This window comes from Grus americana, chromosome 14 (assembly GCF_028858705.1).
Source record: "Grus americana isolate bGruAme1 chromosome 14, bGruAme1.mat, whole genome shotgun sequence".
NCBI classification, from domain to species: Eukaryota; Metazoa; Chordata; class Aves; order Gruiformes; family Gruidae; genus Grus; species Grus americana.
The window spans coordinates 19,926,439-20,068,584 of NC_072865.1; the positions used below are offsets into that span (position 1 = coordinate 19,926,439).

Below are 142,146 nucleotides of genomic sequence, written 5' to 3' on the forward strand. Positions count from 1 at the left end.
AGGGACTTCACTGTCTAGTGACTGGGGTACTGGGACAGATGGGCCACAAACTTAACTCTCCCATGGCCTGAGGAATGACCTGACTCCTGAACTATTTGTGGTATCTCATTTCTTTTAGAACCATCTTGAAAGACTCTGTTTTCATTCTGATGCAGACTAGTGACTGCCCACAGGCATGTCCTACCATCATTTCTGGGAGCCTGGAGGTGCTTCTGCAGTGGAGGTTTTGCTTCCCTGCTCCCTCTGTCCTTCCCCTGCCTGGGGGTATGGACTGGGGTGCCTGCACCCCTGTTCTTCTGGCCATTTGGATGAAGCCAAACCAATGCTATACCCAGAGATTATTTTTAGTCAAGCTAACATGCTGTGTTCTGCTTTTCCTTGTGCTGGACATCTTCCTCTTTCCTCTGGATATCTCTGCCTGCAAAGCCTGGATGAGAAGGGACACAGGTGGGATGCTGCAGCCAGCCCCTCTCCTGCAGCCTGCCCTAAGCCTCCAGCCTGCTTCCATCATCTGGGCTCCCTACTCAGTGTCAATGTTGCAAGCAACTCTGGCTCTTGGCTCCCCTTCCCTCTTAATAGTCCTGGCCTGGTGCATGAGACTACCCAAGCCCCAGAAATCTCATTTTTGGGTCATGTCCCCAATTCCAGGCTCTATGCCTGGGACTGTCTCCCACAGCAGCAGACCAGGGCTAACTTCCCACCTTCAGCCGGCTACCAGCCGCAGGCACCCGCCCTCTCCCAAGTCTCAGTACAGCTTCTACTTGCTCCTGAATCTGTCGGTCCCTGCCAGCCGTGGGGTCTCCGTCTCACCCACTCTCTCTACGGTGCTGTAAACCACAGCGGTGAAGGCATCCCTCGGAGGAGGCAGCCCCGGGCAGTCGGGGAGAGACTCGTGCGTGTCCAATACAGAGGAGCCGTCAGGCAGTTAATTAGACCCAGCACTGTCCTCCTGCTGAAGTCTATTAGCAGAGTTTTAGCCAACTGCTCCCTGTTTGGGATAACTGATGTGAGCAGGGCGGGAGAGAGGCAGCAGGAAGCCCCAGAAAGGAGGATTTGTGCTCTGACTGGTGTGGGGGAGTGAAATCACACACTGTTCCTTGCCGGGGTTTCTCAGCGGCAGAGCGTCTTATTCATCTCCTTCCCTCCTGCTCGCAGAGCGATGTCCCAGGCAAAGCAGGAAGCAGCTGTGGCCTGGATTACCTGGTCCGATTCAGTGCCCTGATAAAGCCCAGCTCCTTTGCAGCCCTTGGGGAGGAGGAAGGAAACAGCACAATAGCCCAGGGCCAGAGGAAGGGTCCATGCAGGAAGACACCCCTCCCTCCTTCCTATCCCTCGCCTTGCATCTTGAGATGCCTTCTGAGCAGCCCCTTCCCTTGGACACTGGCCATGCTGGAGGAAAGGGATGTGTCTCAGCGCGGGGCCGTGAACCACATTGCTGCTCATTTCCCTGCGCCCCAGATGCCTGCAGGAATGGAGCCCTCGAAGCACGGGTGAGCAGCTCACCCTTGAGGCACCCCAAGCAGATGCCATTCCACAACCAGTCAATGGATGATGGGGAGCTGATGGCGCAGGAAAAACCTTTGCAGGGGATCAGGAACAGATGCAGGCAGCAAGTGCTGCTGGTGCCCTGAATGGAGCTGTATGCAGTGTGGGGGAGTGCAGAGCAGACCACGACAGCTCAGCCCACGAAGGATGACTGAGGAGGAAGCACAAGGCACCACGAGGTGCTCCAGCACTGCCGGATATGTCCCCACTCCTGCAGTCAGGCTACTGGTGTCCCCCAGAGACCCTGTTCACAGCCTGGCAGACCACACACAGATAGAAGCCGTGGAGAGCACTGCAGACCCCACCTGCCTGTTGTGGTCCCATCCCAGGAGGCCTCTTTCACATGCTCATCTCCATCTCATTCTCCCTCTTTGTTTCTCCTGCTCCTCCCTCGCATGCTCTCATTCATGCAGATCTGCAAGGCTCCCTCTCTGCTGCTCAACTGCCTCCAGGGGCCTCTCCCTCTGCTTTGCTGAGGTTATTACTTTTCATATTTTCTCTTAAACAATGGCAAACCCTCTCGAGAAAACGCAGCACTCCAGGTAGGAAGCCTGTTCACCTCCACACAGGTTTCCTCGTGCGGGCCCTAGGTGCTGCAGAGATGGAAATTCAGACCGTGTGCTTGCCTGTATAGCTCCCAATAAAGAGTATCAAACAGGAATGAAACACAAAAGCCACCTGGGGAAAAATAAAAGCTCCTGATGTATTGCTGGGAGGGCTGAGATGGGAACGTCGCCTGCCTGAACGTGACGAGGAAGGAACGGGTAAGAGGGAGGATTCACCTGTTCTATGTCTGCACAAGCATGCAGCGAGAAGCAATGAATCAGGAGACGCTCCCCCACACATCCGCCCCTGCCCTGGCCTGCCCCTGCCTCAGGACACAGATGCAGGCTGTGGTGGAGCAGTGCTGCTGCCTGTGGGAATCTCCAATTGCTTCCTGAAGCGTGCTCGGATAAATGGCACCGTGGGAATTTACAGCAGGAACCCGAGGACAAGCTCAGCCCGTCTCTCAAAGGCTTGGCTTTCCTGGGATCGTCGCTGGAGGACTCAGAGGACATGTCATTACCCACTGCAGAAAGCTAGCAGATATTTGCTGGGATTTGTCCATACGTTCAACGCCGTCAGATTCACTTTCCCCTGGGATGGTTCTAGCACAACTGTTGTTTCCTGTTCGGAGCAGAGCAGAGGATGGGCGGGGGGCACGTGCAGAGCATCCCAGACACCTACTCCTGCCTCTGCCCCGCAGCCTTTGCTGGGGGTGGCGGGGCAAGCTGACCTTCCAGACCCATCACGCCTTGCTGGGATTTATAATCTGAGATACTGAATGTTTACATTCATTTCTTCCTGCAGCATGTGTACAAAAACACCCTAAACCAGAGCCTGCGGGACAGACTCTTGCAGAGATGTATCTTACGCTACAGGCTATTCACCATCAGCCACAGTCACAGCAGAGGGCACGTTCATTGCAGGACATCTGCCCCTACTCTCAACCTCCTCCACCCCAAGCCCCTTCCCAACCCATCACCCTACCCCCCACCATCGCCTCCCCTCTCGTTGCTCCTGGACGGACCAGCTGTTTCTCCTTCTTTCTTCCAGAACATCCCCCACAGCAGTTGCTTGCTTTGACATCCGAGAGTTATTTAATGTATGTTTTGCTTCTTGTAAATGCAATTTGGTGGCTTGAAATGGGGAGGAAACCACGTGAGCGGCAGCTTCCCTACGGACCTCTGGCAAGCGTTCAACCCCTTCCCTGGTGCTCGAGGGACCTTGGCTGTGAGCAAGGCAGCCAGCCGCTCGCAGCATCTCTGCCTTGCAAGAGTTAATTCCTGGCGCAGAGCCTCTGCCTGGGCAGCACTGCTGCAGAGTGGGTCCCGTCTGGCTGCAGCCACCCCGCGCCTGGCACCTCATCACCCCGCGCTCAGGGTTTGGGAGGGGAAGCGGGGTGAGGACCAAGAGCATCGCTTTTCCCAAACCAACAGCACTGAACTTACAGGCAGATTAATTTAGCTTGAATGAAATGCTATTGCAACACAAATGCCCTGCAGCTATAGGGACCAGGCATTTCTCAAGCTTCTCGGTTTGGTTTTTTTTTATGGTTTTTTTTTTTTTTTTCCCAAAGAGAATGTTAGTCAAAGCAGAGCTGCCATCGACATGGGGGTGCCACCATGCTAAGGGGCACACGGGTCAGCCGGGGACCTGGGACTCCTTGGGCAGCACGGGGGATGAGGGAGGCAGAAAGCAGCGGAGGGTCACTCAGAGAGCCTGGGAGAGGGTCTGCAGCTGGTCCCTGGTGAGAGCAGTGCACGGAAATGAGAGGCAGGCAGGCAAGTGATGCTGCCAATAGCTATTACAGCATCTCGCAGTGCTAACACAGGGCGGAGGGGAAAGAAATCCCCAGCTGATCTGGCCTGATCCAGTCTGAGTAAGCAGGAGGAGAAGGGTGCAGGCTCTGCTCCAGGGTACATGCCACAGTTTCACCCTGCCACTGGGCATGGTCCAGCTCTGGGTTCTTTCTGGGTGGTTGTACAGCTGCATGCAATATTCACTCTCTTCTATAAAATAGCCCACAAAACAGTGCAACGCAGACATTGCACACAGTGCAAGCAAAGGATATGACAGCCAAGTAAATAGCATTGCAAAACAACTGCACAGGGCTTCCAAAGCGACGTCCAAGTGGGCTCACTCCAGGGCTGAGACAGCCGGCATCTTCACAGTCTGAAAATGGGGCTGACTCAGTGTGCTGAACTACAGTTTGCTGAGTTAACTGAGGATAGATAAGCAGCTATAAAGATTCACTGAAGGTCCAGGCATATAAGGAAGACCAATTTTCCAGTGCACAGCCAGCACACATCTGTCAGGAAGGAGACCCATGGACCAATGTGGAGAGTGCTCTCAAAATATCACTCTAGAAGGGGGCAAAACAGCTGCTCAGAAGCGAGGGATTATTAGGAAAGGAGTTGAGAACATCACTGCTGCTTCAGCAGACCAGGAGCCATAGGTGCTTTCCTGCCCTCCCCCAGCATCCCATGGAGGTGGGACCTGCAAAGAGTTCATCCCGGCAAAGGCACCGAAAGAATCTAAACTGACCATGGGGAGGGAGGACACTGGAGAGGACGAGCGTGAGAAAAGGACTGGGAGCAGCTATTCAGAGTGCCCAGCCCAGTGCGCTGGATGGGCAGCAGCCCGAGCATACCAATTTGTCCGGTGCATAATTAAAACCTGGAACTCATTGCCCTGGGAGGTGGCGGGGGCCAAAAACATAAACAGATCTGAAAAGAGATTAGACAAAGCCGCAGCACTGAACATGATGATCCGGGTATAACTTCCAACTCCAAAAGCTCCTGGAACATTGTTTGTGGGATGCTGGGGAGGGCTGGGAGGAGAAGGACCTCTCTAAACCTCTGGTTTTTCTTACACCCTTCCCCTCTGCATCCTCTAACATCCGTCTGCAGGCTGACTGCCAGGCTGCACGAACCTTTGGCCTGAGCCGGCGCGGCCACGTTATGCTCTTGTGATCCGTATGCACTTCTCTGTTCTCACGCCTGCTCTATGCCAGAGCAGCTCTCTCGTGGGAGCTTTCCCCTTCAGCCTGCTCAATGTGCTCAGCGCCAGGAGCTTGGAGCGGGGATTGCATCAGCCCCAGCATGACGAGCGCTGTGCTAAGCATGGCTGCTGCAGCAAAGGCAGTGCCACCAGCAACAGCAATGCGCAAGAGGCTGGGTCCCTGTTCGGTCACACACACACAGCTACAGCCATGAAGTTATCATCTCTCTTATTGAAAATGAGAATTCAAATGCAGATAAAAATGTTGGAAGAGTTGCAAACTGCTGGGGTTTGCCAGACCAACCCGCAGGGGAGAAGAGGGCTGTTTTCTGTGAGTAGAGTTACCCCCAAGTATAATTTTTGGGGTTCAACCTTCAGGGAAGATACCTGCATGCCTTCCCAAGAGCCAGATAGATACCATGTAGGAGCTGCCAACCTTTCCAAAGTGATGAAGACAGATTAGTTTTTGCTTGACATGTGTGAGATTGTATTTTTCTGACTCAAATTAGAGGTTAAACTCTCTGAAAGCTAGAAGGTGGTGTCCCTCTTGGAGACAGCCAACTGCTTCATGGCGTCGTCCCACAGGACAAGGCAGGTCCAAGATGAGCGTGGGGATGCTGCCTCTCACCGATGTGCCAGGTCCTGGGCCAGTTCTGGTCATGCTACATACATTTTAATACATACCATTTTAAATCTTTGCTCTAAAACTCTGACTTCTGGGTAATTATTGCTGCTTGTCTTTCCCACGCAATACGTGAGTTCTCCACCTCATTCCCATTCAACCCTTCAAAGCTGGCTCCACTTTTAATTTATAAAGCAGCAAACAAAAAGTTGTGTATTTTGCTTTGCATTTCTTTCATGATGGCTCTCATCACTGCCTTTGTTTTCCTGCCACCATGGTGGATCAAGGTGATTTATTTTTTTTTTTGCTGGAAGCAGGTGCTGTAACTCCAAGGTCCCTTCCCCATGCTCAGCATGCAAAGGTGAGACAGTTTTGTCGCCCATGCACGTTACTTTCCACTGAAGTCAAATGTCACCAGATAATTTTCTGGTCCAGGCACTCAGTCCCACAACAACATTTGGCAGCTCCTCACAGTCACATTTTGTTTGCCTGCCCAAATTAATTTTATGCTGTTGGTGAGTTCTGCAGTCTCACTGCTCCCGGCCTTCCCAGACTGTTTGTGCCTGTACTGAGCACCACAGCCCAGCTCCTCATTTGACTTCATGGGCCAACTCCCTCCCACCTGTGAAAATGACTGATTTTTTGTACCCTTTCTTTCCTATTTTTCAACTAGGAGAATTACCCATGACAGGAATTTCCTTTTTGACCCATAACAAGTTAATTTCCTGATGAGTCTGTGATGAGGGACATTGCCCAAAAGCATTTTGAAAACCCTTACAGATGATATTGACCAGATCACCCCTGTGCACATATTGATCCCTTCAGTGAACATTAATGGATTTCTGATGCATGATTTCCTTCCACAGAAACTGAAGCAACTTTCTCCTATTAGATCCTATTTATTCATTTACCCAATAGCTCTATTCTTTGTTACAATTTCTACCTATTTGCTTGACACAGAAGTCTGACCTACTGCTCTGTAAGATTCTACATCCCATTTAGTACTTTAAAAAAAAAACCACAACAAAACAACACAAAAAACCATAGTGTCACATTTTATATCTTCCTGTACTTCGCTACAGAGGCCACTTTAAGCTATAGGTTATGTATTACATAGATAGTAGATGGAAATGTCATCTTTTCTTTCCATACGATTTTTGGATGAATCTCCCTGGTTCTGGCAACTAGTTCCTATTCATGCCATCAATTTGTTCTAAATTCTGTCTTCTAATGGCACTTCCATTTGAATCAATTCCTTTGATTTTCTAATATCAACCTGGAGTCTTACCTGAGGCTAAGCCAGCCTTGGGGAACCAAGGAGTCCTGCTCTCTCCCCCTTTCCCCTTTGTCTTTAATTTCCCTCAGACTCTCTAGCTGAGTTCCTCCCCCTCCCTTTTTCCCTGGGACTGGGTTTCTCTCCTGCCAGCCCCGGTATCTTCTCCGGATTTATAGCCTGACTGTGTTCTCAATTAGCATGTTCCTTCCAGCTTTTATGGCTTCCAAGTCACAACATTTTCAAGACTATGGCAACATATTATAGACTGTACATGTAAAATAGGTATTAACTGCATCTATATCTTCCTAGACTCATAATTTCCATCTTCTGTTGAGCACTCCAAAGACTACACAAGACTTGGAGGCAGACGTGTCTTTAGACAGTTCTCTCTAAATTACCTTCCCTGGTGCGTCTTGGTGAACAAAAGACCTTCCTGCCAGTCACCCCCTACCCTCGCTCCTCTTGTGCGATTGTACTGAGTCGGAAATAAATGCAGACACCCTTCCAACTCCTTCCCTGCTGCTTCCCTCCTCCTCCTCCAGCTCCTCAAGACTCCCTAAGGACAACCTCCCTCTCCCAAGGACAACCCTCACTGCTCTCCTCCAGGATAAGGCAGGTGTGGTGGGAAGCTGACCAGCGAGCTTTCAGGGTGGCTCTTTAATAAGAGCAGGATGGGACGAGGAATCAGTTTGTGGATGGAAGCAGAGCAGCTGCCTGCCGAGCTGGTATGAAATGTCCCGGAGCAATGGATTGCTCTCAGTGAGGGGATCCATGCTGTGGGATCTGCAGGATGTATGTGTGGGTGTCCAGGAAACTCAAAATCTCCAGGCGGTGTACTGACTGCTGACTTGCAATGTCTCCAGGCATGCTCCCCAGGCTGGACACCCTCAGCACCCATAGCTGGGCTGCTGAGCTTCTGTGGAGAGAGGAAAGGAGGGTTTCAATTGGAAAGGCATCCCTGTGTCTCTTCTGGCTCCCCCCATGACAGACTTTGATGCAGAATAACATCAGCAGACACTGAAGGGACAATTTGGATTTCCCCTCAGCCTTTGTCTGGGGTCTTTTCTAAACAGCCTGCCTACTAAGGGCTGATTCGTGAATGCAGCTTTTCTCCTGCTACATCTCCTTCTCTCCCAGTGCCCAACTTTATTAGTTCATGAAATGAAGCTGAACATCCCTTAGGAAAAGACTGTAAACCCTGCCTGACTCACTAACTTCCTCTGCTGTAAACTGGGGTTGCATGACCTAGCGAGCATGTGGCTTGATGGACCATTTCAAGACTAAAGAGATAAATGCCTTGTAAGATAACGGAGAGTTGTTTGCTGTGATGGAGAAAGAGTTGCATGTGAGACTTCAGAGGCTGAAGCTTCTCTGAGATCCGGTTTGAGACCCCAGACTTGCAATACATACAGTATTTCAAGACCTTGCTTTGCTGTCTGAGTGGAGATGCAGTGCAGCAGTAGCTTGGTCGATCCCTCTGCAGTCTTTTCCTGAGGGTGCAATCCACATGAGGACAGATGGCTCAAGCAGTCCAGTGGTCAAGAGAAATCCATTCTCCCTACAAGCTCAACTTAAACCCAAACATGACAAAACTCAGAAATTGTGCGCTATTGAAAAGACATGGCCACATGCACGCCCGATTAATTCAGAGGTCATAAATAAAATTAGAAGGACATTCATCTACGTGATTCACAGAAGACCTTAAGAGTGAGCGGCAGGCAGCGAGGACATTACAGAAATGGCAGGGAAGGTTTCGAGAGGAGCACGACATGCGCTTTGGCAAGGTGGATGACAGGATCACTACGTTGAAGCTAGTGGCTTTTATTAAACCATTTGGACATCAGGAACGTAAGTGGATGTCTTTTGGTGTTACTTCTGCTCCCAAGGCATTTGAAAGAATAATAGCAGTGATCTTGGAGGGATTTCAAGAAGCTGAAATTAGAATGAATGCTGTTTTTAATTTGGACTAACGAGCTTAAAGAGCAAAATGAAAGACTCCGAGCAATTTTGCAGAGTCAAGACACTTAACACTAAGCTGAGGAACATCAGAATTTGATCTTAGCAAGAATTTTCTGTCTTATATACAGAAAGAGCAAACAAGACCCAGTGTCTGATTCAGATTAAATGGTTAATTATTACTGCTATTGTTGAACTCTGACAGTGTAGCAAATCAGTGATGTATGAGAGAAAAATAAAGCCAGCCTTGCTTTGCAAAGCCTGCAATGCAAGGGAGGATACAGAGAGCACCAGAGACTCACAGCATTGCAAGCATATTTATTAGTGTCATCTCACTTCTCCTGAGATTGACAGAAGATGGGAATCTTTAGCATGGACTTGACTGGAGTGAGACAATAGCCTGGGGGCCAAGCACAGGGTGAGTGTTAATAAAAAAAAAAAAAAAGCCTGCAAGAAATGCCCAGATTTATTGGGATGGTCACCTGCTCAGCAAAACTCACTCCAAATCTGTCTGTGGTAGATAAACCCTGAGGGATTTGCTGGACGGTGACATTGTCTCATTCGGAGCAGTCACACTGGTATTAAGTTAAAATTAAAATACTTATTGCCTTGGAACAACAGACTTCAAGGTTTATTTGGAGAGCATCTGGCCATATTATCTAAAAAAAAAAATGTGCAATTACAATTGCAGCAAGATCTCTGCAGTGAGGTGCAAAAAAGAAAATAAAATATTCCCAGCTGTGTCAGAAAGTCTACTTATGTGAAAGCCCTTGCACCAGCTCCCTATCTCTTGAGAACCAGGCCTTGCAGCTGCTGCTTGAACTCCCTTGCAGAATGGAAAAAAGCAGAGGTCTGTGAAGACTTAGGTTCCTCTCGTTCTGTGACTGCTTACTCTTGATTTTGCATTAGTTTTGTTCCTGCTCCATCTCTCACATGCACATGCAAATCACAAGTGTGTGCAGGTGAAAGCGGCCAGTGATGCATGTGCTCTGACCACCATAAACCCCCCTTACATGGTACAACTCTCAGTGGGACTTTTTTGGGGAATCGTCCCCTTGGACAACGATTTCATACTGTTCCAGCTGATGCTGTCCAGGGGAATATTTAATTGTTCTTTCCATTGAGACTGAGCTAAGTTTGGCGGGAATATCCAATACTTTCAACCAGGGATCACTGTTGCCTCTTACTACCTTTCAACGGAAGTTTCTAATTAAGTTTTTTGCAAAGAAAATCTTGTCCCTCTTTAATATGAACCTCAGAGTTTCAAGTGGAAATAAGCAGGTAATGGGCTTTCCAGGACTTTCCAGTTTAGCAGGACAGGGGTGCTAGTGTAAGATGCACTTCCAGATGTTGGGGGGAGGTCAGAGGACTCCCTCCTCACATCCCAAAGGCTGCGCTGGTCTAGGCTCCTTGGGACACCACGTGTTAACCAGTCCACGCCTGGACAGATTGGGAACCACTGCCCAGATCAACAGGTACCCTATGCTGAACTTCTCCCTCAGACCTTGTCTCTTGGTCCATCTGTAACCCCTAACAACTTGCCATGACGCACTGAACCCCAGTAAGTCCTTGTTTTAAACTGTGCACCCTGAAACTGCATCCCTTGCAGCACCAGGATGGAGAGAAGCAGAGCCCCTGGCATGGAGCAGATTTGTTCTGCTGCTGCTGGGAAGAGCCATAGTGTCCCTTGGCCAAAGCAAGAGACAGTTACCCAGCAGGGCTCAGCACTGCTCCCAGCTCTTGCCTGGGACAGCACACGCGAGGAGCAAGGCTTTCCCTTCCAGCCTGCCCTACTCTTTGTCCCTACACCTGGCCACTATCCCCCTCTGCCCCGAGGAATCCCCCAGCTGGCCTCTTTGGCAGGATGGAGAAGAGGCACATTCTGATTTCTTATGATATAACAACAATTAAAGTGTGGCTGAAAATCACTCATTCTCCTTCGAGCTCCATCTGCATCCCTGCTAGAGCTTTCTCCCTCTTCCTCCCCTCCTTCCTCAACCCATCAACTCTGCTTCTCTCTTCCAAACACTTACCAGTAACCAGAAAGTGCCTGGGCACAGAGGAGCAGAGGAAGGGATGTGCGTGGAGCCGCAGGCAGCAACCTGCACTTCCCACCTTAGGGGGTGGCAGCAGCAGAGATCGGGCTGCACACCGGAGCAGGAACAGTGCCTGCTTCAGCACAGGATGCCAGCACACCGACGCAGAAGCCTCCCCGTTTGCTCCGGCGTCCCTCTTCTCCTCGCTCCCTAGCCCTCCTCCAGCCAGGAGCATACACAGTGCGCCACGACCTCCCTCCCGCTCGCATCCCACCGGGAGAGGACATCAAGGTGAGGGTGGTAAGCCGGGCGGGATCTGCCGGGCTCTCAGGGCCAGCAGGGCGGGGAGGCTTGAAACAATCCAATTTAGCAGGCACTGCTCACAGGGACATGAATAATGGGAAGTTGATGCTAAACTGGAGTCATAATTTTCATACCAGTGCAAACAGATCCAAATTGTGATAAAAGGTTTTCATCTGCGGAGGCTTGGAGAGGCCCCTGTGCTCTGATTTACTGCGCCTCTTAATGTCGCATCTGACAGCACTTTGCAAACAAAATGTTCTGGCCATAAACTAGCAGGAGAGTGAGTTAGTGAGGCTGGGGGAGGGGATGAAAGGAGAGGGTGGGAGAGGGGCGAAAGGGATGTCGTTGTTGCACTGTTGCTCCGGTATCCCTGCAGTGTTCGGCGATTTACCCGCGAGGGCAGCAGAAGAGCCTGTCTCAAGAGACCGAAGCAGGAGGCAAAAGGAAGACGAGACCAAAGGCAGAGAGGCACCCAGATTTGTGAAGCTCAAAGGGAGGCACCCAGCAACTCCTGCCCATCTCCACAGAATCTGCAAGTCCAGATGTGAATCTGGACTATCCCCATCCCTGAGGGCAGACCAGGGGTACTAGTTCTGGTTCCTGCTTTCCTGAGTCAACAGAGACCCAGGAGCAGGGGACCCGGTTCTCTGCAGCAAGGTGCAAAAAAGAAAATAAATTGTTTCCAGCTGTGTCAGAAAGTCTACTTATGTGAAAGCCCTTGTACCAGCTCCCTGTTTCTTGAGAACCAGGAGACCTGGCTGCTTTGGCTGCAAGGATTCATAGCTTGGCAGGGACACACGTCAGCCAGGGCTGCTTCACCTGCCCGTCTCTGCCACCTCCTCTGTACCTACAGCTGCCCCATCCTCTGCCCCTGCCACCTTCCCTTTCTTCTGCCAGGGTGCCTGACACCAAGCTGAGACCAGACAGCATCACATCTCCAGGGAAAAAACCTCCAGACCAAGAGAGAGCAAGCAAGAGTGATCACAGAGTCTAGCAGGAGAGGTGGATGTCATGCCTCGTGCCTGGGAAGGGCTATCTTATGCCATGATCTCCCCTTTCAGCCCCAGACATGGACAGCTGAGAAGCCCGCTGCTGGGAGAAAGCTGGTCTCAGCAAGTGTGAGATGCTTCACGTCCCGGGCTGGAGTCTGGCAGGGGTGCTAATTGGGAATATGGGTAAAGAAGCAGGAGCTGCGGGCTGATGGATCACAGCCCCCAGGCATCTGAGCATGCAGGCTGCTACGTTTTGCACCAGTGGAAGCTTTCTCAGCCTGCTTGGCTCCTTTCCCAGATATAATGAGCTGCAGTAATTGAGCCCGGAGGTCAAAAATGTGCAGCTCACTGTTGCCAGAGTGTAGAGGGCACTGTCTTCTGCGCAGGAAAGGCTTGGCGAAGGTGATGTCTTGTCTCCATGGATATTGGGATGTTGAGCAGCATGGATGGTGCTGAAGTAACCAAGAAACCTTCTGGGAACTACAGCGCCAGGCAAGCGGGCCAGGTCCAGCGTCAATGTGCAGGGTGGTGCTCAGCCCTGGCCACAGCGCTGCCTGGACAAGCACCACATCGGAGCAGGGCCAGGAGGTCCTCAGTGTCCGGCCTGTGGCTCCAAGGTGCTCGCAGGAGCTGTGGCACCTGGCTGGCAGGCAGCCTGGGTAGCAGGGAGAGCAGGCAGCCCACCCGTATTGTTTCCACTTCCCCTTTTCTCCCTGCTAGCTCAAGGGTACGATGGGATCTCATCCAGCTTTTGTTGTGCACAATGGTGGGCTAGAGCTCTGCTGGTCAGGCTCGGCTTCCTGAGTCAGCAGAGAGGAGTAGGCGACGAGAGGTTTGTCCGACCTACCTGAGGACAAGAGAACTATATACTCAGCAAGACTGAGTAGGTCTCCATTGGAGCCAAGTCCATGCTGAAATTCAATCAGATGAATCCCTTGACCCTGGGTCATGGCTTTTTTTCCTCCCCAAACCTTGTGACCCAGTTCAGCACGATTTGTTATGCTTTTTCTTGATCTCTCAATCACCTTTCCCTTTCTCTCTGGCCTGGGCAGAACCTCCTGCCAGGTGAACATCAACACTTTTTAAAAACATCCAGATATTGTCAGTTCAGAGTTAGTCCAGAGCTGAGGTTTCTGAAGAGGTCCCATGGCCCAGACACGCAAAATACCAGAAAACCTGCGGTACTCTGCTACACATGCACTTAGCGAGTAACCTATCCAGCAACGCTCTGAGTAAGCACTGACACATTTGTCATCTGAGCTGCCTCCTGTCCCCTGGGAAAAGTAAATGACATTATTGTAACCCAGGCGGTTAATATCAGGCCCTCCTGCCTCCTGTCCCCAGCATGTGCATCGACCACTTCAGCACTGAAGGCAGATGAGCATGTTCTTAATGACATTCCCAGCAGCGCATCCTCGCTCCAGAGAGGACTAATCCCTGTAGCCATTCATAATGCGGCTGAAGCAAGCAGGCTGGGATTTGCTTCCCCATCTTTACGTGTCAGGCCCTGCTCGTGATGAGGAAGCATCAAGCTCAGCGGGGAAGGAAAACTGAATGAAAACACCCCAGGGTGAGCAGCCAGCCTCCGGTCCCTCTGCCCGGGGCATGCCCCTCTCTCCCTCATGGTACAGACTAGTCAGTGCCAGCAAAACACTTCTCTATGTCAGACCTTGTCCCCCTGCTCTGCAGCACAGCCATGCTCACAGAAGCTGTGTCCCTCCTTGACTGTGTCTGCCTGCTCTTTCTCAATTTCGAGGCAGGATCTCCCCTGCCCTGCCTGGGGATTTGTCCTGATCTCCACCAGCAGGCTGAGATGATCCCAAGCTCCTCATGACCCCAGGCTCCTCGTGATTCCAAGCTCCTCATTTCTTCTTATCTGGACCACTGGAGGTATCTGACCTGGCTGGAGATCTTGTACGGGCCTGGAAAGCCCTTTATAAAATGAAAAGTTCTTTTTTGGGAGATATCTACTGTTGTCCCACCAAGATTGCCTGTAAGTTGTGGTGTTTACTGTGGTCACCTAAAGGGACATTTGAGATTTAGCATTTGATATGCACATCCAGCACAGCACCCTGTGGACATAGGCTGATGGCTCTCGGTCCTTTTTCCTCTAGGGAACTTTTTGCTCAAAGATTGCTGATGCTGCAGCATTTTACTTGGTCTTCACTGTGTCACTCTCACCATGCATTGCCCTGAAGTGAGTCATGCAAATGTCCACCATGCTGGGAATGGTCCTGGGGAACATCCAGAACATGAAGGAGCGCCAGCCAATGGTTGGTATGGAAAAAGGACACCAAAGTCAGGGTCCTGGAGCAGACAGGCTCTGGCTCTGACCCAGCCTGGTAGTTCTGGTGTTTCTGTGCACTCCAGCATTTACAGGGCAATTCATCTGACAGTAGATCTCTGGAAAAATAAGGAAGCCATAAAGACAGGGCTCCAGCTTCCAAGAAGCTGGCACACAATGAATGCTCGTCAAACACTACTATGTAGTAAATGAATTTGGAGACCAATGAGTACAGTGTCCCAAAACAATGGTGTTTTTTCAGTGCCCAGGGTGTGGAGTTTTGAAGGCTGCACAGCCACATCCAAGACCTAGGCACAGCCACACTCAAAGTGACTTGGAAACCAAACCCAGGGTGAAACATGTAGGCTTACTCCGCAGTGAAGGAGGACGAGCGGCACTGCAAATGGGTGCTCCCCAACTTTGGCCAAGTGGAAGAGATCATGGTTTCAAGCCCTGTTGTGTTGCTGGGGATAATGCTTACCAGACATCATGTACTCTGGTGGTGCACCCAGACATGTTCTTTTATTCAATCCAGTGGTGAAAGAGTGGTAGACTTCTATGTTGAGGTTTTGGATGTTTCTTTTCACCAGCTTGTCTGTAGTAACGGGCCCTGGGTAGGAGACAGGAGTCCCCAGAGAGAGACATCTGGGTTTAGGTGGCCCTCCACACGGTACCTTCTGACTAATGCAGCACTGTGTGGCTGAGCTGACAGATAGACCACCCTGGAAAGCAAGGGTTTTATTTCAGGGACTGGAGCTTTCTAATACCCCTGAGGTAGGGTTTGCTCCAAAACTCAGGTATCCATAAGGCCAGAGATTTTATCATCTGCTGGGGCAAGGAAAGGCACATCCTATCTTCAAAGCCATCAACAAGTGCACTAGAGCTGATGGTACCCGTAGACACAGTCATACAGCTCAAACTGAGCTCACATCCTCCTCACCTAGGGACCAGGCTGCTTCGGCTGTTGTCAGAGCAACAGCAGCTGCTCTGCAGTTTCTCCTGGCAGTAAAGTTTTGCACTGAACCTCAACGCCAGTTACATGTACTCCCAGCCCAGATGCTTTCATGATATCTCCTCGTGTTGCTGCACAGAACAGCCAGCACACATGGCGGCATAAAGCATGTTTTGAATTGCCCCCAGTGAGAAACCTCGTGGCAGAGATCATCAGGCCAGGAAAAACAACCCCATTCACCAGTTAATTTCCCCTATAAACCATGCCACAATAACACAGGGAAGATCATAGTTAGTTGCCAGCTGTGTTCCCCACCTGCACGCTGTTTGAAACTGTGGGAAGTCAGAGGTGATGGGATCGGTTCCTTGGAGTCAGGTCTAAGTGTTGAGTTTCATTTCACTGCTGAGGGTATGGCAAGTGCTTGGTGTGGGGATTTGTTTGTGTACGGGTTGTTGCTAACAGCTAAAGTGGAAGGTCCCCATCACACTAGCACCCTACAGCATTGCTAGAGATGGATGTTAAATGTCCTTTCGTCCTGCCACCAGCTGCAAGGAGCTTTTGCTCCTTAGGTGCAACCCCAGGTGCTCAACATCCCTTAGGTGACAAGGGATGACACTGGATGAAGGGATCTGACCCAGTGTGAATAGTCTGGTGCAAATAGCCTTTCTGAATACCCTTATACTGTAAAACTTTTAACAGACATGGACATGGACACCTCACAAAAAAAAAAAAAATCCTGCAGCCCTAGATGGGAAGGGCAGCCAGTCTTGCAGTGTCTGTGCTCATGCTTACCAAACCCAAGCATGCATAGCAGAGGTCCAGGGTGATGAGCTCACCACTTCCCCCAGCCTGTTGTTGGTGTTCCCTGGGGATGGTGCACCAGGCAGCTTGGAGCAGCACGGAGAGCTGCCAACCTAATGGCTAAAAGCTTTGCTGTGAGAAAAAGGGCATATGTCTACAGGGAGCAAAACAAGCACTAGCTTGATTTTGGAGTAATTCATGCAGGTTAAACTGGAACAGTTGCCTTCTCTCCAGGTCCTTCTCTGTTCTTTCCTAGTGCCTCTGCCACTCCCTCCAGCCCCTGTGCCCCTGGGGCGCTGGTAAATCTGCCAGATCAAAACTGCAAGCCCACACTGGTGGGCAGCTTTAAGAAAGATGGCAAAGAGGCAGCCTCTATTTCTGCCAACGGGAGCGCTCAGCACTGGCCAGCACAGCGGCTCGATAGGACAAATCCCCCACATGTGGTTGCTCTGCATCCAAGGAAATTCCTAATCCACCTGCTCCTTGGAGCTGCTGGCTGGAGAGGGCTTAAGGCTTCCTGCACGGAGAGCCCTGGAGCCCTGCCATCCGCCTCCCATAGTCTGGTGCCATTGCAGCACCAAGTCCTTCCTGAGCAGCACAATAGCTCCCTACAATAGCTCTTCCTCTGCCCCTCTGAGGACAGGGCTGCAATCTTTCTAATGAGTTTGTTCAAAATGAATTTTCCAGGTTTTTACCACAATTGCTCCCCCCGCCCCCTCATTGCCTCCTTCCAGCTGCCTGACTCCAGCACTCCCCAGCTCATGCAGCACCGAGGCTGTTTCTCTCTTCAGTCACAGTTTAATTATATGAACTGCTTTTTTTTCTTTTTTTTTTTTTCTTTTCCTCCTTTCGGTTGCTATTTGGTGTGTGAATTCAATGTTCATAATGTACCCTGGGAACCCCCGCTCTGCGTGTGCTCCGCTGGGTCCCAGCACTGCTGATTAGAAAGAGATCCTTTATCCGTGCCGGAGAGGCTGGCATGTCAAAGCAGCCCAAACTTTACCATTCACTTCTCCCCCTTTCTGAAATGCCTGTGGGTCCCTGCCACACTCAGAGTCTCTTTGAAAATCACTACAATTCAAATAGCCAGACTGACGCTTTCATCGCTGGGGTCACGGCTCCTACCAAGAGTTATTAGTGTGCCTTTCTCTATTCTTTAAAGCTCTTTCATATAACGTTCTGTCTGTTTGTGTTTAGAAAGGATTTTGTATAGATTTGCCACTGGTGAGGCTTTTTCTGTGTAGAGCTTTCTCTGGGCTGGGGCTGATGGTGCCCTTTGCTGGAGGGATCACTGCCTGCCACGGGCATCCTCCCCAAGGGGCTGTGGGACCAGGACTTTCACCGGTGCTCGTCTGGTGACTGTGCTCTGCTCGGGGATCTGTAAACAGCACCAATTTTGCACAGTCCCAGATGTCCATGAGGATGTGTCAGGGCTCGTCCCAGAGATATCAGGCCAAATGGGCACTGATACCAGCAGCTACATGGGCTCTGCACCCTGACTTATGTGCCAGAGGCGTTTCCATCCCCATTTAAAGTATTGGGGTTTCTATCTTTGGGATTTGTAAGCGCATCTGCATTCTCCTGTCCACATCAGCCTGTCCCCCAAAGGGCTGGGTATCCCTGCACCACCTGCTTCTGACAGCCACATCCCGCTCAGAAACCAGCTCCTGCTCTTTGATCCCTCCTCGTTTCTGCAGTCAGAAGCAGATTCCTGTTCTCATCTCTCCACACCCTACCCAATGACCAGTCTTCCCCAGAAAGAGGGAGCTGGCAGCCCTCGGGATCCCACAGCACAGATGAGGCATCTGGTGGATCCGCGGAAGTGGCAGTCAGGTCCTGTCTCCAGTAGGACAGTCCAGCTTTGCTGCTCTTCTCCATGACCCTCTCGTTTCCTTTCCCAGTCTCGACTGCTACTGTTGCAGCCTGCACTTCCTCTTCTGGCTACTGTCTGGCCTCATGTCCAGCCTCCGAAGTTCTGCCATGTCCCCAGGCAGGGATCCCTTTCCTTGCGGATGCCTGACAGCGTGACCAAGTGGTTGGTTTATGGCCCAAAGCATGCAGGCTTATCTCCTGGCTAAGCCAAATGTGTGATCCTGTCCAAGGGTGGCCACCAGGGACCTCATCTAACCCGTTTACAGATCTAACCCTCTTCTGATCCCTGCTAAATCCACATCCTTAGGCATGCCTTGTGGCCATGAGTCCCTCCAGCTAAGCTTTTGCTGTACATATGAAACTGTTTCCTTTTATCAGTTTTAATTAGGTTGCCTTCTGGTTTAATGGTCTGACACTTTCTTTTTCACTTTGAGAAAAGGTGATCGGGGGAGAGGCTGTGCATTACATGATACCTGTAATGAACAGGTACCCTGCACCACGTCCCCACTCATCATCTTTTCCCCAAAGTGATCCCAGCCCTTTCCAGTTCCCTGCACGCCAAGTCCCTGAAGTGCAGCACTTCCATCACCCTGATGTTGGCTGCTTCCTTGCTTGATAAAAAGGGACATCTAGCCATTTCTTACAATTTACCTGGAAGAAAGCAAACCCGTAAGCTTCACCTGACCCTGTGATCAGCTGCAACTCTAGGACCATGCCCATGGCAGCTTTTGCCCAACCTCCAACATGAAGACAGGACCATAGCATCTACCATTCCATTTCTTTTGCATCCTGGCATGGTTGGTGGGTCCTTGATCAAAGAGGATGAGAGTGGAGGAGGACATCTATGGTGAACCATGGCCGTGGCACATGAATTCACAGTCATGCTCACCTCCTTTTTCAGATGCATGCTCTTTCTCTTGCTGGCATGTATATTTACACTCTCAGGTCATTCTCCTCGTGCTTCTACAGGCCTGACTGGCCTTAATTATTCATGTCATATGCAAGGTCACTGTTGCCCTTTTTTCCCATGTTATTAGCTAAGGCTTTGTGCCACAGATGCTATGTTATGCCACTAGTCAAAGTCTTTCAGATCTTCCCTAGCATATGAGAAAACATTTAGACTTGGGAAGGCAAGGCAGTGCCTCTAGAATAAGGGACACGTGGAATGGGAGTGGGTGAGAGCAGGACATCTATTAGCTAAAAGCCCGGCAGAAAAATCAATTCACTGCTGCTGAGTTCCCCTCTGCAGGTGCTGATACTGTGCTATGGTTCCTGGAAAAAGAGATTGCCCTGCCTGATGCAGTGTGCGTGTGCGTGTGGGTATGAGTGTGCCGAGGAAGGAGTGTGCTCAGATGCCTGGGCAGAGTTCATCTCACCTGACTTTAGGTATCTGTAGTGTATATCTCACCAACTGGGACACTCATTTCTGTTTCATTTGCACTCACTGCAGAGAAAAATAAACTTCCAGGCAAGATATGTCTGATCTACTCTGGCACACACCCCAAACCTGAGGTAAGAGGAGCCCAAGGTGATTAACTCAGATGAAGATGCCTACCTCTGGTCAGATTAGACTGACCCTGTGCCTCGTTTCATCTTTCCGGGAAGCATTTTGCAAGGAGGCCCAGTGACAAAAAAAGAGGCTGTATAAACACTGTGTCCAAGGAAGCTAGGAGCTCTTATGCCTAAATGGAGAGGAAGCAAATAGCTGAAGCATATGAAAAAAATCTAGGAGGGCTGGAAGGAGTTCAAGCTCTGTCTGGAGGCTTTCTAGGAGACACAGAGAAATGCCCTACAGCTACAAAGAGGTCAAAGCCAATTGCCTGGAAGTAGAAGCTCTGCCGTGGGCTCAGATGTTCAGGCATAGTTTCAAGTACAGCCTCAAACTGCCCAACCATGCCTGGCAAAGGGGGTTGAGGAGCTGACCCCCAGCATGTCTCACTGGAACCACAAGGCTTCATGAAAACAGAAAGAAGCCAGCATGCCCTGGCCTCCCTGGCACTTACTAAGAGATGAGGGGCCCAGAGAACTGCCTTGTGCAGAACCCTGAGGGCTGTCAAAGCACCAGCAACCATCCAGCACAGCCCACATGCAGAGCCTGGTGAAGGCACGACAACCCCAGCTCTTCCTGCCCTCTCTGCATCCCACAGGAGCACAAAGTCAGGCTGTCCCTGCTCGGGTGCAGGGCACCCCCTCCTCTTCCCACTGCTGCTACCTTCTCCCATGCAATAGTGGCTCAGGTCCATGTGGAAGTTTAAATTGGAGATGAATCAGGCAGGGACAGGCAGGGAGATGAACTTGGCAGGGAGATGAACCAAGCAGGGGAATGATTCTAGGCTGAGCAGTCAAGCCCTGATGGTGCTGCAGAAGTTCCCCTGGACCGACGTATCCAGAGATGGCAAATCCTTGCACACTGCCTGGGACCAGATTACAGTCTTCATTGGTTGGGACTCAGCGGAAGTCCAGGCAAGGAGGTTCAGCAGGACTTCCACCTGCATTAGCCAGGGAGCTGAGGAGCACGGCACATCGGCACAGCCGGGTCACAGCAAGGAGCCCAGGCTAGCATGCCGTGAACCACAGTCAGAAGTCAACGGAGAAGAGTGGGTCTACAGTGAAGCTGCAGGACGTGCTGCAGAGCTCGAGCCCAGCCATCCGAAGGAGAAGCTGACTTCCATGGGGCTGCACGCACGAACGTGTCTCACGTACAGCATGGAGCAGGGGCTGCTCATTTGATTAATGGCCCTTTTGGACAGTTAGAGAAATTGTTAGACTCGGCTAGTGAAACAAAAGAGATTGGCAATCATGTGAAAAATAAGGAAAAGGGTTCAGTGAAATCCTGGCACTGTGAAATGAATGTTATTAATTCAAAGAGAGCCAGGCCAGAGTGTCACGAATATCAAGGCCAGGCATTGCCCTGCTCAGGAAATGGGCAGGCGAGCAAAGACCAGTAATGTGGGCAGTGGCCCCACGGTCTTCCCACAGATCTGGGCAGCTGAACAACAGGGGTGGGAGCCTGGCCGCAGCGTGCATCGGTGTGCCTGGGAAGCGCCTGGGAGCCACAGCCAGCAGCTCATGGGTAACGGTGATGAGAGCGGACATGTGAGAAGTGCCAAGGGCCAGGATGCAGAGCGTGGGGATGCTCGGGCAGGGCGGCAGTGAGGCAGAGCATGCAGTAAAACAGCACCCTCAATGCTGCAGGGAAGGAGTGGTGAGATGGGGGAGAGCTAGCAACTGCCACTAATTTCATCATGGCTAATTCGACCTACGGACAATGGGAGCACTGGTTGGCAGGTGACTGTCCTTGCCGTGCGCAGACTGTCCCACCTCCAGGTGCTCCAGCACCGGTGACACCCACTGGGGACACGCATGGGCAGCAGGGTCAGGCTGGGAGCCAAGAGCTGCAGCGGCAGTATTAGCTGCTGCTGTGTTTGTAGGCTCAGAGCAGGTCCAGGTTCCTGTCTGGTCACAAAATGATTCAGTTTCACAAGAACTGAAAGAAAAGCCCAAAGCAAAAAAACCATCCAGGGACAAATAGAAGTTGTCAGCATTTTGAAAATGAAAAGGAAACCAGCGACAGCCATTTCCCAGGGTGCCTGATGGACTCCTTCTCTAGCAGAGGTTTGCAAGAGCAGCAGAACATCTGGAGGGTTGGACAGATACTCTGCCCCAAACAGGGATGGGATGTGTTGGGAGAGACACAGATCTGTGTGCTGGAGCATCTCTCACACATCACCTCAAAGTGCAGCTCAGCAGGACCTGAGCAACCATGGGAAGCTCCTAGTTTGAGTGGGGTGTTATGGTCCCTGCTGGACAGGAAAAGACTTCTGTGGGACTTGCCAAAATACCTCCTCGGATATTAAAACCCCTTGTGGCAGCTAATCAGTTTTAAGCCCTGCCTGTGATTTTATCCAAACTCTACAGACCCTGCTGCGCAGATCTAATTTCCATTCACGCGTGGCTGATTACAAGACAAGGGAGCTCCTCAGCCCATGCCCCATTTCTGGCAGCTCCTCTGCAAGAACCTGGGCAGGACCCAGCAGCACCCAGTGAGCCCCGGGCTGCACAGCATGGTGTCTGCAGTACACCTGGGAACAGCTTCATGCCACCAGTGAGGGCACTGCCTTTGGAGTCCTGCCCAAGGGAGGTGACTAGGTGGGTCTCTTGGACATGTTGGGTTTGCAGCCCGTGACGTAAAGCAGAGCACAGGTTAGAAGGGAAGAGAAACACTCTGGCCTCCAAATTATGGGGGAGTTGAGGTAGAATGGCACCTTTTGGTGTCCCTCTAAATGTATGTGTCTTTTTGAATGTCTTTTGGACTTGAGATTGTCAGCTTCCGCAGGAAGATGCGCAAATTGCTTGGCCTGGGGAGTTTCTGGTGGCTTTGGAGGCTCTGGAAAGCAGAGCAGGAGTGTGAGGTCAGTTTTCAGAAGCATGCCAACCTGGATTTAACACATCACAGCTCCGCACACCGTCCTTCACCGCTCGTGACCCAGAATGCTTATCACCCCAAATGGCTCGCTCCTGTCATCCCAGAGCTGGCTCCCCTGTGAGGGTGCTATGCCTCCAACACAAACATTTCTGCAGCTGCTGATAGATAATATTTTAAAAATCAAGTGTTTATATTGATGAGAGGAATACACCCAAGGCATTTCCAAGTAAGAAACTCCAAAGACATTTGTGCCACTTCTGAGACCTGGGACCAACCCAGCAAAACCAAGATATATGGGAGCTGTATGGAGCACAACAGGCGAAGGTGTCTGCAAGACTGAAGTTCTGGGCTGATGGGAAGGGGCAGAGAAAAGTGAGCCTGAAGCACCTTAAAATCTCAGATTTAAATCACAGGGAACTCTACAGATATAGGGTTTCTGTGCTGGCATCAGCTTAAGTGATTTGGAGGACTTTATGTTCAGATTTTGACAGATTGTCATGAAGACACTCTATCTAAAATAGCTCGTGGAAGTACATTTGTGCTAATTACAATCACAAGACCTGAAGCAAGGATTGTAGGCACTCCTCTCTGTTCTTGCCAGTGACCATATTTCGCAATTCTTTAAGTGGATCGTGGGTTTTAACAATATCTGCCAAGGGAGAATGAGCAAAAATCTCTGGAGCTTGCGAGAGCATGCTGGCAGCTCCCTGGGATGGAGGACCAGGTAGTGGCATGGAGCCAGAGGAGCCCTTCGCACTGTACCTGAGGCATGGCTCTTGCCTCCTGGTAGGGTTTGCTATTTCCAGCCATTGGGCTGCAAGGCTCCTTGGCTGCTTTTCATGAGCCAGGGGACTTAGATGTCACAGATAGGCTTTGACAGTCATCCCAGAGGAGTTTTCTTTCCAAAATCTGTCTTCAGGACCTGAACTGAGGAATCTGTCCTCTCTCCTGGGAGGTAGTTGCTGCCATAGGATCCTTCCTATAAATCAGGGTGCTGGGTCAGACAGGTCTATGATTCAAGGAGCTTGCTCTTGTTGAGAAGGAGGGTCCTTTCTTCCCCAGGCCCACAGATCCAGCCATTTTCCCCTGCTGTCCCTGAAACTTCAGTGAAACTGTGCCCTTTGGATAGACAGAAAATAGCTGCAATATCAAACTGTAAGGTTCTCTGTTTTGGTTGATCATAATTCATTAGCGAAAACCAGAGAGACAAAGGTACACAGAAAAGGTTATATGAGCAGGCAGCTGCCTGTTGCCACTTGACTGAGGTTAGTGTCACAGTTAAGCTACTAGTTTTATAATAACCTCACCGGGGATTTTCGACAGGAGAAGCACCTTGCTGGTGCACAAATACTGCCACATTATACCGGCAACACTCCTTGCATGGATGAAGCCATTTATACCCACCACAGGAAAACTGAACCAAGCAAGCAAACCCACCCAGACCTCAGAAAGCACAGCTCTGCCCATGAATTGCTTCTGCAGGAGGGGCTTTGTGTCACCCCACACCGTCCCCTCTCCTGGTGGGCCTCCTGCTTGCAGATGCCTGCAGATCTACCTGCATGAAGAGCAATGTCACAGCTCAGCTGACAAGCTTCAGCTTGGTCATCTAATACTCAGGAGCTCCACAGAAGAGCATCTTTAGTTTGACAAACCCTGCTCCTGGTGCTTGCTTGCATGCTGGGCAATTGCACCAGCTGCAAAGATCCTTGAGAGCCAGGGCTGTGCACAGGCATGCTTGGATGGGGGGGACAAGATCTGCTGTCACCGGCTGCTACTTCAGCTGCGTGAAAGCACTGGCTAGAGGTGCCAATGGGGAGCATGAAGGAATCAGTGGGAGAAGGCTGGAGACTGCAACATAGGACGACCAGTTTTTGAAAGTTGAGAAATGGGAAGTGACAAAAGCCAGGCTCCTTTTGCCGAGGGAAGAGATGTTCTTGGCACTAACGGTCCACTCAGCATTTCTCATGGCTGCTGCTGGAGGCCTTGCCCTGGAGCTGATGCCACTTGCAGTGCAGGCAGAATCAGAGAATCCCTTTTTCCTTCCAGAAAATTTGCTTCTGCAGCCGGTGAAGCATGGCATGTGTGCGCGGTAAGAGATCCATGCATTGCTCGCAGGAAAAGGTAGAACTAGACTGATGACTGTAACAGGTTACATGCTACTCCAACATGTTTTACTGACCAGATTGCAGAGGAGTTTTGTGTCTTTAGCCTGGAGTGCATGGTTCAGCCCCAGCACATGGCTGCAAACTCCAGAGACAACCAAGTCATCTAGATAAACTCCAGAGATGACCTGTCTGGGATCTGGACAGAGGCTGAATTTTTCACTCCTGTCCTACTTCTCCAGTCACCCATACTGGTACATACTGGTACATACCATGCCTCCACCTTCTGTGTTTAAACATGATAGGGGCAAGGTGGAGGAGAAATGGAGAAGGATCCACGTGGGGAGTGGGACACCAGCCCAGGGATGGAGATGTGCTCCTGGACCAGGGAGGAGCTGCTCCCCATGAGCAGCCTCTGCTTTGGAGCTCCCTGTGATCCCGGGCTTCAGGGGCCAGAGCCTGGTCCAGTTAAAAGGTATTTTCAGGCTTTTATTAGGAAAAGCTGGCAAATTCTTAGTGTCTGAAGAACACATATAAGTAACAGGTGTCCAAAATTCAGGCTCTGGGGAAGCTCTGGGAACTCCTCTAACTCTTTCATTCCCTAGTTCCAAGATGTGCAATGTTTTCAGCAGTTCAGGCTGCTTTGGGAACTAACTAAAAATTCCTAGGCTACACCTCATTTGTATAATTTGTATATAATCTGCATCTGAGTTTTGCTACGAGATAAATGCAGGCTGGCAAGAGGACACAGTTGTTTATACACTGGGGCTGGTAAGCACAGATCTTTGCAAACACAGAGAGACTTTCTGTGCAGGGCAAAGAGGCTGTCAGGGTGGAAATGCAGCTTTCTGAACCTCTGAAAACAAATGTTGGCTCTCCATTTTCCCCTTGGGTCTGCACATCGTGGAAAGAGGGTCAGGCAAAGGCGTCCCTGCTTTGGTCACATTCCCATAGGAAGCATCTGCTACTAAACATATGTTGCTGAAAAAAACCCCCATAAATACAAACACAGTCTTTTAGTTTGTTTCTGGTTCACAGGCACTCCTGTCAATTCAGGATAGGGTTCTCCAAAGCTGGTAGATGACCTGTCGGTCATACCCTGCATAGCAATCTCAGAGTCAAGCCTGCTGGGAGCTGGGTGCAGAGTCAGTGGAACCTCTCCATGGATCCATCAGCTGAAGGTCAGGAGCAAGCTCAGACAAGCCCTAGCAGGGCTGGCATCTATCCCAGCTGTGCCAGCTTCCCAGGAAAATAGAGCAAGAGAGAGCAGAGAGAAGGATGAGAGAGGCAGAGGAACAGGGACAGGCACGGTGCAGGTCTGGGGGAGGACAGGGTGCACCCTGAGGGTCTCCAGTCTGGAGTCCATCTGTCTGGGCAAAGGGTTTGTTGTGGCTGCTGCTGCAGACATTTGATGACCTTATTCAACACTGCAACCTATCAAGAGATGAGAACACATTTTCCATGCAAAGCTCTGGCAGGATCATACAGGGACGTGATTTTGCACCTATGTGCCTATGGCACAGTGCCTCGTGCTGTCAGGTAACTTGCGTTTGGGAAGAGACCCATGCCTGCCATCTCATTCCTGTCCCTGTGTAGGGACACTCAGTCTGGGCACATTGGTGGTGTGAGAGCCACCTCCACTCCTTCAGAGTCAAGGTCATGCCATGCCATGTGGGGCACCCCTGTTCTCTCCTCACCCACCACCATCGTCAAGTGCCTCGTACCAGCCCAAATAGTTCCTTGGGAGTGATTTCCATCCCCTCCTGGGTGACAGTCCAGGTGGCTCCAACCCCGCTTCTCCCCTGCAAAGTGACCACCACCCCTGTCCCTCACTGCTGCACCCACTTGTATTTCAGGGGACCCTTTCCCAGCAAAGAGTTGAGGAATTTAAAATAATTTTGCTTGTCCTGATCGAACAGAGATCTCAGCTTAGAGGAGAGCGATTTCTAGTTGTTGCTAATAGGAAAGAAAAATCCCCCTTTTCTTAAGCAAAGAAAATCAAGAGCTGGATTAGTAAGAAAAGTGCAAAGTTCAGACACGGTAATTCCAGGGGTGCTGGTCCCCACAAGTCTTTTCCCACCTCTCCAGAGGAAAGCTTTGAGCCCCACAGCAAGGCACAGCACAAGCCTCCTGGGGCAGTGATGGCATCTGAGCAGGGCAGAGGGATGGGGGCAGCAGGGCATGGTGTAGCTCCTGCTGTGTGGACCCCCGGGGTCTGGGATCCTCCCTCCTTGCCCTGGGAGCAGGGTGACCTTGCACAACCCAAGGAGCTCTGAGGCTCTTTTTCATAAATAGTGAAAAGGCTCTGAGCCAACCCCTCCTCACTCCTCTCAGGAGGCTTTTCCACAGCCACCCTGATCTTCCGATGGCTTCAGCAGTTTTTCCAATTTCTACTCAAAATATATTCATGAATAGTTTATCCCATTTGCTCTTGTGCCAACACTGGCCTATAGTTTAAATAACAAGCTGCTGTGCTGATGTTTACCCTTCCCTCTCTCTCTCTTTCTCCCCAAAATATTTATAGAGAGCTATCACGTGTCTTTCAGCCATCACTTTTCTGGGTTAAACATTATGGGGCAGTCCCATGGTTTATACATGAGTCTGCTGCAGGGCCAGTGGCTCTGGTGACCACATGCACTGAGCAGCCTGAGGTGCACAAGGAGGAAAGCATCCCACAACTGATGTACTTCAAAAGCCTCATGAAATGCCAACACAAAGTGACAGAACAACGTTACCCGCTTTTAATGAGAAGAAACCTGTGGGCACAGTGCATCCCTGCACCGCTTTCCAGCAGGTGGGAAGCTTGGAAGAGGGATCAGGCCAGGAGTCTTGGCAGGAAAGGAGAGTAATTCCATAGTGTCCCATCTCATGTGCTGCACAAGTTTCCGTGGTTCCTCCTCCCTTAGGTTCCTCATCTCAGTATACTGCTAACAGTCTCTCCTCTCCAAGCTCTGCATGTCTCCTGGCTGTGTTAGATGCATGGCTTTCCTCAGCAGGCATCCACCTGGGTGCTGTCCTTACAACTGTCCACACTTTCTCTCTCCTAGGTATCCATCCATTCTTTTTTAATTATTTATTTATTTTTATTTCTTCTCCTTGGGTATTGAAATGAAAGATAGAGATAATGCGGGTCCTCCAGCCTTACTCTGGTGTCATCTGATGACTGATCCTGTCCAACATGTCAGACTTCATCCCACGAAGCCTTCTGGTGCACTCTGAAATCTCTAGCACAGACACGTGTCTGCAGATACGTGACCTTTGCACACAACAGCACCAACAGGCACCATCACCTCCTGGGGACACGTGCTGTCCTGGACTCTGAACTCTGCAGCTTCCCAGTATGGAAACCCTGATACCTGCACAGCACGTGGTGGGGAACCACCCCTGGACAAGAGGCTCCATTCTGGGAAGGATTAGATGTTTGCTTGCAGAGTGTGTGTGGGCATCGTGGTTCCCTTGCCCATTCTGCATTTCCAATAGATTTCATCTTCTAGATCACATCGGTGCTCGTGCCCACACGAGTCTTTCACTGGGCTAAAGAGCTGGCTAACCAGAAAGAGTAAAAAACAGAACCTAGAGAAAAGATGACTTGAGACCGGGCCTGAGCAATAGGCCAAGCTTTAGAATAGATTTTAAAGGAAATTGTAATTAAAAGCATTAAAGTAAATAGAAAATGGGATTAAATACCACATGGATTTACAAAAGGCACACTTTGGTAGGTTGGCTTGATAGCTTTCTTTAAGAAGGTATCTGCTCTCCCAGACAAAAGAATTGAAGCAGATCTCATCTCCCTGAACCTCAGTCAAGCATTTGATGTAATGCACATGAGAAATTATTAATTAAACTGGTTAAGATGGGGATTAATGGAGAAATGATAAGGAACAGGGGTAAGATGGGAAATGGCTGGAGGGGAAGCAGCAATGGATAGTGTTAAAACAGCAAGCACTAAGCTGCAGGCAGGCTACTAATGGAGTTTCTCAAAGATCCATTTGGGGTCTGATTTTACTTAATATTTCCACTAATGATCTTTGCACAAAAGGTAGGAGTCTGCTGATAAAACCTGCTGATGATTCAAAGGAGGAAGCCAATGCATGGCAGCAGTGGAATATCAAACAGAAGCGATTGGGTGACCTTAAAGACTGCAGTAAGAGACCTGGAAGGAAATTCAATAGTACAAATGTGAGGTCAGGTACTTAGGAACTGATGCAGGAACTTCAGCTGTAGCTGGAAGTAAATGAAAAGCACAAGGAGCTTGCTGGAGGAGTCAGTCACTGAAGGGCCATAAACTGCCAATTTGGTTCAGCAGCGAAAAAGGCATGTGTGAGCCGAGCTGCAATATTTCCTGGAGAGAGGAACCCATCAGCACTGCAGACAGTACGTTAGTGAGGCCTCACCAGGAACAGTCTTGCCAGTCCCACTCGCTCTGAGACTCCCAGCGTGGCCCCTTCCACATCTTTGGGAGAGTTTGGTCTGCCTGCCCACCAGGATGGCTCAGAGGGCATCCTGCTCCCCAAAAATGCTCCAGGGAGAGTCACGGAGGAGAATCATTTGAGTTAATGGGTAACATTGGCACAAAGGAAAATAGGTTTTCACAAGCCACAGGTCTTCTGAGGTAGCTCCTGGAATAACCTGCTAGCAGCAGGGGGGATGAAAAGTCACAGCAAAGTGTATTGAACAGTTCATGTGATGGGCAACACACTGTGGTGTAAGCTCTGGAAGGGTGCTGGGACCCCATGGCTCTGCTGACCCCACGAAATCTCCAGCCCTGTGACCACGCAGAGCTGCTGCACGCTGTGCTCCAGATTTGCATGAATGAGCCAGCTGGTATAATGCTGTTGCCCTTGCACATCACTGCACTTTTCCCTGCCTGCTGCCCAGAGGTTTGGCACCAAACTGGGTGAAAAGGACATCTATCAAAATATGTCACCTGCCACACACTTGGCTTCTTCACCAAACCTGACAAGACGAGCCACTATGTGACGTGGTGGCCCAGTCTCAGTGTTGGCTGTGGCCAGATCTCCTCCATGGACATTCATTGAGAGCAGGCATGTCTTGGCTTCCCCTGATGGGTGATAAAACACCAGTGGACCCATGCAGGTATGAAGCCCGGCTGTCACCCAGCCCCGCTGAAACGCCCACTTCCCTGTGCCAAGCCACGGTGCTGCCCCTCTTCAAGTTGTCATTTATTTTGGCCTCCCCATGGGCCTCTGCAGCTGGCGAGAGCTACACATGCCGCTACTGACATGCTGCGTTCCCCCCATGATGTGACCTGACGAGGCTGATGTGGCACTTCTCCATCTGACCTGACAGCTCAGGAAATTCAGTCGGGCTGGCAGGACGCACACACCACTTGCCGAGCTCAGCAGGTCCCGACACCGGCGCCAGCTGTTTCTGCTTCCACTTCATCACTCCTCTTGGACCAGCTTTTCAGCACTGGCAGCAGCAGCAGTTCCTTGACTCGAGACCTCGCGGACGTCAGCTCTTGGAGAAAGACCGTGCGTCTGTGTCAGGCTGGTGACAGGGATTGCCAGGCTTCCTGCAGTGACATGGCACTTCTGCAGCGCAGCAAAGCAGCTGCCTGGGCGGGATGCGAGACTGGCTGCGGGATGCCTGGAGAGGAAGCTCTGCTGGGAGAGGGTCACAGGTGCTCACAGCTCTGGGGATGTATGGCTCTGCAAAGCCCAGCCCAGAGGGGTTGAGGAGCCCCATGGCCGGTTAGAAGAAAGGGGCAGAGGATAGCTGCTGACACTGCTGCCTCCAGCTGAACTCCTGGAGAAAAGCCACAAGGCAACTCTCACGTCCTCCCAAAAAGGTCTCTCAACCCTTCTCTGAAACATATTTACTCCAGGTTTTAGGACTGAAAATAGAGACCCACTCCTGTGCTTGTGAGCAGAGGGTGAAACCAAACTACCATCATCCTTGGTCAAAGAAAAGCACCGTGGACTGCCCAGGCTCTGCTCATGGGAGCAGCCAGGGCAGGCACCAGGCAGAGAGGAGTGTTTTCAAAACAGCCTGGGGATCCAGTTTGGTCCTGAGAGATGCACATCCGCTGGAAGAGGAGCCCAGATACCTGCTGAGACTCATTCAGTTTCTAAGTTGTCCCCATAGGCTTCTAGCTCCCAGCTCAGCAATGATGCCCGTCACCCTGTGGCACAGCGCTGTCTCAGGTGTGCACCCACCATGGGGTGCAGCATCTGCACACTGCCTGCCCCCCAAATTGCCTGCAAACAGACATCTCCCAGCAGCTTGCCCTGCAGCTTGCTGTAGCCACCACCTCTGCTTCCCGTGCTGTTTGCACCGGGAAGATTTTGGGATCAAGTGAGGGCTGAGGAGTGCTTCTGGCCCCTGGTGCCGAGGGCACGCAGCATCCTTGTTCATGTCTGCAGCTCCCCTGGCACCCACTGCCCTGCATCGTCCATGGGGTGACCCCATCTGCTGCTGCAGGTGTAGTGCTCTCTACTGGCACATCAGCGATTTCTCCATACTATTGCTGTTATGATAGTATCCAGAAACCTGATTTGAGATCCTTGAAGCCTGGCTGGGAAGTCAATCCCACACAATGGCAGCTTCGTTACTTGCTATATATGCCCAAGTATATGAGAAGAAACAGGGCAGTCATACAGTGGCTAAGCAATCTCTGCCACCTTGATCTGCCTGCAAGTGCTAGAGAAGCAGGTTTGCAGCTGGGGTGGAAAGGTATGCCCCGAGAGCATGCAAGAGCTGGGAGTGAGTCCTTTAAAGCCTTTTAGAGCCCATCCTACAGAGATGAATGTTTTTCCACAGTGTTAAATATTGATTCGTGGGTTAGGAGGCATTGAAATGATGTCTAGCTGCCTGTGCCGGGGTAGGGAAGGACTGCTTGGCGTGACGCAGGTACCTGCCAGCACCCAGGTGGACTGATGTGACACCTGCTTGTCATCACTGTGTGCTCACTCCTGCAGATGGGGACATTTGTTCCTTGGGGTCAAGTGAACCGTGAGTCAGGCCAGAGCAGCGTTTTCCTGTTTCTTTTGTCCTCTTGCCTTCCACTCTGAGTCTGCTGGCAGAAATATGAATCTTTGCCTGGTTAGATGGTTGCTTTTCTCCTCTCTATAATTAGATCTTCTCATTGTCTGTTCGGTGTTTGTGCGACCGTATCTGAGGTTGGCTTCTGCTGTCAGGCAACCACAGGGCATTCCAGTCCAAGTGCTGTTGATTTCTGCTTTTATCCATCTGAAAAAAAATGAATGAATGTACTGACATGCCAGTCCTGGCCTCAGTCCACGCCGCAGCCAGACGCCTGTCGCTCAGCCCTGCTCAGGAAGAGCGCTGGGAGGGGAGGAAGCCAAGCTGCCCTCACACCACCCAAGCCACCTCTGCTGCTGGTTCTGGAAATAAGAGATGCTGTGTGCTGCATGGGGCTGTGCATGAGTGAAGGTCTTTGCCCTCAGCATCTCTGTGCCTGTGCTCATCCCTCTCCCGTTTGCCTTTCCTGGGAATACTCTTGGAAGTATGGCAGGAGATTTGCAAGTGCGTTGATGGCCAGTAACGAAATTACAACAGCTCATGTGGGAGACAGGCTCCTCATCTGGTTCTGACCAGGAATCTGGCTGCTGCGGGGTGAATGGTGCAGTCACCAGGATGGGGCAGAGCAATGCAGGCAGCTACCGGCAGCAATCAGCAGGCAAGGAGGCACGGCGCTCCTGGCCTGCCGTCCGTGGGGGTGGCGGGCACGCAGTCTTGGCTCCCTTTTAGGCAGGGTCTGCGTTTTACAGCTGCTAGCAATTTAGATGAAAAATCTCATCACTGCAGACAAAACATGTTGGCTAAATACCGTGCAACTTTGAGGGAAAAAAACCCCAAAGATATTTTAAGCAACGCTTTGGTCAACAGATAGAAAACCTGGGGAGCCGGGAGGTGGAGAGGCACGGTAGCTGGGAAGATGGGGATTTTTAGTGCCAGGAGTGCTTGTGCAGGTGTCTGAGCCCACAGAGGATTAAAGAGAAGCCCTAGCAAGTGGTGAGGTGGCTCAAACCCAGGGAGCGGTCCTGGAGGGGTAGGCAGGGACCTAGCACCCTCTCAGCAGGGGCAATGGGCACTGCAAATGCGAGGGGCAGTAACATATGTTGAAATTTGCAGCATAGGGAAGGGCAGCTGCACCGCAGGGAGAGACCTAAAACAATCCTGAGCAAATAATGTGGTGGAGGAGCCCCAGCTGCTGCCAACCAGACTCCATTTTGCTCATTTCTAGCAACCTGGGAACACAATTTGTGCTTTGACAGTTCCAGTTCATGACAATATTTTTTTTTCCTAACTTGATTTTGCTTTGAAATGAACTGACACAGAAGTTCATCAGTCCTACAAGGCTGGAGTCGTCCGAGAGAGGCGGCACTAGGGCAAGACTCCTGCTTTGGGGCAGGCTGTGGGCATGTGAAGGAATTTAGCTGCAGCGCTGGTGAAAAATCCTGCAGATCTGAGCAGAATGTTCCTCGCTCAACAAATCAGCATTTCATGATGTGTCCTGAAAAGGGATGCTTTTTTGGCTGGATTATTTCAGATACACTTTAACAGCACAGCATGCAATGCCCATGCAGTGACACAGAGCTGCTGCACCCAGGGGATGCACCCAAGACACCGTGGGCAGAGCTGGCACCTCCCGACACAGCATCCTGCAGGACGTGGGTTGGTGGAACCCCACAGCTGCTTCTCCTCTCCTGATCCAGTCAGTGCTGCAGCCCCAAATGCCTCCAGCACCGAGCAGGGGTCCCATCACCTCGCCTGGAGCACCCAGTGCTAAATGTGTTCTTGCAAAAAGTTGAGGATTTTATCTTTTATGGTTGTTTTGCCCAAATAAAAAAACCCCAAAAAACAACAGAATAAAAAGTGTCTATTCCCATCTTATTTTATTATAATAGGATTAACTATTCTAGTGCTATCAAAATGTCTGTTTCAACATTTCCAGGCTGAGGAATTTCTCTCTTTGTTCAAAATGACATTTAGGAACAAATTTAATTTAAGTGTTCTTTCTACTTCTGTTTGAAAAAGTCCAAATTGCAATGACGTACTTTGTCTTTGTTGACACTCAACATTTGGACTGATCCAAAAGAAATGCTTCCAGAACTTCATTTCTAGAAAAAAAATCAGACTTTGTTGGGCCTGTTTCATTTGCAAATGAAGAGAAGGGGGGAAAAAAGTCACATCCTCAGCATTTCCTGTAAAAATAAAGCTCCTTTCCTTCCCCTCCATGGTCTCTGAGGCCACACGGGTCAGATGTGAGGTGCTGTCTCTGTGGGGTAACCAGCTGCTTCCCGGCTGTGGGTTTTTTTGGGTGCATTTGCAGCTGGGGGTGTTGGTGCAGAGCCCCGTGAGCAGTGAGGGTGGTGGGGATGCGGGTGCAGGCAACATCTGGGCAGAGCTGGGAGGCTGGGGTACTCCCAGGGCCCGGGCTGTCCAGGTCCCCAGCAGTAGGACCTCCCAGTCTGATCCAAGTTGCTTTCCAGCAGAAACCGCCCCCGGCAGGTGCCACCCATCCTTCTGCCAGACAGCTCTTTGGCAAGACCCAGTTCCTACAAGCCTGGTCACCAGTGGATCGTTTATTACCATGCGAGATTTTGGGGACTCCTGCTAGCCCCTGGAGCACTTCAGAGGGATTTGCAGCCACTGGGATCTTGTGCCATACGGGGGACTTCGAGCAGTGATGGATTAAGCCTAATATATTTACTGTTGCAGGTCAGTCTTGGCACTTTTCTCCCGCTCTTTAACTGATGTTTGCTTATCAGTTTACTCCATTTATCATGTGTTAGCTGGTGTGCACTAACAACTCCAGGTCTTGCCTGCAGAGTACAGTTGATTGGGAGAGATTTCTTCTCAAAGTCTAGGGCTGCCTTACCAGCTCAGGGAGGGATGCACCTTTGCTGGGCTGTAATTAATAAACCAGAAAGCTACGGACCTGCATCATGCCCCCCGCTCCCCTGCCTGCTGGCAAGAGACGTGAGGAGGAAAGGGTGCTATTTTTTGGGGTGGCATGGGGAAAGTCTGACATATTCCCTCAACAAGGGGGCAGCTTCCAGCAAGTCACCTAACAAGAAACACACAAAGAGCAGGCAGCAAAACTGCTGGAAGATCTGATGGGATGGGACGTGACTGTCTTGGAGACGGGGGGACAGTGACTGACTTCAACCTGCTGGAGACAGGGAAGAAAGGCAGAGCGAACTAATGCTGCCAAAGAGGTTAAGGGGAATAAGATGGTTTTTGCAAATATACCAGGGGAGTCTCAAATACTGGAGAGAAAGTAGGAGCCATTAATAAATTAGGAAGAAGATTAAATTAATGATGACTCTCAAATGGCTGAACTGCTGCACAGCCTTCTAAAATCCGCCTTTAACCAAAAAGAAAAAAGAAAAAAAAAAAAAAGCTAAAGAGCATCTACAGACAATAAGAAAACAAAGAAAACCTTGTCAAATTGTCAAATATAATTCTTGAGCAAAGGCAGGGTGAACCCGTACGGCTCAGCAGGGCTGGGGGCATACAGCAGGGAACAGGGTGGGACTGAGCTTATGAAATAAAGCAGGGACCGACAATAGAGTTGTTTAAGTTACAGAGAAGCAGGAAATTACCAGAGGATTTGGAAAAAGGAAGTACACCAGCCTTCATGAAAAGACAGTGATCCCAGCAGCGATAACTTTACGGCTCCATCTTCAACCCAACAATAGAGCCGATAGCCAGGGAGACTTCTGGAAAATAACAAAATTGCAGCAGCGTCCTATTGCACAGGAATGGGAGAAGAGTCCCCAAAGCCCTGACCCAAGGTGGCAGGATACGTTCCTGCTTTACAACCTGCAGTCTTGGTCCCTGCAGGATCAGGTAAGCCTTGACAGATCAGTCACACATCCTCATTGTCATGAGATTTTTCTCCACAAGTACGAGAAACATCACTGGGTTTAGCTTGGAGCAGAGATTTTGGCCCAAATTTTGCAGAGAGAAAACTCTGCAGCAGTGAGTACTTACAAAAGCAGAGCCCTCGGTTTGTCCAGAAGTTCTGCAGTGCCCGGCGCTCGGCTGGGGATGGAGCAGATGCCGTGGAACACAGAGGGCTGTGTCAGAGAGGGGATGCTGTGGCATGAGAGGCACCAACACAGAGGGTTTGGTGATTGCAGCCATGCCCCACACCTCCTCTCCCTGCCCTGGTGCTGCCTGCTTTGGCAGCTCTTTTCTGCAACACCCGTCAAGGAGCAAGTGCTAAGAGGGGTCTGACGAGGGCACTGAGGACTGCCCACCACATCCGAGGGTCTTGGGCTTGGAGCAGCATTTGCAAAGGAGGGTCCTACAGGCAGAGGGGATAGCCAGAGGCAAATGTTACCTGGCGTTCCAGGTGCCCCCGAGCATCCTTAGGGACCCTGGGTTCCCAGGAGAGCACCCTGCAGGGACAGCCCAGGGATGCTGGTGTCCCGGTGCAGCAGTTGTGCTGGCACCAGCAGCCCCTGCCTGCAGCCTGTGTGCCTGGGCACAGCTGGAGGCACTGCTGTCCCGAGGAGATACAGACACAATAGAGAGACACAAGGAAAATGATGAAGGGGCTGAAGGATGGGATTTAGGAGGCAGATTAAATGAACTAAATCTGTCTAGCTTTGCTGATCAATCATGCAGGCAGGAGCCGGATAACTGTCTCAGAGTGCCTGAAGGGTGCAAACACTGAGGGAGAAGGAAATTACTTAGGGGACTTCAGGGTGTCAAAGGAGGAAGAGGGATGCCAGAGCTGCTGACTCAGCTCTTCCTGCTGTTTGTGATGGGTCTTCAGGGGCAAGGTATGGGACTGTACCCCAATCAAACCATGCCTAAGCTGCAAGGGAAGGTTCTGGCCCATGGCTGGCAGGTCAAGGAGGTCTGCAGAAATTGTATATGGGATGAGGGGAGGGTGATGGAGCAAGCAGAACATGGTGGGATAATGGGACTGTGCAAGGAGAGCAGCAGGGCAAGGAAAGTGGGATGGGACTGATAAGCAACTGCAAAGATTCCATTTTCTGTTGTTTCTGTGTTGTTACAGACTTTTGGCAACATGGCTCCATGGGATGCTGCCATCATGCCTGCATGGAGTTCGTCCAAGTCAGCTGTCTGTCCTGGAGATCTCTGGGCAGAAGCTGTGGTGGGAGAGCGCAGCACAAGGGAAGGTACACACACAGTCAGCCTCTGGCCATACCCTCTGCAAACGCCACAGGGATGGAGGTGATCCAAGTCCTCATCGTCACAGAGAGAGCTCAGCCCGGTGGTTGCTGGGGAGGGATGGTTTTGGGTGCCCTCCCTGCAGAGGAGAGCTGTCACTCCTCCCCGGTGGCATTCACAAGGCACATCTCCCAGCGCCATGGACCAGATCTGCCGGCCTCCGTGCCGCCTTCCCCAGCTGCAGAGCAGGCAGCAGCGCTGCCTTGCAGGACGGATCGTTTTAACTTACCCCCCACCCCAGCTTCCCCCCATCAGCCCAGCCTGCTGGTTTATTAGGGCCTCTGGCAGAGCTCTGCCTCGTTCAGGCTCTTTATCTGTTTTCATTTTCTATGCACACCTCTGGGGCACTGTACAGATATAAAATAATCAAAATGACAGTCCCCAGATAAAGGCCACTTTTGTTAGGAACACATCAAGTTCTCATGTAAAAGCACACAAATGGCAGTTTATTTTCTATCTCAGCACCTTTTGGGTCTTGCAAGTATTGAATACCTTGCGAGTCCAAAGAAAAATATCCTGGTCAGCTCTTCACACGCGTGAAACATGGTGCAGTGCATAAAGTTCAGAGCCAGGAGTGAATAACAGTGACTTTCATTAACTGTCAAGTGAAACCAAAGGCAGGCTGAAGTGCTAATTCCAGTTGGGACCCGTTCAATAGCAAATTAACCTGCCAGTGATCTCCCAGTAGGCTACTGAACAGAGCAGAAGAAATAATTTGAAACTAGGTTTGTAGAGGTAGGTAATATCTTTTTTATTAGATCAGCAGATAATTTGTAGCCAGATATTTATTCATTGAGCCGCTGTGTGCGTGAGTGGCCATCTGCCTCTCCCTCTCCCCCTCGCATCTGAACAAACCATGAAGACCTTTTCAGATCTTGCCGCGGACCGTTTGCACGTAGGCAAAACCCGAGCGGGGGGTCCGTGATGGACTTCACGTGTTGGGAGACAGGGCTGGCAATGCGCGATGGGAAGGGCGCAAGAGCACTTTTGGTGCAGATGCTGAAGCCGTTTTCTGCAAACCCCTTGCTCACTGCACCCGTAGGCAGGGAGGGAGCACAGCGCAGATTGAGGAAGGCCACAGGAATGTCTGTAAAGGCTTTTGCCTTTTCCCCTCCATCCTTGGCAGGGAGAGGCAGGGCAGGCCGGCAATGAGCGGCACCGGAGGAGAATTACATCACCAGCGCAGAGCCGCGTTGGCTGCGCAGCGCCCGAGGAGGAGGATACTGTCTCCTGGCAACCCCCGCGCCTGTCACATACATCAGCATCAGCAGCGGATGCAATGCAGGACCGATCGTCTCTTGCAGCACCCCTCCACCAAGAGGGGAGCTCGCCACCGTACAGTGAGGGCCCTGGGGATTGCTGGGCGCTAATGAGGTCCCCCACCTGATGTGGGTTCCCAGCTGCAATTCAGCTCCCCACCACCCCTTGAAATGGGCTTTTCTGACACTGTGAGCAAGAAAAGGCAGCTCTGGGGCTGGGCAGTGACAAGGCTTCTCAGCCAGCAACAGGAGCAAGCGCAGCGTTAGGAAATCAAACCCTAGATAGGATGGCTCACTCCCAAAATTGAGCACTGTGCTGGGCCCAGCTGCAGAAACCCTGTGCTTGTCCTGACTGCTAAGACACCTGCCCTTGCAGAAAAGGGGCTGCTGTGGCATTGAGGGTCTTTCCCACAATACCAGCTCCAATTTTCTCTATGCTGGGAGGCAGGGACAAGGATGCAGGGAGCTGCCAGCTGCAGCCAGCACCAGGTTCTTCCTCCAGGGTCAGAGGAGGGCAGCAACTGAGCAGATACCATCTCCATGTGGAGCTGCCATCAGTCTGGGCCGATCGATTCCTCTGGGTGCATGGGACATGGCAGCCACTGCCAGCCCATTTCACATACCTGAGTCCTCCAGCACTCCAGACTTTCACCTTCTGGCCCCCCAAAGGGAAGGAGACAAGCAAAATATTTATGCCTTCTCTACTGACAGATACAAGATATGTCTTCATCCATCCCCTGTCTTTAGCCAAAGGTGCCTTCCAGAGCATCTCTCCATGCTGTGCCTTCTCCCTGTGACTGGAAGCTTGAAGTCCACCAGCAGCCCTGTTCTCTGGTCTCCATAGTCTCTGTCCACACAACTCCATCCCACTGCATGGCCGCACCCTTGCTCTGATCTCCACGTGTAGTTGGTGACTGCAGGTCTGTGCAGGCGGAGGTACCCAGGCAGGAGCACTACATATGCCAGGATAAGAGGCAATAAAAGCTGTGAATCGGCCTGGGGCTGTCAGCCAGGGCCTCTTCTGGCAACTGGCAAGCTGCCTTCAGTCTCACAGATGAGTCCTATGGCACCAGCCTATTCAGGGACTTCTACTACAAGCCTGGAAGTGGAATGGGAATGAGGCGCAGGACGAGTGCTTTCCCTGCTGGAGGATGCATGCTGCGATGGACTGCAGGAGGAGCAGAGGCATGGGGAAGTGGAGCAAGGCACAAGCATCCAAGGGGATCTGCTCCCTCTCGAAGATGTTGGCTCCTGAGCTGCTTCAAGCCAGGGGCTTAATTTTCTACCGATTCAGCAGCACAGCAGCATCCGCACCAACCGGGGGTTTGGGCAGAGACACTCAGCATCCCCAGGCTGCTCCTGGCAGCTAAGGAAAATCCCCAGTGCCTGGCAGCCATGGAGGTGGAGCGGGAGCGCCCGGAGGGCCGGCAGCTGAGCAGCCACCAGCTCCTGGTAAAAAGCCACGACAGCCCCACGCTTCCTGACCACTCCACGCTCACAGGCTTCCACAGCAGCGGGGGAGATGAGACGGGAGGGAGGAAAGCTGTGTGGAGGGGAGATTGGGGGGGGGGGGAAGGGAGGGAGAGGGAGCGCCTCATGAAGAATATGGGAATGGGAGGCAGACAGAAAAACTAATCGAGGATGATTGAGGGAGAGAAGGAGGACGAGTGAAAGATTGAGATAGAGTGATAAATAATATGACAGACGGACAGGAAAACTAATAAAGAATAATAACCGCCCCTGGCCGAATGCAGCACACGCACCTGCCCATGGCTGCGCGTGCGAGCACAGGCAGCATGTGTCCCCCCGCCCGTGCCCAGGGAGGACACATGGGGACGTGTCCCTTCACTGGCCACAGGCACGGCTCCTCCTTGGACATATGGTCACGCGCATAGCATCCCTGCCAGCAAAGACCTGCACGTACACAAATCCCTGTTGCTAGCCCCCGGGAGTGCTCTCGGCTGTGCAGGGAGGAGGATGACATGCATGTGCAAACCCAGGCACCATTGGCAGCCGCTGCGCTTGGTGCACACCAGTGGTGGGTGTGCACACCCCAGAGGTGCTGCCTACATGCTGGTGCCAGACACTGTCACCCAGTATGTGCTGTATGCAGTGCGCTGTGTGTACCCCCGCAGTGCCCAGGCTGCTGTGGACACCCCTTCATCCTAGGACAGGGGAAGGAGGAAGGTTTGTTCTCAAGGCATTTTTCTTGACACAGCTGCACAGCCCAGGATGCAGGACCCCACAAAGCCCATCCTGCCCTGTTCAACACTGTTTTCCTTCAGCAGATCTACACGTGCCACCTGTTCTCTGCCCATCTTTGCAGCAGGTACATACACTGGCTGGTCCTGGCATCGCTTCTCTGTTTCTTTTACAACTTGAGACACTGAAGGAGCACGGGCATGCCCTTTCTGCTCCTCCCTCCTCATAGCCAGCCTCCCTGTGCTTCCTTCCACCCCAGCCTTTGCTCAGACACCCTTCCTGCCCCAGGGAGCTATGCGCCAGAGGAAGAGTGCTGCTCTGGCTACCCCTCCCTATGCACAGTGCCAGGCTACAGAGAGCAGTCCCAAAAAGGGCTGCATGCCATGTTTGCTGGCGGGGTAGACTCAGCCTCCCACTCCTTTGCTGTCTCCACCAAGCCTTGCAGGCTGCTAGGTTAAACGAGAGCTGACAGGGTAAGCGGAGGATTGCTTCTGGAGCAATGCCTCGCCTGCATCAATCCCCCCCTCTGCCACCACTGCCCTGGAAAACTCCCAGAGCGTCCAGCTCCAGACGAGGCAGGACCTGATTAACTGAGTCCATCTCCAGAGCGTGTGGGAGCTCTGTTGTCTCTTGTTTTGGCTTGGGGAGGTGGGAGGCTGATTTCAGACTGGCTGAGAAATGTCCAGTGCTACAGGACAGGGATGAGGAAGGGCAGACCTCAGGCTGGCCAGGCTATGGCTGGTGACTGATTCTAGGTCACCAGGACTGGGGACACACTGCCAAGGTGACCAGGACATCTCTCCAGGCACATGGCAGGCTTCGGGGGTCCTCAGGGGCTGGTGCTGGGCTACCCTGGAGGAAGAGGATGCGAGGACAAACACAAGAGATGAAGAAAGATGGGAGGGAGAAAGCCGGGCAAGATGGCCCACAATTTTAGTGTGAGAACTGTGGTATTTGGTATTTCCTGGTAGCTCCCAGGCAGGGCGAGGATCTCATGGAGCAAGTGCTCAGCTTCGCCAGGAGTGGGGAAAACCAGCTCCCAGAAGGCTCAGCTGTGGCTGATTTTATTTCACGTATGTGATCCATTTGGGATCTCACTGTGTCCTAAAGGGTGTTGGATGGGTAACATCTGTGAAGGGTTCAAGCGTTGCCGCCGGTGTGCTGCCGCGCTCAGCCATTGCTGATGGCTGTGCTGTTGGAGCATATGCCAGCATTGCATCGAGCTGGAGGCGGAGCACTGGATAGCAAGTAGGATTTTATCATCTCTTCATCTCCTGCAAATTTGAGTCATGAGCATAATTTAGCAGGTTTCAGGCTACAGAGAGCTACGCAAGACAGGGGAAAACAGCCTCCTCTGCTTTTTGCTCTTTGGAAATGGCCAGTCCTTCCTCACCCACCTTAACCGCAGCAAAGCATTTTGGGGTGCAGGTGGTGGTGTCAGCATTTTAGATGAGCTTGTCCACGTGGTGAGGGAGCCGTGCCATGGCAGACCTAACTTTGGCAGCCAGAGAGGCCCTGGGAAAGATGCCATCCTTTCCAGTGAGCTTGGAAAAGGCTGGGATGAGCACATCTTATCCCAGGAAAGGAATGCAGTGCCCTCGCAACCGTGCTTGGAGGTGGCTGCTGGGGTGTGATATAAATAACACAGGGGGTGTGGTGCCGCCGGGCCTCCCACACGTGAGTGACGGGTCTGCTTGCAGTGAGCAAGCACAGTGCGTGGGAGCTGCTCAATCTGTGCGCCAGGTGTGCACAGAGTCGTCTGACCTGCCTGTGCTGGAGGAGAAGGTCCTCCTGAAAAACTGGAGCCAGCAGAAATGCTGGCCAGGACCAGGAGCAGAGTAACGAGTGGGATGGGATGGAGAGTGTGGGGGAAGGCTTTAGTCTGAGGTAAGGCGAGGCAGGGAAAGAAGACTCCATCCCTTCTGACACCTTCCCACTCTCCTCACTGCTCTGCATCTCCCTTTTGCCTCGTTGCTTCCTCTGGTCATCCCTCCCCTGCACACAAGCCTGGCCCCAAAGCTTTGCACATCCAGCCGTACCCAGCACCTTCCCCGCTGTCCTGCCCAGGCTTGGTGCGGTTACGGCCGAGCACTGCTGGCACACAGCCGTTTGCTTTCTTCAAGGCTTTCCTGCTGGCTTCTATCTTTGTTGCAGCAGGACAATACACGTGCAGAGGCAGGTGGAAGTGGTTGCTTGGAGTGGAGCACACGGGATGCACTGTCAGGGTGATGTGTTTAGTGTGTTGGCAAGGCAAGATGACCTTTATTATCCATTTCCTAATGACAGACATCCTCCATTTGCAAACTGCCACTGTGCTTGGGTAGAAAGCACTGAGCTTTAGGGGGTTTCCCCAGCTTTGCGAGTGGTTTGAGTCTGCCTGGGTGAAGGATGTGCCGCTGGGCTGTGATATCGCCATGCAGGCAACAAATTGTGAGTGGGCAGAGCAGCCTGCCCAACAGATTCTCCAGATCAGATCCATATATACATAGGGAAAATGAGGCCTGACCTGCTCCAGCTGACTCCAGAGATATTGCCCAAAGGCCACACAAAGTCCTGGGAGAGCCTTTCATCTGCTGGACCAACAATGGACTACCCCAGGTCTGTGTGGTCTTTGGAAAACCATTGAAGTCACTCACTCCCTGCTACCTTTCTGAGTCTGGAAAGCAGCCTGTGCAGTCCATTCCTCAGGTCTGGACTTATTCCATAGGGCAGGAGAAAAAGTGAAAAGCAGCTAAGGACAAAGCTGGGAGACAGCAGCATGACATCCATTAATTTCCCCTGCTGACTGTGAAGAGACTCAAAGCTTGTCTCTGATGGGTGTGAAGATGCTGCTGCAGCTCACCTCCATGATCTTGCCATGCAGCTGCCCACAGGCACCTTCTCCTGCATGATGGGAGACCCAGGAGCAGTTTCTGCAGCAGCATCCCTCCATCCTTTCCAAGCTGCAGCAGCCAGGAGGGGGTGGCTGGCACCACCCCGCCAGGACACCACCCTGCCCACGGTGGCCTTGTGTGACAGCCACTATCAACTTTGGCTCATTACAGCCCCCTCCAACTGACAGCCATCTTTGTGCCATCCCCAAGGGCTCATCTCAGCTGTAGAGCTACAACCCCTGATGCCCAGGTTCAGTCTACACGTGCAGCTGCCCACTCACAGACAGCTGAGCTTCCCAGGCAGGGTAGCTGGTGGAGAAGGTGTCTGCTTGGGGTTGTGGTTGCGTGGGTTGGTAGTCTGTCCACAGCCCAGCATAAGCATGTCATAAATCACATCAGTGTGGCAACGCCAGAGAAGCAAACATCTCTGGTCTGTGTTTGCACATAACACTGCAGTGGTTTATGGTGGAAGCATCAGTGTTACTGCAATGTTAACTAATCAACAGTAGGTGTTGATGGTCCTCCAGACCCTTCCCACGCTGCCCATTAAGACACGTGGAGCATCACAGGGCTCCAGAGCACCCCGGCTCCCTGCAGCACTGGAGCTGTGACAAGGTTGCTGCAAAGAGAGAACTGAGGAAGGGTTTGGTCCACCCTGACGTTGCAAACCTCCGTTTTAAATTTTTTGAAAAAACTTCTCTCTCCAGAGTCAAATCTGGTAGCTTTGCAATTTTGGGGCTGTTTCACGAGTGAAAGTGGGACTCAATCTGGTTCTGCAACAGAAGCTGGCTGTCCATAATGAGATCAGGGTGGAAAGAGAGGCTCAGGGAGCTAAGATGTCCAATGCATTGCATCTGTTAATTTGGAGGAGCCCAGGATAGTGAGTTTTAGAAAGCTGCTTTTTCTGAGGAGTATGGGTGCTGAGATATCTGTTGATTGACACCTCACTTGGGGTTGATGGACAGGCGGGGAGGGAAAGGCGAGCTCGGGGAGGGAGGGCAGGCACACTTCCCTCTCCACTGGAACTGTGCGTGGCTCCCATTTGCACTAATCCCATTAGGCCTGTTTGCACTAAACCCCCACGAGCGCTTCCTTGTCGAGAGAGTGTCTGCCTTTGTGTGGGCCAGGCTCAGCTCCATGATTGCCACGAGCAGATGGGGAAGAAGAGGATGGTCCAACCAACTGTGCCTCCTTGTGTGATTAAATCATGGTGCCGTGCCATCCTGGCATGGGAGCTCGGAGGTTCAGGCCAGGATAAAGGGTGCTTGCAGCACTGCAGAGGGGGTGGGATCAGCTCAAGAAAGGGATGGGAACAGCAATGTGGGGTGAAAGCTGCTGGGGGCTGATCATCTGGCCATGGAGGAAGCTGATAGAATCGCCCTCTGCCTTGGATGATGTCAATTCCCTGCTAGCAGAGGGGGGAAATTTCCTGCTCTTAGATTAGCTGCTGTTAGCAGCACCCCAGCCTTCTCTCTGTCAGTCTGCCTATGGGAATAAACCGAGCTACGTATTGTGCTGGGGCTTCAGTTTGAGAGCCCCCCAGAGAGGGGGCTGGGCTTGCTCTAAATCTCCTAATCCCCTTCATCATACTGCCAGACAACCAGAGACACCGCAGCAAACTGCCTGGGGCTGGGCCCCCCTGCATCCCCTGAGCTGCTTGCAAATCCAAATCATCCTGTGGGCGATTACAGGGGCTTCTCCTGTAGCACAATATCCAATCTCCCCTAGAGGCCACCGCAACATATGCAGGGCTGGGCTCCATGGCCGCCGTGAGCAGAGGCAACTCCACTCATCCTATTAACAGCAGAACACAGGAGGGATGAGCAGGGCAGGGGTGACATCCCCGCAGCCTCGAGCCAGCCGGGGAAGGAGGGTTTTGCAGCTTCCCCATACCATGGTCCTGCTCCTGCTGCACGGTGGGCTCTGTTCCTCAGGGAATCTCACCGTGGGGTATGGTTATTGAAACCTATCACTTCCTCTCCATGGCCAGCCCTGCTTTTGTGGCTCCACAGCTGTCCACAGCTGCCTGTGGGCATGGTGGCATAAAACACATTCCCTGCCAGAAGAGGTGGTATCAGCTCTTAAACTGCTTTCAGCTCTTTTTGAACCTCTACCCCAAGCATCAGGCTGGCACAACAGTGGCCCAGCACCCTGCTCCCATGCCAGGAGTACATCTGTGGCCACCATCACAGCACAGGTAGGCAGCAAAGGCTGTGCCGTCCCGTCACTCACTCGAGTGAGAAAGTCACCCTGATGGGAACTCATTGTCTGGCCGCTTCAGCCAGCTCTGTGCAGGGCTCTGCTGGCTCACTTTGTCCTCCCACCAGCTCTGCTTGGCCCAGGAACAATCTCAGGATCATTTTATTTCTTTATAGCTTCAGTGAAAATAGATCAGGCAGTTCTGAGATGTCCACCTGGTTTTCTGTTCCTAGTTTGCAGAAATGCCCATTACTCTAGAAGCAAGGAACTGAGACAAGGAATCAAGTAAGCACAGATCTTCTGTGGTTAGACAACACTGCTTTAAACTTCACAGTGCTTTTTACTGAGGAGAAAGCCTCAGGAGAGGCAGCCTCCATGAAGAAGACGGTGCCTGTGCACCTGGTAGCTCCTGGTCAGAGCCAGAAAGAGATCCCAAACCTCATCCACTTTACTGTGCAAGCATTGAAGATGAATCTGCCAGATCTGTGCAGGCAGCTGGACAGCTGAAGCAGCAAGGTCAAGCCCTCAGGAGACGCGAGAATTAAGTTTTCCATCAAAATGGATGTCCCTGGCCTGGCACATTCCCAGCTCCTGCTGTAAGCTGAGGACCCTATTAAACTGGATGTACTTGAAAAACCCAGGTTGGAACAAAGCCTGTGTGGCAAGCAGTTCCTTGCCCAGCCCATCTCCCTTCACACACCATCCCCACCTGGCAGCCAGTCAGATCCCCTGCAGATACCCCCACCCCAGGGGAGGCTGCGAAGGAGCGGGCAGGAGGAGCAGCTTCCCATCTCCTGCACCTTAGGCTAAGAATGATTCTTGTGCAAACCTCCAAGGACCGGTGGACTCAGCAGGGACACTGAGGCCACATCACTCGACTCCATTTCGGCTGCTTGTGAGGCCCAGCTTGGTGGGACCATCCTGGGCTGGAGGATGCCCCTTCCACGTCCACCTGCGGGGCTCACTGGGCACCAAAACCCATCCTGATCTCAGTACTGACCGGGGAGACTTGCGTCCAAACTCCAAGCCATGCTGGGCAGTTGCAGCATCCTCACCAGCAGCATCCTTGAGGGCCCTTCCCACCCTGGTAATCGATGTGTGTTGCCATGGAAACCAAACAGTTTCCAGAGCAGCACATAGCTGGCTGGATGTGATGCTCAGGGCTGTGCCGGAGGACCAGGAAGGCTTGCTGCACTGGAGTGGAGTGAGGGGAAGGCAGTGGGTGCCGGGGGGGGGGCACGGTGGAGTAGGGGAGGAGAGGTAAGGACGGAAGGGAGGAGGGGGGGGAGACAGTGAGATGGGGCATGCTGGGTGGACAGAGAAGGGTTGAGCAGAGAAGGGGAAGGAGACACAAATGGGGGGCACAGGGAGCCTTCACAGCCTGGGCCAAATGAGGAGAAGGAGGAAGTGTGAGGAGCAACTGTAGGGCATGGCAAAAGGCCAAGGAGGTCCTGTGGCTGTGTCTCTGCTTAAAAAGACATTCTGGTGATCTCAGTTATCCTGGGGGCAGGTGGGTGCTGACAGCTCTGCATGGGTGCTACCTGCCCCCCTGTGCCAGCCGTGGCACCATCCACAACATCTGGATTCTCTTTCCCTGGGATGGTGCATCAGCAGGCAACAAGGTCACTTGGTTCCCCAGGACCCCAGAATACACATCCGTGCTAGTGTGTGCCTGCACAGAGTGGCAGCTGAGAGCCCCCCACCACCTCACCCATGAAGACATGATCCCTCGGGAGTGGGGGGCATCGGTTCCCCTCTGCATGGCCCAGAGGAGACCCCAGCGAAAAGAGGATGGTAGAAAAGCAGTCTCTACAAGACCCCACCAAGGGGACGATGGTCTACATCTTTACTTGGAAACTCTTCCTCCCCAGGGACACTTGCTGGTGTTTTCCAAGCTGGGTGTGTGTCTTGCCTTTGCCTGGTGCTAAGACCACGGCAAGCCCAGTGCCGGCAGCTCAGCAAAGGTGTGATGCAGTGTGTGAGCCCAACACAGCCGAGACACGTAGCACCCGTATGCAACCCGACTAATGAGGGAACCATCTCTACTCTGAGCTAAGAAACTACCCTGTACAGCTATTGATGTTGCCTAGCACAGTCCTGTGCAAAGGCAAGCAGGAAAACACAACAGCCACAGCTGAACAAGCTCCCTGCAGCTGCGGTAGGAAGCAGCCACAAATGTGCCCTGGTTTGAAGTGGCCCAGCTGTTTCCAAAGGGTTTAAACTACCTAAAAAAAAATCAACCATGCCTGGTAAAGGAAATGGTGAAATGGTGGGGAATGGCATCAGGTCTCCAAGGAGCACTGATGGAGGTGGGGGGAGTCTGGAGATGGTTGGTGGGGCTTTCTCTGGTTCCCACCTTAGCACAAGTGCAGGCAGCCTTGGGGCTGAAGACGTCTTTTCACTGAAACATTTTGGTTTTAAATAAAAGAGATGAGTCTGTGGTAAACTGCTTTGTGGGGTTATCTTACTTGTACCTGTGCAGAAATGTCCTTAAGCTGGAAATCAGAGACAAGAGTGGCCACGTCAGGGGTCCATGCACCTGGAGGAGGGCAGCAGGAGCAGGCATCTCCCCACAGCCACCGAGGCTTTTCACTGCCTCTGTGTGCCTCCTTCCCTGAGGATGCCCCAAGCCACCCACCCAAGGATGCGACATGTGGGAAGAATCTGTCAGGCACAGGCACCCGGGTTTTCACACTTTTATTGTAAAGCTTTAGGAAGGGCTAATTACAATGGAGTTGGTCATCTGACAGCTCAGCAAACAAACAGAACAGGAGAGAACAGAAAGGGGATCACGACGGTGTCATGCTCACTGCTCTGAACAGAAAGAATTACAAGGGAATCAATTGTGCTCACAGCGCCCGGGGAAAACCAAGCCCAAGGCCCAAAGCCTTCCCCGCACAGGGAAATGCATCACACATTGAGAGCATTACAACCTTAGCAAGAGGCATTGCCTTAGACATAGGTCACCATCTGAAAAATAGTTGGGTACTTTACTCTGCCATAGGATTTCTCCTTTAGAAAAGCTACACCTGCATGTACATAAAACTGTACAAAAAACAAGGCATCACAAGCAAGGAAATGAAATCTCGTATAAATAGAACCAACACTGAAGAGCTACAAAGGGGTCGCTTAGATCCTTCCCACGCAGCCCGCCTGCTCCCTGGCTCCCACCTTTGGTTTTACCCCTGGCTTGTCCTAGTGCAGTATGAGATACAGTGAACCCCTCCGCAGAGGTGTCGAACCCCCCTCCTCTTCCCTGTGCTTGTCTAGGCTGGAGCCCGCAGGGAGCTTCCCCCTCCCCACGTGCACAGAGGCTTTATCCTTCTGGCTTATAATTGTGCAAATGAGCTTCTTTCCGACAGCACCTCTTCTTCGCCCTCCCCCAGGACTGATCCCCAGTCACACTGTCAACTTCACCCCAGGACAAATCCCCAGCACCCCCCACTCCCAGGACCTATGTTCAGCACCCTCTCCTCCCCAGGGACCCATCCCTGCTGCACCCCACATAGCCTCCCACCCTTTGGCACCCCACTGAGGAACCACTCCCACTGCCCCCCCGCCGTTCTTCCCCACAGACCCACCCTCACTGTCCCCATGCTCCCTATAGACACCTATCCCCAATCCAGCCCCCAGACACCCATGCCCTCTCCCCACTGTGCTCCCCTCCAAAGACCCAGCCCCACCATCCCTCTGTGCACCCCAAGGAAACTAATCCCTCCCACCCTCCCTCCCCGTGGCACGCATCCCCAGCACCCATCCCTCCCACCCCTTGGGGACCCCCTCTGCACTCACCCCCCCGCTTGGACCATGCTTGCACTGAGAACATCACCAGGTGCTCCAGGAGACAAGACGGCAACTCCAGCCACAGGGCTTTGAGCTTCAGGGTCCCTCTGATCACCCTGACCGGAAGGTAGGGAGCCCACCCGCAGGCGAGGGGCCCGGGGGGAAGCTGGTCTTGGACAAGCACCCCTCAGATGTGGCTACGTTGCTCTCCCAGGGGGTCCCCAACAGGGGCACTGGACACTGCCGCTGCCTGAGCCGAGGGGAGGTGCGAGCAGCCGAGTTGGCAGTGGAGTCAAAGATCCTGGCCAGCGCGGCCAAATTGCACATTCTGCCCAGTTTGGCCCTGAAACTACAGAGCTACAATAAAAACAAGTTCAGGAGCGTGACCTGCTCAGGCAGCCAGGCCAGGGGAATGTGGGCCCCACCGGGCGGCCGCTGCAGGCAAGGGTAGAGCAGGGATGCCCAGAAGGGCGGACGGACATCCGCCGGGAGCATTGCACCCGCCTCTTGGGACCCCTGGGCCGGTTGGCGGGGAGCAGCAGCAGGAGGTCAGGAGGAGGGTCCTGCCTCCTCCGGGTGGCACCCCGAGGTGCCGGGGCAGCAGGCGATGCAGCATGGCGCGATGCCGCCTGGCGAAGGCGAGGAGCGGGGCTGGGGCACAAGGGAGTGGGTGCGAGCAGGTGCCTTCTGCCACCCTTCCCTTGTTGCCTGAGTTCGGCTTGCTCCACATCCCCTCAGGTCAACCGGAGCCGCACCGGGGAGATGGGCGCATCTTGCCACCACCGCCAAAGCAAAGGGAGAGGAGCTGCTCAGAGAGGGATGCTGGAGGGGGGAAGGAGGCTGGGCAGGGGGGGCTCCCGGCGCACTGCACCCCAACAGGCACTACAGCTATGGCAGGGCAGTCTCTGACCCGCGGCGGCTGGGGTGCCCTGTCCCTGCAGTGTCCCCGTGCTGGTCGAGCCCGGCAGAGCCATCCATGAACCCCACGGTGATGGACCGCGTGGACTGAAGATGAGCCGCGGGGGGAACCGTCCTGCAGTTACCACTAGCCTTGCTCCCTAAGGAAGATCCCAGAGATGAAGACGATCGATGCGTGCGCAAGTACGGGAAGAACAACGGTGCAGCACAGCCCCTCCCCGCATCCTGGCGGGGGAGGACTGGGAAGGGCTACACAGGAATGAGGCATGAGTCCCCTGGACCCCTCCTGCCAGGGGTGTACACAGAGGTCCCTCAAAACAGGACTGTGCCCCGGCTCCCAAGGGAGCAGAGAGGCTCAGGAAAGTGCCCACACGTCCCCCCTCCGGGGAGTCCCTTGAGGGGCAAGGGGGTCCTCTCCCAGCCACGTGAGCAGTGTTGCCCTGGTTGGGTACCCTGCAAGGGAGCCGAGGATGCCAGGGCAGCGGGGACCCGCCGGGGAGACCAGTCGACCTTTGACAATGGAAGAGAAAGCTGGATCCCGTGAGAGTGGCCCTGTGGCCTAAGGGCAGCGGGAGTCCAGCGGGCAGGGGCTCGGAGGCCCCCGGTGTGACCCTGAGACAAAGCTCCTCCTCACAAAGGCAATGGTGGCTTACAGGCGGACGGGACGGAAGTCGAAGGCATGGCACAGCCGGCCTCATGGGCATCCCCTGCCCTGGAGGAGGCACAAGGCGATGGGCTGAGACACCACAGCCGATGACGACCTCCCTGCCAGCAGAGTTGGACTGAGGGCTTCTCCGGACCCAGCCGGTCCCTTGACTGGGGGCTTCCCCATCCCTCCTCCACCCGCCAGGCACAGGGCCACCACCAGGGAACACCCCCCACCCCCCCCCCCAAAAAAGCAGGCCCCGCCTATGGCACCGGGCAGTCCCTAGGGACCCTGCAGCTTGTGGGCACAGTGACAACGTTCAGAAAGAGATCCAGGCTGAAAAATAGCAAAGTCCCTACAGTCCAGCTAGGATGCTGCCCCTCTCCTCCAGCTCCCCAGCTGCTGTTTCAGGGACTGGTCACATCTCTATTTACAATATAGAACATGAGTGTGGGCCGGACGCTGCACTCCCGTGGGCTCTTCCACGCAGCAAACCATTCAAAGCTGGAACTTGCTCCCTGTGGTTTGTTTCTGTTTTCTATTTTTTTCCTCCTTTTTTTTGTGTGTGTTTTTCTGTTTTTGTTTAAATGTCTTTTGTTTCAAGGACAATAAAAAGTTTCGATCAGGCAGGACTTGAATGTCATTCCTAAGATTCGTATTTACAGGAGTCTATAGCAAAGAGACAGGCAGCTCACTCCCCGTGCATGGGGACACCCCTCGTCCTATGCCCAGGAACTCCACCAGCTATGCGTGGACCTTTGGTACATAAGCCCTTCTCCCCAGCCGTGCCCTCCGCACCAGGAGCCTGCCCAGCCCTCCCCGGCGACGCAGCAGTTCGGAGACATGCACCCACAAGTGCTCAGAAATCGGGTTTTGGACGCTTTCATCCTTCCCACCCACCCCTGACCCCAGGAAACAACGGGTTAGAAAGGCGCTCCTCTCATCCCTGCCTTGCCCTGCCCTGCTGTTCGCCGAGCCCACTGCCTGGAGAACCGGCCGCCGGAGCGATAAAGCATTGAAGTTTAAAATGTTCCTCTGGACACTGGCCTCAGAAGCGCGTCTGCTCCCTGCCCCTCACGCCCAGCCTCACAGGTATATCTCCCTCTTGGTGGTCTGGGACGAGGGGGTGGTGGCTGGCTGGAAGTCCGAGGTCTGGGTGAGAGGAATTTCCTCCATAGGAGAGTCCTTGCAGGGCTCATGGCTACTATTGGAGAAGGCACTGTACGTGGGGAGCAGGCGGAGGTTGGCCATTTTGGTGCTGCGCTCTTCTGAGAGTCTGGGGCTGCCATTCCCGACTTGCTCTTGACTCCCTCTGTCTTGGTAAGGCACAAAAGTGGAGAGTTTGAGGGCGTTCTTGGGCCTGCGGCTGGGGGAGGACTGGCCGGGCATCCAGCAGGTATCGGAGTGGCCGAACTCTGTGCACTCCCGGGTACAGGTCCCAGTCATGGCTACATCGGGCAGAGGCCGGAGATCTGCAGAGAAACAAGCAAGAACATTGTTACTCACCAGCTCAGGACTTGAGGATGGAGCACAGGGATGAGCAGCAGAGCCTGGATGTCTCCATCCTACCCTCACCCTCCTACGGTGGGAGGGGACAGCCGGACCCACAGCCACCCAGGGAGCGAAGGCAGAGCTGGAAGGGGAACCCAAGGCTCCCAGCAGCCAACGTCTCCTGTCCAAGCTCATAGCCCCAGCTCCCCCTGGACAAGCATCCTTCCTGCAGTGGGTGTGTGCAGAGAAACAGTAGGCAGAGCACGAGGCGGAGCTCATGGAGCACACCCCATTTGGAGATGAGCATTGCACAGTAGGGGGTCCACAGCCCGGATCTGCACAGCAGGAGACAGGCTGCCACTGGACTCACCACCCCAGAACTGTGGGCACCACCTGGACCCTGCCCGGCTCCAGGAACTCCCTTGGTCCAGCACCTTTGGGCACCACTGACAGCTTCACCATGCAGAGACAGGGAACTGCCCTAACCACAGTCAGGCTCTTCACTGCCCTGAGGTACAGCCATATTTCCTGAGCACCATCCTTGGGCAGCTCTTCCCTGCTCACCATCCAGCATGCCAGGCCACCTGCAAGCCTCCCCAAGCACCCATCAGCAGGAGCCCCAATCCCAGACAGAAGTCCTCAGACATTGAGTGGTCTGAGCACAGCGAAGCACACGTGGGCAAGCCCATGTCTACCCCCAGAGAGGCTGGACATATCTGATACTCATGAGTCCCTTCCCTGGCAGCGCCCAAGCCTCTCTGTGCACCAAACACCTGCCCCTGAGAAAGCCAGGTATCTGAGGGCATCAATAGCTCCCTGCTCTTGGCATAGCTGGGAAACTCCGAACACTAGATACACCAGCTCATGGGCTGGTCTCCTCACATACCAGCCACCCTCTACCCCAAACACTACAAGGCTTTCTTGAGCCTCAATCATGCATCCTTAACACAGGGAGTACCTGTCACAAATCTTCAGAGGCCAAAACTTGGCATTTCCATGCAGAGGTGAGTATCCCTCCAAGAGCCATCCAAGACATTGCTTACCATCTACCCCCAACTTGGGGCACAACAGAGCCCCCCTGCCACTGCCTGGGACACATCGGTGCCCATTATCACAAGCATCTGTTGGCGGATCAAGCCTAGTGCTGATGTTGGGATGAAAGGGGGGGCTGCTCATGACCTTGAGACTGCTCTGACTTGCAGACGTCCCTTCTAGTTCACAGAAGTCCTCTCCATCTCTCCACTGCATTGCTGACAAACAGCCCTGCAGACTGATGGATTGAGATACTAAGGAGCTCTGGGGACCTGAGACATGGGGCTTTCACCAGCTCAGAGCATGCCCCTTCCCACCAGATACACACTGGTACACGTAATCCCCTCCTCCCAAGAAAGGACAGACCTGCTGGCACTCCCTCAGTCATGGGAAGAAGCAAACCGGAGCCATTCACACCGTGCTGAGGGCTCTGCCCTCGTCAGCATATCCCTCCTGCCATCAGTTTGGGGCTCTTGGACACAGGCATCCCCAAGTCACCCTGGCACAGCTTTCACACACAGGCAACCCCTGGGATGCGAGGAAGGTCTCTGCAGGAGAAGGCTCCATGCAATGCTGGGAACAGTTGACAAGGGTCATAAGTGAGACTCTCTAAAGAGATGGGCATGGAAGAAGGGGCAAAGTTAGCAGCAAACCAGTGTGTGAGCATATCTTGCCCTAAAACAACTCCCGAATTCTTGGCTCCTCTGGGTGCTGAGGCACCCCAGTTTTTCCCCCTGGTTCCTGCGGAGGCTCTGGCACCCACGCTGCTCCCCGTGCTGGGAGCCGCCTCCTGTGTCCCGTCCCCTGGTGCACACGTAAGCTGTGATATCCTGGCAGAAGCCATAAGGACATACCTCAGCGCAGACCCCCTTCACAGCCTGCTCCGCTCAGGGGACTCTAATGAGGAGCAGAAAAAGGACGAGAGGGTCACATCATTGCACAGCCCCCAGACTCCACACCCACCCATAGGATCCTACTGGCTCCTTCAGCCTCTGCCAGCCCTCCCCATTGCATTGCACCAAGCCCCACAGCATCCCTCTGGTACCCACTGCCTCCAGGAGTCCCTTGGCCTCTCCTGGCCCTGCTCCAGCCTCCTTGAGGCTGCTTGGCCACCACTGCCGATCTCTCACTAGTTTCTCCAGCCTTATCCTAGCCTCCCTGGAGCCCACCTGGCCCTTGCAGGACTCACAGGGGAACCTCAGGCAAATCTTGCAGCCACCTGGCTCGTGGCACCCCAAGCCCCTGTGTGCAAAGGCACCGGGGCTATGCATCACACAGTGATGTGCACACACACACACAGATACAGCCCAGGTAGATATGCGCTGGTGTGCTCATGCACCACAAATATGCACACTCAAATGAACTCGTGCACAGGGGGTGGCCATGCTCATGCTGCAGGGTGCAAAAGCAGGAGCCCAAGCATCACAGGGGACAAGATGCCCGCACAGACCAGTGTGAGAGCTTAGCTTGCCAGTGCATGTCTTTGGGGTCATTCTCAGAGCTGGCCACAGACCAAGTGTCCTATTTCCTGAGCATGTGGAAAGTTGCCTCATTTCTTCCTCCTAGCTACAGACAGAAAGCAAGATATGAAACCAGAGGCAAGGCAGCTCAGTTTTCACCTCTACTCTGTGCAAGTCAAAGCAGAAATCGGAGCCTGTGTCCTAGGTGATCCTCCAGGTCTTCCTCTCAGGACAGCAGGATGCCCCAGTGGCCACCAGCTTGGTCAGTTTGAGGTCATGTTACACTCTCTTTCACTTCTTCTATTCAAGAGGCAATATCTCTTTCTCTCTCAACTACTTTCCTGCAGGACAAACAGGACGGCTCATCATCATTTCTACTTCCAGAAATGCCTTGGTGTTGCCCACTCCCAGGGTGGGGAGTGGATGAGTGCCATCATTTCTTGCTCTGGCAGAAGGTGCTTTGCTGAGTCTATGGAGGGTACTGGCAAGACTGAAATAAAAGCTACCTCCCCAGTGAACAAAGCTATGGTGATTTCCTTGTGCCAATGGCAGCTTAGAAATCACAGGATCAAGCAGGAACGCTGTGTTCAGGGTCTTTTATTCTGGTTTTCCCATTGTCTGTTTCTGGCACTAAAGTCTTTTTCCAGTGTTGTCCCTTCACTTGCAGTGAGATGCTGGCATCAGAGCTCTGCCGCTAAAGGAGTGTATTATGTGCCATGAGCACAACCCGCTCTGCTTTAACAGCCCGGGAATGGGGCAGGGTGTAATTCTTCAATAGCTGTGATTTAGAGCAAATGCAACCCTATGGCCTAATTCTCAACACATGCTGGTGGTTCAGATGTGCCATCGCAGACAAGCAGCAATCTTTCTTTGGGGGTAAACACTCATGGAAATTTTGCCCACAAAATGCTGATTCCGGATGCCCTGCAGTGTGGTGAGGAGGCAGAGCCCAAACCTTGCCTCGGTGTCAAGGTGCCCATTTCACCTTAAAAAGCGTACTCGGGATTTTGGATCCCTCCTCCACCCCAGGAATGCAGTTTTGTGCCTCTGAACCCCTGAAACCTGGCAAAGTTCCCAGGTGATGAAGAAGATGGCCATGCCCTCTCCAGCATCTCAATCCTCCACAGCATCCATGTCAAGTAAAAACTATGTCAGTGCAGCTGCCGTGTTTTCCTGAGCTTTGCCCTCTCACTGCGCTCCTTCTGAGGGCTGGTCCATCCTGTTCTCAGCATTTCCATGCCAGAAGACTTCACAGCCAGGAGGGCTGCGTTGTTGTTTGGGCATTCACAGTCCTCACCGTCTTCTGGCTCCCCACTTTCTACAGCTTGGCATTTCTCTGGCATCCTCTTGTTAGGTGCCTCAGGGTTGCTCTGCCTCTGCACATAAATAGGAGTAAATCCAGGGTAGTAAAAGTTGCATCCCTTTGAACTTTTCAGATGAAAAGGGGGCACGGTTGGGGCTTTAGACAGAGATGCATTCAGAGATGCACCCTGGGCCTTTGTTCTGGCTGGAGGAGGGGAAAGTCTCTCAAGCCGCGGCTCTGTTCTCGATGCTGGCATGGCTGTTCTCGTCTCCTGACATCCAGGGCACCTCTGATCTTCGTGAAGGAGACTGTGCCAGGCTGTCTCCTCCGGGAAGAGGCACATATTGGTGTTGCAGCTAATTATTTCTCTCTATATATCCCCATGCAGGGCAGGAACACATCCTGTTGCAGCCACTTGCAAGGGCTCCTCTAATAGTATTATTGCTCTTAGGGGGGCATTCAACAGTGCACTTGAGTACTGTTAGACAGGAGACAAAAGCAGGCAGCCTCATTCAGCGGGCACTTCCATCTTCCTGCAGTAGATGTGCAGAGGTTCACTCGCCCACAGCAAGCCAGGTAGCTTCAAGCAGAGGCTGAGAGCCAGCCTCAATCACTTTTTTTTTGGCCACCATCTGCAACATCCGTAGTCTGTTTTGGTTCTCCCTGTCTTCCATTCGCATCAGACATCAGCACTGCATGTGTGGTGTGCAGCGCTGGGCGAGCAGGGATGATGCAGCAGAGGAGGCCAGATCTTGCGGGTGAGGGGATGTAGTGGGGCAGCACTGGGAGGGAAGACGGTGGGACTGTGGGGACGTGACACAGCAGAGCACAGCAGAGGATGCAGAGAAGCCCGGGAAGGAGGAGGAGAGAAGCGCAGCATGCAAGGAGGCACTGGGGAGGTTCAATGGTACGGAGGAATGGGGAATATGACAGCGTGGGGAGAGCAGCTCGGAGGCAAAGCAGGATGTTTTCCTGAAGCGTTAGATCAGAAAGACTTGTCTACCTCGTGGCACAGAGAACATGGGCCACTAATTTCAACCAGCTACCCCTATTCAGAGCCCAAAAGCACTGTACCTCTTCGAGCCTCGGTCAGGGGGTAGAAGGGTGGAGCATGCCCCATGCTGCAGACTGAGGGCTGGGGCACAAGATATTTATTTCGAAATGGCTGTCTTTCAGCCAGGGAAGGATGCAGTGTTTCGAGTACAGGCAGCTTTGCCACCTCTATTGCCCCAGTGCAAATACCCGGAGCCATATCTCCTCCTACACCGAGCCCTCAGGGCTCTGCAGACCACTCCTGGGACATCCCTTACATCAGTGACCTCCCATGATATCATATCCCAGCAACACTGTCCTCCCTGCCTGCCCCTACAGCATCTACGCAATGGGAACAGCCTCCCTGGTGCTGCTCTTTCTGACGACTCCCTTCCTACAGCACAGCTCCTGAGAGCAGGCACCATTCCCCTACTCCACTGTAGCTTGGTGCCGTTCTCCTGCACCATCGCTCCCTCCAGGTACCACTCCCTGGAGTGCTCACACCTACAGGTACCATTGCCTACGGTGCTGTTCCCTATAGGCACCATCGCCCTACCGCGGTTCTGCTGACAGGTACCATGGCACTGTTCTCTATAGGTACCACTCCCCTACAGCGCAACTACCTACAGGTATCGTTCCCCTACAGCGCTGTTCCCTACAGGTACTGTCCCCCATGGCGCGGTTACCGAAGGTACCGCTCTCCCGCCGCGTTGCTCTCTACAGGTAGCCTTCCCCTGCAGCGCCGTTCCTGGGAAGCACCATTCCCCCACGGCGCTGCTGCCTACAGGTACTGGTCCCCCACGGTGCCACGTCCTCCAGGTGCCATGTTCTGTGCTGCTGCTCCCTTCTGGTATTGCCTCCCCCCCACTGCTCTCTTCCCTCCAGGCACTGCTGCTCTAATGGTGCCATTTCCTCCAGGTACCATGTTTTACAGCGCTGTTCCCTCCAGATACCACTCCCCTGCGGTGCTGCTTCCTCCAGGCACCACTGCTTTGTGGTCTGTTCCCTCTTCACTACACCCTAACAGTACAGCTATTTAGATAGTGTGCCCCAACATCCCATTTTCTTATACCAGCAGCCCCACTGCTGTTCTGTTCTTCACATCTTTGCAACCTGGCCATGCTGGGATGAGTCCCTTGTACTATCCCACCCCTTGACGCACCCCTCTCTGTGCCTTTCCCCCACAGTGGCATGCCAGACACAGTAGCCTGGAGGAGTCCCCCCACATCAGCACCAAGAGTTGCTCGAGACCCCGTCCCCACCTGCCCACCTCAGCACAGGCTTCCTTTGGTGTACAGAAGCTCAGTGGTTCCTTCCCAGCACATCTTCCCCTTGCAAGGGCTTTTGCTGCAGGTAGCTGTGGAGCCATGACCTCCTTTGCAAAGCCCAGACACAGGTTCCCCTTCAAAGCCCCCAGATAAGGTGGGCATGACCAGCACGTTATCCCCAGCAGGGAATACCCACCCTCGGGACACAGGGGACCAGAGTGGCAAGCTCGCTTTTGGCAGCTCCCCAGTCCATCTCCTTCCTGGTCTCTGATTCCCACATCCCAGCTGGACGTGGCCAGAGGCCTCTACTTCCAGAGCAGCACAAGGACACCACCAATTTCACTTTCCAGGCCTTGGGGAAGGCTGCTGGACTGCTGCCCATTTCCACAGCGATGCTCCAGAGATCAATGAGTACAGACAGAAATATCGGAAGCTGAAAGCACGAGTGGAGGGCTCACTGCAGTCCATGTCAGTCCCTATTTTTCCTAGACTGAGCTAACACCATCCCTACAACACCCAGGCAGACGGTTTGCAGGACCATTCCTAGCACTACAACACCCAGACAGACGGCTTTGGGGACCAATTCTAGCACTACAACACCCAGACAGATGGCTTTCCAAACTTAACACCGTCACTACAGCATGCAGACAGATGGCTTCTGGTATCTGAGACCGACCCGACACTGCCCATAAAGGTGGTTACTGCAGTTCAACGCCACACCTACAGCTCTCGGGGCAATTACAAGCAACACCCGCTCTTACAACAAATACTGACAAAGTTCCTCAGAGCCAGCACTGATGCCAGCACACAGATGGATTTCTCCTAGGCACCAAAGTCAAGAGATATAATGCGCACAGCCATCTCCCCCAGACCCTACAGCACCGAGCATGTCTCCCCTCATGCTAAACAATAGTATCTAAACACCAGTACAGACAGCTTGCTCCAAAGTTAATGGCTTGTCAGCCCCCAGATGCACGTATGGATCAAACCATGGCCTCTGGAGTATATTACAATGGCACATACTAACTGCAGTACAGAAGCAAATGACTTCCCAGATCCTGCCAAGGGTATCACAGCAGAACCGGCTCGTAATTAATATGGACAGATGCACCCACCAGCCTCAACCTCACCAGCACAGGTAGTGCAATGCTAAAACACTTTGTCAGCAGTGAGGGCCTGAGCCCAGGCTCCCAGGGGACGTGTTCTTCCCTTGCTTGCCGTAGCTGGAGCTTGAGGGACTACCTCCCCACTGCCGTTAGGGCTGCAAACTGCAGGTGGCTGCACGACAGCGGCAGGCTGGGAAGCGCGGGCATCCCACAGTCACATCTCCACAGCAACAGGAGGCGATCCATACCCTGCACCGGTGGCAGGAACACCCAGACAGATGTCTCTGGACACTGACCATGTTCCTGCAGGGACCAGGCAGGGCTAACAGTGCTCAGCGACAGACTACAGCACTCACGGGACTCCCAAAAGCACCGTCTGCCCCCCCCCCCCAGCTTTACTGCAATCCCTCTGATACCCAGCAAAACAAATTCAATCCCCCCTATAACAGATTTTGTGCTTGTGGTGCCACTTACATGATCTCCTACCCTGGCACAGTGGGGTTTCAACCTTCGCTGGACTATAAAAAGCAGAATTATTACATTAAATCACTGAATAATTATGTTAAGAACTACCTTAATAGGATTACAGGGTTCAAAGGTTAGGAAATGCCAAAATTAGGATTGTCCATACAGTCTTAATTTGCTTCATGAAAGTCTGCTCTGTGGTGCAGACCAGAATTACGCTCTGGTGGAAAATATTTTCCCTGGGGTCCCTTTGTGTCTCTGGGGGAGAGGACAGAACCACCTGGGAGGTATATCAGGCTTTTCAGGAAAAGGAGGTTTTGCCAGTGAGAGTCTACCACACAGGCTGCAGAAATTGGGGAAGGTACAATGGAAGGGTCAAGAAATCACAAAAAATTATTTCTCTAAATCATGGGGCTGGGGGATAGGGGGATTGCTTTATTATTGAGAAAAAAAAATAGCAATTTCCTTTCCTACCTTCTTTTGGAAGTGAAATATCTGGACAGATTTCACTGCCACTTTTCAAAATATTTGGTAAGTGGCATATGTCCACTACGAAAAATTGTACCCTTGCAGTTAAAGTTTGCCAAAACTTCAAGCTACTGAAAACAAAGTCAGGTAATGAACATTACTGGGCAATCCTCTTCACCCATGTTGTATGAAAAGTAGTAACAAGTCTAGCTCCATAATGAAATCCTGGTTCCTATAATATCCAAACACTGTCCTCTGGCCAGCCAAGAACTTCTCATGACACCTACAGACAACAGACATCCAGCAGATAACCACCAGAAAGGTTAAGGAGTGATGCAATAACCAAAACGAACCGTGCAATAACCAAACCATCTTCCCAATCTTACTATTTACTCCTGCAATATCCTGCCCAGTGAGTAACATCTCCTGTAGTACCTTCAGGAGTGCACAGACGTCTGGACAAGAAGCCGTGGGCAGCAGAGCAGCCACTCTTCTTCCCCCCCTGCCCAAGGAGGAGGGGCAGGTCAGAGCACCGGGCTCTTCTGGCTTTTGAGTCCTCTGTTGCAAGGGCTAATGATGGTTATGTAAATAGGAAGAGGAACACCACCTGCTATCCCCAGGGGCTGTCAGCTCATGCATGCCTTATATGCGCATTCCTGTTACCCAAATACCTACACGATTGCTCCTTCCACATTCCCACCGCGCCTTTGTATTCCTCCCACACCCTCCCGGTGGGGGTCCCAGCCCGGGTCTGTGGGGCTGACCTGTCCCCTTGTCCAGCCAGGGGATCTCGGGGGACACATGGATGCATTGCCCAGAGCCTCCCGGCATGTCTTGGGTACCGGTGTAGTGCCAGCCGATGGGGGGGGGGGGGTGACCAGAAGGGCCCAGGCCACCAGGGCCAGGAGCAGTGCCACCCACCCCGGTGAGAGCTCTGGCTACCCTCCAGCCGAGCTACAGGGTGACTACACCTGAGGTGCCTTTCCCCAGCTCTCTGGAGCAATGTGCTCAGCAGCCGGGGTCTGCTCCACACAGGTGAATGGCAGCAGAGCTGAGGTTGTGGTTCTTGTGGCACCAGGTCCTGGGGAGCTCCCAGTCCATATTATTATGGGTTGCTGGCATATAGTGGTGCTCTCACCCCACCTCCCTCCTCCGCCTTTCAAAGCATCACTGAGACATATCATGGCTTCTAGGGGGGACTAGAGACCTGTGCCACGGCTCCTGCAGGAGGACTGTGCCCTGCACTCCTGCCACTGCTCCAGAGGCTGGGGACACTCGTCTCCTTGCACTGAAAGCTTTGGGGCAGCAGTAGGGAGGGGGGTAAGCACAGCAACCCAAATGCCCCCCAGGACACCCCACAGCTGCCAAGCATAGGATGTGTTAAAGCAGCAAATGCTTCTTCAAGAAGGAACCTGAGTTACTAATCCTTGAGCTTTACCTTGTGCCCAAGCCTGTGAAAGGCAGGGGTCCAATCCTCTCTCACCCAGTCCTGCTGCTCAAGCACGGGGGGCTTGGGGTGAGCACACAGCAGGGTCCCCTCCAGCCCACATCCCACACACACTTCCAAGTGAACTGCAGCACCCCATCTCTGGGAATGCACCCTCCGTCTGCTGCAGCTCACCGCTCCAGCCAGCCTCCCTCCAAGGGTTAATCTTCCTCTCTAGACCTTCTCAAAGCTAATTAGAAAGAGCCTGGGCAAGTGTGGTGGCAGATACTGCTGCACTTATCTCCCCACTTCCGGGGCTCTGCCCTTATCATTTAATTAAAGCTGCAGTCCTGCTTCCCTTCCTGGCAGCAGCTAATCAGGGAAGGCACTGGAGCTTGAGGCAGCCTCTGCCACTTCACCAGGGAAGAAGCGGGAGAAGGGCAGGGAACATGCCCCAGGAAGGACAATAAAAGGGAGAAGATAAAAAAACAGTCCCTTTGTGCTGGCAGCCTGGGAACCAGGAGGGCAGCAAGGGACTGAGCCCCAGTGCCAGTCTGTGAGCCGTGGTGCTGAGTATGGGGGGGACGCAGGGTCCTCTCAGCTCTTGGACCTCTGCGATGTCAGACTGGGAGTGAGCCAGCCTGGCGGGCTGGAGGCACTACAGGCTAGCTCCATCTTCCATCAGGAACAGGACCCTGAATCCCCCACCCTGCCCCAAAGCAGCTCTCCCAGCAAGACGTGCTCAGATACACCCGGACACCAGAGCCCATGCGTGCCACATGCCCCAGCAGCAGAGCAAGCCACACTCAATCCTCCCATAGGCAAAGAATAACCCTTGCCATGCAGTACCCAGCACCCCCAAGAAAACTGGGGCCCCCCAGAGTACCGGGGAAAGGGTATATCCATCATGCAACAGGAGGGATGTCCATCAAGCAACAGCAACTGCAGCAAGCTCCTGCACCAGGTCTCTGAGGGAGGGCAAGGATGCATGAGCCCTGAGAAGTGCTGTTGTTCGAAGGCCACGCAACAGTGTGTGGGTGCAGCTACACAGGGATGCGTGCTGGCGTACATTCAATGACAGACTCAGCCATTTTGGGGCAAACAACCCCCAACCGATGCTGACAGCTTCCGTGCCAAATTCCACACCTCTCTTCCAAACCACGGTTAAGCTAATGGTTTTTGAAAAGAAATTTTTATAACCAGTTTGTTAGCAGGGCTGAGGCAGCATGTCTTGTTCTCAAAAAACAGCTGGAACACCTCTGCTAGAACTTAAGAAAAAAAGAAAAAGAAATCAACCTGAGGGAAACCCAGCATGGAAAATTTAAGCTTTAGTGTTGGAAATCTGCTGAAGTGATAAGCAATCGAAAATAAGTCTGTATAATACAAAATGTCAGGCAGCCTGAGGCTGCGCAGTCTATATAATGATCCTCATTGCAGGTTCCAAAAGCTGCTCTGAAGGCGCAGCCTGGTTGGGAGATGTATGCGTGTGCTTGGCTTGCTCCAAGCAGGAGGAGTAGAGCAATTGTTTCAGCCTTATGCCGACACTGCGCAGTCCTTCCACTGCTCCTGAAAAAGGTAGTCCTCTCCCACCGTTGCTCACCTCCTAGTTCCTCAGTCCTCCTAGTGTCCTAATCATATGAGCAAGAATTAACATATGATATTTAAATTTTTTTTTTAATTAGTTTTCAGCAAGGCCAGTTTTCTCACCTCACCTGCAGGCTTGTGTCGGACGGGAGCAAGCGAGTAGGCACATGCACAGCCTAGGAGTGCGTTGCAAGGTGCACCAGTTCTTGTGCACTGGGACTTAGGAATACTGCTCTGGTTTTATGAGCGCTCTCTGTGGTTTGCTCCTTGGTGGTTGCCTTTTCATTGTACGCTTGTATTAAAGCTCTTGTGTCAAGGAGAAAAGAACTGGCATACGCATGTCTGCCTTTGAACAAAACCATTGTTAAGCTCCATCAACAATTTAATAATCTTTCACTAGCAGGACAATGAATCGGGGGAAATTATTCTTGCAGGGGGGCTGGTAGCCACACAGCAGAGCGCTGTTCAAGGCCTTTGAAGTCACATAGGTGTTTAACTGACAAAAGAAATCACAACTTTATGAAAAGGGCTTGCCTCAACAAGGGGATCTGGAAACAAAGAAAACCAAGACCACTTGGAGAGAAGCAGAGCAAGGGAGAAGGAAAAGCCCTTGGAAGAGAGTCAAGCCAAACCCCAAGGAAACGGGGAGAGGAAATGACAGTATGGATTTGCATGCATAGCTTTGTTTTCTTTCCACAGATCTTTCCTGGGCCGCTTAAGAGTAAAGTGAACACATTCGCTTGTCATTTCAGCTTTTTTACAGGCTGTTCTGACTGCAGAAACATGCTGGTTGCCTGAACCATAATGCAGACACGGAGGAGGAAGAGGCCAGATCCTTGCCAGAATTTGCGGTGGATATTTGAAGGATCAGGGGACCGACACTAAATCTAGGCTGCCCTGATGAGGAAATGCCTGTCTGCTGATGGAGGATGCACACATAGAGCCAGATACCATATCCAGTCACAGAGAATCAAATGCATGTGAAATCCAACATACAGCAGTTTTATGAGCATTAGACCAGGGGTATGGTCACGAAAATTTGGAGGAATGATCCAACACCAAATGAGGATGTCTGACTGCTGATTGCTGGAAGATCAAGAGCAACCCACACAGGAGAGCCTGAACCTCTGAACTACCCAGCCCATTTCTCTGCACAACCCAGAGAAAATGCCATAAACCCATCTGAAAATGCACATTATTGATGCCTCAAACACCCACAGACTCAGAGGTTGAAAATCTGCACTGGAAGCTGAACGGGGAGAGATTTTGTGGCTGGCACATGGCAGAAGCAGTGTATGGGCTGGTCAAATCCTCCTGTGGTGCAGCCAAAATACATGCCAAGAAATCAACCCAGGTGGTTAACATTTCTGAATTGAGCCACTTGCCATTTGCTGGCACGATTCCCCACTGAGGCATTGAAAGGGTGGTCACAGCCAGGGAGAAATCACCTCCTCACGTAAAAATAGGAGGTATCAACACCAATGCAGCTTGCTAAAGGTGCAGCTCTGAGCAAACAGGAGGATATCAGTGCGCTGATGCAAATGGGGAGGTTTAGGAATGGGGCAGGCTCGTTATGGTTTGTTTGGGAAGACCAAGGGAAAAAACATAGGTCCTGATGAATACTGCCCTATGTTTGTTATTAGGATGGCAGAAAGGCGCTCTTCTGGGAGAATGGGAAAAGGAGGATAATCACTTCTGATAGGGAATATCAACCTCCAGCTACCCCTGGGTGCTGCAGTTTACAGACTGCTGGAGGTTAGATGCAATAAAGTTTGCACCACTCGAGGGAGACCTGCCAGAGGCAGTCCTAAAGGCGCAGAATGAATAAAACACGCTTTAAAGAAGGAGCGAGGATTAAACCTGCTGCCTAACATCCTGGCAGGACAGCGGGGATACATCATCGCCTTGCATTAGAGGCAGATTGGCAAAGGGGATTTGCCAGCTCTGTCCCCCGCAAAGCACAGCACAAGAGAACAGCAGGATGATCACAAGAAGATTTTGATTTCACGGTCCAACAGAGATGTATGAAAACTTCCAGAATCAGTCCGAGGGCATAATTTTTACAGATTATTTTTCAAAAGGGAGAAGACGGTAATAGCAGGCCTGCTCCTTATGCATAGTCCATAGCAATAGAAAATATGTGTGCAGCATTGAGCAAAGCAGCAGTGTACCTGTTTGAAAGAGCAGCCCAGAACTGGACAGGTAGAGATCTCAAAAGCATCTGTGATTTGAGAGGTTGAGGATCAGCAATTGACCCTTTGAAGGAAGCCGTTAATCATCATTAAGCAGGTTTATGTCCTGAGGGACCAAGAGGCAAAACAAGGTGAGTCCTGTGTCTTATGGTGTCGGTTAGCAAAGAGAAAAAACAGAGCTTGCAGAAAGAAAAATAAAATGCGTGTGGGCGGCAGGGTTTACCTGCAGCGGAGAACTGCCTGAACATGGGAAGGGTTCGGCATCAGCCTGCTGAGGGAAATTGATAGGGTGAACAATACCGTCGAAGCAGCATTGTTTTCAGGAAAGGCAAGATATTTGCTTTCTCTCACTGATTTATCTGCATCTCTGTGGGTGCCCCTTCCTGTGTGGCTAATAAGCAGCAAGACGCTAGACATGGAATACACAATTTATTTTGCTTTTATTCATTTTCTTTCTAGATATAATAAGTCTTGCTTTTGTCAAGATCCCTGTTGTCTGGGTAATTTCATGTAGAGATCCTCAAGGAACAGAGATCTCCATATCCCTCAAAGTTTAATATCTTGGTTTTAGCTGGCATATTTTCAAGCAATAACTTATGCAGCTGAAGAAGAAAAAAAAAGATTACTTATGTCTAATTGGCATTATACTAATTACCAGCAAAATACATCAGGCAAATATCACATCTACTCGCTCTCTGTCATTTTACATTCCCTACTCCATCTTCTCTTTCCTCAGCAGCCATAAAACAACACAACATGCTGTTCTGACACATCCCTGAACAAAGATCATATCCTAACCCTCTCCTCCTTTCCCTCGCTGCCTCCTTGGTTTTTTTCCCTTCCAAGCAAGGTCATTTTAAAGCAGACACCGGCGTATAACTGATTGAGAACTGCTGGTTTTATGAACTTGTGCCCATGTACTCCAGCATCCTGTTCTTCTCTCCCGTATCCCTTCCCCAGCCTCTCCCAATGTTTCTTGTACAGAAGGGTTATGGCCATCCACATAAGAATGTTTTTACCTTTTATATCTGAATAAGTATATGTCCACAGATAGACTAACACAGAGGCACACGTCCTCTCACATATGGGCCATCTGAGCTGATTTATTCCTGACTCACAGCAGTTTTGCCGGTTTACCCTAAATGATTTTAAAAGTGAAATAAATGTCGGTCTTACGCTGGAGTAAGGATTGCAAATGTAAATCTAAGCATCTCCAAGGCCCGCCACTAGCACTGTCCTCATCATCCAGCTCATTTTGAGGTTAGCCTGCTTTCGCCTGCTGCAGAGCAGCTCTCTGACAGACAGAGCCCTGGCACAGTTTGGGGGTGAACATTGTGGAGGAACCCTTCCCAATGGGCAGGAAGGATGAAGCAACCCTGACTGACAGAGTTTAGCCCAGTGGACATGAGCTGTGCTGGAGCAGTTGGCCTCAAAGCCCAAGAACAAGCTCTGCCCCTTTGTATGTAGTGATACGGCAATGGAAAGAGCGCCGATGTAGGATTCAGTATCCATCAAACCCTGGTCAGTCCCATTCTTCCATCAATGAGGTGCAGCCCTCCTTTCCCATGAGGAGCACAGCTAAAGCCCATCCCAGAGATTATCTGGCAAGCCCTGTACCCAGTGCAAGGGCACAGCCCCTTCTCCATCCCACTGTGGTCTCCAGCAGCAACGAACATGGACAATTTGTCACTGCATGCGCCTCAAACCTGTCTATGTGTGCCTGCCTGGGAAAATGGAGCTCACCAGCCACAAAGAAGCGTGGCCAGCAGGTTAAGGGAGATTCTCCTCCCCCTCTACTCTGCCCTGGTGAGGCCACATCTGGAGTTCTGTGTCCAGTTCTGGGCTCCCCAGTTCAAGAAAGACAGGAAACTATTGGAGAGAGTCCAGCAGAGGGCTGTGAGGATGATGAGGGGACTGGAGCATCTCTGGTATGAGGAAAGGCTGAGAGAGCTGGGACTGTTTAGTCTGGAGAAGAGAAGACTCAGAGGCGATCTCATCAATGCTTATAAATATCTAAAGGGTGGGTGTCATGAGGAAGGGGCCAGGCTCTGTTCAGTGGTGCCCAGTGACAGCACAAGGGGCAATAGGCACAAACTGGAACACAGGAAGTTCCACCTGAACATGAGGAAAAACTTCTTCCCTCTGAGGGTGACCGAGCACTGGGACAGGCTGCCCAGAGAGGTTGTGGAGTCTCCTTCTCTGGAGAGATTCAAAACCTGCCTGGACACGATCCTGTGCAACCTGCTCTGGGTGATCCTGCTCTAGCAGGGGGGTTGGACTAGGTGGTCTCCAGAGGTCCCTTCCAACCCCTGCCATTCTGTGATTCTGTGATTTCTGCTTGTTGAAAGCTTGTTGTCCTGCTCAGACTGGATAGAGGGCTGAGGTGTTGGAAAGGGAGCCCAGGTCCAACCACACTGCCCAGTGGCTTCTCTACACTGCTGTTGTGTCAGCACTGGCCTTGAGCAGACTGCATGATTGCATCAGCTCACACGAAATGAGCCCTGGTTCCTGCAGGGGAATCTCAGCTCTCTGAAAGGAAAGGCAAATGCAGGGGCTGATATGGTTAGGTAACCTCTGAGTCAAAGCAGCCTATCCTTGGTATCTCTCGCCAGATGCCATGACTAATGTTAGATTTATGGAGTGTCCTCTCTGCAAGTAAAGCAAAGAGCTAGCGTTACAACCACTTAATGGAGGTGACTTCAAATCAGGATGGATGAGAGCTTGTGGGAAGGAGACAGGAAGAGAGATTCATTGATAGTGAGAGCACAAAGGATAAAATCCCAGGGAAGAGCGAACAACTGAGACTGACATTTGACCTGTCTCAATAGCAAAGCTCACATTGATTTCACTGGGGACAGGAATGAAACCCTTATCCTCTCCCTCATGCCTACAAGAGAGATTTTCCACCTGAGGGATCTACACCCGACCGATCCTTCAAACTCAGGCACACGCTATTTTTATGAGAAAGAAAAGGCAGTGTGAAGTCCTCAAGAAGCGCAAATGGCAGACTTCATAAGCTTCTCTAGCATTAAGTTTAAATCCCACACTAATGCTGGTCCCTTTACATGGGAAGAGGCACTGCCAAGCAGGAAGGTTTATAGAGACGTTCAGGAGCATTCAGAGGCAGATAAAGGGGAAATAACTGAGTTAGATCACACAGGAGCTGGAAATGGCATGTCAAATTACTTCAAAAGGAGCTTTCTAAGGAAGCAGGTCTTTGAAAACAACAAATAGTCTGGGACTGCTGAGGGATCCTAGTTGTCTATTGCTTTTACACTTGGTCGCTTTTTCTGGTTTAGACGTATTCTAAACCTGAACGCCAACCTCACCTGGCTGTTCACTGCCCGTCTGCAAAATCCCTGCTTTCTGCAAGTTCAGCTCTTTGTGGAGCCACAGAGTAGTCAAGTTAAGAAAATTGCTCTGACCGAAGAGTAATCTGGGGGAAAAGAAATTCCAGTAAAACTTCAGCCTGATCAGCTCCCGGATCCCGCAGCCAGACAAAGAGATGTGTTGGCACAACAGAGCATGTGGCACAGGGACAGGGATGAGTAAACCAAGACAGAGAGGAGGGGAGCTGCCTATTTTGGCACTCCTGCTAACAAAACACACGGGGTGCTGGCTGTGGTTAGCAGGTTCATCAACAGAAATGCTCATAACTCAGCTGCTGGCTCTTCCCCATGGATATCACATGGATCATCTGCAATTGCTCCAGAAAACCTGTCCAAAGGCAGGACAAGGGGTCTCAAGCCCTGTTCAAATGCATATTTTAAAATGTTATAGAAAACACAAAAGAAGAGCCCGAAGGAGCTTCATCCAACCCCTTATTCTGAGGAAATGCCCTCTCTAGAGAGCAACATGGTACAAACGAAGAGGGTACCCACCCTCTTGTTCCTGTTATGGCTCTAATTTTGAAAGCTTCTTCCTGTAACACAGCATTGCAAACTTGAGTTGAACCCATGAATAGTTTGCGAATGACATAAACTACTCTTTGTAAAATAGACTTTATACCAAAGAAGGGGTGTTTAGATTTGGTCCAGATAAGAATCGCTGTGCATGAGCATTTGCATGGGCATTTCCAGTCAAAAGCAAAAAACCTCAGTCCTGTGCAGACTGAGTGGTAGCAACCTACACCTCAACTTGCAGCCACCTCGTGAAGGTGAAGAGTTCCCTGTTTTAATGTCACTAGCGCTGCAAGAGTGTGTGTCCCGCCAGGTGAGAACTACGGCAGGCTGTTGAGAAGAAATGGTGGTGGAAAGTGTTCCTGCCCTGGACTGGAGGAGGTACATGACATTGCTTGGTCTCCCTGGTCTGGGAGACTGGGAAATCCTCCTTTCCCTGGGACAGCAGAAGTCATGTTCCCTGCATAAGGTCATTTATAGTTCTTAGACAAAAATTATATGCTCCCACCTGTTTGCACTTGGTTCCTATAAGAAAAGTATCAAAGTTTGCCATGGAGCTGACCAAGCCTAGTGAACAGGGAAGACTGGTTCCAAAAAGCACAGTGAGTTTTGGGGTAGCTCTCAGCGTATTCTCCAAGTTTGGGGTCTCTGCAGTATTGCCGAGTAAATCAGCAAATTTAGAGTAGGGTCACCTCCCTGAGATGTGCGCTCATGGTAGTGCAGGGAGAGGATTGTGTTGGGTAGGGCTTCCAAATGGAAGAAAGAATAAAGATTAAGAAAATGACAGGATTTTCTCCATCCAGTAGGTTCAGAGCAGAAAGAATGTGAAGGACATAAAAAAAGGGAGATGACATTCACTAATTTCCATCGTCTTGCCACAGACAAGGGAATGGAAGATGTCACAGCCCAGCCCAAGATCGCAAGAAATAGCAGAAAACTCAAAAAATCCAATCTCAAATGCAGGAAGCACACATAGAGCCACAGGGACCTATATATTCTATGAGAGAAGGCACCTTCCTACTGAAATATGAAGCTTTTTGTCTCTTGGGCATTAACTTAGAACTACCATCCTGCCTACATTTTTCATAAGCTGCAGCCACAGTTCAGGGACAGAAAAGGTGAAAAAAGTCATCAGAATCCAACAGGGAAATTTGGCTCCTTCAAATAACTCCTCTAGGGATGTCCAGGATCTGCCAAGGATCTTTGGAGAACTTGAGGACAATCTTACATGTGCACTACCATGTAATCCTGTGAGACAAGAAAGACACTGTCAAATAAATTATTAAAGCTATTTTGGACAACGAAGGAAGCAAGTAGCATCCTTCTTAGAAGGTTTTGAGAGGATTAAAGGCATTCTCTGTAGCTAGTAGCAATGTACTCATTACTCGGTCTGGGAAAAAAAACCCAGCTGTACCCTGTTTACCCTGGGATCCTCGGTACGATTAAGGAAGGTGACCTGGTTGACGTGGCATGCCACAACTGCTCTGACCTCAATGGCTCTTTTGTAAAAGAGAGAGTTGACCCAGACACAGGTGCTGGAAAATATGGAAAAGAAGAAATAGGGTGAGAATAAGTTTGAAATTACAGCTCAGACAGAAATGGCATGTTGAAACCAAGATGGTGTAATCCATGACCATTTGCAATCTGTCAGATGTTGTCTCTCGTGATAAAAATCTTTTCCCACATCTCTCTTCAGTAGCAATTAGGAAAATCAGAAGCTATCTTTGGGGATGAACCAACATTAAGTGAAGAAAGTAGAAAAGCTCACAATTTCTTATGAAGAAATGCAGATGCCTGTAGAGCTGAAGATCACTGAGAAACCCAGACATAATTTGTAGAAATAGATGAGATGCAGAAGATGGTCACAGAGAGATCTTCATTGTGCATACTCTAAACAAGAGCAGGGCTTGGAAACTAATAGTAATAAGAAAACATCTACAATAAGTAATTCCAGCCCTGATGTCCGTGTTAAAAGCAAAAGGCTGCAGATCAGTTAAAAAAAAATCCCACAATGTCTCAGCTAGAGCAGTCAGACCCAAGCCAAGTGTCCTCAGCTGGTCAGATGTGTGACCTGATGGTTCTCAGTCAGCAAAGGGGAGAGCAGTGCACAGTGCCAGTCAGAGACTGTCTTTCTTTATTCCACAGACAGCAGCATTTATCCTATCCTACGCCATACCCTCAGTTTTCTCGTACAAGGTGTGAGATCTTTCAGTAACAGAAGAGGTCTGTGTACCAGACATCCTATCAGGGCTCACCGGCATTTGACTGGGAACAGCACAGAGCTAGCCCAGTCAAAAGCATTCCTCAGCGCTCTGCAACAAAGCAAAAATGCCGCAGGGTATGTTTGGGAAAAAAAAAAAATCTCCAGACTGAACATGTGCCTGGAACATTTTTTGCAAGACAAAAGGGACATTTAAAGATAATGCAAAAAAAAAAAAAAAAAGAAGAAGAAGTTTTAAGATCTAGAGACTTCACTCAAGAGAGAAGGAGACCAGAAAGTAATTTTTTTTTTTTCCCCATCTGCTGGCTATTGAACAACAATAGAAGTGAGAACCTTAAAAAGAAGCTCATGACCAGACTGACACTAAGCAGAAGACAGGAGGTAGTGGCTGCCCAGTGCTGCAAATCCGTCTCATCACCATGAGCAGCGAGAAGGAACCGTTGGCTTGGGAGTCCTGTTCTGAGCCACCTGCCTTCTCAAGGTGCTGTGATATCGCAGGGCGCACGCACAGCCCAGTGCTAGCCAGAAGCAGCTCTGTTCGCATGCGATGGGCACACATGCCTGTCGTGAGACTATGAGGACAAACACTGGAAGTCACGTTATCTCTGTGCCTGGTGCTGCTATGGATGCCATCGAGTGCTGCTGGAGACCTGCGGGCTATCATCTGGACATAGCCACACCACTAAAAGGTTGTTAGCAAACTGGCAATCATGCAGAGAAAAAAATTATATGAAGGAATGGAAGACTTGAACTATAATCAGAAGTGTAGCAAAGGGGAGCAGGAGGAAAAAAAAAATCTCCCCAGGCTGCCTTTGCAAGGGTTGCCAAAAAGCAGCACATACATCCAAGATGTGCCAGATGTTGCTGCTGCCCAGGAATGGGGCTGCAGGTCTGTGGTGGCGTCATGAGCAGATGGCAGTGGCTGGGAGGAGCCCAGCAAAGGGTGGGAGGAAAGGAAGAGAGACCCAGCTGCCAAAATGTCTTGCCTTGGCTCTGCTCACAGTAAGGGACCTGACTCAGTTTTTGAGCGTATCGAAGAGAACTTTAAATGTTGACTTGCTTGCATGTGATCTACAAGTACGCATGAAGCGAGGTGTCTTCTAATATCGTAAGATTCAATGGAAAGAAGTGGGAGCTAGAGCAGCTCAAGCAGAATTTAAGTGTAGGCTTGCGAAACTGGGGGCAGAGAGGACCTACCCCTGGAAGGGCTCACCAGGTGTCTTGTACATTTGCCACCATTTGCAATCTGCTATCAAAATGAGATCTTTCCAAAGGAGTGCTCCTGCTCAGCCATGGTGAGACTCAGAAATCACAGGGTGAAATTTTATGGCCTGTGTCACACAGGGGTTAGATAAGCTGCTCCTTCTGGCTTTACCAGTCTTTCTCAAAACAAAGGAAAATCTGGACTGAAAGGGTTTTATTGAGTCCAGCCGTCAAACTCTGGAAATGGTATCTCAATTCATTTGGTCAAGCTGTGCTGAGGTATACAGAGAAGGTAGGAGACCATGAGAAAAAGGCTGGTCTGGTCAGAAAAGCCTATGGCTATGAACCGGGAGAGAGGGTTTCAAATCTAGCTCTGCCACAAAGTCCCAAAGCCATGCTGCTCGCGCCTCATACGTCAGCAGCTGCCTGGAGGCAGTCGATGCAGCCGATGCAGCCTTGGCTTCACCATCCAAGAGCAGCTGGAGACCTGCCTCATGGCGCAGGAGCACTGGGATCCTGCGGCAGCTCTCATCTTCCGAAAAGAGCAGACGGAGGAGCTGCCAGTTCATCCAGGGGGTCACCCAAAGCTAGCAGACATCTCAGAAATGCAGATTATAATTTTCTATTTCATTCCCCACCTATGGTGGAATTTCTTCCCTGGAAGGGGAGCTGTGAGGATAAACTCATTAACATCTGTGAAGTAGAGATACTACTGCATTAAGTGCATTGCGAAAGCTCATGAAATGATTGTTAATTACAAATTCAGTGCGGGGTTGTAATGGCATGCATTAAAAATGACATGGGGTCCCCACTTTAAATAATGGGGATAAAACAGATTAAACGTTTGCCCCTGTTCTGTGGGCTGAAGAATGAAATTCAGAAATATTTCATCCAATATATTGCCATGTCGGTTACCTGGGAGAGAGTGAAACAGCCTCCATGTAGTCTTTCCTAAATTGCATGTATTTGGTCCTGTAATCTTACTAAATTCTCCCCACCGTCAATGGGGAGAGACTGGCACTTTCAAAATCCAAGCTCTGCAGGCATTATGGCAGGGCAGATCCTCTGCAGAGCAGAATCACTCCCAGGCTCCTTCCAACTAAAGCAAATCTGTGATACAGGGGGAGCAGATGTCTTTAGCAAAAGCAACGGGTGGCCAAGTGGGAGACAAAGCTCAGTTCCCAGCTCAGTGTACCCCACAGAAGTGGATAACAGCATGGCAAAATGTTGGGGAGGAAACAGTGGGCAGCTAGGTAAAATACCAGGGATGACAAATGCCTGGGATGACTGAGGAGCTGGCATATCAGTGCCAAGATACTGGAGAAGTCTTCATCAGAAACATCATAATTCCTCCTGAAAAGGACCTGGCTCAGCCCCTGCAATACAGCATTTTACTGCAGTCTGCACAGTAAAAGGTGTCCAAAAAAGGAGGACACTGATATGTGTGTTAATCAAGTGAAGAACCATCTACAAAGAAAAGGCATGGATCTGTCTTCCAGTTGAAAAGCTATAAATAGCCTTGCATACTTGCTTATCAGATTGGTTCGGCTGCCGGGATAATCTCCTGGAGAAAGCAATGGAAGCCCTGTTATGTTGGATATTTATAACTAGATGAAAGCCTAGAAAATGCACAGCCATGTCAGTCTTGTGCTCGTGCCGCGAGATAGGGTGTGTGGGATCCAATTAGTCTCTTCGGTTTAATATAAGATCAGGAATGGCTGACTCTAACCAGCTTCACGAAAAAAACCCAAAATCTGGTTGCTTTGAGGGGCTGGTGCTGCTTGAGCAGCTACAGAAGCCAAGACAAGGGCATGGTGAGACAGTCCCACAACAGCCCATGATGGTGCCACATCGCTGGAGACTTTTTGCAGGAAGCAAGACATGACCCTTCTCTGGACAAACAAGACAGAGGGATCTTGTTTGCCCCAGAGAGGTCTGATGTGCCGTGTCTCGGGCAGGCAGACCATGGGAAACGCAACTCTGATGAACGGATCTAACGCGACCAGTAACTTGACATCTCCAAATCACCTGGCCCAGTGCCAGGGTCCCCTAACCGTCTATTTAACAGATCATGACCCTGACCCCAGCCCCTTAAGTTCGTTGAACTGCCTTTGCCAGATTATCTGCAGAGCACTAGGACTGACTAGTGTTAATGCTGGTGGATTCCCCAGAGCCTTGGCCTGCCATGGCCTCTGCACTGAACTGGGCTTATCCAGGTCAGGACAGCTGCTGGAGGCACCGGAGCCTGATTCCCAACCACTGCCACGTGAACGGAGCCAAGGCAGGACAGGCTGGGGGATGGCGAGCAGAACATGGTTAAGGTTATCCCCTGGGAGCCTCTGCACATGTCTGTATCACATGTGGATTTGTTGGTGGATAGGTGTGCGGTGATTTCTGTCCTCCTGGGCTGTGAACATACACAGGGTCTCTTGTGCAAAGGGAAGGAGCTGCCTAATTTATAGGAGATGGTGGGTTTTGTGATGCTGCGGGCAGGAAGCCATGTCCGGGTGCCCTGTCTCTGCTCTAGGCAGTGTCCCCTAGCCTTCCTCAGGTCTGCTCATCCCCATCGGGCAGACAATGAACATCCCAGGGACTACAGGCAGCCGTCTCAGCCCTCCATTTCCTGCTGCAATTCCTCCAAGTCCCCCTCTCTCTCTTGCCTCTTTCTAGTTTTAGCTCTGCTCCTCCCTCATCATCTCTGGGTTACCTGTCACCTTCAGGGGCTCAAATTTTCCTCTTCCAGCCCCATCATCACCACTGCCATGCTATATTCTTCAGCACAACCATGTGGCATCTCCTTGCCCACACGCCCTTCAAGCCTTTCTTGCAGGCACCTGGCTGGTACTCGAGGGCACTCGGGAAGTCCAGTACTGTCATCCTGCGCCAGGACTCCAGGAACCTCTCCACACTGCTCTTCCAGTTGACTGGCTGGTACTTTTGGGAAGAAAGTGATCTTCATGACACTCCTAGACAGGAGGGTGCCTCATATTGCAAGAGCAACAAATGGCTTTGGGAACCCTGCCAGACCTGGCACCACCATACTTTGCTTCAATGGTCCTAGTATAATGAACTCCAATGTTACTCCAGGAACTAACCTGGGAACAAGGGAGAGATGTTCCACTAGACCTTCAAGACCCCAAATTACCCTGGACTCCTTGTATTCCTTAATAGGAACCTAGCAGGTTTGCAGCTCCCTAGACCAGCTGAACGTACTCTCAGCCATTTTCATGCCACATACAGACCTGTCCCAAAGTCAAGGTTGCTCCCAGAAGTAGGAGGAGACTTCAGGAGAACCCTTTGCATCTCCCCTTTTTCCCTCCCAGAGGTTTCTTTGAACTTGTCAGCTTCACTGCGACTTCCTTCACTACAAGAGCACAGAAGGCAGCAGGTACAGGAAAGTAGATGTTATGTGCACAGCCAGAGCCAAGTCTGAGGAAGCAACTTAAGCTGGCCAGAGAAGATAGCTTGGGGAGTGGGCTGGTTGAGGGTAGTCAGGCAGGCAGCACAGAGGCAGCACAAGGAGCAGAACTGGGGTTGAAGCTGCACCAGGGCAGGGGAAGCCAGCTCTCCCGCGGTGAGATTGCAGACACCTCCGGTGGGGTTCTCAGGTAAAGGTGGACCTGAGCAGGAGGTGGTCTGAAGGGCCCAATGAAGGCAGGACACTTCGCTCTCAGGTTTGCCACCACCACGCTCTCTGATCCTCCACCCTATGTATCTTCTCACCCCAGTCCATGCCACTAAACCTGCTCTCCCCCTCTGCTCCCCGGGGAACTCCCACGGGTCCGACACCCACCACAGCATGGAGAGCTGCATTGCGCCCCAACCACCCCTACATCCCTGCCCTGCCACAGGGGCAGGCACCCATGGGACCACCCGACTGCGGCATGCAAGCTCACCATTGGGGCTACAACCCCCTCCGCATGCCGCCTGCGCTGCCATCTCGGACCGTACTGTCAGGCTCCCTCTCTACATCATGCCAAACCCATCTGCCTCCTCAAGTCTTCCCACTCCCACATCTCCTGGCCTCCCCTAGATCTCCTCCCCCTCATCCACCTCTCCCCTCCCCACCATGTCCTTGCTGCTCTCTTGCTTTGAGCCCCATCTCTTCTCCAGCCTCCTAGCCCCGCCAGACTTGAGCATGGCAAGCCTGTCCCAACCAAGCTCCTCGCCCCATCTCACCCACACCAGGGGAGGTGCAGCGTTGAGGATGAAGAGCCTCAGGCGCAGGGGGCACACATGCCATGAGCACCTACCGTTCTCAGGGTGCTCCATCTCCCCGATGCTGCCATCGGGCGTGGTGCGTTCGTAGTGATCCTCAGGCAGGGCTAGCGGCCCGATGCGGGGCCCCGACGATGATTTGCTGCTTGGGGTCTCTGATTCCTCCAGCCCACTGTCGTAGTAGCTGTGCTGGGAGGGATCCTGCAGGTCCTGAGCCTGGCTGGCTGCAGAGAACGTCACTCGGCGATGAGGTAACTGGGAGAGAAGAGAAAAGCTGTTGCATCACCCACCCAGCAGATGAAGGCAAAAGGAGGGTCATCAAACCTGACCCCTAAACAGACGCAGAATGCTCCTGCCCAGCACTCCTGACACCAGCAGGGTCCATCACCAGCCCCCCGCAGCCAGCCCTACAGACAGAGCGCCAGGCTCCACACCAGCCAAGAGCACCCCATCAGACACCACCCCATGCAGTGAGCACACCTTGCGCGGTCCCTGCACTCCCCTGACCCAGTAGGTCCCTCCATGACTCATGCCCCAGCCTCCTTTTCCATCCAGAGACAACCCTGGGCATATGCCCTCTCCCACGACAGGCAGGCTCCAGAAAGCTTTCCCATTAGTGCAGCATCCTAAATCATTTGCCCCCCACCCCACCCTTCATCTGGGGTCTCCACTTCACACTCAAACTCTGCATGCACCCTTGGTGCTCTCAAGAGACCCACCTGGCCGAGCCCACCTCTCCCGAGAGCCTCTCTAATGGGATCACTGCCCAGCACAGAGCTGGGGTGATGTCATCCCTCACCTTCCAGTCTCTGGCCCGACACCATCTCTCGGCCTAAGAGGTTCTCCATCAAGGGTCACCATCACTTCTTTTGTCTGCTTGTTAAACATTTCAAAGACCCTACTTCACACTTTCTTTCCCCAGCTTTGTCTCATGCTTGGGAGGAGCTCCCTGCAAACAGCCATTTAAGCTACATCATTATCCTCCTCCAAATCCTTCCATAAAATCCTTCTTTGTCATGATTACCGAGGAGGGGAAAGGGTAGCACAAGTTCATAGGGCAAGAGCAAGGTGATGAGCGCAAAGAATGAAACACAAACACCAAGAGAGAAAAAGACACAAAATCCCCCATAAATGTAGGAAGGACCCCAAGAAAGGAGCTACTTGATGGGGATCTGAAGGCGATCAGAATACAGAGGAACCAACACACCATTTTGGTTGAATACCTTTTTTGCTGATGTCCTTACTACAACGGAGTGGCAATCAGTTATCCCACACCAACGAGGAAGGGGAAGGAATTGAGACTAACCCTGGGAAGGAACACACAGGGAGCATTTAGATGAGCTAGCTGCTTTTAGGTTGGTTGGACCTGATTAAATTCACCCTAGGTGCTTAGAGACCTGATAACTTCAGAGCTGTTAGGGCTTTTTTTTTTTTCCTTTCTTTTTTATTTTTATACTTTTATTAAAGAATTTGTAGAGATTCAGGGAGCTTCCAGAAGACTGGAAGTGAGCTAAAATAGCACCTGTCTTTAAAGATGAGAAAAAAGAAGAGCTGGAGAATTATAAAACAGTTAGCTTAATTTCAGTTCCTGGAAAAATACTGAAACAGATAAAAGAACTCTTTGTAAGTACCTACAAGATAACAAGGAAATGAGTAACAGCCACTGTAGGTTTGTCACAAACAAACATGTCAAGCCATTGAACTTCTTCCTTTGAAAAGACATCAGGCCTTGTGGATGGAGGAGGAGCAGCAATTGTTCTATCTTGACTTTAGGAAGCTTTTTGACATTATTTTAGACGATATTCTCATAAGTAATGCAGGAAAATAGTGTAGGTGCAGGATAGTGCTTCTCTGCTTAGGTAATATAGTGCAATTCACTGCAGGGTGGATGCAAAGCATTTAGAAAGTTGTATTCAGAAAGTAATTACTGAAGACAGGCCTTTCAGCTGGGACGATGTATCAAATGAAATTCTTCGGCTTGTGTCCCGAGTCCATTGCTCGCCTGTATTTTCATTAACTGCTTGGATGACAGATGTGGAATATATCTGTCACATTTGCACACTTGGGAAAAATAATCACCGCGGAAGCAGCAGGCCAGCTGAAGGATTGGGGGTTACAACAGATCGTGGGTTGACTCTCTGTCAAAGGTGTCAATCTCTCACCAAAAAAATGCATCTATATTGCGATGCGTAAACAGGCGCTTTGTCTTTAGGTCACACAGGGATCTGTCTGCTCTGCTGGGCTCAAGCAGGACTTCAGACGCAGAGCTGTGTCCAGTCTGGGCACCACTACCAAGAATACGTGCACCAGTGAAGCAGAGAGGAACAGAAACAAGCAGCTGTTTGGAAGTCATGACAAAACATAAAATGACTGAGGAAACTGGTTTTGGGAGGAGAAGGCTAAGGGTAGCAAAGGCAGCACTCTTCAAGCTCAGAAAAGCCTTCTGCAAAGAGAAAGATGCTGCTTTTGACCATGGAGAGACGAGAAGGAATGGCCTTCACCTGCAGCAGGGAAGACCTAGATTAGCTGCTATGGAAAAAAATACAATGACAGGTTTAGCCAAGTGCGATAGATTGCCAAAGCAGAAGGTGCAATCTGTCCTGAAGGGATAGGCAAGCACCCTCAGGAGGTCTTCGTGTACCGCTCTGGAGGAACTGAGGTCAAGGCAGTCCTGCCCGCAGCAGAATTGCGTGCAGGCCTCCAGAGGTCATCTCCCAGCCCACTTTGAAGGCTGTGCAGCTCTGTAAAGCCTGCAAAAGCCTTCACTGCATGGAGGTCACTGCCCACCATGCCAGGCAATGCTGTCCCACGGCTTCCTCCTGCACCCCGACCACCTACTGAAACTGCTTTCCTCCGCCACCGTGGCTCATCCCTAGCTCCAAGCTTCTGCTTTCACTCTGAGCTTGTAAAACCCCAGACAAACAGCTAGGGCTCCTTGGGGTGCCTGCAAAACAGCCTTAGAAACCCAGCCTGTGACAGCTACTATCCCTCCCCTGAGGGGTCTCCTTCCAAACAGCACCACTTTTACCTAAAAAACACCTCCTTTAAATGTCACATCCTGCCTGGCAGCCCTTGAAAGGGGCTCTTCACCTCACTGCAGGGCAAAGGCAACCCCACTCCCCTCCAACCCTGCACGGCAACATGGCACTGACGGGGGTTCGTGCCCCCCTCGTACTCTGCGTGGTCCCCACCGTGCTGTGACCAACGCACTTCAAAAATAATAGTAGCTTGTGTCTGGCTGAAGCTCTCCACCAGAGAGCCTTGTTCTGGAGTCACAGAAAGACACTGAATCCATTTGTCTGGCACGGACTTACAGAAATTGGGTTTTGTTTGACCTTTCTCTGCTAGGTTAAAGAGCCTTTGGCATGCAGTGTTTTCTACACAAGAAGTTGCTTGTACAGTGGAACCGAGGCACCCCTCAATCTTCTTTTTTGAGAAGTTAAACAAACCAAGTTCCTTAAGTCTCAACCTGCAAGCTGGCAAATCAGTCTTGGGGCCCTCATCTTTACTTACCCTAGTTTTTCCCATTCCTCATCAAAGGTGATGCCTGCAGGACTGGTGCCATCTCACCAGGGTTTTCTGCAGAACCTTGCTTCTACTCCTACCTCTCAGGTTTTTTTGTCTGAGGACTGTATTAGCCCTTTGGCGGGAGTGCCGTGAGCGCTCACGCTGAGCTACTCATGCAGTGTGACCTTTAAATCCATTTAAAAGTCACTGCTTTCCAGGATATAAACCAGCATTTCCTATTTCTCAATGTACAGCTTTGCATTTGGCTGTGTTAAAATGCACTTTGTTTAAATGGGCCCAGTTTACCAAGCAATCTGGATTGCTCTGCATGACTGCTCTATCCTCATCATGATCTCCCACTCCACCAATCTCCATGTCAGCTGCAAATTTTATCAGTGGTGATTTTATATTTATTTCCAGATTGATTATAACGTTGAATGGCAGCGGGCGCAGTATTGCTGCTGAAGAAGAGCTCCTCCAGGAGAACCTCGTTCCACGAGGACTCCCAACCAGCGACTGCTTTTCTTCACTAAGCTGTTGATAAACCAGATCTTCATCTATCTAACAATGCTTTACTGATAATGAGTAGTGTTAATTCAAATTAATAATAATAATAATAATAGTAACAACAACAACCACCACCACATAACGCATTATCAACTCGGCGTCTCCATCAACTCCAAGACGATGAGCTGCACGCTGTAATCTCATACCACCATAAAACCAGCTCTGCTGCTTCAGACCCGCAGGTGTGCCTACAGCAGATCCTGTTTCTCACAGTGGCCAGCAGCAGATGCCTGAGGAAAGGTTTAAGAGCTGGACGTGTCATGTAATGACACTGCCCAGTATCCCTTCCCATCAAACTGCATTGACTGACGTCAATGCTATTTCCATCATTGAATTTCCTGCCTCAGCTATTAATCCAGATGTTCCCTGGGGCTGGCGAGGACAGTGTGCGGTGCACCACAGCTTCCCCATCACTACTCCAGCTGGCTCATGGCATCGCTGCCCTCCCACTCCTCCTGGCTCATCCTGGGGTCCCCAGCCCCATGAACACCCCTGGATCAGAGACCTCCTGCTCCAGACCTTTAAAGACTCTTTGGCACAAATTGTTTTCCTTGATTATTTCAAATATCACTATTTCAAGCAGATGATTTTTTGAATGTCTTTGCTGGTTACCGATGCATTGGTACTGCATCCTACGTTGTTATGTCTCAGTCCAAATTGCTAGAACTATTTATTGAATACTTTTGCATTTTTCTACATAATTAACAATTTTGCAATCTCCATTTGGAAATTACAATTACTGGATTCCACCTCTTCCTAGCACATTTTTTAAAGTACTCCTTATTGTGTTTAGCTTGTCAAAATTGATTTTCCCCCAATGTTTTTGGCTCTCCGTGTCAATTTTCTACACTCCGTAACTACTCATTTCTACTAATTGCTACACACTCCCTCCCTTTTCCCTTTTCCTTCCCCCCCCCCCCCAGTATTTATTGTTTTTCTATTTCTAACTTCTGTCTCCACTTTGCCGCTCCACTAGAATGGGATTTGAGGCAAAGCTGTCTATTTGTCTTAGCTGAGGAATTGTGACTCTTTGAAAAAACTCCTTTCAAGGGCTCCCCAGTGCTTGCTCTCATATTCCTGACAGGGAGCCCTGCCTGTGCCAGCCTGTACATCTGAGGAGCAAACCGAGCCCCTGTACCCCACTTTCCACAGGGAGCACCAGCACCGGCGGCTGCCTCCAGCAACGGCGGATGCTCTGATGAAGATTCATCCCCTGGTAAATCCTGCGGGTTTCTGTTGTGCAGCAGCTCAGGGTTTTGGTTTCTTTTTTTTTTTTTTTTTTTTTTTCCTGAGCAAGGCATCGTGTGCAGCTCATACATTTAATGACCCCCATCCTCTGTGAAGTGCTGTCATGCCTTTGTGAGTCCACCCTCCATGGCATCCTGCAGCAATGAACTCTCTGCCCATGTGCTACACGGAAAAGCTACTTCCCTTTGGTTTTACATCTGCTGCCTGGTAATTTTTCCTTGAACTTCTCCTACCTGCAGGGTTATGAGAAAACATGAGTAATTGCTCCTTGCTCTACCCCTTTCCAATTTCACAGATTCGCGCTGCATCCTGCTCCGCTGTGTCCTCTGCGAGCTCAGCACAGAGTACGTGCAGCCTGTCCTCCTGCAGACATGGGCAGGCTGGACCAGCTTCTCTCTGCCTGTTCCACCCCTGCCACAGCCTTTCTGCAATGGGGAAGCCGGGGTCACACCCACGGCTCCAGTTTTGGGGCTTATCTGACAGTAGCAGGGACTTGGTTTGATAAATTTTCTTAGGCTCTCCCCGACAGCCTGCCCCAGCCTGCATACCCCAAAAACCCCCAACATCAGTGTCTGCTCCTCTGTCCTGGTGCCCTCTACCATGAGGGTGCCCACCCACAGATGCTGGAGTGGGACTAAGGGGACCCCCCCTCCCTCCTGAGCCCCACTTTGCTCCCTCCTGCCTCTCATCGCAAACATCTCCAGCTCTCACCGGGACCCGCACCAAGCTGATTTTCCTTGCAAAACCCGGGGAAAGCAAATTCCGCCAAAACAACAGCAGTGCTACGAGAGAGCAGGGCTGGGGGTGTCGCACCGGCTCCCCCAAACGCACGGCATCACCCCCGGCGCAGACGGGCGCGGACCAAGCGGCAGGAGATGCGGTTCCCTCTGAATTGAGCTGTTCACAAAAGAAACCTTAAAATCTGCCCCCGGGCACCCTTTTCCTGCCGACAGGAATGGTGCGGTGCAACAACCCCCACGGAGGTGAACAGCCCTGCTTCCCCCCCTCACCCCCCCGAGCGCCGATTAACGCTGGAGTGGTGGAAATATCAAAAGTGTTAACTACCTCACTGCTGATCCGAAAGCAGGATCCGCGGCTAACGGGCTTATCTGGCAGCCTCCAATTGCTCCTGCACCTCCCCACATGCCAGCAGCCTTAACGGCCTTTCAGCCAGCTGCCAAAGGAGTTTGCTTCCCCAACAGCCACCACAATGCAGCAACTCACAGGGCTGAAAGTGAAAGGCAATGTCAGACCCAATGCCCAGAATATAAAAATAAGTGACAAGGGAGCCATTGTAGCGCATGAGTTAGTCAACTTCGGATTAATTAATGAACCCCTCTCTTTTACGAACCAACCTGGAGCTATGCAACATCCCTGGTTACTGAAAAAAAAAAAAAAAAAAAAAAAAAAAGATAAGTCAAGGGACTATGCCCCAAACGACTTTTCACGTATGGAGGCTTTGCTGCATGTGGGAACTGCTTTATTTGCTAGTGTCATGTCTGGAGAGGAGCACGGCTACAAACAGGCTTTGGAGCAGGAGGATAAGAGGAATGTTATGCTCATGGAAACCAGGGCAAGCCTTGAGGAAAGCTGGACCTGAATTGTCAAGAACCGTCCAGGGTAACACTCTAGTTCTAGGAGTTAGGACACAGATTCAGCTCATGGCCATAAACAGTTGACCATTTTACAGCTCGTCTGAGCAACAACATGTGCTTCTGCTGGTGTTTTGGGGTGAGGATGGAGTCAGAGCAGATAGCTCTTCCCATCCTTTCCCGTGCTACCCCAGCAGCACTGACTTTTGGATAAGAAACCCCCCAAGAGCATCCCCCCTTCCTCCTTCACCCACCCTCACACCTGGGGCTGTCATACCTACGCATGACGTGAAGAACTCACAGTGCTACGTGACACCAGGCAGAGCAGCAAAGGCAAATGCAGGTGTCAGCCTCCTGGCACCTATGGTAGCTCCCTGCTCCTCAAGGACTGTGCTTCTCTCTCCTGTGCCCCTCTGGTCCTCAGACAAGGGAGGGATGGAACAACCAGGCAGGACAACTGCCTGCCTGGAGCTCCAACCAGCACAAACAAGGGAGGGAGATAGATGGACCCAGCACTAAGCAAAGGTCTATGCACATCTGTAAGACCCCTCCTGCATTCAAAAAAACCGTTCAGGCCTTCCCAAAATTTTGTCATTGAAGGTGGCGTCTCCAAAAGAGCACTGACAATTCTGGGCAGGACTGCTAGCAGACATAAAGGCCCAGTTTTCTATCAGTTTGCTGGGGTCACCTCCATCACAGCTACTGCAGTTGCACAAGGCACATCAGCAATGTGGTTGACATTTCTGGTCCATCTGATGTTCATCAGATCTTGTTTGATGGCTGTGCTCTGCCCACAAATCCTTGTGTCCATCCCCATCCCAGCATCTGAAGTGAGGGTTGTTCCCAACAACGTTTTAGCTCTTCCACTGTTGACAAATGAAGCTACAGAAGGAATCCACAACTGGAGGAAAGACACACAGGAATCCATGTGAATCACACCTCCCAAAACCAGGTATTATCTGAAAAGCAACTCTTCTAAGTTCGCGTGGCTTCTGTTGCTGACAATTAGCAAGTGCTGACCTTGCAGAGAGGTGCTACAAGTCCTGCTGAAATAATGATAGCGGAACAGCCATCCTAAAATGGACATCAGATCCCGAGGCACTATTTAATGAATAAATCTGGGTAAAATGTGGGCTAACTCCGCATAGGTGCCCTGAAGCCTCCTGAAATTTGCATGATGCTCAAAGAAGCCGCCAAAGCCTGGTGCCAACCTGCCTGGTCAGATCGAATTTATCTAACTCATAGCAAGATCTAACGCAATTAGAAACCCATTTAGACAGCCTCAGGACAGAGATTGCCTAACCTCTCAGCCTATCAGAGCTCTGAGCCCATCAGGGATGTGCAATTTGGCTTTTCTTTGGTTGAAATGAAGACTGGAAAGGAAAATATGGAAATAAATCATCTGAGGGGTGAATCATAAAATCTAAAGGAGTCATAATCTTTATGGAATAATGTCTAAATTGGACTGACCGTGGTGTCCTGAAATGTCTATCACCTTCAAGCTGATAATAGAGCCATTTTGTAGATAGTTGGTATAGAGCGGAAATTGCTCAGGACACAGAAGGAGGTCTCATAATCACATTAAAACCATCTGAAGATCCCAGGGAGAAAAAGGTTCCAGGACTGGGAGTAACACTTGAATAAAGCCCTTGGGGAATCCAACAGCTGTAGAGTGGGAAAATAATGCTGGGAAAATAATGAGCTAATCTGGCTCCCAGTTGCACCCAGTGGAGCTGACAGATAGTATTGAAAGCTCTGGGGAGAGCAGGGGGTCCCAAGCCATAGACTAAGGACTCTAAAAAAAAGAGAGAGAGAACCAGGAATGCTTCAACGGAACACTTTGCATGGAAAAAAATGTCAATTTGTTGAAATCAGATAATTTTTCAAGTGAGTTTCTTGTTTCAAAGTTGGGCAGGGGGCATATCTTTGCTGACATGTAAAAATGAAAAAATGATGCTCTTGCAAAGGTAACTTTCACTTCAGAATTCAAGCCAAGTATGAAATACAAAGCTAAATTCAAAAAGCTCAGTCAGAACCATGCCTTTAGAAATTATTAGGAAAAAAAATATATATTTATGCATCAATATCCGTTTGACTTGAGACAAAATAGAAAAAAAAAGTTGTCAATTCTTGCTGATTTGTTTTCAAACTGAAAATTTTCCTCTGATGCCAGCCCTGTTTTCTAACCACCTCTGTTTCCATAGGCAAAGGGCAGAAGCTTTTCCTGCTTGGTCAAGGAATTGCGTCTATTCCATAAGTCTGTGCACCAACACACTAGGCATCAGCAGAGCTCTCACTTTAGTGGTCTGCAACCAACCCGCACCTAATGATGAACGATGATACTGGGTAAGACAAGCCTTCATTTGGAGAGATCAAACAGGTAAGAAAAGTAATATTTTAAGGCTTGTTAAGGTCACTTATCTTGCTGGCATTGGTCTGGCATGACCACTCTTACAAGCACAGGACCCCTGGTATGGATGAGCTGAGGGAAGATGTCAAGTCCTTGGGCCAGACCTTGTAGATCGTGGCTCAAGAAAAATATTGCTGAACATTAGAGGAGGTCTCTGAGCTCTCTTCTCTGTACAAGAAACATCCTGATAGTCCCTAATAAACTGTGATCTACTTGAAATCCTTGGGAAAAAAACCAGCCCAAGCTCCTCCAGGCACTCCCAGGGCCTTGAATCACAACACCCCATAAAGGTCTTGCCCAGCCTGAATAATAACGAAGGGCTCTTCAGACATCTGAAATACTGATTTTACTTTCTACTGGGCTTGAGTGCTTTTGATGAAGAAGCAGAAAGATTAACAGATTAGTGTAAGAGGAACATCAGACATCACATTAGCAAGACATTTAGAGCACGCTCCCAGTCCTGGCTCAGACAAGAAGTTCCCCCACAGCAGGGAGGGATATCTGTCAGACTCTCCCTGGCAGCAGCTTTGCAGCTGCTCAAGAGCATCGGGGGAGTTTGGAGCATCTGAAAACCAGGACGGGGGCGGGGGGGGGAGCTAAATAGCTCCAGGCTTTCAGGTTGCTCAGGCCTTCAGAGACATCTTGGAGGACCTGAATCAGGGCACTCTGCTCCAACAACTTCACTACAGAGCAGGATCAGTTCCGAGGGAGAGGTGGCGATTCGCTGCCCTCCCAAAATGAGCGCTCTAAAGACAGCTTTGATGAAACCTGCCAAGATCGGCGGCTGCCCAGCCATGCCATGTTTAGGTAGATCAGGAGGCAGGTATTGTGCAAGTGAAGCGGTTCTCAGAAGGATGTTTATCTTCCGGGGCAGGGGCGTCTTTAGGGATCTTTGGGCAGGATCCACAAGGCATGGCTGTGAATGCTAAGATGGATGTAAATGATGAGATAACGTAAGGGCTTTCTCCTGCCCCCCTAGCAGGTCATGGCCACAAACCTACTCTCCCACCCACTCTTTCCTGTGACCATCTGCAGGACTGAGGCAGTAAACAGCTTACACCATGGGAAGACGTTGATGCAAAACAACTAGGAGATATTTTTAAGGGATCTTGGGGAGTTGTTTTTTCTCTATTCCTTTGTCTGACCTCCTCTTCCTCTTGTCCTCTCAACCACAGGATCGAGTCGGGAACCCCACTAAGAAAAGAAACTTATACTACTGACAGGATGTGGAAAGCAGGTCCTCAGGGGTGCGGGCTGAGACCTCCAGAAAAGTCCAGAAAGTCAGAGAGAAGGTCAACAAGGGACCTACTGGTGAGAGGCTGAGTGGGTCTGAGTTACGGGTGACCTTGGCTCCCAGAGGTGAAACCAAGACTGAGTTTCATCCAGGTTGGACTGATGGGTGCTGCAGCTAGCATCAGAGGTGGCAAGAAGAGGGAGGCACGGTGTTAGAGGTGGCCTGTGCCCCTGCAGCCAGGATCTTCCTCACCCATATGCAATCCTTCTCTGCCTCAGCCGAGCACACTGCGTGCTTCCCAGGGCACTGAAGGAGCAGGGACTGCGGGAGGAGTCCCTTCTGGAGTAATCTCCATCGACCATCTTGGTTTCTCATAATAGCAGAGCTTGGGTTGTGTAACTGCAGCTTGGATGGACCGGCTTGCAGGGCAGTACGTAGGAGCACGGCTCTCCCATGGGGATGGGCTGTGCCTGGGGTTTCATGGGCAGGTGCTCTCACATGACAGGTGTGCGTGGGGATGGAGAGCGGAGGGAGGGGAAGGTGCTTGGGCTCAGCTCCAGGGGCAGCCTTCAAAAGAACTGCTGGCAAGAGAGACATTTGGCAGGGTTGAATGTCCAAGACCCCACAAATCATGTGGGGGAGCTCCTGCTCTTTACCACCCACCCCAGCACAGCCCCACACAAGTCAGCCCGTGCACAGCTGCACAGCTCTTGCACACAATTCACACATGGGGTACTGGGTGGTCATCAGCCTCAGGGACACAAGCGCACAGCATCTACCTCGTCACTGCTGCCCCCACCCTCCTGGGGCTGCCTTCCCCACCCTGAGCCGACACAGTTCCCAGGGACAGAGCAGCTCTGTGCCCCTTTGCTCCACACATCCTTTAGCCCTTGCTCTCCCCTGCAACATCCCACCCCGTCCTGCCCTACATCACGCACCCTCTCATTACCCCAGCCTCCTCTCCATCCCGACCCAGAACATCCAGCTCTGTCCTCGCCCAGGAGCACCCCACCCTCCACCCCCTTCAGCTGCATCCCACCCTCCGCCCATCACCCCCATCCACAGCCTCCTGGCTTCTTTCTGGGTGGAGGGACCACAAAGTGCCCGGGAACACACTCCGCCTCAGCATCGGGTTTTGCCCCAGGATTTTGGGTGACTGATTAAACAGGCTGCAGGGCTGGGCCCTGCTCCAGGCTGGTCTGTGCGCGCAGGGAACAGCACTGCAGCTGAGAGCCCAGCCGAGCGGGCAGAGCAGTGCTGGGAATATCAATCAGCACGGCTTGGACCAGGCTGCTGCCCACACAGCCAGCGCTTTCATTGCACAGAGGATCCACAGCTCGGCTGTCGGAGCCAGCCGGGGACTCAGCCCTGCGCTGCGGAGGGCTCAGCATCCCTCTGTACTGGGGCCAGCAGACAGCCCATCAGGAGAGACTGATGGGGAGGGGAAAGCGACAGGGAAGGGGAGGTCACAAGCAGGGGATCAGGAGAGAGGGATGGAGAGGGGAGGGTGGGGGGAAAGAAAGAAGTCCCCCAGATCCAAGCTAGGGAAGTCCATGTTCACCGCAGACCAACACTGGCTCCAAGGGCATCAATCAGGGGAGAGCCCGGAGGTCTGAAAAGCGAGAGGAAGAGGAGGGCAGGGAGGAATGAGCAGCATCTAGCTCAGCAGGGTGGGAAGAGGGGAACTGGCCAAAGCTGAAAGCCACCTAGGCAGCCCAGCCCAATGTGAGGAGCCCCAGGCAGGTAGCACAGGCTGGGCAAGCCTTCAAGGGAGCAAAGGATGATGTCCCAAGCGCTGGTGGGACCAGGGACTGTCAGGCAGGAGACTCAATGCTCTCCTTGATGGGATAGGGACAGTAAGCACCACTGCCGCCTCGCAGACACACTTCTTACAGAGGAGTCGTCACCTGCCCAAGGCTGTACACTGTATACACCCCACTGTCACCTCCTGCCGTGTACAGGCTGTGTACACACCGCTGCCACCGTTCCACACAGTACAGCTTGCGCATAGCCCTGTGCCACCTCTCCCTGTGGTACCGGCTGTGTAACCCCCCGTGCCTCCTCCCACTGCAGTACAGGCTGCACGCACCCTGCTGTCATCCTCTCCAGGGACAGGGGTTGTACCCCTCCCTGTGCCACCTCCTCCCGGAGGAGACACCTACCCTGCCGCACAGCCTGTATGGAGACTGCACACACCTCCGTGCCACCCCTCCCTGGGGTACAGGCTGTGAGCACCCCACTGTCACCTCCCACGCACGGAGCACAGGCTGAGTACACCCCGCTGTCACCTCCCCTGCAGCACAGCCTGCGCACACCCACGCTGTCTCTGGCTGTACAGGCCAGGCTGTACCATGGGGTTGCTCATCTCCCGTGGCTGAAGCTCTTCATTTTGAGGTCCCAAATGCCCCATGGTGCTCTCCCAGGTACAGGCACCCCTCCCTGCCACAAACCCAAGTCCTCCAGCACAGACCTGCCAGGAGCCGCTGCGCATTCCTGCCTTGCTCGACATCCTCACCGACTCCCCAGAAGCCAGCACGGTGTACGACACACTCCTTGCCCCCTCTTGTGCTGCCCCAGCTCCCACAAGCACCCCATTGATGCTCACAAGCCGCTGTGCATTCATAGTTGTTTTGCAGAGCCCAGCCACTCTTCCCAGCACACCTAGGGCTCAGCCCCTGCACTGCAGCCCCCAGGACCTCATCGACATGCTCCCTCACTGCACGCCAGAGCCGAATCTGAACCAAGCGCAACTGATCCCTGGGGCAGGAACTGATTTGCAGGGCCCGGGAACTGCTCCCAGTACAGTGTAATTCTGAAACTGGGGAAAAACAGGGCAGGTCCCCCGTGAACCCTCAGCTCCATCTGCAGCTCGTTGCTGGATCCATTTATTAGCTCATTCCACGTGAACGACCTTGAGAAAAATCCACTGACCAGGACAGTAGGAGACTTTCCCAGACATCTGCCAACACCTAAACCTGTAATTTATGGAGACTCTAAGCTAAATTCTAAACCAAGACGATTTCATTTCTGTCCATTACAGTTACAATATTCCTCTTATTCCCCCCCCCTGCAGAGAGTAATTAATATTGCACTGTGCTCCAGAGCCTGCAGGCAGGTGCAGGCACCTCTGCTGAGCTCACAGTTGCACAACGAAGTTAACATCGCTCCAGCCAGCTTCTCAGATAGTGGGGGGCTGTAAGGACCCTGGGCAGTCTTGGGTTTGTGCAGCTGGGAAAGGATGTAGCATGGCCCACCCCGCTATAAAAAAAAGCCCCAAAGGATGGAGCCTGGGAGACGGGCAGAAGAAAGAGACGCTCCCCACGCCAATGCCTGAGATGTTGCGTTCTCGCCCCAGGTTCATCAAAGAGCTGCCGAGGACAAGGAAAGAAGGGAAACTTCTCTCAGAAAGTTCCCAAAGGGGAAGCAGATAGCAACGCTGAGCCAAGCCCCCAGACTGCCCTGCCCAGCCCTGCAGGGACTAGTTATTTAGGTGGTTGCTGGTGTCTCCTTTCCTGCTCTGCAGCCATCGCATCTCCCTGCAGGTCCCAGCCCTGCCTGCCTAGGAGGCCCAGACACTTCCTGGACGGTTCAAGATAAAACCTTATGCTGTTAGCAAAACAAACTAGGAGGCTGTGAGAGCCAAGGCTGGCACAGGGCTGAAACCACCGAAGCCAGAACCACTGGTTTCCCCAGATGATCTAATCTCTCCCAGCGCCAGAGCTCCTCTTCCCCAGCAGCCTGGTGTGGCCGGTTGGAGCCCCTAGGGAAGAGGTGAAGCTGGTGTGATGGGCGCAGGGATGTCTGCCCCAGTTTGAAAGAAAAAAACATGAGAAAGAGGAAGGGGTGGCCAGGGAGGGGGGCTCTGAGATGTGATGCTTGGCTGGAGGGACAGTGGTGTAGGACAGTCCCATCCAAGGCCTGGGGAAGGGATTCTGCGCTGCTCCTGCCTACCAGGATCCATCCTTTCTCCAGCTCGCTGGAGACAAGAGCCTGAACAAGCCCCACGGCAGCAGCATGGCCCCCAGCCTGCCCACCAGGAGGGCAGAGCCATCATTACGGGGAGCTGCCTGGCTCCATCGCCCTCCCGCAGCCCCACTGCCGCCAGCAAGCCTGCCTGGGAGGACCTCTCCTTCGCTGCAAGGGTGCCCATCACATCCCATGGTGGGGGGAACACCTTGTTTCGGGTGCTTCCCCTCAGCGCTGCTGATGCACCAAAGCTCCATCTGCAACCGCGTGCATCCTCGTTCCAGCACTGCGGCAGGAGAGAGGCAGGCGTCTTCCAGCCCTCACCGGCAGGATTTGGGTCATGCTAGCCAGGCACCACACAGCAGGGATCTGCTCCTCCATGCGCTGTCTTTGGGACACAAGTGGGTCTCAGAAGGACACGGGGATAAACCAGGAGAAGCTATGCAGGGGGATGCTGGGGTGGAAGATTGCTAGGTTGGCTGGTCCATGGCTCAGATTGCCTCCATGTCCACACATGTACACGTGTATGTGTGTATGTACGTGCATGTGTTGTGAACCATGTTCTGGGGGGGGGACCTGTCTCCTTAGAGGGCCAGGCAGGGACTAGTGATGGGAGACATCAATCTGGGGAGGGGGGTCAGTACCATGAGGCCTCTGGACTGACCACGCTGGGGCATGATGGAAGGCTTGTGGAGATGGCTGGCCCATGTGAGCATCACCTCTGGGCGCTGTGGGGCCTGGGAGCTCCGGTGGCCGAGGATGTGGAAAATATGCCTGGGAAATTGCTGGGAGCAAGAGCGTCTTCAGGGGCAGTAGGGAAAATAAGGCACAACCGGTCAAAAATAGAAAACTTTATTGAAGTCAAATCCAACAGGGCAGCTGAGCTCAGCCCCACGGCAGGAGCCCAGCCTGCCGCTCACCGGGATACAAAGAAGGGAGCAAGGGTCTCCGCAGGGCACAGAGGGTACAGCACAGTGGGGGAGTGGGTGGCCCTCACCCACGGGGCCCCAGGAAGAAGGCAAAGCCACAGGCACTCGTCCCCCCTCTCCCTCCCTAGCTAGTTAAGGATAGACCCGACAGGCGCCAAAGCAGAAACGTAGTGCAAGCCAACTGGCCAGACAGCCCGAGGAAAGAGGGTCCTGCAAGCTCCAGGCTCATCCCATGACCTCCTGGGACAGCACCAAGCTCCATTGCACACCAGCGAGCAGCCCTTCCCAGTCCGCAGCCAAGACCTACCTCTGCCCTGCCCCACACGCAGCAGAAACCCCCAGTTAGACCAAGAGCAGTGACCCGACCACAGCACGCAGCAGAGACCCCGGTGCCCCGCTCCTCCAGCCCTGAGCACGAGACCCAGCCCCAGCACATGGCCGGACCCGTGCTGCCTGGAAGCATCCCGGCTGCTACTCCTCCGCAGCGGCTGCAGCACGGCTCCCAAAGAGCTGTAGCTCCGGGCCCGATGCTCGCGCTAAGGGAAGCCCGGTTTTCACCACGCCGGCTATGGCAGAGGGCCCAAGCCTGGGGGAAGCCAGAGCCTGAGCCTGGGAAAAAGGCAGAGCTTTGCTCCTCCACCCAGCCCCACCTGCCTGGGCAGCCACAGCCGGTGCAAAACTCCTTTTCAGGCAGCTTTACACAGGCATGGTGAAAGGCTCAGCCGCACCAGCATAGCCGGGCTGGCAACAGCAAGGCTAGCGCCTTCCTCTGCTCCCCAGATGGGGCAGGGCTGGAAAATGGCTGCCCAGAGCTGTGGCAGGAGCAGGACTGGTCTCTCCTCCTGAGTCAGCCCAAGCAGAGGGATGGATGGGAGGGTGGGCGTTGCCCTCCTCAGTGCTCTTAGAGCCGGTCCCCCAAAGGGGACCTGGGCAGGGGGGACTCCCTCCCCGGAGCTCCACATGCAGAGGCACACACATGCAGTGCCCTTTGCGTCACCGTCACCCAGGCAGCGCCGCCAGGACCCAGCCCCAGGCGGTCTGACAAGGGCTCCGACAGTTTTTGGCCTCCCCACTCTCTTCCACCATCCCCATCCCCTCCCTGCCCCACGACCAGGCTCCGTGGCTCGGCTCCGGGGTAGTCCTCCGCCAGCCCCCCAGGCCACACATGCAGGGCTGGAGGCCAGTCCACGCTCACTCCCACACCTCTGTCCAGATGGCTCCCCGGTGCAGGGGGGTGGCCGCTGCCGGCCTCAGGATGAGCTCTCCTACCTGCTTGTTGGTGTATTTCTGGGGATTGGTGCGGTAGCTGTAGTCCGAGTACTGCTCGGAGCCCGTCGAGTTGTTGTCCCCGGTGCCAACAAAGGTATTGGTGGCCGGCAGGTCCTGCACCACTTGGTGCTTCTTGGAGGCAGAGGGCGACTGCGGCTGCAGCTGGATGGAGGGCAGCGGCGAGTTGGAGCGGTAGTGGCGACCCAGGTCTGGGCTGCCCGGTGGGTAGTTGAGGGGCAGGTGGATTCGGGGGCTGTCACTGACAGAGTCGTTCATGAGGTTGAACTTGAGCGATTTCTGCAGCCCCGTCTCCTCCTCATCCTCTGTGGGCTTGGGCGGCTTCGGAGACTTGCTCTTCTTCACCTTGCTCTTGCTCTTACCACTCTTGCTGGCCTGCTTGGGTGCATACAGGTCCTTGGTCTCCTTCTTGCCCGCCTGGTAGCCACTCTTGGCCTCCCGCTGCCGGCAGTAGCGCACCAGGACAACCAGCACAATGACCAGGGTGACGGCCACGATGCCGGCGATGACTCCGAAGAGGATATTGCTTCGCTGCTTGCTGCGCTCGTATTCGGGGTCTCCGGCGATGTCTATGTCGAGTGGTGTGTCCAGGCTGTGCCCCACCAGCGTGTCCAGCAGCGTGCGGTTGGCCAGCGTCTCGTTGACGTAGAAGTGCACCAGCGCCGTGCCATGCCGTGAGGGCTTGCCCTTGTCATTGACACGCACTACCAAGCGGTGCAGGCCATGGTGCTTGCGCAGGATCTCCTTCTCCAGGGTGATGTCTCCACTGTGCGGGGAGATCTGGAAGAGCTCAAAGGGGTTGCCTCCTGTGATGCTGTAGGTCAGCTCCGCGTTGACACCAGAGTCAATGTCCTCCGCCTTGACCTTGCTCACCTGCTGGCCAGGGCTGGTGTGGGGCAGGATGTGTTTGTAGGTGGCATTGGAGGGTGAAGTGATGAAGGGGGCATTATCATTCTCATCCAAGACGTTGATGGTCACTCCCACGTAGGCAGACCTAGGAGGATCCCCACCGTCCACCGCCTTGAGTCGGAAAGTGTACGTGCTCTGTTGCTCCCGGTCAAAAGAGATGCTGGAGAGGATGGTGCCGGTGCCATTCTGGATGACAAAATCCCCGTTGTCTTGCTCCACTGACAGCTGGATGCGGGCATTTTCTCCTTTGTCAGCATCGATCACCGTCACCATGCCCACAGGGCTGAGGGGTGGCATGTTCTCCATCACTGAGAAGTTGTAGCCGCTCAGCATGAACTTGGGGTCGTTGTCATTCCTGTCCATGACATTGATGGCCACAGACGCTGTGCCCTTGAGGCTGGGGCTGCCCTTGTCTGCTGCCACCACCAAGAACTCATAGCGTTCCCGCTGCTCTCGGTCCAGCACCGCCTTCACCCGGATCTCCCCAGAGTCGGGGTCAATGGTGAAGGAGCCCTTGGAGGAAGGGTCTGTCACCAAGGAGTAAACCAGCTTGGCGTTGGAGCCACTGTCAGCATCGCTGGCGCTCACCTCCATCACCAGGTCATCGGGCTCATTGTTCTCAGGGAAGGCCACCTCAGTGAAGCTCTGGCTGAAGACAGGCGCATTGTCATTGACGTCCATCACCTGCACCTTCAAAGAGTTAGTGCTGGAGAGGGGCGGGTTCCCCGAGTCCACCGCTACAATCTCAATTGTGTACTCCTTCACCGACTCGTAGTCCAGCGGCGTGGTGGTCTGCAAGAAGTATTTCTTCTTGCTGTCACTTCCTGTTTCACTAGCCTGCCGCAGCTGGAATGGGACATCACCAGCCACCACGCAGGTCACCACGGCGTTTTCACCCTCATCTCGGTCGGACACCTGCACCAGAGCCACTGCTGTCTCTACTGGCACGTCCTCCGAGATGTTCGCCATGCCATCCTGGTGGGTCACGAGCCCAATGCCCCGTATCTCTATGGAGGGTGCGTTGTCATTCATGTCCTTGATGGTGACCACCACCTGGGTGCGGGCGCTCTTGGGGTTGGCCCCCTTGTCCTTGGCCATGACTGAGAACTTGAGGATGTTGACGTCCTCGCGGTCAATGGGCCCCTGCACGGTGATAAGCCCTGTGGCACGGTCCAGGCGCAGCAGCCGGCGCACCATGTCTGAGGCTTGGTGGAAGGAGTAGTCGATTTCAGCATTGGCACCCTGGTCTGAGTCGTTGGCTTTCACCTGCGGGATGGAAGGAGAAACGATGAGCAGGAGGGCAAGCCACCACGCTGCCCGCCGCCGCCTCCTTTGGGGACAGCTGGTGGGGAAAAACCAGGATTTCCTCTTCTGGGGCCAAGGACTATGGGGTAAAGAGTCTGGGACCGGCAGAGCGGCTGGGAGCAGCCCTCCAGCACAGAGCCTTTTCCTTGCTCTTCCAGCGAAACCGGCTGGGCCAGTCGGCCAGCTCCTGCACGCAGGGAATCCTCCGGGAACACTCGCCACCACGACCTAGGCAGCAGCGTGGAGAGACAGCTCTGGCTGCGCCTGCTCCGCAAAACCCTCCCCAAAGAGGGGCTCGAGGCAAGGATGTGCAGAGCTGCAGCAATTCCATCCCAGCATTCAGGGATGCAGCCAAGCAGGGACCGGGGCTGCCTAAGCTCTGCACAGCACCAGCCATCCCTGCCCGCCCGTCAGGAGCTCTGCATTCGCATAAACCTGCCTCTACACCTATTATTTGCTTTCTAAAGAAGATGAGGTTTGTCTAACATTTGCCTCCCTAATCGGCTCTCCGAGCAGCCTCTTCGCTGCACCATTTGCTGCTCTGCCGTTATCTTGCTCAGCAGATTTGGATGGAGAACGAAAGTTGTTAAATGTAAATTCCACCTTTTACCTCCACTCACAAAAAAGGCGGAAGTCATTTTCCCCCTGAAAGATAAAAGCTGAGCAATGGCAGCAGCGGCATCTCAGCCCATTCTCCTCCCAGCCGCGCGGCTCCCTTATCTGCTTCCAACTTCCATTCTCTTAACAGTGAAAAATGAATTCTTAAAATTTCACATCAGAATTAGCAAGCAGATGAGAGCTGGACGCACTCCGCTTATTAAGATGGCAGCTGCAGATAAACAGATGTCGGCTACTACCATCTCAATGCCCCCTCCAAGCCAAATCCACCGAGATCCACCCCCTCGGGTTCCCTGGGCCAGTTTGTGCCATTGCCTGAGACAGGGCAGAGCCCCCTGCCCTTGCAGACAGCAAGGCACCCCCGGAGTCACGGGCAGCCCCCCTAGACAGGCAGCAGGGATGCTGCCTGCCCCCCATCTCCTGTGCGATCCTGAGTTTCCATGGAGCAGCCAAGGGAATGCAACTTATGAAAGGGTCTGTGTCTTGTCTGTGGGCAGCATTGAGACCAGTCTGGCATGAAGCCAGGCTCCCCGTGGACCTCGGGTCCCAGCCCTCCCCATAACCCGACGCCTTGCTCCCACACACCCACCAGCCCTGCCGCTGTCCCTCACTCCTGTCCTGCAGCCCCCGGACGCACCTTCCCGCCCATCCTTTCCCAACCTCATTTTACCAGATGCAATATCCCAGGGACTGGCCTGCCCGCTGGCCCTGGGTGACACTGTGGGCTCCTACGGCTTGCAACCCTTCTAGGCTCCCTCCTCCCGTGAGGAACAAGGGTCACAGTAAGCGACCGTATAAATGCTCCCTGGGTTGTCCCTGCTGCAGCCAAGCAGAAGGGGAGTTGGGGAGAAGAAAGCCCCCACACTGACCTGGAGGACAGAGTGCCCCACAGGGCTGTTTTCGGAGAGCTCCGCCTCGTACAGGGCCTTCTCAAACTTGGGTGCATTGTCATTCATGTCCAGGATGGTGATGCGAAGCAGGGCGCTGCTCGCCCGTGGCGGGTTGCCTCCATCCTGCACCTTGATGGTCAGGTCATAGGAGTCCCACTGCTCCCGGTCCAGGTTCCCCATGACGATCAGCTGCGGCTGCTTCTCATCCTGATCCTCCGCCACCTGCAGCCCAAAGAGCTCCTGCGCCTCTGGACCAGCTGTCAGCTCATAGGAGGCAACGCCGTTGGGGCCCGAGTCCCGGTCCGTGGCCAGAGGGATGGGGAAGAGTGCCCCGATGTTGGTGTTTTCGGGGATGGACAGGGTGAGAACGGGCGAGGCAAAGTTGGGGGTATTGTCATTGATATCGAGCACCTCTATCTGCCCCTCAAGCAGGCGTGGGCTGCTGTTCAAGATCAGGTCAGTGATGGACACTTCGAACTCCAGGAAGCAGGGCTCTCCGGGCAGGAGGTGCTGGCACTCGCGCAAGCTCTCCCGGTCGATGGAGGTCTCTGTGGTGTAGATGTCCCCAGTCTTGCCATCCACACGTAGGTACGGGGCCCCCACTTCCAGCTTGTAGAGGTGCCCCACGTCCGGGAAGCCGTAGTCGGAGGCCAGGCTCCCTATGAGGGTGTTGGGGGGTTGTTCCTCCGGCACTTTGTAGACCACACGCGTCCCAGAGACCAGGGCAGGGAGCTGGAAGAGGAGCCACAGGCCCAGGCAGGATGCCAGCGGTTTCATCCTGCGCTGCAGGGGAGCTGGAAGGAGACACAGACACTGGAGGTTAGGCATCCCCAGGCCCCCGGGACCGCTCCACCCCAGCCCGCTTCCATGGTGTATCCTTTTGGGTGCACCCCCTGTGCCATGCAGGACTGCACATGGTCCCAAAGAAGCCCCCTGAAGGGAAAAGGCTTCAGGGGTTTGCCTGGCAGAGCTGGCCCAAGCCATGGTCTCCTGGCAGCCTCCGCAAGCAAAGCGTCCAGCAGGACCGGTCCCGGCTTGCAAAGTTCTGCAACGCCCTGCTCGAGTGAGCAACCCAGTCATTGAAACTTCAGCCCTGGCTTCCTGTCACTTGCAGGAAGCCACTCCTGCCACTGTCCACCCTCTTCATCACCACACAAACTGTAATTAGACCCAACGAGGCACACTAACAGGGTGGACTGCACGCAGCCTGCTGCCAGCAACCCGATGGGAGCCGGCCAGGCTCAGAGACAGCTTCTCACCACAGAAACACAGGAGCATTGTGTGCCACGCACTGCAGGGGCACTGCCTGCCACGCACGGCGAAGACACAGAGGCACTGCACCCGTCTGCCAGCCCGGCAGAAACAGGAGCACCAAGAGCGGGTCAGGGGCTCTGCCTACTCTGCAGGGATGCAGGGCTGCCACCCACCCAGCACTGCAGGGACACGGGGCACTGCCAGGATACAGAGCTACCTCCCATCCATCACCGCAGGGATTCAGGGCACTGCAGGAATACCACCCATCCGTCACTGCAGGGACATGGGGCAGTGCCACGGCGGGGCCAGAGCAGCACTGCCCTCCCTGTACTGCCAACACAGCAGCACTGCCAGCCTCGCACTGTGAGATGTGAAGGTACCACCCATCCGGCACTGCAGGGATGCAGGAGCCCGTGCATCATCCATCCTGCACTGCATGCACTGCCATCCTTCCACTAGCACCCCTCGCAGAAAGAGGGGCACTGCCCACCCTTGTATCAGAGGGACACAGGGGCACTGCCCACCCTGCGCGGCAGCGCAGACATACCCCACGGGGCAGACGCCATGTCTCCCCACGGAGCGGCGGCACTGCACAGCCCCAGCACACTGCAATGGTAGGCACAGCATCTCCCCTCTGCTGCACAGTCACTAGGCAACCCCACACCCTGCACTAGCAAATACTGTTCCCTTCACTCATTGCAGACACACTATTCCTTTCCCATTCCCTCCCACTCCAGACTGGGACACTGCAGGCATGCACTGGGTGCCCACCCTGCCCCGCAGGGACAGCCCTACGCTCGCTGCCCACCCAGTGCCAATGTCCATCCCACCCGCTGCAGAGGCAGTGACAGAAGTACTGCCCCCCTGCATTGCAGAGACACACACTGCACACGCTGCACCGCAGGCACCCAGCCACTGGAAACCTCCTCCCAGTATGCACACACTGCAGAGGCAGTGCCAGGCACACCGCCAGCCCCACAGAGACTGTCCCCTTCTGTGCCAAGCCACATGCCCTGTCACCAAGCCTCTGCCCAGTGCTGTGACTGGCCACCAGCTTCCCTGTCCCCCACTTTCCGTTCTGGGGATACACCTTCCTCCAGGGTCCAGGAGCACCCACGCATCCTCTGCTGAGCCGTGAGCGTGAAGGGGTGCAGCCCGGCTCACTGACACCCAGAAAGGCCAGTGGCTGGGTGCCCTAAAATGAACAGCCGTGTTGATTTTAGGCAGACGTGGGGCATCTGCCATGGCCCCACAGCAGCAACCCTCTCTCGCCACTCCCATCGCTTGCTCTGTCCTTACTCTGCACCCAGCCTGTGGGATGGGTGAGCGCTCCACCATCTCCCCTCCATGGTGCCACACAGCAAGTGCCTAATTCCTGGTTACCCCGCCATCGTACAGATCCTCAACAAGTGGAGCATCCTGCACTGTCCAAGCCAGCAGCTCTCAATCCCTCCATCCCTCCACTTCCCCACAGACAAGTGCTTCATCGGTGGTGCAGAAGAGAGGAGCTCTCCCTCCGCAGGTAAAAATATATCTCTGTTTCTGGAGATGAAACTATGGTCCTGAAGCCTAGCTTGACTCTTCTTCCTTGTCCTGCAAGCATCCTTCATGCAGAGAAGAGATCTTTGCACCTGGCTAGGGCACCTATAACTGTCCAGACTGGCGCTGTGTGCAGGTACCTCTGAGATGTATGTCCCCGGGAGGAAGGGAAGAACCAGAAAAAACCTTCTTCCATCCCTGCACAGGGCTGAGGATGGAGGAGGTGAGAAGCTGAGCAAAACCACAAGGCATCTCTGCATCAATACAGGCAAAGCCCAGCAACGCACGTACACGCACACACGTGTGTCTGCACTGAGTGTGTACGTATCTGTGTGTGCAGTATGAGCATTTGGGGGTGTGTGTCTGAGGGAAAAAGTGCACACGTGCACACATGTACACTAGGAAGGTCTACAGGTGTGCCACACATGTGCACTAGGAAGGTCTACAGGTGTGCCACACACGTGCACGCACTGCGAGGAGCACATCCCTGCCTGCACCGGGAGAGCCTGTGCACCAGACATGAGCTTGCATTCTTGCACCAAGCGCACGTGTGCGTGTACCAAGCAACGCGTGTGCCTGCACGGGGGGAGCATGTGCGCATGCCCCTGTCACCACCAGGTGTGCATTTGTGTGATGTCACCCCGTGCGGGGGGCACTTGCACCATGTATGTGTGCACACCCCGGCTGGGTCACGCGCGTGTCTCCCTGCAGCATGCGTGTGCACTCACACCAGACCCCCCCAATGTGTCCACCTGCCTTCATGAGGTGTCCAAACCCACACTGAGCTTCATCACCCCTTTGCCCTGCGCTCCCGTTGGAAATGGCTGTGTGGCAAGGATGGGGAGAAGGGGAAGATGGGCAGCCCTGGCCACTGGGAAGGTGCTCCCAGAGGATGCCCTGGCCAGGAGTTGCACCCACGCCCGCTGCCGGACTGTTTGCACAAGCCTGTTTGCACTAGGCTGGGCCACGACTGACGATGACGTAGCGCTGTTCTGACTAAGCCTTGATGTGAGATAGAAGATCATAGGTAAAGGTGAAAGTCCCAACACGGGGCAATGCCTCACATGGCCCTGACTGAGCTGGGAGGGAGGGCCCCAGGAGCTGGAAACACCAGGAGCCCTGTGCCAGCATGGAGGAGGAAGGGAGTCACCCAAGGGTGCCCAGCACCCATGCTTTCTGGTCTGAAAAAGGGAACAGAGCCTGAACCCAAGCCCCATTCCCACAAGAGAAGGAAACCTCCGAAGCAGAGAGGCTGGAGGAATAGAGGGGCTGGGAACCCGAGTGGGACCATCGCCCCGCAAGGGACTGCCGGGGGCCTGGGGGGCCTTGGGTTGGCCGGGGTAAGGAATCCTGCTTGGCGCCTAGGGGTGCGAATGACACAGCGCAGAGCTGGGCGTGAGGAGGAGGAGGAGGCGGAAGCCTCCATCACCAGGGAAAAGCACGTCTGTGCAGGAGACAGAGGCTTCCCAGGGGCCAGTCCAAGGCATCGGGCTATTTTCCCATGGGATCTAAGGAGCATCCCACACTTTCTTCTCCAGTGCCAGGCACCTTTTTCCGACCTGCTGGCAGAGCACAGAACACTTAAAAATAAAAACCCCTCCCAAAACAACTATTCCTCCGCACACACAATTCTCCCTACGGGGAGAATGTGAGAGAGACTGAACCACATGAGAGAGGTGTTAGTCACGCTGCTTAATGCATGACTGGGAAGCTCTCGGAGGACAGCGGCATGCAAAATCCTACCGAATTCAGCCACCCCCCCCCCCAAAAAAAAGACCAAAAAAACAAGCCCTAATGAGAGAGAGGTTATAAAGCACCGAGAATTTAAGCAACTGCTTGAACAAGCCTGTGCTCCCTGTGATTCCCACAGCCCCTTGGCCCTGTTCCACAGAAGGCAGCACCGCTCCAGGAACGGGCACCAAAGTCCACCCTCTTATTGCTCCCAACGGCTGATTGTGTGGCTTGGAGCCATGCTTACAAGTCTATCCAAACCCTGCACTAAGCACACAAGTACTAATCCCCCCCCCCCCAAGTTCTGCTCTGACGCTCGGAGCTGGAGCAACATCCGAGCAAGCAGCAAATGCTAATCACGGCTGCACCGGCTCCAGTCCACGCAAAGGGCTGAGATCAAGGACCATATTGTCCAAAAAACGGCCACTGATGTTCAGTTCTGCATCGAAGGCATGGATGGGCTGAATCCCGGGCATTTTGTGGCACGTCCCACAGTTTCCTTCATCTCTGGCTGCCACTGCAGCTGCTCGGCATTTATACAAGCTGGGCCCAAGCACCCCGAGCTGGAGCACCCCACGAGGAGGAACCCCACTTGCTTGTGAACAGCTTTACCCCCAAATCATCTCTTAGGAGCTGCACAGTGATGAAATGAGGGTGAAGCCCGGGGCCCTCCCTCCTCCTGACTCCTTCTCCACATCCTTTCCAACTCTGGCAGCCAGCGAGGCAGAGACCTGTCAGAGCCTCCCTGGGGCGGCAGCCACCATCCTCCCACCCCGGGGGTCCCCACAGCCCCTACGGGCTCCTGCTCCCCACCCCTGCCACCACCATCCTGCTTGCCATCCCGGCCTGGAGGGGGATGCTGGGGGAAGGCAAAAATGTCGCGGGCCTGAACCACCCCGGCAGGGCCGCAGGGAGCCAGCAGCGGCGAGAGCGGCTCTCCTCCAGGACCGCAGCCCGGAGGGGCTGGGGGGGGCTTGGGGAGGGGGCTAGGGGACCCCCTACCTCGCAGGGTGCCGGGGAGAACCGCGGCTCCCGGCCCCCACCCGGCCCCGCCGGCTGGGAGGGAGGATGGAGGCCGGGCTCCGCTCCCCGATCGCTGCGGCCGAGGCTCCCCGGCCCCCGGCGGGGCTGCCCGGGCTGAGGCTCCCGCAGGCGGCAGCGACCCGGCAGCGCCGGCTCCGGGCACGGAGAGCCCCCGCTCCGCCGCTCCCCGGCGAGCCCCGGGGGATGAACGGGGCGCCTCCCGCCAGCCCCGCACACACACACACTGCACACGTACACGCACACACACAGACACCCGTGGAAAACGCACGGGAGCCGCTCTCCCGGCACCGGCTTCAGGCTCAGCCTCACGTACAGGCAGGGAAACGGGGATTTTCTAAGGTGCAGGCACGCACGCCCCGCTGACACACTCGCTCGCACGCACACCCCTCTGTAACGCACACCAACACACACGCCGCTCCCCGCGCACACACACGCAGCCCGCTCCTCGACACGCACACCACTCCTGTAACCCACACCCCGGTGGCACACGCACACACACGCAGAGTCACCCCGCCACGAATACAGGCGTGCACACCTGCCAGACCCCTTCAGCCCGCTCGTCTCACACACACGCGCACACACACGCACACGCACAGCCCCCGCTCCCAGCACCCAGCGCTCGCCCCGGCTCCCAGCTCACCCGCAACTTCTCTCGTTCCCACGCACCAGCGCACCCCGAGCCGCGCTCACACCCCGGGCGCACACACCCAGGGGTGGAAGGGGGACACACACCCAGAGCCACCCCCGACGGGAAAAAAAACAAAACAACAACAACAAAAAAAAACAATAAAAAACACGCGCACACCCCGATACAGCCGCGCACCCACAGCCAGCCCACGCCACCCACCCTGCCCGGGCCGGGGCTGGCCAAGCTCCGCGCCGCACAACAAGTGGCAGCGCCAGCCGGGACCGGTAACCGGGAGCCGCCCGCCGCCGCTGCCCGCGGAACCCCGCGCCCCAGTGCCGCCGCCCGCGCAGCCCGGCGCGGAGAGGCGCGGAGAGGCGCGGAGCGCAGAGGGATGCTCTCCAGCGCCGCTCCCGCCGCCGCCCGGCCCCGCGCTCCCGCACAGCGGCGGGTTCCCGCCCGGGGCATCCCGCACCGGTCCGGCACCGCTCCGCAGCTCTCCGCGGCCGCGGGTGGGGGCTCCCGGCGCTGCCGCAGCTCTTACTTGGATGCGGACGGCGTTGCGCTCCGTGCCGGCCCCTTGAGCGCTGATCCAGCGGCGTCTGCATCGCCTCCTCCCCGCCGGGACCGGGCTCCCCCCACCCCCCCTGCTCCTCTCGATCGTTATCCACGGATGAAAATCAAATTAAAAAAAAAATTAAAAAAAATAAAATAAAGGGGGGGTAAAAAAAAATATCCCGTGGGAACCGCCCCCCTCCCCCGGGCCGGGGCTGCGGCTCCTCCGGCGGAGCGGCGGCGGCAGGGCTGGCGGCAGCCCCGGTGGGCAGCTCCGTCCGTGCCCGCCTCCGTCCCTCGGTGTGTGTGAGGATGTGCAAGGGAAGCGCAGCGCAGGCACGGCCCCTTCCCCCCCCCGCTGCCTCCGCCTCTCGCCGCCACCACGGGGAGGTGGAGCTCCGGCTCCTTATCAGATCCCCAGCCCAGCCGGGCCGGGACGAGCGGGGCATCGGCTGCCGGGCACAGCCACCCGTCCGTCGCACCGCCCGCCTCCGGGCTGCGGGGACCGCGCTAAGCACCGTGGCGGTGGAGAAGGGGGGGGGGTCCCGCAGCCCCCCGGAACCCCCTCACCCCGGGGACCCCTTCGCTCACGTGTGGGACGGATCTCCCCTTTTGCTTCCTCTCCCACTGCTCTTACTTGTTCATTCATTCATTCATTCATTCATTTATTTTTTTTTACACCCGGTGCTTCACACCCCCGGGAAAGGGGGCTTGGCCGGCAGTGCACCCCGCTGTGCTAAGGGGAGGGCCCCTCCGTGGGAGCGAGCCCACCGGGGGGGGCTGTGTCCACCCCTCCTAGGATCCCCCCAGCCGAGGAGAGCTCCTGGCCCGCTGCAAGCAATGGCTCCTGCAGCCCAGCCCGGGTGAGGTAGTGGGGCCTGGAAAAGCAACTGTCCCCTCCCGTCACACCTTGGTGAATCATGATTTTATTACAGGGTGTTGGGACTGGGGAGCAGAGAGCACCTGCGAGCTCTTAAAAGCACCTGCAAGCTCCTGGCTGCCCTTGCAATGCCTTCGCAAGCTGTGCTTCCTCAGCTGGGTCCTCACTCACCTGATGGCCCCCGTGGGACCTCAGATGGGCGAGCGCAAGTCCCAGGGGGCCTGAGGACAGCATGCTCCAGGGGTGCCCCTTCCCTCAATGCCCCCACTGTGATCCTGCGAGGAGAGCCAGTGCTCCCTGCCAACGGGCTGGATCTGCAGCCTGGCCCTGCCAAAGGCCTCAGCGCTCTCAGATGGAGATGCTGGGGTGGCTGTCGGCACCCTGCAAGGACCGAGCACCCCACAGGGCTGCAGGGCCCCTCAGCAAGCAGCACTCAGCCGGTTGCAGTGCAGATTTCTCACCAGGATGCTGGAAAGTCCTTTTTGCTTCACCGCAGCGTGAGGATGGGAGCAATGCTTCCCGCTGAGCTACGCCAACCTGTTGCGCAGCTCCCTTTGCTGCACACATGCTCAGCTCGGCTGCGATGACTGCACCATCTAGAGGTTGCGCTGGCCTGCTTGGAGGAGCCCTGGCTCTGGCTCAGCCCAAATCATCCTGCTTTTCCCCCACAAGAAGCAAGCTCAGCCCCTGGCAGGGCTTTATCCTGCAGGGCAGGAGAAAGGGCTGGAGAGTCATCCCCTCTGGGTGGAAAACCCTGCTCTCCTCCAAGATTTTCCTGCAGCAGGGACATCTGTGCGCCTGCAGAGATGTCAGCTTCTCCATGTCTGTGTGTTGTTTTTTTTTTTCTTCCGGGTGTCAATTCTCATGAAGCCTATTTAGCAGAACATGTGAAGTGAGAACCCAGGGAAGGTCAAAGCCCACCGTGGAAGGGCAGGGAGAGGAGCTGCGGGGTTCGTCAGGGTTTACCCTGCTGATACAGTGTGAATTGGGGATCTGGACAGAGAGAGGGAATTAAACTCCCTGGACATAATGTGAGATTTAATTGATCAGTCACTGGCAGCCCTCCTTGGAGGGCTGGAGAGCCATTAGCAAAGGGAAGAACCCAGCAAGTGATCCTGTGGATCCAAGGCAGTCTGTGAGCGGTGAGAGATCGCTGGTGACCAAAGGCTTCCATTTCACGAGAGGCACAGGTCAATAGGCACACACTGTGCTCCTTGCTGCGCAGGGAGCTGCCGGGGAAGCTGTGCACGCACGCGCTTTACTACATGTCACCTATTTGGGGGGAACCGACGCCTGCATCTGCAGCTCAGGCATGTTTCCGAGAGTCAGGTCTGGGCTCTAAAAGCATGGGGGAAAAATGTGTCCCGTCCTCAGGAGCCATCCCTCTGCAGCCCGGAGGAGCTGCCTGGCAGAGTCCTCTGCAGCGCCAGCAGCACCTGATGGCCAGGGGAGCTGGTGGGATGCCGTGTCCAGGCCACCGATGGCCTGGCACCCCAGGAGCAATTTGTCTGTCTCTACCTTTTCAACCGCCTGCTGCCTGTGAAAGCGGCTGGGCTCCTCCCAGAGCGCTCCTTGCCCTCTGACAGCAAGGAAAGCCTGAACTGCTGAATTGCCATTCCCTGTCCTCCTCTTCCTTGGGTGTTATACTATGAGTCACCGGTCCTTACCTTGTCTTCGCCCTTTCCCAGAAAGCAAGGCCAGTCTAAGCAACGGGAAACCACCAAACTGTAGTTTTGGATGCAGAGTTATTTCATGAGACCCTCCAGATCCTCCCCACCACCTGTCCCCGGTACTGGCAGTGCCGCTGCCCTGGAGATGCTGCTGGAGGCGCTGGCTTGCCCCGTGCAGCGGGTACCCGGTGCCGGGATGCTCCGGCGTCACACAGAGACAGGTGCTTCGTGATGCCGGTGGGGCCTTGTCAGAAGAACAAAGCCTGCGAGAGAAGAGCATCCAGCTAAATCTCCGGGAAAGCAAGAAGAAAGGGAAACACAGAGAGCAAATGAACCTTACAAGAGAATAAATACCCCCTCCCCAACAGACACACGCAGCAACCTGGCTGCCGTCTGCTGCAAGAAGTTCAAAGGCTCTTCTGTTCTCTCTCTCATCAGCTCTGGGCTCCGCAGGAGAAGCAGCAGCACGGATTTGGGCAGCAAATGCTAATAACACAGATGTTCTGACAATTCGCTTGTTTCTACAATTAAAAACAAAAAGATCCTCAAAACCCGAATGCAAGGAAATGAGCACATTAAAGAACTTCTCCTCCGCATGCCTACCGCGTAATGAAGGGCTGCAGGTTTGCGGGGGAAGGGGCTGGGCGGTTTCAGCCTGATCCGGAGCGTAAGCGGGATGCAGCGGGAGAGGTGCATCCCTCGGACCACACCGCGCCGGCCGGCACAGCCGAGGGATGCGCTGGCCACAGGATGTGGGTAGCCGACCCCCGCGCCGGGATCGATGGAGGGGCAGAACAGCTCGGATGGTCACTGCCGCTCTTGCCTATGGGACACTTGCTGCCGAATTGTTGGGAGATTGTTTTTATTACTGTATTAACTCTTTTTTTAACCTTGTTTTTCTCTCGGCTGCACTTTCACTCACTCATTAATTTTGGTATTTTTCTCACGGTATATAACCCCTGTCACGGCTGCCATGGCAACAGGAGGGAATGTGCTCAGCGCTAAAATATCCTCTCAAAAATAACAAAAATAAGACAACAGAGGCAGCTTCTGTGGGCTGCTGCAAATGCAGATCTGGCCCGGCTTTGTGGTGACGGAGGATGAAAGATCCTGCAAGCCGGGGAAGCCCCTGAGCTCTCGTCCTCCCACGGTGCTCAGCCCACCTCGCATCTCCGGCTCCACCGTGGCCATGCTGGGAGCTCCTCCTGGGATGGACCCCTGGGGCTGAGGACCACAGACCTCCTCATCCAGCCTTAAAAACTCATCCCTTTCCCCAAAATATCACTGCAAACGAGGAGGAAACACGGGTATGAGCTAGGAAAAGGGGGTGAAGGTATTGCTCAGGGGGTTTTGCTGGTCTCTGGTGGGTTTTCGGTCCACACGTGGACCCCTGGGTCAAGAAACAAATGATGATGTGTTGTCCCCAAAATCAGGAGCTGCAGCCAGCGTGGTGGCACAGATGGCAGGGCCTGTCACACAAACCTGTTGTCTTTTTCTGACAGGATTACCGGTCTGGTTGAGAAAGGCAATTGTGTTGATATAGTACACTCGGATCTCTCCGAGGCATTTGACTTACTTCCACCTGACATTTTGATTAAAACTTGCATTATAAGGAATTAACAGGGCACATATTAGATGGATTAAAACTGCTTCCCTGGCAGATCTCAAAGGTAGTTGCTAATGGGTAGATATCAGTAAGTAGCACTATTTCTACCTACCTCCCCCCGGGGACCCGTTCTTCGTCCACTGCTATTAAGCACTTTTATCAATGATGTAGATGAAGATATGAAATCTTTGCTGGTAAAGCTTGAAAATGACACCAGGAGTGATGAGACAGAAAGGAACCAGGACGGTTTCATGCTGAATCACCTGGTTAAATGGTCAGGGTGCATTTGAATACAGATAAACACCAGGAATATATCTGGAAACGAAGCTTGCATGTTAAGCCTGCAGGCTAGATCTTGGAAAGCAATGACTCTAGGCATGCCTATACAGGGTGGAGATGTGAACACTGGCTTTTAACCAGTGACCAAGAGAGCTCATCTGAAGCCCCCCCCCCGGGAGTATCTGCCTCATCCAGCAGATTTGACCATGGAAGAGGAATTAGGGATCAGAGTGAGCAGTTACCCCAAAAAGAACTCGGTGTGCCCTGCTGTGGGTGTCTGAAAGGGGAGCACTAGTGAATAGGTCACAGCTGGAGCACTGCGTCTGGCACCCACACTTGGAGGAAGGCAGGGAAATACCAGGAGAGCTTGAAGGAGCACCACAGACCCGACCACAAGCTGGAAAGCCAGGACTAATGATGTGATGCTTGTTAAAAAAGTACATTGTCAGGTGATCTGAGGACCTGGCCTATGTCCTCCCACATGGAAAAGATAGTGAGGAACCGTTAAATCCCACAGGAAATCCCACAAGAGCAAGGCTGGAGCTGAAGGGAGGCAGATTCAGTCTTGAATTGAAAGCCAGTGTCTTAGTGGTGAAAGCGTTTGAACCCTGGAAGAGCTTTCCTCAGGGAGATGATGGGCTCACAGCATTGCTCAAGCTTTTGTAAAGAGATTAGATCTCTTTTTTAAAAAAGAAACCATTTAATCCATCTTCTGGGAGCAACTCTGAGGCTGATGTGCGAATGGGCTGGGGTGAGTGACCTCCCCTGGTCTCGCAGGGGCCAAATCCTCCACCTCATCCCTTCCCTTCACAGGCCGTTGGGAACAGATTGTCTGCAGTGCCCTGCAATTATTCAAGCAATGATTAATCAATCTCTTGCTTCAGGGTTCAGAGGGACTTCTGCAGAGAACAGGAAGGTTTCTCCAATCTCCACCCATCCTCTGCAGCACTGGAGATTTCAAGTAGAAACAGCAGAGCACCAAAAAACAAATCCCTGCTGGCAAATCTAGCTTGGTGCTCAAAGCCTGAGCTGATCTTGGGATTCAGACTTGAGAGGAGCTTCCCAGACACTATCAGACTATCAAGAGCCTGCGGGGATGCTCAGCTTCCCCAGGGCTGTGAGCCAGCCTCAAGGGGCAGCTCCCGCTGTTCCCAGCGCCGTGCCCATTCCAGGGACTTGGGCTGTGCTGGCCTCCCGCCTGTCCCCTGCCTCTGGCACTCTGTTTATTCCCCTACAGACCCAGATTTTTGCTCGCGGGACTTAGCACAGGGGCTCCTGGGTAGGAAACAGTGAGCTGTGCTACGCATGAGGTGGTGGGGGGAGTCCTTTGCCTTCCCACCCCTGCACCCCCAGACCTGGCAGGGTGCAGGTCTAGGAGCAAGCACCCCAGAGGTTTCTGTTGCTGCCTGCAGTGGTCCTTCGCCATGTGCTGGCCAGGACACGGGTGGGTTCATGTCCTGCCAGTGCAGGGGCTGCTGAGGGTCTGGCAGAGAGGGCCCAAAGGGAGGAGAGGCTTGAGAGGCGCAGGAAGAGGGAAGCTCTCTGGAAGCACAGCTTTGCAAGGGATCAGCTGAATCTACCATGCCCCTGCTTCTCTCTAAGCTGGCCTCACCTCCTCTGGGGGATCTGCTATTCATACCTCCTCCACAAGGAGAATTACACCCATTTCCTGCTTTTGTTAGGGGCCAATGGTCTCCTGCTTGTAAGCCCACCTCTAGCCAGCCTCCAGCTGCTGCTGGGAGATGGTCCAGCCCTGGAGACAGCATCTGCGAGCAGGCACCAGTGAAAAGAGGCATTTGCATCCTCAGAGCAGGAGTTGTTGGCTGTCAGGGTAGCTGTGACATCTCCCCACGAGATCCTGCCTTTTACCTGCAGTACAGGGAGGCAGGAGGAAGCCCAGGGAGAAGAGACCAGATCAGACCTGCCCTGCCCAGGATGACTTACACGGGGGACGGGAGACACAACAGCAGGAAACTGCTCATGCTCTGACTTGCCCACGGAGACTGGGCTGGGCAGGAGAGGAGCTGCTCTGCCTGCGGAGGAAGGGAGAGGCTGGGCGCCCCGCACCCCCACTCCTGGCAGGACAGAGAGGTCTCGGGGAGCCCTGGCCAGCCGTGCTGTCCAAGCGTGCTTCCGTAGGGCTCAGGGTTGCTTCAGGGGCGGGCATCAGGGCAGGGAGGGTGCTGGGTACCAGCTGTGGGGCAAGGGACCATGGTGGGGGCAGACAGACCATGAGCATGGACACCAGAAGATGGAGAGCTCAGGGACAGCGTGGACTGGGCAGGAAGTGGCAGGGACAGACTGGGGGAAGAGAGGGGCAAGGCAAGGTTAGTGAATGGAGACAGTGAAGGAGAAGGGAGGTGGAGGACCCCAAGGTGCCATGAGCAACAGCAGGGTAGAAACAAGATCCCTGTGGGCAAGGGGGCAGGAGCAGGCAACTCTGGCACTGGGACCTCATCGACAGGGGAGACCAGGGCAGGACTGGGGGTGGAGAAGCGCTGAGGCCATGTGGGAAGTATCTGGTAGGAGGTCAGTGTGCCGCATGCTGGGGCTGGCGTGTGGCCTCCTGCACCACCAGCCAGGAGCACAGGCAGAGGCTGGGGTGGGAGGTGATGGCAGCAGTGGACCTGTGTGGCCTTTGCAGTTGCTGGGATGGAGGTTGGAGAGTTGTGTTTGCTCTGACAGGATCATGCTGTCCCTTTATCTCTGCTCTTTCTTTGCTCTGCAATATCCCAGAGACAACATTCTTCCAGGGCAAAATCCAGAGACGCTTGAGTGAGACTCTGAGGGGAATGCTGTGCTAAACAAGTGATAAACAAGCTGGGCTCTGCTGAAAAAGTCTAACTGAGACCCTCTCACAAGGGATGCAGTTCCCAGCAGTGGGACCCCAGCGCAGCAGGGCTGGCCACAGTGGGCCTGATCCAGCCCCATGCAGAAATGGCATATCCCTAGGAGAGAACGAGCCTGAACTAGGAGGTCTGCAGGTCCGGAGTGTGGGATCTTGTGGTGGCGTCTTCATGTGGGGCTGGGGCACATGGGGATGGTAGCTATGCCAGGGTCCCTGTGCTGGCATGGGGATCAGCTGGCTGCGGGATGCAGTGGGTGGCATACTGGGGATGGGATGCACGTGGTGAGCATCGCTGTGCTCTGCACCGGGACCCACCATTTACACTCCGTGCTTGTGCCCAAGTGCCAGAATGATGGACATGTGGCTGACACAGAGTGCACAGCACATCTTGCTTCCCCTTGACCCTGCGCATCACCGCCCCAGGCTAGGATCCAGCCTTCATCCCTCTTGCCCCTTGACAAAGTACTTCTGTCCCCAAAGCCCAGGAGACGCCCTGGCCCGTGCAGCAGCGTCTCACCGGTTTGCTTGGTGCCACGCAGCTGGGTGTGCTCTCCCCGCAAGCAGGAAGGCCAAGGAGGCAGAGGAGAGGTGGCAGGGCTGTGTGGGCAGAGTGGCGAGGCAGCTTTGGGGCAGTTTCATGTGGAGCTGTGAGCAAGATGTGTCCAGGGAGACTAGACTTTGCCCATCCTGGTAAACAAATAGCATCGATTGCTCCAAAGCAATAACTGACTCAGTCATCCGTTTCTCTTGCTAACAGACAGAACCTGCAGGGCCCTGAACTTTTGTGTATTTATTTTAGGACAAAAGCATTAAAGGGAAAATATCAAACAACAAATAATCTACATGCATACTGGCTTCCCAGGCATTCTCTGCTCCCCGGGGCATGCTGGCAGGTACAGCCTGTGCTGGTGAGTCCCAGATCACATAAGCATGTCTGCCTGTCCCCAAACCCACAGCAAGATTGTCTCTAGTTCCTCCACATCCACCGTTCATCCAGCATCTCAAAGCAGAACAACCCAGTCCGGGTAGTTTCCCCCAGGAGGTGAGGCTTTCTTCGGACTTGTTTGCTGCACTGGTCCTGGCATTTATTTTTCCCCTCCAGATGGGCACTGCAGGTCCTGGGGGACTTGGGGATTTGTGCGGCACCTTATTGCGCAGGGTGTCCTTTGAACATCTATAGCAGCTCCTCATAATCGTCTAAAACGTTCCTTTGTGGATTGTCTTTCATGCCACACAATTGCCAGCGTGCAGCCGGTTAGAAATCAATTAGAAAAGCCCTGTGTTGGTGGGCTTTGTCTGAGGGGGGGAGTTTCAGCCTCGAGGATGGCTCCTTTGGCCTCAAGCCTCCTGAGGTCACCAAAGTGCCCATCTCGAGGTACCCCCAGGACCACTGACCTGGTCCAATGCTTGCCAGCAGCCCAGTCACTGTCCCACCAGGAGCTCCAGCTTTAGCAGCAATCGCTCACACTTGCAAACAGCCTTATTTCATCTCCAGAGGAAACTCTTCAAAGCCACCCAAGCACTTTGATTTGGGAAAGGTTTTCATTCCTGTGAAGATAAGAAAAGCTCTCTTGGCACGGTGCAAGGGCCCCTGAGAGGCACCACAGCCCACATGCACGGGAGCCTGGCAAGCAAGGGGGTGAGAAAGCAAGGCAGGCAAAGAAGTCCATGGCCACTGTCTGCAGTGTGCATCACTGGTGGCCTGGCACAGGACAGGAGCTGGTTCTGGCTCTGCACTGCTGGAACCAGACATTGCCCTCTGCCAGGGCCAGTGATGGTGTGGGGTGACCCAGAGATAGGCTATTTCAGCCCCTGGGAAATGGGGGGCCACCTCCAGGCACTTGGGACAGGGCTTGTGGTGGGTGATGGGGAGGTGTCTCCTTGCCAGGGTCTGGGAGGGAGGCAAGCAGCACGCCCAGTGTGACCTCTGGTAGGGAGGATGGTGCAGCAGCCCAGCTCCGGGCTCCGCTGCCCAGGGGCTTGTTTTGGGAAATGGGTGGAGTGTGTCCGGCTTTGAGAGCTGTGAAATGAGAAAATGCAAGAGATGGATGGGATGGGCTGAGAACGGGATGTAAAGAGCCACGTGGGGACTGGAGAGGGTAGGGACCAGGCTCCCAGGGCAGTCTGTCTGTCTCTAGGGAATGATGGGGACAGTCACGACCACGGGGGGACACACACACACATACACACACATTCTTCCTGTTACCCTCCCTGTGGCCAGAGCCTTGCCCCAGCCCTGCAGCCTTGTCCTGGCCCAGAGTAATCAAGGCTTTAATCACAAGAAGCTTTGAGCTGCAGGATCTAGGGGCCAAGAAGAAAAAGCAATCTTGGTGTCTGGGTCTTCTCCCTAGCAAGAAGTAAAACTAGCGTCCTTAGACAACTTGGAGGGGAGGTTTGGGCAACGAGATCCCATCTATCCAGCTGAGGTCCCTGGCAAAACCACCATGACTCGGCCAACAGGCAGCAAGGAAATCAAGACATCCAAGACATCCAAGCCTGAGTGTGGCCATGGCTCTGTCAGAGGGATGTCACAGGGAACTGCAGCCTTTGCTGAGATCTGGATGAAAGTGAATTCTGTGCTGCATGGCAAGAAACCATGGTCTCTCCCACCCAGCAAATTCAACGGCACTGTGCATGAGATGTGAAAGCAACGCAAGTGGAGCCAAGGATGGGAAGTGCCACTGGGGTTAGAGAGGGCTGCGCGTGCCACGTACACGTTTTCAAGCAAAGGGGTAGACGAGCAGAGAAAGGAAAAACACTGGAGAGTGTTTGCCTGGCTTGCAGTGAGACATTTTTAGTGAACCCGATTGCATTACGTTTTGCTCACAAAATTAAATCTCCTGGCCTGATTACAACAGTGTCACTTGGACCTGGAGCGGGCCGAAGAGCCACACGTGAAGGATGTTGTGAAGTGGTGCAAGGAGCTGGTGGGCCCCTCGTGAGTGGCAAGGAAGGTGAAGGGGGCAGCATGCCTGTGTCACCAGGGTGCTCCATGATGGGAGGTGGCAGCACGGGGAGGGAGGATGCAAAGCACAGCCAGTGCACAGGCTGCAGAAATGCAAGTGGGGAGGGGACCCTGTGCTCCCTCCCTGCTCCCCTACTCCATGCAGGGGCTGCCCTGTGGGTTCAAAGCCTGTCCTGCTGAAGAAGGGCTGGTCCCAAGCGAAAGCTCAGCTGTTGGCCCTTGTACAAAACCCACTCTACTTCCGTGTGACCCCACAGATGGTTGTGACGGTGCAATTAAGGAAGGCATAGGAGATACGTGGTCCATCTTGGGGATGTGCAGGTGCCTCATCAAGCACCAAGAGGCTCCTGAGCTGCTTGCAGTGGCAGTTCTAGCTGGGCTGAAGGGGCGGTTCCCAGGCTGGGCAATGTGTTCCTCTTGGCTGCCCTTCTTTTGCTCTTTGTGACTCCATGTCTGCAGTATTGGTGTCCCTTGAGACACCAGACAGGCCCAGCTCAAAGGGGGTGCAGTTAAATTTGGGACACTATTGAGTTTGAGAATTGCATCGGTGGAGCAAAAGAGGGCAGGGTTAGGCAGGAGCGAACTGGAGAGATGCTGGGAGTGATGGAAGGAGCACAGGAGAGCCTGGGAGACCTGTCCTACTTTTTCAAGTTAAGAGCTGGGGGGGTGTGGTGTGTGTGTCCCTCCTGATTTCTTGTCCTCAGGCCCCTTGGCATATGCTGTGGGAAACTGCAGTGGGGATTTCCAGACTGGTGTCCCTCCAGACCAGCCTGCGGTCTCTGTGGTGCCCCGTGCAAATGCTCTGGAGAAAGGTGCACGAACGCCCCGGGGCACAAGGCAGGCAGAGGAGGCCCTTGAGGGAGGCGCTTGCTCTTCTTTCTGCCAAGAAAAGCCCAGGGCAGAAACATTTATCTGTGCCAGCTGCCTGCCTGTACCCCCACCTTCTAACAAAGTGGGGCTCAGTGGGGCTGGTCTGGGGGCACGGTGAGCTCCAAAGGACTGGAGCAGGCAAACAGGTACCCTCCGAGCATCGGGATCTCTACTGATGGGTCCCCAGGGCCTGAGGTTCCTTGCAGGCGGCTTCATCACAAAAGGTATTATACAAAAGTCTTTCTCAGCTGGTTTTTTTGGGTGGGTTTTTTTTTCAGAGAAAGGTATTTAAAACCCTGTGGACCTTTCCATGCCCCTCCACCTATTTAGGAAAGTGGGAGGGGAGGAAGTGATACAACAGATGCCATAATACCATTTTGTTTTGCAATCCTATTGTTAGCACTGAAAAAAATATAACCCAAACCAGCATCAATGGAAGGCAGCACGTCCAGCCCCAGCCCTCTGGGAGACATCCTGGCTGGCTGCAGGGGACTGATGGCTATTTGGTGATTTGGGTGTTTGGTTTATATTCCTTATATTTCAGCCCGGTTTTCTAAGGAAATGAGGTGACTTTAGCTCTTGGCTGATTCCACCAACGAGGGTCAGCTCTGCAGGATTTACCTTCCTTGAGGTGTCCCCAGAATTGGTGGCTGGATATGGAGAGGTGAAAAAGGTGCCCTGAAGGAGGAAAAGACACAACAGGAGCAAAGGGCAACCTCCTGCGTGGCTGCCAGCGTCTTCCCGGCACTGCAGTAGCCCTGAGCCATGGTGCCCCGGCAGCAGGGACCAATTCTCGCTCAAGGGCCGGATCCTGATGCACAGACATGCAAAAACACCGGGGATGGAGCTGCTCAGTGCTCCCATGGCCTCTTCCTCATCTGTGCATGAACAGCAGGTTCCCTTCCGTGCTTGAATGTGCTCCTTCCTCCCAGCAAACGCTCCCTTGTTTGTGCAGAGCATCCGCGCTGGGTGCAGCATCTTGGGGAAATGACAAGGGAAGGAAAAGCCGCATGCCCTGAGCTATTCTGGGTCTGAGCTGCTGCTGTTAGCATGGGTGCCAGCAGCTTGGCAGAGTCTAAACCCCTCTGTCCGGTAAGGGTCCTGCTGGCCCTGAGGCCCTGGGGGTCTGCTCACAGCTTGGGTGGCAGCTCTGCTTGCTGCCAGCCCCTCCATCCTGGTCCCAAACTGTGCCTCCTGTTGCATGGCCATCGCTTGTGTGTCCATGAGGGGACCAGACCTACGAATAACCTGGCCTAGAAAAGAGGAGCTGCTTGGGTGATGTGCACTCGTTTGAAGTGGCTGGATACAGCAGCTCAGGAACCCCTGCTCTACGAGATTTCTAATTACGTTTCTGCATAATTGTTTCAACCATTTCCTCGTGCTGAAGCAAAGCTTATTGGTTTGTAATCCCTAGCACACCCCAGGGCCTTCTTTAAAATGTAGGCCCAGCATTTACTGCCCCCAGTCCAATAGTTGTAGGATGCGAATTTGTGTGTTATTGCTAAGAGCTTAGTCACTTGGTTTTCAGCTCTTTGAGGACTCCAGATGTGTCATCCGGGCTCAGGGATTTGCTACCTTTTGTGCATTCCAGCATCGCGGCTTCGAATCCTCCACCTCTGCCTTTTGCTTCCCTGCCTGAGGAGGATGAGTTTGGGAACATGGCTCCACACTCCTGCACACGGATTTCATTTCAGGATGCCCCCTTGTTTGCCCGGTGGTCCTGAAGCTCCACCACATTTCCTCCATGCCCCTGTCCCCAGCAGGCTCCCCTGTGCGTGCATCGCATTGGCTGTGCCTGCTCTCAGCCACCTCTGCCTCCCAATTTCCATCCCACGTTTTACCCGCTGCATTTTCTCTTTCTTTCTGTTAGCTCTCTGGAGGTTAATATCTATTTTCTCAACAGCATTTGGCTCAATCTATCTCATGCATCTGCCATAAGAGTAATAAGAACCTTCTCTGTTTCTCTTCCCAGTTGTCCCCAAAGCACTGCTAAGCAAGCTTGAGCCCGAGTCCCATCACATTGCAAACTGCCACATTCGGGTCTCTGCCTTTCCCGCAGCTCTGCAGGGCCAAGCTTGAGCCTCCACCTCCACCCACCACTCATAGGAGATGTGTCCTGCCCTTCCTTCGATCCCAGGAACTGATCCCAGCCTCTAATTACCTGCTTCCATGTCTCCATGGCAGGATTTTGCCATCTTTCCCCATGATTTTCCCACTTCCATAAGCCTTTGTGGAGGGCTGGGAAATGCTGAGCTTCAGGACGGTCTGCCAGCAGGCTCCAGGCAGCAGGAACCTGTGCAAGGTGGAGGGCTCCCAGGAAGGGAGGCTGACCAGGTTCAACACAGATTGCTTGCAGAGCACCAGCATCTTCAGCCAGAGGAGAGGGACATTGTGAACCATCACAATCTTGTCATCATCTCTGATGACATCCAGAGGCACCTTGACAGGCTGGAGAGGTGGGCCCATGCGAACCGCATGAAGTTCGACAAGGCCAAGTGCAAGGTCCTGCACATGGGTCGGGGCAATCCCAAGCACAACTACAGGCTGGGTGGAGAATGGATTGAGAGCAGCTCTGAGGAGAAGGACTTGGGGGTGTTGGGGGTCAAGAAGCTCCACATGACCCAGCAATGTGCGCTGGCAGCCCAGAAAGCCAACCGTGTCCTGGGCTGCATGCCCAGCAGCATGGCCAGCAGGTCAAGGGGGGGGATTCTGCCCCTCTACTCTGCCCTCGTGAGACCCCCCTGCAGTACTGCGTCCAGCTCTGGGGGCCCCAGTACAGGAGAGACATTGAGCTGTTGGAGCGAGTCCAGAGGAGGCCACGGAGATGATCTGAGGGCTGGAGCACCTCTCCTATAGAGACAGGCTGAGAGAGTTGGGGTTGTTCAGCCTGGAGAAGAGAAGGCTCCGGGGAGACCTTAGAGCCCCTTCCAGTCCCTAAAGGGGCTCCAGGAAAGCTGGAGAGGGGCTGGTGCCAAGGGCAGGGAGTGACAGGACAAGGGGAATGGCCTGAAGCTGCAGGAGGGGAGATGGAGATGGGATGTGAGGCAGAAATCCTCCGCTGTGAGGGTGGTGAGGCCCTGGCACAGGTTGCCCAGAGAAGCTGTGGCTGCCCCTGGCTCCCTGGCAGTGTTCAAGGCCAGGCTGGATGGGGCTTTGGGCAACCTGGGCTAGTGGAGGGTGTCCCTGCCCGTGGCAGGGGTGGGACTGGATGGGCTTTGAGGTCCCTCCAACCCAAACCAGTCTGGGATTCTGTGATTCTATGATTCTGTGATGAGCACCTGCAGGCCTGGTTGCACCTGCACAGTCCAGGTCAGTGATGAGCTGTGGAACACTCAAGCTTCCCGCACCCTCCCAGACTGTCAGGAGTTAGGAAAGCACCCCTGGCACCTCCCCCATTCCCCGTGGGGTTACACCTGGGGAGACACAATACCTCATGGAGTAGCAGAAAATTGGGAACCTGTCTCCACCAAAATCCCAATGGGGCTTGGGAATGTGATGCCAAGAAGCTGCTCATGAAGTCCTGCACACGCAGAACCACTGGGAGCATGAGCAAGTGTCTTCCAAACGGCTGGCTGTGACCCCCAAAACCTGGTGCTGCTGTCCACATTGGGATGAAGAAAGGCTATCTTGTGTTAGACCTGCTGAGAAAACGGAAGGGAGCAGTTCTAGGGTCCAAGCAGCAGCAGATCCGATGGGGCAGCAGCACCAAGGGGAGATGTGTGCCAACAGCACTAGCATCCCTCTGCTCCAGAGATGCTTCATGCTGCTTGGTCTGGGGATCCAGCTACCCAGGCTGGAGCTCCCAGTGCTCTCCTCCACAGACAAAGCCCTGAGCACCCTGGCCAGGACACAGCCTTCCTTCGGTTGTGTGCGTAGCATCTCCAGACAGGGATCTCTTCTAAGAGACAAGGCCACCACAGGGTGTCTGCAGAGCTGCCAGGGCAGGACACACACGGCTGTGCCATGATGCTGCCCGGGCAGAGAAGAACAGCAGCAGCAGCAGGCCTGCGCACAGTTATGCAGTAATATCCAAATCTGCTTACTGTCTGCCGCTGTGATTGAAGGAGTTTCTGTAATAATGTATTAGCTAAAGCTTCCAGATTATCCCAAAAACATCAGCTTTAACAAAGGGGTAATGCCTCTTTAATCCCCGCATGATCCCGGTTCCCAGTCTCTGCAGGACATTAATTCACGGCTAATACACAGACTCCAGGCAGGCTGCTAATGTTGGCGGCATCCGAGGCCGGGGCCAGCCGGCCGCACGCTGCTCCCACCTCCCCAGCCCACCGTTTTGTTCCCCAGGCTTGCTGCGAGCAGCCCAGATCTCCATCCTGGCCCCGGTTTCTGAGCAGGGCTCCTGCTTTTGGCCGGCTGCAGTTGGTCTCGGGGCACTAGGGGATGCTCCCCTCTTCCCTGCAGCATGAGACAGCCAAGCACTCAACACTGGGTGTTGGGTATTTGTTCCTCAACCCCCACATCCCTGGACGAGGACGAGCCGGTGTAATTGGATGCAGAACCTATAACTGAAACTGATGATGGTGGTAGTCCAACATCTACTTTATCAGAGAAGATGTTTTGGCCTGCAAAACTATGGTGGCAATGTTTGGCCAGTTCCAGCCAACCCTCCAGAAAGCTTTTTTTCATCATAGTACAGAAATCAATTCCCTTCATCGTGATCTACTGGGGTGTACACATGGTGCTGGCACTCTCGAAAATGTTTGATGGTGGGAGGGCAAGAGAGAAACCACGGGATTTTGTAGGTACAAGCACCCTGGGTGGGGAATGCCCCTTCCACTGCCCATCCCTCCATGAAGCTTGGGACAAGGCTACAGCGCAAAACACAGGGCAAAAGACCAAGGAAAACAACCCCTACCACGGCAGCTAAGGCATCAACGATGGTGGCTGTCTGTCTGCAGACATGTGGGATCCCTGGCCATGAAAACTTTGCCGTGGTGCTTTCCAGTTGCCCCTTCACATAGCCAAGCCTCGGGATCTGCATCCATGAGATGCACCAGTAGTACTTTAGAGACCTGACTTGGAGCAACCCGAGAATGTTGCAAATTGTCTTCCAGAGGTGTCCATCTTCCCTACAGCCTATAAAGGGACAACTCGGAGCAGACTCAACGGGGAGGCAGTTTGAGCCGGGAGGGACGCGTCCTACCCCATCTGCTGAGGCCAGTAGCCATCTGGGTGAGGACCTGAGCACAGTTCATCTGCAACCTTTGGGCAGGCTTTTCTCAGTTTTCTCTTTTGATGTGTAAATCGGCAGCTACCTCAAAGAGCTTCACGATGGCTGAATTCAGCAGCAGGTGCCTTTTTCAGATTTTTCCTTTCTCACCAATTACTTTTCTGGTATCCACGGTTACTGCATCATCCTGCATCAGGAAGGTTTCTCTGCCTGCTCATCCGTCACCCAGCACCTGTGGGGCATTGCTGCAGACCCAGTGCTGCACACATCCAGCTGCAACAGGAGCGGGAGGCTTGAGGGTCCCGGCGGAGAGGATTTTCCCTGGTTGCTCATGGTGCCTGACTACCCTGAGATGCAGCCTGGCTTGCCAGAAACATGCGGGCACCTGCCCTGACCATGCCTCTGTTTCTACTGCTCCAGTGTGTGCATACAGACACCGGTGTAGGCTGAGCTCCTGAGGAAACACACACATGGATCCATATGAAGGTGCAATCTCCACCCATATGGGGATACCATTTGGACATACAGAGACCAAATGCAATAGCGTTTGGCAGAGATTTTTGCCCTCAATTCTTCCTAGGCCATATGAAGACTCTTAGGTTGTGCTACACACAAGAAGTGTGACTGTGAGACACCACCTTTGAACCTGGGTTCCTGCTACAACTGGTGGGGTAGGCACAAGGCAGGAGCCATCACTGGTCATACTGGGAGCCTGTGGGAGCCAGGACCTGAAACCAGTCCTCCCACAGCGTCTGGACCTCCGGTCAGTCACCTCCCGTCTGCTCTCTGCCGTGCAGGCACTGGAGAGGCTGCAGCAACAGGTCCTTTCTAAGGTGGTTGCCCATGGCTGGACATTCCCCAGAGCTGCGTCACAGTGGGGAAGATACCTGAGAGCTTGCACACACAGACACGTGTGCACACGTGGGTGTGCACAGAGTATGTACAAGCACACGTGTTACGCTGCGGTGAGCGACAGAGGGTCCAGGGCACCAAAACAGCCAGACCGTCCTCCTGTTCCGTTATCGGGGGGGGTGTCTCCAAGGTTCGTTTTGGCATCTGCTTTCCCAGCCTCTGTTTTCTCCCCAGGGCTCAGTTCCCACACAGTTCCTGCAGGCGGTACTCTCGCGAACGCCGGTTAATGCTCCCCCTGCCTCTGATCTGGGTTTGTAATGCCAGCACAAGGAGCTGCAGCAGCAAACCTGGGCCTGTGCCAGCTTCTGAAAGCCTGACTCTGACATAGCACACCTCAGCGCGCTCACCGGGCATCAGCCCCTGCAACTGGGTGCGGGGAAAGGGGATGGAGGAGGAGCAGCATGTGTTGATCCCGTCAGGGGAGCCAGAGGTGTGACACCCGTGCAAGAAGGACCCAAGGCTGTCAGAGAGGCTGAACTCACCCTCCCCGCTGCTGCCTGCAGCTCAGCAGCCTGTTCCCACACCGGGATGGGGCCGGTGCAGCTGCCAGCCTGCACGCAACTCCGCTCAGGTTCCCAGCAAGCGTGATGCTACGCCTGGCCCTGTGCCCCAGAGCTGGGATCTCCCCCGTGCCAGGGAATGTGTGATCCTTGCAGCGAGGACTTCACATGCCAGGGAGGCTGCAGCAGCCTGCGGAGGTTTAGGAAAAGCACGGGGGCTCCCCGCAGAAAGCCGCCCCAACAGGTTGGATAGCATTTTCCTGCAGGGCACCATTTCACAGCTACAAGGTGTTCTCTCCCCAGGCACGTGTGCAGGAGGTGCAGAGGCAGGCATGGAGGAGCAGGACAGGCAGGGAGCTTGGATGCAGACCAGGATCCGAGCCAAGGGGCTGGCATCAGAAAAAGTGGGTCCAGCCTGGAGGCTAGAAAGAGACGGTAGCTCTTGCCTGATCAGAGATGGCATCTCCCAGGGGTGCGGGGAGGCAGGACACCCAAACGCTTTCACACAGGGCCTGAGCGTGGCTTTGATGGTGGTGCCTGTGTAAACACAGATGGATTTGTGACCCTGGAAGTTCACTTGTGCTTCTACCTACAGGTGATGACCAGCTGGCCTGGGTTTCTTGCCTTTCTAACCAAGCCATCCAGCTTCCCTCTGACGTGGGGAGAGTCAACTGGACCTTTGGGCACGGGAGTGGGGAGAGCCCGCGGGACCTCTGCCCCAGCACCCAGGGGGTTAGCGATGGTACCTTTAGCACGTTTCAGCTCCGTGCCATCACTCCTGCCATGTAAGCAGCCTGCTACCCTAATTACAAATACTTTAACGACAAATAAATGCCACATGCCGCCCACAGCAAGAGGGAGTGGAAAGCTAAAAATACCCTCCCCTTACGGCTGCCAGCAAACCCCAGCGGGCCACCTGCTAGTGGAGAGCCAGAACCACCCAGAGCAGAGACAGGCACCCACCGCACGCGAAGGAAGAGAAATGAGTCTTGCAGCGTGACCCGGTGCTGCTGGCGTGGGCTCTGCGGCACAGCCCTCACAGCGGAGATGAGTGCCCAGGCAGCTCATCCCAGCTGGCAGCTCCCCACGCTGCTTCCAGACGCTGCGGGAGGCACAGCTCCTGGGGAGACAGGCATGGAAAATACCGGGGCGGGTTATATCCTTCCCTGCCTCCTCCCCAGGGTGGCAGAGAGGAAGCATCAGGCCAGGGGGAAATGCATCAGCACGGGCATTGGGGCTGATGGCAGAGGGGATGGGGAGCTGGGGGGGGACACTGCTGTAGTGGGGGGACACTCCTGTAGTGGGGGGACATTGCTGGTGGGACAGGGGCATTGCAGGGGGGGCTACAGCAGAGGCGTTGCTGCGGGGTTGGAGTAGGGACGTTTGCTCTGTCGGTGCAGCAGGTGAAAACAGCACCAGCAGTGATGGAGGCGTAGGGATAAGCAGGGTGGGGAGATGCCTCTGAGCCTCCCTGGACAATGTATTCCCAGGTCTAGAAGGTGGAGATGGCAACTTCCCACCAGTGGCTGCAGGGAGGGGCATCGGTGGCCTGGGGAGACCCATGAAGCAGGGAGACATGGGCAGTACGGGGAGACATGGAGATGCATGGAGCTGCTGGTGCCAGCCCTGAGTGGCAGTCCTGTCCCCAGAAAGATCCTGCAAACTCAACTCCACCTCTGCCCAGCACTCATCAAAGTGCCCATCAAGAGCAAGGTTTACTCCCTGCTTTGAAAGCACCTGGACTCTCAGGGATGGCCGATACAGACTGAAATTCCTCTGATCTCTGGGTCCACAGCACCTCAGGAGCTGTGGGAAGCACAGGAGCTGGGTATGCTGGCACTGCTCCCGTCAGCTCCCCTTGCTCAGGTGAACACCCGGGACCTCAGGGAATGGATCTGAAGGGGAGCAGTGGGCCACACGCTGCCTTTCATCCAACAAAATGGAAACAAGAGGTCCTGGAGGACCCATCACAGTGTAAAGAGCATGAAACTAGAAAACATCTTGCAGCTCCCTGCCTGCCTAGCTCTGGAGAGATCTGCCCACTCAGCCCGAATGATGAGAGATGGAAAAGGAGCAAACCAGAAGAGCTTTGTCTCTGTTCCAACCCATCGGAGATTTGAAACTTGACAACAATGCAGGAGAGATTTTTCACCCTATTGTTACAGATTATCAGTGCATGAAAATGCCTGCCGCACTTCGCACCAGACCCACAGAGCAAATCTGCTCTGGATGCCCACGTTGAGAAAATGCAAGCAAGCCCCAGTGAGCAGCGTGCATCCCATCAGCACCAGGAAGCAGCACCGGACCACCAGATGAGCAGGACCCAGAGTCCCTCGGAAAGCTGCAGGCAGGCTCTTGCTCAGGATGGCTTTGCTTGGGCTGCATTTCACTCCCCAGATGTGACGCCTTCTTCCCCTGTATGTTCTCCATGGATTCAGGCTTTTCCGTCTTGTTGCCTGCGTTTGTGAGACCTTGGGGGCCCACGCAAGCTCACCCCATCCTCCGTCAGGACAGGCAATTTGCCCAGGGGAAGTCAAGCCTGGAGGGCCCCGCGTTTCCCACAGAAGAGGAATTTAGCTAGAAACACAAAACCGACGTAGCGACCCTCAGCCAGTGGCAGTCATCAAGACGCAGGAAGCCACAGAGGAGCCGCATTGCAAAGAACTGAGTCATACAGTCTTGCTGCCTCACGTCGAATAGAATGGACATGAAAAAAAGAAAAAAAGAAAAAAAAAGCAAGGACTAGATTTTCCCTTCTTTCACACAGCGATGATGCTGAAGCATGTGCTGGTGGTGTGGTGGGGACCAGCCTGACTCCTCCGGGGGTAAGACTGAACCCTGCAAAGCCTGTAAGAGTCTCACCTTGCTATGTGGAGGTTTCCTCACCTGCACAGGGTTTCCTCACCAGGTACAGAGCAGGCGAGATGCTTTCTGCCTGTATCAGCTCCCAGATGGATCAGGGTGCCTGCATGTAATGGGTGCTACATTACAGGTTATGAGCTGTTATTGTGGCATGTTTATTCAATCAATCGGTAGTTGAATAGCCTGGGTTAGGAAAGGCTCTGATTCACCACCCGGGTGGGCTAATTTGAGGGCAGCGTTTCCTGTCCCTGCTCCACCCGCTGCCTGCGCTGCCAGACTGGTTGTGCTGCTGGTGAAGCAGCCGCTGAACCTCCATGGCAGAAGACAACCAGTGCAAACACACCTCAGGTCTCCTCCACATGCCAGGCGGTGATTTGCAGCCACGCGGCAGCTCTGCATCACCCCACAGTGGGAGCACCCACGGGACAAGGCAGGGTGGTTGCGGTGGGGGGGGGTGTCACACCCACCAGCCCAAAGTGGTCCCCTCCACTCGTGAATCCGCCCCTGCACCCCAAAATGCTCACGCTGGAAACTTCCCCAGAGGATGTGGAGACCAGCAAACGTGCTGTTCATTGCTATGCCACATTTTCATTGGCGGTCTGGAAGTAAATCTCAAATCTTGCTGCTAATATTTGCAGCTGACACACGAGCCTGGCAGAGCAGTAAATAGCGATGAAGAGACGGCAGTCTTCAGACCAGCACAGGCCGATCCAACCATCCTATTTAATACAACCAGCTGAGAGTTATAACTAGGAACAAGCAGTGCAGACTGTTCCTGCCAAACCGAGGTTGGTGTTTTGAGAAGAAATATGCGGGAGCCATAGCAAGCGAGCATTAGCATCCCTGCGTGCACGGAGGAAAGGGTTGCTGTGGTCCTGAGCAGAGGAGGGGAGAGCTGCTACTAGCCAGGCCCTGGCTGCCGAGATGGGTTTAAGTTCCCATGAAAGACAGATAAATGTGTCCTGATGAGGAAGAAAGCAATGGGAGCCGCGAGGGGGGTGTTGCTACTGGATATAGCCCTAGGGAAAAGGCTGCAGGAATATTCCCATCTGCAGGGAATGCCCATCTTCCCCGTGGATAAACACTCTCACTCCCTCCTTGTGCTGGCACTGGCCACGGGGAGGCTGTGGAACAGACAGCTCAGCAAGCTATCCAGCTAGGAAGTCATACAGCACAGGAAAAAAGGGAAGAGTAGCATTTTTTTCACCAAACTGACTCATATCTGTGCTGTCATGGGTTGGGGTGGCAGGACCACGCAGCTAGGGACAGGGTGGCAGAGCTGCTCTGCCTCTGCCCCTTCTGGTGCTCGGGCTGGTTTGGGCAGGCTGCAGCCTGGTGTAAATGCCTCTGGGAGGTGACCCTACGTCCTGGTGTGTGTCCTGCCTGTGCTGGCACCGATGCCAGGCCAGGGCATCCCGTTCCCACGTCCCCGTACTCCTGCCCCAGTGCCACCCAGAGCTTGCGGCACAGCCATGCAGACTGCCGGGGGGGTCAGATCCACATCCAGGAACTAATTCACGCTAAAAACAACCCTTTCTTTTGCCATATATATACGTGTATTTTAACCCGGCTTGGTTCTGTGAGGTAGTTCCCTGCACGACCCCCAGTCAAGCGGGCTGGCGTGCTCTGGGAGTGCACAACCAGGAGCAGGAGAGCCCAACGCTGTCCCACCGCTGCCCCAGTTGCCCCCACTGCCCAGTATGCCACCACTGCCAGTGGGGACAGACCCCTCCAACACAGGGGACCCGCAAAATCGCAAAGCTCCTGCAGCCAAAGTAGGAATCCCCCTTGCAATCGGTTGCTTGGTCTCCTCCAGCCAGCACTCTGTGATGGAGGTGAGCTGCGTTCAGCCCAGGAGCACGTCCCCACGCTCACTTGCACACAGGTTTAAAGAGGGTGACAAACAGCCTCTGCTTTCTCACATTTGCCTTTGGGAGAGCAGGCGTGTGCACAGAGCCATGCAGGAGAGCTAAGCAGAGCGGGTGAACAGGGCTGGAGCAATTTGCATCTGCTAACGCGCCTCAGCTCTGCACAGCCTCCCGAGGCGGACTGCAGCCCTGCGCCGAGCGGGGCTCCCACCACACCCACCACTCCTGCCTGGCACCCTTCCTTGTTTTTCCACCCTGCTTTCTGCCCACCCTGGCTTTCTGCCCTCTCCCACTCCAGCTGGCTCCCACGGCTGCATCCCTGCAAGAGCATCCTCCCCCCACACCCCAGCCCCGGCTGGCCTCTCGCCGAGCCGTGGCAGCTCCCCACCCCACTACCAGTAAAGCAGAGAGTGCTGGGATCCCTGCCAGACCCCCGTCTCCTGCATTTCAGCTTCCAGCTAAATGCCAGAAACGTGATCTCCGGAGCCTGCCAGGTTACAGGGAGGGATGTTTTCTCCCGCCGCCCCACACTGCTGCCCACAGCTATGGTGGTGCAGTCCACACCTCGCTGTGGGGTACATCACCAGTGGTCCTGCTGCCGTGAGCACCTGGGCCTCCCCTCTCACCCTGCCTGGGAACTTTCTGGTGAACCAAAACCCACCAGAGCCTGCTGAGTTTCAGAGCTGCTTGCAAGAAAACCCCTTGATGGGGACGAGCAGGTCGGGAGGCAGCTCACACTTCAGAGGCATTGGGGGGAATGGGGCAGAAGCCTGAAAAGCTTGAAGAGAGCTGAGATCATACCCAAGCCAGGAGAGTCTCCTGCTCCTCATCTAACCCTTCTCTGGGCAAATCCATGGCGATTGTCTCCCTCCTTGGAAAATCACCAGCAGGACAAGTAACACCCAGAACGTGGATGACTTGGTTGGGTGCATGGGGCACAGGCACCGTGGGGTGCTCAGACCCCATCCCCACATCCCCAGTGCCCCCCCCATTGCATCCTGGGCTGTGGTCCTAGGGAACTCAGCGGGAAGTCGGATGCTGCATGGACCTGGGGACGGAGCACAGCACCACTGGTGACTCCCACTGCAGTGCCCACGTGCCTGAGGGTGCCATGGGGACACGTGTGGGAGCTGCTCTGGCCAGCACCCTCTTCCTCAGCCAGCATGGAAGAGGCAGCAGGGTGAAGCAGAGGACCGGTTGCCACCAGCCACGCTCTGGCAGGGAGTTCCATCAGGCTTTGTCATGGAAACCTTCACCCAAATGCCATCTCCTCGTCTTGCCAACCCGCTGCGCCAAGGGTGTTTCTTTTTTTTTTTTTCTTCCCCATTTTTTCCCTGTTCTCCAATTCCTTGTATGCCTCCTACAAGCTAGCACTGATCCCTGCCTGTCAAGGGACTGCAAGTCACAGAACAGGTTCCCAGGGTGCTCCTCTGCCCATTGCCCAGTGCACAGACCTGCACAAACCACCCCACAGGCAAAGCCCTCTGTGCTTTGTGTGTTCCTGCTGTCCAGGCAGTGCCATGCTCTGCAGCTCAGCCTCCAAAGATGTTTGGGTGATGTCCCCTCATAACCCTGCTGCTGCCTGCCACAGACCGTACCCAGCAGCAGGCTCTGCAAGGACACAGGACACGGGACAACTGTAACCCACCAGTTCTGCACTGGGGGACAAAGCAACAGGAGGGATGGGCATGAATGGTCCCTGGGTGTTAACAGCAGCGTGTGCACTCACCGACATGGGAGTCTTTCATCATAAAGCATGCAAAAAGCAGCATAAAGCATGCAAAAACGTCACAAAATGTCCTGTTTTCAAAAACAACTATGCGAAAGGCAAGAAATGCAAAGTTAAGGCTCTGCTTTCAAACCTCCTTCCTCCGCCTGGGAATAGGAAAGCCAGGGTTAGTACCAGCTGCTCTGGTCTGAGCCTTGCACATGCCAGGCTAAGCCACTGCTGGCAAAGCAGGGTGGTGTTGAAAGCTGGGCACACCTTGCTGACATTGCCCAAAAGGGCTGTGTTACCCCTCCAGAGGCCAGAGGAGGGGTGTCCATCCTTGTCCTGTGTCCATCCCTTGGATGCAACCTTGCAGCAAGGTTGTGTGTATGCACTGCCGGTTTCACAACGTGGCGTATCACCTGGCTTGGTGCTCACTCAGCAATGGGATCCAGGATTATTGCCAAAACCTGTGTCTTCCTCTGCTTGATGAAGGATGAAGTGCACATGATGAAGTCCACATGATCCCCAGTCAGCTCCCCACAGTGTGTAGCCCTTGATCCCCTTCATTCATGGCCAGCGGAGCCAGAGCTGCCTGGGGTGAGAGCAGCATTATCTGAACATGGAGGCAGCATCAGCAGCACTCGCCGAGTCCCTGGAGCACCCTGTCCCTGGCTCTGCTCGTGGGAGCAGGCATGTCACCTCCAACGTGCCCGGCCATCCTGCTCTGCATGGCCATACCACGTCCAGGCCGTGGGATGCATGGGGCTCGAGTATTTTTATCCTCTGCATGTGTGCGTGAGTCACTCATTTGTCTCTCTTCAATATTAAACCATTCCAACACAGTGCGAGCTCGGAGAGGGGCGGGGGGAGTAAGCAGCAGAAAAGGATTTAAAATAAAGCTCTCCTTACAGGCTGGAGGAGGGGAAAGGATGAAAACCATCTCTGCTTACCCCAGCCCCCAGGCAGTGCCCCCCCTGCCCCGACCCACCCAACCCTCCCTCCTCTGCAGATCCTCTCCAGCTCAACCCCAGACCTGCAAATCTCTCTTCTCTGGGCATGACCAGTCCCCAGCGCAGCCTGATCCCCTCCCAAAGAAGCAGCTGGGAACAGGCTGGTCCTCGGCAGGAACCGGGCACTGAGACGTGCCCAGGGGAGACCTGAAGTCCCAGTTTGCATTCACACATTTTCTTTGCAAAGAAGAAAATTTCCCTGCATGCAACTTAACCCTCTGCAAAATGCCAGTGGCTGGGAGACTCACAGCCAATTGGACGCGTGTGCTTCCCGGTGTGTGTGCTGATGCGTGCAATCATGTCTCTGCAAGTGTGAATTTACACATGCAACTTCCCTGGGGGTGCACGCCTGCATGCACACGTGCACTGGGGTTGTGCTGCCTGTGTGTCTTCACGCACGGTACTATTGTCAGCACCAGGCAAGGTCAGCCCTGGCTCTGCCCAGCTTCCAAAGAAGCAAATCCTCCATCCTCTCTCACAACCCGCTCCAGGGGAAGAAATTTTTCCTTACATCCAGCACAAGCTGCCAAGATGCAACCTCTGGTTGCATGGGATACCGTCTGCCACCACAGAGATGCTCCCCTCCAACATCTTTGCCACTTCACTTTGGTTGTGCGTTGCTGTTAGCTACCTCCTGGCAAGCTAAACCAGCCCAAATCACACAGCCTCACCTCGTGCAACATGGGGTGTGGGCCAGTAAAAGCTTGTAGCCCCCTTGCAGGAGGTTACCTGCGAGGCAGCGAGGGAAAAGAGGGTGGTGGGACCCGAGCAAAGAGCTTTGTGTCTGTCTGAGACAGTAAGGACTGACATGACTTTGGGATCTTGGCTGCAGGCAAGGAGCACAGGTCTGGGGGCTGCTCCCTGCAGCCCCCCAAGCTCCGGCGCTGCTCGCCCAGGAGCACCAGCTGTCAAGAGTTGCGGGGGGGCGGGGGGGGGGTGCCACTGCACCCCCATCTCTCACCGCAGCCTCTCGCCTGCCCTTGGCTGTGCTGCTGGTGGGGCTTTGCCAGGAATGGAGCCAAGTCCTCTGTAGCTGGATCAATTCAGTGATCTGGACTGCAGCGCAACGCGGCAAGCAGATATATTGGCAGAGGATGATGGCTGAGACGTTGGAGCCCAGAAACCGTCCCTGGCACTGCCACCACCGCGCAGGGCTGCTGCCTGCCGTTGTGCCCAGTTACACGGAGCATCACACCCAGCCAGACACCCAGGGCTGAAGTCTCCAGCTGTTGTTCCTTGGCTTTTCCAGCTTCTAACTTTGGGTGGGTTTTGCAGTTTTAGCTTCGTTCCTGCACTGATAGACTGGGGGAGAGCCATTCCTCTGCTCCTGCTTCCAGCCCCGCTGGGCTCCAGCCATTCCTGTCCCAGGACGGTGTTTCAGAGAGGGAGCTGGGGTCCTGGGGACAGTTCGGGGAGCAAGGCACTTGCAGGAGCATCTCAGCTCACTGGGAAACCAGGCAGAAAGAGCACCTCCCATGCCCAGCAGCCTGGAGCAGGAGGAGGTGATGATGGGATGCAGGAGCCAGCTTTGCCCTCTGCGGCATCCTCGTGGTGGAGGTCTGCATGGGGCCAGCCAGGAGTCACTGCACCGACACACAGCCGGTACCCCAGATCTGATGGTTTGCGGTGCCGGGGGGTGGCACAGAGGGTCCCAGGGCCAGAAGCTGCTGGCCAATGTGTCAGGGATGAGAGGTTCCTGCTGGGCGTGGGGACTTGTGGGGACAGCTCACGATGGCTTTTCACATCTCCCTGCTCTCCGAGGGCTTCCCACACATTGCCTCCACTCTCTGCCTGCTGCATGGGCCGTTGGGCTGAGGCTGTGCAAGAGTGGGGTTGAAAGGCAACTGGTCAGGCCAGGCTTGGGCTCGGTACAGGGTGGGTTTGCATCCCACTGGTGGGGCTAGGCAGACTGCGACTTCTGCAGCTCTGTGCATGGCCCTGATGCCCTGAGCAGGGACCCCCGAGGGACCGGCAGCCCTTGGAGGTGGGACCATGAGTTTAGGGCATCTCTGGAGCCCTCCCTGCCCGCCGAGGGACCGAGTCCTTTTAGCTCCATGCTTTTGTTTGCTGTGTGGCACCAGTACACAACCCTGCATCCTGCAGCAGACCCCACAACACTCCTAATCGCCCTAATCCTTTGAAACAAAGTATTAATCCTGCGGAGCTCAGTAAAGCAGAGCGGGGTTACTGCGCCGTGCTATGGCTAAACAGCGCTCTAATCCCAGAACAAACTGCTCTAATCCTGGCGCAAGGCTCCCTGCCCCCTGCCTGCCAGCGGATCTGTAACCGATCTTCACCCAGGGGGTCAGGGATGCGGCTCGGGGTGCTGATGGACTGGGGTGCTGATGGGGTGACCCCACGCAGCTGTGCGGACGCTCTGTCCGAAGGGAACGGGGCTGGGGACATCCGAGGTGATGCTGCTGGGGCTGTGGCTGAGGCACCCGAGTCCTCTCCCCTCCGTGCTGGATGGCTCTTGGCAAGGGCCACGCTGGGCTCCTGCCCACCTCATCGATTGGCTTCAGCAATATTTAAAGCTCCCGTTTAATTTCCAAATGGAGGGGAGTGGCTTCCACTTGTCTGGCTGGCTGCGAGCATTTCCAGGTCTGCTGGGCTCCAGCACACATGCCTGCCTGCACCAGCACCAACGGGGAGGAGGGCAGGGAGGGGGAACAGAGTGCTGGTGGGGGTGACAGGGGTGTCAGGGTGCCCAAAGCCAGCTCCCTGCTTTCGCAGCGCGGCCGGCTGCGCCTTGCTGGGATGAGGCTGCTCGGAGCAGCACAGGGCGTGAGCGATGCCGGGAGCTGCAGAGCCCACGCTGGCCAAGCCACGCATGCCTGGCAGCCTGCCCGTGGGGCCATTTCGGCGCACAGCCGGACAGGGAGGGCTCTGCAAGCCGTAATTGCCTCCCTCTCCCCACCAAACAGGAGGAAGATGATCCCCCCAAGGCTTTGCACCCTCCCCTGCCGCTGCGCAGCTCATTTTTGCAGCACCAGGGAGCACCCCGGCAGCAGCAGGTCCTGGCTCTCCCAGTGCCTCAGCCCCCTCCCCCAGCCCCATAGCAGCACCCAGGTCTCCTCATCACTTGGCGGCAGGTCCCAAAGGAACCTGCACAGACATCGGTAGCATGAGCTTTCCCAGAGCAAGGCAGCACCGGGGCTCGCACCCCACGTTGCACATCCCCAGCTCAGCATCCTCCGCAGTGAGTGGTGTCCACTGGCGTTTCAGGGGTGCAAGTCCCAGGTCCCATCCGTACCAGTTTGCAGGAGAAGTTACTTTATCCAAACTGGGCAGCATCAAGAACAGCTCCCCCGGGAGCGGTCTTCATACCTCGGTCCATAATGTGCCCTGGCCAGTGTGATTCAGTGCCTGTTTGTATAAATCTGTTCCCCTAATAGCCTTTGAAGCCCGCGCATGCAGTTAAAATACCGGCTGAAATATTTATTGAGTCAATTTTCAACTAACATAAACTCTCTGCTTACTAAGTAAAAAAAAAATCACTCTCATTTTCCGTGAATCCCAGAAATGCAAATACAGCAGTCAGTGCTGGGCTGGCCATGGAGCCAGCCCCAAGCCCACTCCATCCCTCAGGCTGTGGGGTATGAAGGGGAGATGCTCTCCAATTTTGCGGTGCCTCTGCCAGCTCCTGGCCCCCACCGGTGCCCGTGGCCTCAGCGGGCTGCGCAAGCTTTCCCCTGTCCCCGCTTTCTGCCCAGGTACGTCTGCTCCTTGCACAAGGGAGCTTTGTTTGCTCCCCCCAGTGCTGGTTTAGCAGCTGCTTTGGACCTTTCCTTTGCAAACATCCAGGCCATGTGTCTGCAGCCTGCTCCTCCTGGGCTCGGCCCCTGGCAACCTGATGGTCCCTGGGAGCTGGGCTTCCTCAGCCAGAGGCTTCGCTGGGACTCTGCAGTGAGGAGCCTTTGTCTTCCTCGCTGGGGAGAGCGAGGAGTGGGGGGGGAGGAAGATTTGCAATGAAAATGGAGTGGTTGCTATTTGAATATCCCCAGCAAAAGAGCCATTAGCACTAATAACAGCTTTCAGCACAGTGCAGAGGGCACTTCCCATCCGCAGCCTCAGAGCACTTTGCACTGAGCCATTTCCCCATCACATGAGATACAGGGCGCGCAGAAGCACCTTACCCAGGAGCGCTGCCTGGTGTGGGAATGCCAAAGCTGCCCCTTCCGCTGCCCTTCCAGCGCTGCCAGGGGCTGAAACAGGAGGGCACAGGGAATGGGACCCAGCTCCCTGCCCCACGACCATGGATCCGGGGCAGGCAGTGCCCCGGCATAGGTGGCATTTCACGTGTCCTCTCCACCGCGGACTTTCTGTCACCCCTTGAAGGTCTCTCAAGGGTTGTAGAGTTCATCCAGCAAGGGCTTGCCCCAGCAACCAGAGGTGACCTGGCCTGTGGACAGAGAGGGTGTGATGAGCTGAGCAGAGGGACGCCTGCCAGCCCAGAGATGCCATCAGAGCCTGGCAAGGGCCAGGACCTCATCCCACCCAGTGCCAAGGGATGCAAGGAGTAGCAGAGGGACAGGCAGCGAGCTGATGTGGTGCGAGCTTCCCTCACCACAGTGCTAGCTGGGGCTGGGGCTCGTGGGGAGATTTTCCAGGCAAAAACCTCAGGTCTGAAGCTGAGCTCTTCCTGTAACGGAGCTGAGCTGAGAGCACGGCAGAGAGGGACCGGGGAGACAAGCTCCGACAGGCTCCAGCGATAAGCAGGAATTAGAAATGCATTAGAAGCCGCTTCAAAGCCCTCCAGATCGGAGCAGCACATCTGATGCCGCAAATGCTCGCTGCTGAAAGGCAGGCAGAGCAGGCAGTCACACGGGTGCTGCCAGCTCTGTGTCCCCGGGGTGACGTGGGCTCACTGGCCACCACGCTGACTGCTGGCTGGTACCGGCACTGCATGTCCACCCTGGCCCCTGGGTGCCCGGGCACAAGGGCCACGTCCTGGGAAAGAGTCACGCTCGCCGGCACCCATGGACACACTGAGGGTGCCAGGGGATGGGACCCACCTCTGCACCCAGCTCCTTGCAGGTCCCAGCCCCTCCTGGTAACTCATCCCTGGGTGCTGGGGGCAGAGCAGATCTGGGGGTTGCACACAGGGTTTGGGACGTGAGGCTGCAGCTAGGAGCAGGTCAGTTCTCCTGGGGATGCTGCTGTCAGGGCAGTGGAACCCCAATGGGGAGGTGACAGATGATGCTGCCATCCTGCCCTGAGGGGCTGGTGCTGGCCCCTCACCATGCACGGCTGGGCTTGCTGATGGGGTTGGGTTTCTGTCTGGATTTCCAACATGCAGAATGTGTAGAGCACAGCTTTGCTGGACTGGACTCTCCAGCTCCGCTCTTCCAGCCAGATGTTGAGTGGACGTTAGGCAATGCTCCTAAGGAGAGGATGGGTTCAATTGGATGTGCCCCCTCTCCACAGCAGACATCCCAGCTCTGTTTAGGGGTCACACTCCCCCTCACTCCTCGGACCAGGATCTTTACCCTGGGTCTATTTTATAAACCTTGCCAGGGAAGCAGATATGCCAATTTAGAGTCCCACGGGGCAATGCAGAAGCCCAGGCACCATGGTGGGATCCCAGCCAAGGATGTTTCCACCAGAGAACCTTGTCGGGGGGGGCGGGGGGAGATACCAGCCCTCACTCCCTATCCTGCACAGGGCTGAGCCCTCCTGTACGTAAGGGGACTGAGGATGCTCGGCCCTGCGAAGCACTGAGCCCCGAAGGCGAAGGGAGGATGCTGTGTCGGCGTGCAGAGGTTAACACTGGGGTCCTGATCCTCCTGCCAGCCCCAGGGCCCGTTCACATGCTGTTTATTTTTATCCTGTGCTTGATGGATCGGTGCACGGCTTCGATGTTGCCAGATGATTTTCCACCAGTTCCATCACATAGCAATTTAAGGTTAGTTCTGACTGCCAGAATGAGTCAAAAGCTTTTAAAAAGCCTATAAAACGGGCATCTATCTTGCCCTGGTTTTATTCCACTTCTTTGTTTATTGCTGAGGTCACCAGCTCGTGTGTCAGGGAGGAATCCAGGTCGCTGGTGACGGTGACGTGGGGTGAGGGAGGTGCTCCCTGCCTGGCTCTTGGTGGAGCCGGGACACCTCTGCCTTCACGCACGAGTCCACGTAACGGCTGCTCGCCTCCTGATGCACGCAGCGCAGGGCTGCACGCCTAGGAACGGACCATGCTGGACACACAGGCTGGAAGGGAACCCTGTTTTCAGGCTGAAAAGCCATGAGCATCAGGAAACTGCAGGAGCCAGGCCTAAAAATACCTCCTGGAGAGGAACTTTCTCCTTGCAGAGTTCAGCAGGCGACGGCAAGACCCAAGTGGTGGTCAAGAAGGATTCAAGGGAGCAGGAGGCTTGTCCCCATCAGAGGGGGGCCAACCTGGGGGCACCAGCTAGAGGATGCTGAAGGTGCTCTGCTGTTGGATTTTGGGAGGCAGTGGGTGTCTTTTCCCCAAAACCACCCCCATGTCTGCTGTCAGGTCAGATGGTGGTGCAGCCCCCTGCTAAGCAGCAGCTGGATGCCCCTCTGGACGGCTGGCGGGAGCTCTCTGGAGGGCACACAGAGACACAGGGACACCCACCGCGCTTCACAGACGTTCAGGCACTAGCTTAGGATCAGCATGGCCAAAACGCATCCCTTAATCCTCCTCCCAGCCCTCCCTCCTCCGGCTCCAGCAGTTGCCATGGAGAGCTCCACGGAGCACTTCTCACCCCCCTACTTTGGGTGAGACCCCCCCCTCCCAGCCCTCTCTCGCTCAATTTTCCCATTGCAGGTGTAAATCCCGCTGGGTTTCCTGATGCCCTCAGACTTTCCCTGGCTTTCATCATCCACCTCCCCTTCCCCCACCTGGGGCAGCCCTCATCTCTCCATGCCCCTCCCCCCCCCCCCCAAACCTGCCACAGCCATCCCCAAACAGCCAGCACCCTCATCCAGCCCTCCCTGTGCAGACACCCACCCCACTGCCCCCAGATCCCACCTTCTGTGGGGCTGGCATGTGTCCTTACTGCATCCCTCCCTGCCTTTCCCCTGGGATGGGGACCGTGGTCCCTTGGGAGAGGTGTCACCCTGGCACCGACGTGGCAACGTGGCCCCAGAACCAGCATCACAAGGAGGAAATAGCAGCTCCGAGACCATGGTGGTGAAGAAAGCCTAAGCTATAGATAAGTGCATAGTTACACAGGCAAGTGCACACACCCATATGGGCAGCCAAGAGGGCACAGGGACTCAGAGGCTGCCGCTCGCCGAGCCGGGCTGTGCGTGTGCCAAGCCAGGATGGGGTTTTGGGAGAGTTATTTTTAAGACAGCTGATTTTGGGATGTGGCTGGCAGGGAGGATTCAGGGGCCAGTGCAATTTAAGGGACAGCAGACTGCAGTTTGGAGAGGGGAAGGAGCAGGCGGATGGACGGGATCCTTTTATCTGGCTTCTCTGATGTTTCCAGGGGATCCCAGCTCGCTTCGCAGTCAGGGGAGGGCAATAGGGAACGGGAGGGCACACAGGCTACGTCAGGAGGAGAGGACACATGCCTGCACACACCTCCCTGCTCACCTCCAGTGACCCCTGGCTGCAGAGCAGCTCTGCCTGCACTTTGCTTGTTGGTCCCTGAGGAGGATGCAGCAAAGTGGTGCCAGCAGCACGCTCAGCCCTGACAAGGAGGAGGAGATGATGCCCTCCGAGGGCTGGGCAAGGTGCATGATGAATGTGGCTGGTACCCTCCCAGAGTGGGGTGCCGTGGGTGATTAGGGGTGTGCCGTGGGTGACTAGGGGTGTGCTGTGGGTGTTTAGGGGTGTGCCGTGGGGGTTTAGGGGTGTGCTGTGGGTGTTTAGGGGTGTGCCGTGGGGGTTGCTGTAACTTCCTCCTGGCCTTGCAGCTCATAGAGCTGGTGATTTGTGCTCTCATATGGAGCATTGACTCCTGAAATCCAGCCCAGCCTCAAGATTTTGGTCCCTCTGTGGCCCTCTGTTTGGCCCCTGCAAGGGAATGAGGGGAAGGCACAGCTGCCCCCATGCCATGCAACATAGAGATGCTCAAACTACATGTGAATGAGCCGGTTCTTCCTTGCAACGTTGCACAGATGCCAGTCTGCACCCTGCACCCCACATCCCAGCCTGCATTACCTGTCCAGCATGTACTGGGATGGGAAGGCTGGTGCCAGAGCAAGCAGGGCAGCTGCTGGTTGCTGCCTGCTGCCCACATCAGGAGGGGAATTTCATGGCAGGGATGGTATTGCAGATAACTCCAGTAGCCAACAAATGGTTTTTGCTAAAAGCTTTGCAGGAAGAGGCATTATAACCTGCTGTTGCCCAGCTGCCTCCCCAGGGAGGCCACCCCACCTGGGAGCAGCATTCTGTGCAGGGAAGGGCCCTGGAGCAGCTGCAGTCACCAGTGCCAGCTGTCTGCTGCACCCTGTGTCAGTGCACCTTACCCCCCACCCTGAGCACCACTTACTGCAGCCTCCAAAACATCCAAAGGTTGTCTGCAAAAATGCCTGCGTACCCCTCTCCACCCTTCCTTGGGCACACGAGCAGCCCCAAGGGGCAGCAAGTCAGAAGTCATCAGCCGTTAGTTGCTTGCAAAAGCAAACCTGCGTGAGATTGCTTTCAAAAACCGTTGCTCTAGAGGAGGCAGACCCTGCCCAAGCAGGGGCTGGGGGGCTGGGTGATGTCCCAGAGCTCAGACATGAACCCAGGAGGACAATAGCTGCTTTCTAAACCAGCTGGGCATCAGAAAGCAGGCCTGGAGCTCTGATGGTTTCTTTCTGTGATGGAAAGAGCGATCAACACATCTGCCCATGCCCCAGGCCAAAGCGCTGCCCTTGGAACTCGCTTGACATCAGGATTAGAGAAGGGAAGGTCCGTGCAGGCTCCAGCACCACCAGAGCAAAGCTGGGCTGTGCAGGAGGGGTCCTTGTCCGGCTGCACCCCTGGTTTCCCCCCCACCGATGCCTGGCTGCAGGCTGTGGGTCAGTCCAGGGCTGCCTTCCCCACTGTGCGAGGTGCCTCAACACCGACCCTGTCACCTGCCTGCACACTGCTCCTTCCGAGGATGCAGATTTCACACCCAGCCGCCCGCTCCCTCCTGCTTCTCTCTGTGCAGCCAGCCAGAGGGACCTGGCTGCTCGTCTCACTGCAGATGGGCAGCTCTGGGCTCTGGAAATGCACGGGCACTGGGATGCTGCTCTGATTTTGGACAAGCAGTGGCCATCTGTCTGCACAATGACCTTCAAGCCCACGCAGCTGCCTCCCCCTTGGCATACTGGGAAGAACAGAGTCTGTCCTGGGATCCTTTGGTTTGAGCCCAGCAAAGGGCTGAGTATTTCCTTGTCCCCTTGTCATCATGAGCTGCAGGACCGCAAGGAGTGGCAAAGGATGGTTGAGGTCCATGGCTGTGGTCCAGCAAGCATTCATGGAGGACAGGGAGGTTTAAACACCTTGAAGCAGGGTTTGTGAGGCTCCACGGGAAGGAGAGGGAGAAGGTCCCTGTTTACCCCCCAGGTGCCCACCACCCCCAGCATCCACCCCATCCCTGCTGCCCTGGGACCCCCCTGCAGCTCAGACAGCCCCATCGTGGCCACAGGCTCCTCTGGAGGTGAGGCAGAGCTGGACTGGCAGGAAGCACCGGGAGCTGGTAATGACAACGTGTCCACCCATTTGTCTGTAATTAAAAGTTGTGTGTAGAGATTTCCTGTGACATGTCCCGTGAGTCCAGCTGCAGACACGGCGCCGCTGAAACCAGGAGATGCTAATGAGTGCTTCTGCATATTAAATACCTTGTTTACACTAAGACAACAGCCGGTGTAGTTGGGGGAGGGAGAGGAGGTGGCTGTAATCTTCACTCATGCTTTCTGCCCCAGCAGCTTGCTGCCTGCCAGCCCCTCAGGAAGCTGCTGAACCTGGGTTTGGCCAGGGTCTGGCTTCAGGGATGGTCCAGAGCTCTCAGCAGTGGTGTTACCACCCTGTCTCAAGCCCTGTGCATTTGCTTCATCATCCCATCTCTGCTGTGGTCTTCCTCTCTGCTGTGGGCCAGTGAGAGCAGGATGCTCGGCTTGGGCACTCAAGTCTGCCCGAGGGTCCCCTGCATGGTGCTGAGGCTAGGGGCCTCTGGGGAGCAAAGGGCTCAGCTGCCCACCCTGCCCTAAGCCTGCTGGTGTCCACTCTGCAAAAGAGCTGGTCTCAACTTCTCCCTGGGCATGGGGTCCTGGAGGGAAGCGCTAAAGGGGAATCTCCACCCAGGAGAAGGATGCAGGATCAGAGCCACAACAGGATTCGCCATGCCCAAGACCTGGCCACAACACTGTTCTCCACTGCCCAGCACCTCCCGTTTACAAGGGATGCAGGAAAGGTGCACAGCCCTTCACTGCCTCATGTCCCGGGGCCAGAGAACTCTGCACCCTGGGCACAAGACAGGCAGGACCATGCCAAGAGGGAGAGTGTTGGCACTGGGATCCAGCTGGGGTGGGGGATTTGGTAGAAGAACTGGCCCTTCCCCACCAGTGTGGGGGTCTGGGAGCTGAGGGGCTGCAGGGTCTGTGGTCTAGGGCTGCTGTGGAGACACAGCCCCTGTCCCCTTCCCACCAGGTGCCCTTCATTGCACTGCTGCAACAACAGGCACGCCAAGCCCACAGACCCTTCATGGCTCCAGCAGAGACCCTTGTGTCCCTGCATGAGCTGGCAGGGCAGGCACAAGGGAAACAGCTCCGGCCCTGCTGACCCCCAGGCTTGCCAGGTTGGGGGAAAGCTCTTGGCAGGGCAGGACACAGGCAGCTCCCTCCATCAGTATGTGATGAACTGGACGACTCTGGAGGGAAACAGCTCCAAAGACATCACATAGCCTCGGGACCGCAGTCCCTGCCCAGGCTGTGGGCCACCCTTCCCCAAGCAGCAGCCACAGTGTCCATCCTGCATCCTGCAAGCTCCTGCACCCCATGCCACCCTGCCTACCAGGACATCTCAGGCCAGAGGAGCACTGCCTGTTCCCCCATCGCTGGAGCACCCTCGGGGGACTGCTGAGTCCCCATTGCCCTGAAACCGCAGCTTCAGCTCTGCTGCTCATTTCTGCTGCCTTCAGGAGAGCATCCCCCTGCCCTGCTGCTGGGGCGACACGCACGCGGGCCTCACATGTGCCGCTCAACATCCTTGCCCAGCATTATTCCAGATCCTCCTGCTAAACACGTCCCGTGAGGCCAGGCTTGGCTGAATGATTGATGTGATCGCTGACAGGTTGCCTGAGCTGGGCACTGTGGAAGTGTTTCTTCCTCCAGCTTCCTCCAGGGACAAGCGAGCATCAGCGCCAGGAGCTGCAGGAGCAGCCTGGGAAGAGCTTTGCTTTGCAAAGTGTCGAGGGAAAGCTGAGCCCAGGATCCTAGGGGACACGAACCCCACATCCCAGAGGCAGCAGCTGGACGAAAGCATTGTTGGCGTTGTCTTTTCCCCTTGTTCCCTGTAGTGCCTGGAGCAACTTCTTGGAGTGTGGTCCCCTGCCGCACATGCCTGAGCCAGCCAAGCAAGGGTAAAGCCCACGAATGGGGCCACAGATGCCTCCAGTAGAGGAAAGACTACAGGCAGATGCAAGAGCAATGGGAACACAGGGCTGCGTTAGCTCGTATCGGGCTGCTGAGGAGTCAGGGCAAGCAGGCAGTCCTCCGCTGTGCAAAGGGCGAGGGGCTGTGGGACCCCAGCAAGTGCAGGGTGACAGCAGAGGGTCTCTTCTGTAGCTGTATTTGGTGCCCCAGACCTGTGCTACCCACGCTCCAGACACTGCAGGAGCCTGCCCAGAGCCCCCATCCCCTAATCCCACCGGCTGCAGCTGTACCCTGGGTGGGAAGGGCCTTGGGGATAAGAGATGCACCATGGGGTGAGCTCGGAGGGGCTGGGTCAGAAAGGCTTGGTGGTCCGGGGAACATTTCTCACGTGTGCCCAAAGGTGATGGATGGTCTGCACACAGACTGCACCAGCTCTGCGCAGAGTGTCCAGTTTGGACCAAGCAGAGGCTTTCTGGGGTTCAAGAGAGCCTTGGGGAACTGGCGTGAGCCTCCGGGACATGTCACCTTCTCCTGGTGCCCTGTGTGCTCAGCACGGGGCACGGTGAACTGCTGTGCTTGGCATGTAGGTGCCCCTGCCTGAGGATGCATTGCCGCCTGGTGATGGGTGTCCCCTGCCATGGGTCTGCCCACCCACACAGGTCCCCGAAGGCTGCAGCTCACACCCCGCAGTGAGCAGCCAATGTGCCACCAAGTGCCAGGTGCTGGTCCCTGCCCGCAGTCACTGAAGTGCCTGGATGATGCATCTCCCGGCCACCCGCCCCCATGATGGGTTGGGGGCTGGCTGGAGTGGAGGGGAACAGCTCAGGGCCACGGTGTGTGGGTATCCAGCCTTGCCCCGCACTAGTGGGTTCTCCATCCCACCTGCACCCCTGAGCCTTGCCCGCACCTCCCACAGCTCCCCCCAGCCCACCCAGGCCTTGCTTTATATGAAGTTGCCAATCGCAAGCGTTTTAAATGTTAATGACGACGTTTCAGATTTGTAGTGGAAACTAATTAAAATTGTTATTGTTAGCGGGTTTGAATTGCCCAGGTGTGAATCATTATCCTCATTAA

At 54.0% G+C, this 142,146-nt stretch overlaps 1 protein-coding gene across 2 annotated transcripts; it reads right to left on the bottom strand.

Moving 5' to 3' along the window:
* Window positions 1-48,127: 48,127 nt before the first annotated feature.
* Window positions 48,128-104,675, bottom strand: PCDH1 (protocadherin 1). 2 transcript variants are annotated; one of them, XM_054841967.1, is made up of 6 exons: window positions 104,356-104,648; window positions 97,598-98,412; window positions 93,879-96,071; window positions 77,192-77,411; window positions 54,166-54,208; window positions 52,126-52,260 (listed from the first exon to the last, which is right to left on the bottom strand). In XM_054841967.1, the coding sequence occupies exons 1-5, from the start codon at window positions 104,417-104,419 to the stop codon at window positions 54,183-54,185; spliced, it is 3,318 nt and encodes a 1,105-aa protein (XP_054697942.1). In that variant the 5' UTR covers window positions 104,420-104,648; the 3' UTR covers window positions 52,126-52,260; window positions 54,166-54,182. The 2 variants fall into 2 exon arrangements, with proteins under 2 accessions (XP_054697941.1, XP_054697942.1); XM_054841966.1 differs by lacking the exon at window positions 54,166-54,208 and having other exon boundaries at window positions 48,128-52,260; window positions 104,356-104,675.
* Between the last annotated feature and the right edge of the window lie 37,471 nt (window positions 104,676-142,146).

Excerpts from the sequence above, each read along its gene's own strand:
- PCDH1 (XM_054841966.1), bottom strand. The coding sequence starts at position 104,419 with ATGCAGACGCCGCTGGATCAGCGCTCAAGGGGCCGGCACGGAGCGCAA. Across the intron at positions 96,072-97,597 it reads TGGGGCACTCTGTCCTCCAG|GTGAAAGCCAACGACTCAGA; the intron begins GTCAGTGTGGGG and ends TCCATCCCGCAG. Across the intron at positions 52,261-77,191 it reads GATGGAGCACCCTGAGAACG|ATCTCCGGCCTCTGCCCGAT; the intron begins GTAGGTGCTCAT and ends GTTTCTCTGCAG.